The 131516-nt window shown below is 41.6% G+C and overlaps 1 long non-coding RNA gene across 3 annotated transcripts; it reads left to right on the top strand.

Moving 5' to 3' along the window:
- The first annotated feature begins 9984 nt into the window (after positions 1 to 9984).
- LOC146768056 (uncharacterized) lies at positions 9985 to 85263 on the top strand. Of its 3 annotated transcripts, none has more exons than XR_014954035.1 (4): positions 9985 to 10935; positions 18215 to 18335; positions 66480 to 66566; positions 85126 to 85263. It is a non-coding gene; the product is annotated as an uncharacterized LOC146768056 (long non-coding RNA). The 3 variants fall into 3 exon arrangements; XR_014954034.1 differs by having other exon boundaries at positions 9996 to 10914; XR_014954036.1 differs by lacking the exon at positions 9985 to 10935 and adding an exon at positions 15536 to 15662.
- Positions 85264 to 131516: the final 46253 nt, after the last annotated feature.

The raw sequence follows: 131516 nt of genomic DNA, 5'->3' as shown, positions 1-131516 counted from the left end.
TTTATTCTTGATGGAAGGAGTGAATTTCCTTAAAGGATGACTTTGCTTTTGTCAGAAATGAATTTTGTCACACAATTGCCAAAGTACAGAAATGTCAGAGCGGATGTCACAGAACAAAAGAGAGCAGACATCATCAGATGCTTTAAAGCAAAGACATTTTCCTCTGTCAAAGAAACCACCAAAAACAAAGCCAAAAACCCAACTCAACATGTTGGACAGCATGAATTTGTTGGACAGCATGAATTTTTAAAAAAACTGTTTACCTGACAGGAAGCATTACCTTTTTAGATGCCACAATTTCTGCTACTCTTTCTGAAGTATTTTGCACTGCAGAGAAACTACACTTAGAAAAGCAACACTTTTGGTCAGAGAGATGTTCTTTGTGAGGTTCTTTAGTTGCTGCTTCAAAGAGTTTGAACTCTGCTCCCTTTTATAATGAGATTACAGTGGAAATTTTGCAAATCTACAGCAGATGACTGACCATTTCTGCAACCTGTACTGTTCACAGAAGAGATGTTTGACAGTCTGAGCAATAGTTTAAACTGATTCATAGTTTGTTTGGAGACTTTGAGGGTACAAGTCTAAATCTCAGCCTTTTGCACTTTTAAATTATCACATCCTCCTTTGTACACTTCTAAAATGGTCTTCCATAAAATTGAACTATTCTAGTTTTAAAAAACCCTCCAACAGTTGTTTTTCTTACAGAATGATTTGAACTCAAAAACAAGAAAGAAAATGGAAGAAACAATCTAGTGACAGAGATTTGCATATGAAAAATAGGCTAAAAAATTTAAATATTTACCTATATTAAAAAGGAAGAAAAATATTCTGTGACATGCTTTCCTCTCATACTGTACCCTCAATCATAGAAGAGTGTCTCTGTGGAAGAGGTGCTCACTAGTGCAGACAGTCATCCATATCGGCTGGACATTCAAAACTTCTCTGTTCCTCAGGAGCTGTTTTCAGGGCCAGTGAGGGAAGGAGCTGCACAACAGAGAAGACTGTACATGGTAATTTATCAGATCAATAAGGTAAAATACAGCTCTTTGAAGGAGCACAGCACAGGGCAAATAGTTACCAGTAGGTTCATAGCCAATTCTGGTGCCATTATGTGTACTGTAGAAGTATCTGGCCTTTCAACCTCAGCTGGGACTCCTTTGAAAGATCTGTGTAAAGGAGAAGAGAAGATTTGGTTTCCAAGAACTATTTTTTGTTTCAAAACACATACATATTTTGTCTATTTCCTACAGTAGAAATGCTGGGAGGAGTTTATCATGTTAAGTTTGAGTGCTTGGTCTGTCTCAAGATGAAGATGGGATTTAGGATGTGTCTTTCTGGCTTGGGACCCAGCGTAGGAATGAACAGGGCATTGGTGGATGAGAGGAGAGCAGGACCATGCCCTTTCAGACCTGTGTGCCCACCTGCACATTTGCTTTTTGGATCTCCCTGAGAGCTGTGTGGATGTGCTGTACGTGTCTGCTGTGTTCCCGGGATTTCTGCCTGCTTGTGCTGCTCTGATGCAGCTCATTGACTGTTTGCTAGGAGCACACCATGAAACATTCCTGTCCCTGGTGAATGCAGCTCTGCCTGTAATGGGATTTCTCAGAAGCATAACTATGACCTTTAGACTGAGTTTGACTGGATTTACAAGTGCAGAGGTGGCCCTGTGTAGCACTGAGATGTGCTCCAGACAAGTGCTGTTCCCTCTCCTTTTTCAGCCTAGCATTATGTCAGAGCATTGGGGCTTTTGCTGCAATTATTGACCCAATTCATTAAAATTTTAATAAGAGCTGCTGACTGTGGAAGAGCCAGGCAGTGTCTGGAAAACGTTTCACCAGGAGCCATTACAGGTCCCAGCGCGTGCATAGGGTATGAGCAAGCACTTAACTGCTCTCAGCCAGGCACACGGCTGAGCCTCCAGAGCTGTTCTGCCCTCACTGGAGGAGGTGGGTGTTTTGTAACTCACTCCCTGTGCCTGGCCTTGCCCTGGATTTCACACATCTGCCCTAACTGTCCATCTGATGATGACCCTGAGCTTTTGCATAATTCTTACAGACCAGCTTGCTCTCTACTCCAAGACGCATTTCCTTGACTCATCCATATCCCGGCAGCAAACAAGACCACAAGCCCTACCAACACACTGCTGCCTCTTATATTGTGGTTCTTTCTGTAATAGGGATGGAAGGACACACTACAGGAGGGAGAAGTAACCAGAATTTTTCTAGAGCTTAGAAAAATGTACTCTCCTTTCATTACAGTATTCTCAGGAGGCAGAACAATGCATGTTGTCAGTGCAGCAGCAAACTGGAGACACTCTCTACCTTTTTTTAACAAAGTTTTCTCCCCCCTAGTTCCACCTAGCTGGAGTGGGAAATGACATCATTGGTAACAGCAGTGAAAGGTCAAAATGGCCAAAGTACAACATCATCATGGAACAGGACTGTGTGATTCATTAGAAATGCAAACGTAACATTTAGAAGAGGAATGAACAACTCCTTCTAGAAATGTTGTTGGAAACACTGTGATAAATCAAACTCTCCAACACTATTTTTTGGCATTAGAAAGCAAGCATTACTTCATTCACAGCACCATGATGATAGCTCCACCTGGATGTGCACCCACTTACAAAACTTTTTCACTATTTGTATATCTTTAGCAAACAAAGAAATCAATATTCATTGGTTACAAAGTACATAATTCCCTTAATTAGCATTCTATCTTCTCTTGGTTATTGGTTTGTCACTTCTTACTGTAATTAATACACATTTTCAGCCTTTTTACTATCTTTTTCCCTGATAGAGTTTTTAGTACAAGTGCTGAACTGTCTTCTTTGGTCTCTTCTTCTCCTCTGGTTTTTGCACCATGTCCTTGTGGTCTATAACTTCTGCTTTCCTGGTGTCCAGTTTTCAGCAATACATCTCTCCCTCAGGCTTTGTTCATGAAAGCATATCAAGGTTGATTTAGCAAAACTTAAAGTTTCAGTGCTTTTCCCAAACTGTTCTAACCATGCAGTCTGTGAAAAAAGCTTTGCTATGTTCTGGCTAAAGTTATTATTATGATAAATTAAAGCAATTAATTAGAAGATTTAATTAAAATAATTAATAAATTAATGAGGAAAGTTATATCATTTCCAGCAGAAGGATGTACTGAGAATGGCTTTTAGGAAACACAAATTTTGGCTGAGCAAGTAGAAAATTTACATAGCTGTGAGATTCATTACACCAACAGATACTCTCCCAGGATGGGAGGTAGAAGAATACATCTCTTGAGTAATTGGAAACTGATGGGAGGAAAAGCCCAGGGAAATGATCCTTCTTGTTAGTCTGGGAGATGTCTTGGACTTTCCCATCTCTCATTTCTGTACATTTCAGTGAAGTGAGTACCAGGATTCCCTTTCTTGGTGCCAAAAGGTCTTGGCTGCCTACTGTGGTTCTCACACCCACAGAATCAAGGCCCTTGCTTGTGGTGAAGGTACTTTGGTGGCTGCTGTAACTTTTCTCTAAGTATTTAAAAAACTTTTAGGATAGTTATAAATCATCTATGTGTGGGTGCCTACATGGAACATTTAAAGTAAGTTTAAAAGTTGCTCCAAGCACCCAAGATACTGAAGATGATAAGATTTTCCATGCATACTGAGAAGTCTTATCTCACATGGCTGCTTGGGGCATGATTTAGGCTTTTCAGCAGTTTTTCTTGTGTGAACGATGACATATCTTACAGGGCAGAGAGATGGAACATTTTTATTTGCAAATCTGTTGAATATGAGATGGGTAACAAGGGAGTCTGGTCTCAGTTGCTATCTCAGATGGTGCCTTATGGCTATAACCACACAGAACATGGTGGATTCTGATGATTTTCAGTGCAGGGTGTTGTGTGTGTGTATGTGCACAGAAAAAGATTTTTAGCATGAGTCAGTCTGGGCCTGGTGATTTCAGATCAGAAGGTCTGAGGTGTACCAAGCATCATAGAGTGTCTTTAGTGTAGATGTTCAGGAAACACAGGAAAAACCTTCAGGAGAAAAATTAAAATATTTTAGGGAGATGGTGACCAAAGTATCTAGTAATGTGTACTTGCCTCTGTTAAAAGTCCCCTGTATGTTTGTTATCTCTTAATTCTCCTTTTACATGCTGAAGATTAGAATGACAAATTTGGGGCCTGGATCAAATCTTGTTTTTCCTATGATTTCTGAGCCAGGATAACAGTTTGGACAATTTGAGAAGCAAGAAGGAACAGAGGGCTTTCCACCAAGTTTGACTTTTATATTTAGCTCCCAAACAGAAAACAAGTAGTTCTTAAAGTACTGTGTAATAGGTGCAGGAGGCATGGCCTGGGTTCCAGGAGTAAAGTGTTGTTCCAGTCCATGAATGCTGTTTGACATTCCCATCTGATGGGCAGGAATGACACTGAAGACAAATTGACAAAACAAACACAAATCCCACAAGTCCATCTTTGTTTTTTCAAAGAAAGTGTCCATGTACCCCCTTTGTCTGATGTACTTTGTGCACTTTTTCCTACCTAAATTTGTCATGCATGACTGTAACTTTTCCTGACAAGAAGCAATATTTCATGCTTGTATTTAGGTACCATTAGCTTGAGCTGTCTATGTCTGGGCAGCTGAGTACAAGTGGAGCTGTTTTAGTGGCGTAGCTGCAGAATGGGGAGAGCTGCTATAAACTTGAGCTGTCTGGCTTTGCTGCAGATCCAGCCTGGAGCCGGAACTGCTCAGACATGGCAGTTATATTCCAGTGGAGATATATTATTTATGAATTCCCGGCTGTCACCATATTTAAAAACATGTGAAATCTGTTGGTTTGCAGAAAATACGTCTGGGAGAGGTCAGCCAAGATAGCAAAGTGTGCGAAAATCATGGCAGACATCCACTTAGGGCTGTAAATCAAGCACTTTCCCTGGGTTTCAGACAGATACTTGATTTTGCTGGATTTGTCATATGATGGTCTCTTAATCAAATAGGAATTTGAGGCTCAGTCTTATCAGAACCACATGTGCTGTATTATTGTTGTTGTTGTTTTTGTGACTTGTCATTATTAGGGGAAACAAATACTTCTTATGGGGTGGTGAGGCACTTGAACAGGTTGCCAGAGAAGCTGTGGCTGCCCCATCCCTGGAAGTGTTCAAGGCTGGGTTGGATGGGGCTCTGAGCAACCTGGCCTAGTGGAAAATGTCCCTGCCCATGGCAGTGGATTGTAACTAGATAGTCCTTAAGGTCCCTTGCAAGCCAAACCATTTTATAACTCTGTGAATTGCTGAGGCAATTTGGATTGCTGTGTGCAGTGCAGGAATCTTGGGTCTCTGTAAATGAGCAGAGGTTGAGAGTTCACTCTGTTGAACAAACAGGCAAATTTGTCTGAGGCTATTAAATTTAAATCACAGTTTATTACATTTCTTCATGTAATAAACTGATCATGCCGTGAACTTTTTGCATGTGGTCATGTACTCACTGGAGGGTAACAATTACTTGGCCAAATACAGGCTCAGATAAAACCAGTCCCAGAGTTCAGAGGTGTTTAGATGAAGGGGATTGATTTGGCTCACTGTATTAGCAGAGAAACAGTTGTGTAGTTGTCTGTAGTTTTAGTGAAGGAATCTGGCTCCCAGCTAAATGTAATATTTTGCATGTGCTTATTTTTAACACACTCAGAGGAGCTCTGATGCAACTTTGAAAGTATTTCAGTAAATATTAGTTTTTAATATGGAACATCTGTGCATGATTATGACAAGGAATGTGACAGACTTTATCTCACTCAGTTGTCTTTCACCCCATGCAAAAATGTTGTCCAAGCTGAACAGTGTAGTTCCCTTTCAGCCTGTGTATGCACAGGAGAGAGGAAATGAGGGAGACCTGGATTCATCCTGTCTGATTTTAGGCAGTACATGGACATTGGGTCTGTCAGCACAAGAGAAGGGACAGCATGGGACTGAGGATGGTCAAGGGGGCACAGAGCTGTAAATATTCCAGCTTAAAGCTGGAGGATTACTTTTGAGCTCTCTCTGTAAGTCAACAGACTTATTCCTACTATCTTCTGTATTGCTTTTTAATTAGGATTGGTCCTCACAAGCAGAGAAACCAGTGGGGCTAACTATGTACTAGCTAAGCTGAATCACATTTCATGTGGATAAGACTATAGGGAAAAATTCAAGATAAATATGCTCAAAACTAGCACTATTGATCCAGCACCTTTCAACAGTACTGAACTTCACTGAAAATTAAATGCAAACACAAACCATCCTTAAACCATTAATGCCTTCAACTAGTATATTATCCTCCAAAGTGCTAGCAGCCTCAACTTCAAATTGCCAAGAAATTTAGAGTGGGCCTAATGTGAGCCCACCCCTAAAGTGGGTCTCAGTGTGAAGGCCATATATTACTTTAACAGATCAGGCATTCATTTATGCTTCTTTTTGTTACGTTAGTGTTTGTGAGATGGAATTGATTAATAAACTGTCACATTAATGTTTCCACTTAGCCCATTGCTGGCAACACCTGCCTTTCAACGGCATTATAAATGTTAACTCTGTAATGACATTGAACAGACAGACCAAAAATACTGTGTGTAAATCAGGTTTTTTATAACTTTTTGTTTATGTAGGATGGACTGGAGGTGAGTGTGTTATAACAAGGCAGATTTTTAAAACCTTTTTCTTTCTCTGGACCAAGTTACATAAAATTAAAGCTCTTTAAAAGATGGAATATTGAACATCCCAAGGGAAAATTTCTACCAGTATTACACATGCTAGGAATAAAGCCTGGAACAAATGGTCTCTTAGATGAAGAATATGCTAAAGTGAAGGAATAAATAAAAGAAACTGGAAATTTTGATATGTGATGAACAGCAAGACTCACCTGCCTATCTGAAACCCCTTTGGAGAGCTATATGTGAACTGGGGTAAAAGGGAACATCACTTGCTCAGAGAAATGAGATATAAATAAAGATGTGGGGTTTCTCCTTTTATCAACACGTTTACTTGCTTTGGAATCCAAAATATGAGTTAGACTCATGGGTATGGAAAGGGAGAAGAACATTGACAAATTTGTGAGGAGGATCTCCTGCAGCTTAGCACACAAGCAAGATGCGATAGCTGAAGATTTGTGGAGCTTTTTGAAAAATGAGGAAAATTGGTTGAAGCACAAAGCTGGTTGGTGGTAATGGAATCTGAGGGAATCTGGGCTTTCCAGACATCTGTTGAAGGGAGAGTATGAGCCATCCATGTAATGAGGAAATAATGACACTCTTAAAAGAAGAAGGAAATGTTACATGAGAAGGCAGTGGGGCTATTGGAATACAATAAAGACCTACTAGACTTTGTCAGAAAGAATAAAGGTACAGCTGATGCCTCCAGGGCACAGAATATGGATTATATAATTTTTTGGAAGATGTTTTCCACTGTATTTTTTTTGTCATTCTGTTACTAGTTTAAAAAATATGCTACAAAATAAGTGCATATTAGCCTGCATCAGCTGTTTTGCAAACAATGCTTTTTCCTTCCTACACTTTGAGGACTCTGCATGGTCCTTTCCCCTAGGAAAGGAAGGAAAAGAACCTCAGCATGTGATAATAACCATTATGCCTGACTAAAATTCAAGCAGTGAATCCACACCTGAACTTGCATACAGGTATTTTCAGCCCATCTGCCATGAAGAAATACAATGTTGATGCACAAATGCAGACAGCTTCAAGGGTCTCATGCCTGCATGAAATCCTGTCATGAGATATATCTTGAGGTCTCTTCACTATGGCCATACTCTGAAGAAAGTAGAAAGCTTATTTCCCCTGCAGGATATTAGATAAGAAGATAAAAACTCATCTGTAGAAAACCTACTATTCACTGTTTGAGTGGTGAGTAGTTAGATGAGAAAATTATTTTGAGTAACTTCCTGTCTGTCTACTTTGATCTTGTTCTTGTATATAACCCTGACAGCAGTCAATCTACCCATTTAGAAGAAATTTTTTTTTCATAGGCAGTTTGCCTGGGCAATGTAGGCTTTTAATATGTTTTTTAATCTTTGAAATGTTTGGGAGCATTCAGTGATTCAGGATTCCAAACCCAGTAAAAACCTCCAAATTCAGAAATACTGAGCAAGAAATGGAGTAAGCAATTAGTACTTACTGAGTTTAAAATCATGAAAACATTTAGTTAATCTTCACTATTAAAATGTTATGAGTGTATGTGGCCAAAGACCATGTCTGAGTGAAAACTTTATAGCTATCACTTAGTCCAGTGCAAGGCAAGGGAATGTAAAGCCTTGGAGGGACAGTTTTCTAAGAACTTGGTGTAGCCAAATATTGAAAATATGTATGTGATGAAACTCTTAGTTGACTTGAGCTGGTGATTACCATATGCCCTTTTGGATAACTGAGTGCTGCTCTTTCTCATAACTGTCTGAATTTTACTTTCTTAAACTCTTGGTTATTTTAATAATATCTTTGTAGGTGTGTTTTTAGTAGTGTCATGAGCTAATAGGCTTTAAAACTTCATTTATTGTAAGACAAAAGGAGTGGGGAAAAACCTCATAAATCTCACCAGAAGGTAATTTCTATCTCTGTGTTGCAGGGAATAGCCTGTTAGGGTGCAATAGCATACCCTGCAATCAGTCAGTCATGTGTACTAATAGAAGCTATATATAAAACCATGATCAAATAGAACAACACCAAAGACCAACAAAAAACTCCCCTTAAAAGCATTGCATTGGTTATAGGATCAATTCAAACTTAATTTTTAATTTCTTCTCTTCACTTAGTGTCTGGATGCTCAGGCATTTTGGAGTTGTTCAGGGTGAGCCTGGGGTGCAGAGACTGGTCTGGACTCTCAGCAGCCTTTGTGGAGGCAGCTGTGTGACCAGGGAAAAGGTGACTGGGTTCAGATTTTTAGTCTGCTGAGGTTTTCTTCTCAGGAATGATGCTGTGGTCAAAGCTGGTAAGTTTTAAGAGTACTTCCAGACTGTTACACAGAGTGTCAATACATGGTCTGGAGTGCACGGGTGAGTCATAAAAGAAAGAAAAATGTTTCAAACCTTTCTTGTTTCTGAGTTAGTCCTTTTTGATTGTGCAGAACTGCTGTTTCTTGGACACATCTCCATCTTCTCTACAGATTTCTGTTGAGCTGTAGTCACAGGATGATGTGAATGGGTTTTTCTGCCACTGCCTTTCTGGGCGAGTCCCATAGCATAGTTCTCTCCTCCTCTTTTTATTTTATACCCACATGTAGATAAAAAGTAACATATTTAATAAATAGTGCAATTTCTGTTCTCACAGACTTTCCTTTGCACTCATCTTGTGTCTAAACTGCAGTTTTGGTCACCCTGCCAAGGATACAAGGCATCAAGCTGAGCCTCATTTATGTGGAGTTTTTAATTTTCCCCTGCAAGCCCTTCAGTTTGTGTCCCACTTTGGGTTTGATTCCTCTGCAGGACGCTGCCCTTTTATCGATTAGTAGGATTTGTGAGCAGAGCACTTCACTTCTGCTCAGCCTGGGTGTGACCAAACACTTTGGGAAGTAGCAGTGTTAAGAGAATCGTTTTGGTTGTTAGCCTGCAAATTCTGTGACCTTTCAGGAGTAAATCCTTTATGCCTTTGTTCAATCTTTCAGTGATGAAAATCCAATAGAAAACAGCAAGACTGGTAAGGACTGTATAACAACTCCACTTTCTTCCTTTGTGTCTATTTGTTTTACTGTCATTTGTCTGTATTCTCTGGAGTGCTAAGCAACCTCAGTTCCTGTAGATTTAGCATTTTACAAGACTCTTCCCTCCTTCCATCTTGGTCTCATGATCATTTAGAAGAAGGGAAAATGGCACCAGAATGAAATAGGAAACACAGTCTTTGTATTATAATAGGATAACAAATAGTACTGTTTATTTTAGCAAGGCTAAGAATCAGTAGTTTTTCTTATAATCATTTAGGTAATTTCTCCTGTTAAATGTTTAGAGTGCTGAAATACTGTATTAGTGCTGGGCACTAATGATAACTCCGCTCTGATTTCTGGGACCTGGGAAATCATTTGGAGGCTAATTGGTAAGGGTGGGGTGATACTACAATCTGTGAATCTGAAAAGTCACTGCAGGGTCTGCATTTGCAGATGAAAGATGGGAACGTGTGTTATAATTTTATTTTTTCCAGAGAGAGTGACTAGCAATGCAGTTTTCTCTTTTAACACTCTTTACTAATCCAGAATGAGGGCTTCCTTCCACTTCCCCTGCTTCCCTTTCCTTCCTTTACACCAGCAAATGTTTGTCTTTCAAGCAACTGGACTACATGGAGTCATGAATTTAAGTGGCTGACAAATGCCATTAAGGTCTGTTGGCTTGACAGGAGCTAAATGTTGGACACCAACAATGAGATGTAAAATACTGAATGACAAGTACATGTTTTGATGCCACTCCCTAAATCCAATTTTCTATGCCTGAAGGAGGAGACTTACTGCCTTGGACAGTCTTTGGGTCTGGCCGTCTGCATTATGCTACCATTCTCAGGGTCTAATCCCACAAATCTAATCTCACAAATCTAATCCCACAAATCTAATCCCACAAATTGCATTCCTCATCTCTTTCACTGGCTGTTCCCAGGTGAATGAAGTTTGTAGAGATGCTCAGCACCTTGCAGCCTATGAGTCTTAATGTAGGCACACTGTTTGTGGTAACTGGGAGAGGGGCTGCAGCCAAACCTCATCCCTAATGGGCTACAGCTGTGAAAAGCAGGTGGACAGCATTGAAAGCAACGAGACAGGGAGTGTCCAGGGGCACTGACCAACCACCAATGGGATCAGAGGGCACACAGGTGCAGTGTATGAACATGAGGGGTATAAAAGGTTGGGCTAAAGAGCAAGGAGGATAGATCCTTGAAGCCTTCTGAAGTGGTGTTGCTCTGTATCGGTAGATACCTGAAGCCTTCTTGTGAGGTATGGTGTTACTCTATATGGGTGAGTGCTCAAAACCTTCTGAAATTGTATGGTGATACTCTGCGTATTGTGGCTATCTCAACTGCAACACGTGCTGTGATGAAAATACCTGTAAAATCCCAGGGAATTTGAGTTTAGGCAATTAGCATGGCTTAATTTCTTCCATAATTTCCATGCTAAATATAAATGCTTGTTTTGTTATGGTTGGCATCCAAATGCTTGTATATACCTTTTCATTGTTCAAATCAATTTAGTCAGAGCTGAAGAAAAAAATCTATGGTGTCTTTCAAGTAAGCAAGGAAAAAGGCATGTGGTGGTTAATTCTATTTCTGTTTTCCTCCATCAGCAAGTGGGTTATGAAAGCCTCATCTTTACCAGAGAGGGAATTGTTTGTATGGATAAGAGAGAGGCTGAAGAGGGAGAACAGGGTGAAATATTTGGCAGGAAAAAACACAGATGTGATGAGAGAGGAAAGCTTGCAAGATCCATTCAGTTTTTCTAGAACTGTGCCCACTTATGGCTGGAGAAGCTGTCAAGAGGCACTTGCATATTGTAGCACAGGATTTTGAAGGATCTGCCTTTGGGAAGGTGTGAAACTGGGACGTTTTCACAGCAGTAACCAGCAGATGTGTTGTGTGACATCAGCTCTGGAAGTAAAGGCTGATAAAGTGTCTGTAGAAGCTAGAAATGGACATGACAGCTGAAACTGCTAGGGACTTAGGTTTGATTATTAAAGAAATTGAATTCACATGCTGCTTGTATATCACTGGAGATCTGTGTGGATTTTGTTTCCTTGGGAGGTAGTTGGAGAGCCAGGCCTTGTAATGGAGACATTTGTAAGCAGTACATAAATCTGTAGGCTTTATCTGGAGAATTGCAGGCTGGTGATCCCTGTTGCCTATATCTTGAGCTCTGCTTTTCTTTTTTATTATTTGAATAATTTCAACCTGTGATTCATTTCATGAAAGAATTCCTCACCTCCTACTGATTTGGAGTATTTTGTCCCAACTCCAGACAAGATGTCAGCAAATGCGGACATTTTTGTTTTCAACCCAAAATGATGATGAAACTGAGGACAGAGCTGTCATCTGAGGACATTTGTATTCCCAACATCTGTGGTCAATGAGCCAAGCTTGTGTGAGTCCAGTGGTTAATCAGTTGGGGGGAATCTGCACATCTTATTTACCTGAGTCAGCTACCTAAAGGATTTGCAAAAAATTTGAATCATTGGGCTGCTGGCTGCAGTAAGCATCTGTTCACATCCTGCCTGCTGTAATTAAAGAGGCAGGGATGTGCTACTTAAAAAAAGAGGAAGTGGCAGTGCATGGCTGGACTGAGTCTAATTGTTTTTTCTAATGTTGTTACTGTTGTCTCTTGCTAGTCCTCATGTCAAGGCTATTAGTTGTGACTGTCCATGATGTATAGAACCATGTTTGGGGGATTTTTAGCTCTCAACACTCCTTCCTTACTTCTTAGTGAACAGAGGACTAATAAAGTGATGGATAATAGTTTTATCAGTAGTGCAGGAACAGGGCCATCCAAAATGAACCATGGAGGGCAACAATCAGCCCCTGGGAGGGGCTGCTCTGAACTGAGAACCATCAGCTTGGGGCACAGGTGAATGAAATTAAAATCACAGCAATTTGTAGGCCTCATGTGTCTTTAGGTTGATCAGTCATGTCATGCTGCCTAAATGCCTTACTTGTAAGCTAAGAATGATGGAATATCCCCAGTCTTGAGGAGAGGAGTTCTGTTGTGAGATTTCTGAGCTACTGGGGTACTGCAGTGGGGGAAGCACAACTCAAAAGATGGAAGCTGCAGGATAAAGTGGCCTCTTCTCTTGGTGTAGGTATAATATGCATCTATTTGGGTGTTAAAGGAAGTTTCTGCCACTGAAACTCAGCAGATAGACTATTTATTTGTTGGGGGAGAAATGGTTTAACCAGACACATTGCATGTTGTCTTATTTGAAATCTCTAAAAAGGCACTTAACTCATAAACTTAAAGCCAATGGATAGCTCTGAGTTCCCATGGAAAGCAAGTATCTTTTCTGAAGTATAAATAGTATGATGAGTCTTCTAGCATGTGGTTCCACCTGGTTTTTGCCTCCTTTCTAACAGGAAACATGTTCATGAAGTCAGATTCTCAGTGTTGGTAAAACACTAAGTTAATAAGATAGTGGTTTTTAGCTTTGATAGCCTAAGGATATGAGGCAGATAAAGTTTCATTATGTCTACTGATCCAGCTAGAACAAAATAGATCCTGTAGAAGGCCTAAAGCTTTTCTGGGTTTTCCTGACTGTCATTTGGCCTTATTTAAGCCTTTAAATCTCCCTACTCTGAGCTATTCAGAATAACCATTGTCAGTATTGAATAAAAGCTTTAACCAGCTTCAGAACTTTTTAAAATCCACTTGGGAGTATTCTTATGATACTTTTAATTGCTTCTTTCCTACTGAGATATAAAAAATCACAATGAATTGGGGCTTGTGGTTTTGTGCTGCCTTGCCAGTGCTTTGCTGTGGCTGCATGTGGAGCAGCCCTGACAAACACCCAGACACTGTGACAGCCCCAGACTGGGGCCTGATCCAGTTGTTCTCAGTAGAGAAATCCATCCACAGGCTGCAGTGCCTTTTGGATGATGGCAATTTGATTTCTTTTGAACTGACTCCAGAGCATGTGTTGGGAGTTAACTGAGACTGGGGATGACACATGACCTAATCAAGTTACCATGTGGGTCTCCTGAGAGAGGTGGCTCTTGCGTGGAAACCATCTGCAGATTCCACTTTGCCTCAGCATGGCCATAACCTATCTGTCTGTGTCTCAGGTGAAGGAATAGCCTGAACTGTGAGCACGTGCAGCTGGCAGATAGCTGTGTGTCTGAAACTGAACTTTTGCACTCTGAAGCAGCAGCCTGCTGCTTGCTGGCTGCAGTTGCTATTACTCAGTTGTAAATTCTGATATAGTGGCACATGCCAAATCCTCCAATTAAGAACCCAAACCCTACAATTAATAAGCCCTGAGAAAGAACCAGCAACAAGGAGGCTGATCAGATGTCATGCTTCTGCTTTAGACTGGGAGGAACACAGGCTTTTGGTGCTGGCTTCCCAAAAAGATTACATGAAAAGACATGGGTGGAGATTCTGGCTGGAGCACAGGTCCTGGATGTGTGTGTAGATCCTGGAAATCAGTGAGCTGTATGGAGACAAATGCTTGAGGATGTGCAGGGACACACTGGCCAGTCATGCCTGAGGCTGGTGGCTGCAAACAGCTGCATTGCAAGAACTGGAAGAACTTTCTGCCTACCTTGCTCAGGCTAGCAATGATCTTCCTCTGGGGAGGGGGCAGTCAGGTCTTGGTGAACCTATGAAGCTTGGATGAGAACAAGTGAAGACAATGTTAGATAATCAGGCTGGGTAAAAGCTCTTAAATAAACCCCTGTCCACTGCTTGTTATTTACTGTTGTGCCAAGGACAGTCTGCTGTACTCCATGTGTGGTGAGGAAGAAGTCCTCTCCTCACAGGAGGAGGACAGGCACCATTCAGGTTTTGTTTTTGTTCTTGTCACTGTAATGTTTTTTAAGAAATGCATGCAGTTAATTTTAATGTCTGGGTGATGTACTTGATAGTTCAAAGGGAAAAGCCTCCATTTTTCAAATAGCTATCATTGTAATTGGGAAAACCTAGCAAAAACTGTGCAATTAACTTTGTTAGGATTGTTAACAAGGTGTTAATTGGTAAAAATAGTGTTCTTTGCAATGAAAAACTTTTCTCAAAATAAGTGGGAGAGAATCCTCAAAGTTTTTGGAGAGACATTCAGTATGACTCATCTGGCAGGAATTTGAAGTGAAAAACTGGAGAAGAGAAGGAAAGAGAATGTGTTGAGGTAGCTTCTTCAAACCTTTTCAGTTTTTATGGTAGGATTCTAATTTGCAAAATGTTGAGGATCTTTAGAAATGCTAAGATGTACCCCCTGTATGAGGGGGAAAAACCCAACTCTTCCTGTACACAGGCAGTTTTCTTAGCAACCTGGAATTCTTTTACATCACTCCGCAATTCTTAAATACCATTTCTCTGTATCTAAGCATGCCAGTAATGCTGAAGCAAGAGCCCAGCTCAGCTGTATTGGATCTGATCAGAAAACCAGAATTCATTAAGCCACTTAGGTCAGTGGGAGCACTGGGAATTGGGGAATAACATTGGCAGTTTACTGCTCCCTTGGCTCAGCTTCAGCCCAGCTTGACCTGTCCTTGCCTCTGTGATACAGTGGAATATTTCTTGCAGGTGGCAGTTTTTGCTGGACTTACTTTTTCAAGCATTTAATTCATATTCTTCATCCATAGCTGTGTATTTTGGACAGCAATATGGGCAAGTATTAAGGGCTGATATTGACTGTTGGAATAAAGATATCAAACACAGCTTTGAGAGCTGCTAATTAGAGTTTAGATGCAGATGAAAATCCCTTTTGGATCCTCTGCAAGGTTGGATATTGAAGCGTAACTTGGTGCTGGCAACCATCCCTCAGGCTTTGGCCTTTGTTGAAGGTCACAGTGAAATAGGTTTGCTGTTGCAGAAGATGAATATTGCTTAAAAATGGCTTGCAGCACATTCATTGGAAGATTTCAAAATCTTTACAGAAGTAGGCTTGCCACATGTTTTCCACTCTGCACTCTCCACTGAAAAAGGGGGCAGAGATGAAGTTCACTGGATTGCCCACATTGCTGCATTCAGCCAGCAAGAAAACCAGCAAGGTAATCAGAGTCTTAGATTTTAATGGGGTGTTTGCTTCACATATAATTTAAGAAATGTGAGCCATTTTTATGGGCTGTTTTTCAATATCACTGTTTTGATGGGACCTTCTTCAAATGTCTCCCTTGGACCTTAGTGGTGAAGACTTCATTCCTTGTGCACAAGAAGACAGGGTAGACAGCCTTTTCTGTTTCTTTCCTGTTATCTTGATCTTTGATTTCTAGACAAAAGAATTAAAAAAGCATTAATCCATCTGGTTCTCAAAGGAGTATTTCATTTGCTGCCTCTCAACAAACTGATAGTGAACAGTGAAAATGAAAAGAAAAATAGAAAAATCTCTAAAGTGGGCAAGCAGTTGGATGAAGAACATACACAAAATGTGGCACTTGAAAGAGAAACATCTAGCTGGATTTTGTTGGGGGAGTACATCAATCATTAGTTTATTTCTGATCTTGTTTATCACTTTCATTAGCAACCTTGGCATAAAAAATAGATTGTGCTAATGAAATTTCCTGATGACACTCCACTGGGACACAAGTCAGAGCTCCAGCCCGTATTAGTGGTGTAATTTAAAACTCACCTGTCCTTTCTGAATATGTATTTGTACCTGTGATTTTTAAAATTCCGGTGGGGGAAAAAAAACACTCCTTGTGTACCTCTATTTTTTTCTCTCCCTGGACATATTAAAGGTTTAGTTTGGCCCAACTGCTTGAAGAATTTATAATTTTTGAAGGTGTCTGTCAAGTTGGAATTCATTAATTTCTCCTGCCAAAACCAAATGAATAATGTAACTTGACGCAAGAGCTCCGAGTGAGGGTTACAGATAATTATTCATTCTCAAGACTTTGGCTATGAATCACTTTTACTGTGCAGTCTATCTGCTTATGTAGCACCACCAGCTTCATATTTCTGTTTCTGATGTGAATAATTTTCAATGATTTAAAATGTAAGGGAGAACATGTTTGTGTTGAACACAGGTAACTATGACCAAAAGACATGAAAGCTTTTAAAATGAGAGTTATAAGGGCCATCTAAGTGGCAATTAGAATCCTTTAAAAATTCATTCAGATTTAGTGAAACATTGCTAACAATAATTCATAAAAGTAATTGCCCTGTGCACATGAAAAATTTAAATGTGATAATTTAGTAATTAATCTGAGCTGTCAGGAGGCATTTTATGGGTAATCAGACATTTCTTCAGTCACTGCTGTGCCTTTAGGAAATTGAAAAATTACTTTGTGGAGGCAAGATTATCTAAAATAAGTGTTTTTTCTGGAAGCAAACAAAGAAACCTATGATTTTTAGAAATGTGCACTGTAAGTTGATAAGGGCAACCACTGGAAGCAAAGAAAGAATCAATTGTGGAGTTACATTGGTTCAGATTAGTTATTTCAAGTAAGCAGTCTTTGAGAAGTGGATACTTCTAGATTCCCAGATACTCCCCGTGCAGATGCATTATCCAGCCCCCCAGGAAGGGGAAGCAGGAACTCTCCATTACAGCTTGCAAATCACTCTGTTAATTTTGAAAGAGAAAGCTCAGTTCTCCTTTCATTTTACTTGGATGGAACTGCTGACTGTACTGCATTTCAATTCCGTTTCCTCTAGAATAAGGGAGGCTGTAGCTGGCTGTGTGTTTTTGCAGGGCACATTGGGGGCATTTTGGAAGTTTAGTGGGAGCTGCTGATGCATAAGGAATGCAAAGCTATGCCTTTAGATTTGGTTACAGTTCACTCCCACTCGGTGCAGGTGTTTATGGCCTGAAAAGGGACAAGAAGACCTTTAAATCTTACACCCCGCGTCTCTAAATCACTCTGGGTCGAAGATCTCGTGGCGATTGCCTCGGTTGTGTTACTGCTGTTGTTTTTGATCTTATCTAGGTATTTCTGGGGGATTCTGAGGTTGAGAAGGAAACTTTTCCAAAGATCAGATCTGGTTGGGATTGCTGCACTGTTCAAATATCTGTTTGTTGGAATTGATTTGCCAACTTATCAAAAAGAAACACTCTCCTATTATAATACATAGAGTGATTGTTTAAAAATGCTGGTCTCAGATTCTATTTCAAGAATTGAAATAAATATCATTAGATGTCAATTTTACTTTGTTGTTTATGCATCTGGTGTTCCTTTTCCTAATTTCTGCTGTTTACTGAGTTTATTGAATGCTAAATGGGAATAGATCAACTTATATTTCTGGTCTGCTTTACTTTATGATTTAATGAAAGGAAGTTTTCAGACAAAACACGAATTTGTGTTTTTTTTCAGAACAGAAAATAGAATGTATTTCTGTTGAAGTATGGATTTTTAAAAATCACAACCTGGAAGTCCCTCTTTATTTGCCACAAAGGTTAAATATGGGTTTAGATCAACATGACAGTTTCTTTTTAGTGCTGTGAGAATGAATGTAAAATCTTTTGGAATATTTCTACCATAAAAAATCATTAGACATAATTAGCAAAATAATATTTCTCATGAGAAATGGTATGAAATATATAATTTGGCAAGAAGTAGCACAGCCCAGTGTTAAAGCTTTTCAATACTGTCTCCTTTTCCCATAGATCATTTAGAAGTCTGATTACCACTTGGAAGGAGCTGTTATATCGAGTCTGTGCTCTTATTCTGCACTCTGGAATGGGGCCCTGCTCTCTCATCCTGGCTCTCTAAGTCTACCCACCCCAGGTAAGAAAATGAAGATCCTGCTGAGAGAAAGCACCTTGAAGATAATTTTCTTTCATCTACAGCTGCAGTGTTTGGCCATGCTAAGGTTTGCAGAGCTATAAAACATTTGATAATCCCAAGGGTGGGGGAGAAACTGAAGGACATCTCTGGAGTTTGTGAATACTAAGGAGAAACAACAGTGAAACAAAGATTCACTGGCTTGTATATAAGCATTGTAGAGGATGCTTGCCAAATCAAAGCCCAGGTGTTAATTCCATCTGTACACACTGTAGCCATATTTAATAAAGACTTAAATGCAGTGTTATTTAGCTATTTGTCTTGTTAGCATTTTGCCTTTTTTGTGCAAAACCTGATGCATGTTGATGTGATCAGCTATGACTAAGAGGATGGTTTGAGGCTGAAAATCACTCAAGGACATGTTCTCATTTAACAGAGCCCTTTTAAATTGGTTATGGTTCTGTCTGCTTGTGAGGCATTCTCTGATGCCAGGCTGTTTTGTGCCCTCTGACTGTCATGGCCAGACAGGAATACCTGGTATTTAAAGGGAATAGAGAGTGGGCAGAAGGTCTTCATGTATGGGAATTGAAGGGGTGCTCTTGGTGTATTTCCTGTGCTTGGGGTTTGATTTCTGTCCATTTAGGCAAAAAGATCAATGCCAGCACTCTATCAATCCAGTTGAACCTCATAAGTAATCTTGTAATTTCAACGGAGACTCCAAGGAAGTCCTGCTGGGCTTGAATTCCTGTTTCTTTTAGATAACTTTTTATCTAGGTCAGGGTTGAAGTTCTTGCTCAGAGCACTGTACTCCCCTGTCATTGCTGTTGGATTGACAGAGACAGTTTTCAGTTTCTAGCTCTCAAATGCTACAAAACAGTGGTGCCCTTTAGGATTTCTCTAAGGTCTGGCAGGAGCCTCTGGTCCTGCTTTCAGTCCCTGTACAGGAAGTTGAATAGGCAAGTTCTTGCTAAAGACTTAGGCCTTTCATTTTTTTCTCTCCTTTCTGTCAATATTGCAGTGTTTCAATAGGTTTCTCTATGACCTCATGTTTCATCTCCACCCCTACTATTCATTTTGGTAATTTGAAATCCTGTGCCAGTTGGTGCATTGCTGTGCTGAGAATGACTTGTGGCTCCCTGGATGGCAGCCCTCACATCTGTGCTTATGGGACAAACAGCTGCTGTGGGTGTTCAGGTAAGGAGATGGGATGAGAGACATCCATTGATGTTCTCCCTTGGACACTGGTGGCTAAATAGGGACCAAAGGGAGTGAAAGAGCCCTGAAATCATAGAGCCTTCCCTACCAGTGAGTCCAGTCCATGTCTGAAGCTGAATGGTCTACAAATTCCCTTTCTTTTCTATGTTGGCTGATTGCAACATGTTTTAGAGCAGAAGGATGCACTTTCTGTCCCATGGCTGTTTGCTCTTCAGTCACTGTTATCTGGAAAACAGGCATTGACAAGGATGCTGCTTTCCTAAAGTTCACCAAGGTCTGTACTCTGTTTTTTCGGGAGCAAATAGTCAATGCAATTTTCAAACCCTACTAGGAATTACAGCTTTTATTCTACAATGAGTGCCAAATGAATGCTGTTCAAAATTGGAGCTGCATTGTATTGCCTTCCTCAGAGAAATCCATGTGCTCTGGGTTGGGTTTTTTTCTGCCATTGGCATATTCATTTGTGTTGCACAGGGAACTGGGTCTGTTTTGAAGCTAAATCTTCCCAACCAAGCAGCAGCTCTGGCTCAGCTTTGGTGGTTATTTAGAGTCTCAGGAGAGAATCGTCAGCTGCTCCAATTGTACATTCAAACACACAAGGTGATATGCTAATTGGGCTTTCATTAGTGCCTGGTTGACGTCACCAACAGAGTAGAAAGGGGCTAAGCAGATGAAGTACTTTTCCACTCTTGAGCTGGTACTGATGCAGCTATGTGCTATAGCTTCTTTATTTTATTTTTTTTTTTAATTTGGAGAGTTCTAATTTTCTGTGTGACTGCATCTGTGCACTGTAGCATTCAAATATTGCCCTGGTGTATTATACTCAGAGCTGAGCTTTTTATGAAAAAGGGAACAGAGGCTGTAAATTTCCTTTTTTCTTTAGTGTTATTGCTGTCTGGGGTAGATTCAATTAGGTTAGACAAGTAAAATTTCATAAATTGACTTATGACTGTTGTTCACATACGAGTTCATATCTGCATAGTTAGGCAGTTTGTGTCCTCTGAGAAACACAGGTAGTGTGGATAATAAACAGCTGGGTGTCATTTAATGAGCAAGTGAGAGGCACAACCCTGCTTTTCCAGGAGGGTTTCCACCATGCCAGCTCAAGCAGAAATTGTAGCTGGATTTAAACAGAATCTGTTCTTTTTTTCAGAGCTGCCAGTAGAAACCTTTGCAAACTGAGAAGCTTTTACATAGCAGGCAGCTTTACAATAGGGTACATGATGGTTCTAAATTCACCATGTGATCTGTGTGGGGTATGGTACAGCATCACAAGTCCATCAGAATGGCTGTGTTCCTCTATTCACCTCCAGAGGTGAAATACTTCATCTCTGTGTCTCTGCTATCCCATCACCTGTACAATAAGGACAGTATCTGTGTCTCCCTTTGGAAAATGATGTGCTATGGCAAGTCTAAGCTAAGTCTGCATCTTCAAGAATTAAAAAATTGCGTTTTGGCCATAACTATTACAGGTAGTTTAAGGAGGAGTAGATTTGCTTGATAGGAAACCATTTTTACTCAGCTCTAAATGAAATAAGCTTATTATTAAATGTAATCAAATACAGTTGTGATTGGAAGTAGATGCTTGTGAGTTGGAGAAATGTTTTTGTCCTGTAATAAATTAACTCAAATGTAATAAAACGGATAAGGACAGAAGGGAGCTCTGATGCTGGAAAGGCCATAGCGATACCATTAGGGTTGTTTCTTTTTTAAACCAGAAATTGAGAGTACAGCAGTATTTATTGCTCTAACTTCAGCAAAAAAAATAGTGACAGCAGGGTTCTTGTTAAACTGGGACATATATTTCAGTGACTAGAAACCTATTGTAATCACAATTAGAGAGATGTGATCTTAGGCTTTAGTCCATAATTAATGCTGTTGGTTTACATCCAGATTGCAGACAAAGATACTTGACTAAATATTTTCTTTTTGCTTCTGTCATTAGCTGGGGTGCATAGATGAAGTGGCTGAGGCTGTCTTGCTCCTTAGTTCAATTATTAGACCTCTGTTGTTTCTCAAGTATAAAAAATTCTGGCAACAGAGGATGAAGAATTATTCCAAAACCTATCACTGGGATGAACGAATTAAATCCATCATGAATTTAAATGCAACCATGTATTATAACCTCCTGCTTTTCACTGGGCCTTGTTCCTATGTAAATGCTATATTTTTTGAAAGGTGTGGGCAAGGGCAAATTCAAGGAGTTGCTGAATTCTTTGTCATGAGCTCCTATTGTAGTTCATTTACTTCTCATCCATCTTGCTGAGGAAAGAGCTAGGTAAGGTCTTCATTGAGGAAACATGCACAGTGAGAGGGCAATTTAAAACTCCTTCCACTCTTCCAAGCAGAACCACATCCCTGGGTAATGAGTGCAGGGAATGAACCCAGTGACTGCTGTGGTTGTGCTCAGCAATAACAGCTGAGGGTTCCCTTGTAGGTGCTTTGTTTGCTCCATTTCTGCCTAGGAGCTGTTCAGGAATTGCTGTCACTGGGCTACTCAGGGTCTTGGGAGAGGTGACTGTTCTTTGGGACTGTAGTTTCCAGTTGTCTGGGACATGTGAAGGTAAATGCAGGTATGTAGCTGAAATATGAACAGAGAGATCCACAGGAAAGAAATCCAGCCAGCAGTGATGTGTTTTAATCTTTATAAATAGAATTCTTCCCAGGAGAAGCAAAAATTGCCGTTAATGAAGATGCTCTTCCTTAATAATCTCTTCTCATAAATCCACTGACAATTAAAAGGGGAATGGCTGTTTGTGAGCCAGAAGCAGCTTATTTGCCCACCAGATGGAGCTAAGAAATTCTCTCTAGGCTGGCCAGGAGCTATGAGTGCTCCAAGATTTCCTAGCCTGGGGTCCTGCAGTGTGCGTAATGCCAGGGTTTATTCCCCCTGTGTGACAGCTCCTGCTCAGGGCTGAGGGCAGCCAGGCTCTCCCAGCAGCTGCTGCAGGGACACACAGGCTCTGCTGTGCTTTAGTCCATCAGTGTTTCCATGTCAGATTATGCTGTTTTTTTCTTAATAATGCTGGTATTAGCTGTACAACTTGCTGAGGGGATGGGCGTGGAAGGTTCACTTAATACAGCAGAGTAGAGGTGCTGTGTCAAGGGTGTTGGAGGTTTGTGAGACCTTGATGGTCCTTGGAGGTGTGCCTTGTCCCCTCTGAAGGGATAGCAAACCTCATGGTTGTCTTTTTGATGGGAGCTAAAGGCCTCCCCCTGCCCTAAGGTGAGCACCACCTTTTTCTTTCTGAGATGAATGTGCTACTAGTGGTTTATACCCAAGGATTAGTAACTGTGGCAGTCCTTGTGTCCTCTTCTGGCTGGGTGCTCCTAAAAGCTGACACCCAGCTATGAAGTCATGTAAAGAGGACTTAATTTAAAATAAGTTTAAATAATTGTGGGGAAGGAGGGCCAAGGTAATTACACCAAGCAGCCAGGTGTTTAATTTCTTTACCTCTTTTCTGCTTTAAAATCTACTGTCCATTTGCATAGATTGTCTCAGAATTTAATTTTTGGTCAGTGGTGTTATGATTGCTAGTTGCATGAGATGTTTACGACAATGCTTTTAAAGCTTTTGGTTCTCATATTTGAAGGGTTAAAATGGAGTGAAGTGAGGTTTAATTGAAAAAATTGTTTGTCTAATTAAAGTTACTTGTCAACATATTTTTGATGAATCTGCTTATAACTGAAACAATATAAATTACTTAAACTACAGATAAGGAAACATAACAAGGAAGAAAGCAGCTTATGTACTGGTTTATAGGAAATGTCATTAAGTATCCCTGGAGTGGTATAATAGGAGGACTTAATTTGCTTATTCTTGAGGTAAATTAAGCACTTGAATTAGTTTCTATCTCCTAAAAATCCTCCTTTGCACTCCTGGAGTAGATGGCTTATTCAGAGATTATGTTCTAGATGCAATTTTTTTTTCTTCTCTCAATAAAGATATTTCCCTCTAGCAGGATGACCTGAGCATTTTTATGTGCAATCAGGAAGATGGCTTAATTAGCCATAGCAGAGGTTGAGAGGGATAAATCACATGGCTGAATGATGCTGTGCAGGTGGAGGCTTCAGGAGCCTGTGGGGCTGTTCATACAGCCACAGTGTGGTGGGAGCTGGCCCAGCAGGAAGTTTCAGGACAAACAAAGGTCTCTCTGAACAACAAGCTGATATTGGGGACAACCAGTTAATGGTTTTGAAGGTGTTTTTTTTCTTTTTTTTTTCCTCTCTTTTTTGATTTCATTAAAAAATAGATCAGGCAGGTGCTACAGCCATCCTTGATGAGAATGTGTAACAGCTCAGGTTAAAATAGGGGAATAAGATGGGGAAGTTTGAACTGAAAGGAGAATGGCTGACTTGCTTAAAATCCATTAAAGGTTGCTTCTTGGTGCTGGTGAAGGATGGATGAGGCCCCAGAGAGAATGAGCATTTGAAACAACTTTGAAAATGGAAGCAGTGGGGTGGGGGGGACAAGCAGACACCTCCAGTTTTTAGAACAGTGGGATGAAAAGTTTAAAACAAATCACCTAGAATCCGATGAGGTGTAAATACAGCCAAATGTGTTAAACCATGACAACAATCTCAATTTCCTTCCACATTAGAATAGCAGACAGTGTCGATAAGGAAGTGGTAACTTGTATTTTCTCTGCAGGAGAGCTTCTTGGTACTGTTTAGAATAGTTTTTGCTTTTCTTAAGAAAAATAAAGTTACACAATGAGAGAAGTCTTGTGGGAAGAGGCTCTAAGAGTAGTTATCTGAATTTCTGTGAGGTGGGGAGGGAATGCAGTGTGTGGGATTCCTTGGGAGGGTGTGGTGGGTCTGATGCCTGTCAGCTCATAGAGCAATAATTTTTGTGAGGAACTAGAAAATGTGTACCGCATTTCTAGGCCGTGAACAGCTGGAAAGGCTGCAAGCACTTGGATGAAAGGATTAACAGTCAAAAGAATCCTGGCAATTATAAGAATTCATTTGAATTAAGTGGGATTCAGTTCAAGGACAGGCACAGAGTCCTGTGACGAGGTATAAATTATGTGCGAGATGAGCAGATGAATGAAGAGCTAGGGGAGTCTCTCAAGGAAGGACGTGGGGTTATGGTGAGTGACAAACTGAGCAGCAGCTGAGGACATCACAGTGGTGCAAGAATGAGCAAGAACAGAGGCTGCAAAACACCAGAAACCACCCTGCTGCTGTGATTGGCACTGGTGTAGCTGCAGCATTCCAGACCCCACATGGAGGTGTGGGGTGAGTGATGTTCAGAGATCTGGAGAACACAGGCAGTGAGGAAAGGCTGGAAGAATTAATCCATTTAATCTAGAGATAAGACCGCTACAGAGCTGTGAGAGTTCATAAAATAAAGTAAAATGGTTGCCTTAGAGAAGTGTGGCACACACAGCACAAGAAATGATAGGCTTAAACTCCCCCAGAGGAGTATTGTATTAGTGGGAAAACCTTTCTATCAGCAGGGCTGCATAAGCTACTGACATAGAGGGTTTTTTGTGGACAGGGTAAATAAATTTTTGGAAAAAAATAATTGTGTACCATTGGTATTGGAATGGGACAGAGAATGAGTAAAACTGCAATTGATGCTTTTCATAAACTTTTTTCTTTCCAAAAAAAGAGCCATAGGCACATGTCTGGGCACTATAGGTATGTGCAAATAGCCAGTTATTGTGTTTTGTTTTGGTCAAAAAAAGCAGTAACAACAAGAAAAGGAGAAGTTCCTGCTGTCCCTAAGCTGGTGGGAGACATTCAGCCATCCTGTGAAATTTATTTTGGTAAAGGGGTGATGAGAAAAACAAGAGAATGAGATTTTTCTCCTGCTGATAGTTGGTTTATGCAAGCACCAAGCGATTCTGCTAGTCTTTTGCTGCTCTAGTCATTGTGGTTGTTTGTTTTTTTAAGAGAGGACCTTAAATCCAGGTGCTACTTTTCAGGGTCAGCTCCAATGTTCTGCAGGGCACTGTGCATGGCATGTCACAATGCAAGCCAAAAACAAATGTCCAACTTGCAAGTTGTGATACTTCAAGTTAAAGCATGCCCCTGTGCTGGATTTCTAGATCTTGCAAAGGTAGCATCTTCTGCTTGAAATCGCAGAAAATCCCAAATAGACCTAAATTCATTATTGTTTTTGAAAATACAAGGTATTCAGTAGTTATGCAATAGAGATCACCTTGATTGTAATTACATGAATCAAAATTAGGCTAATCAAATAGTTCCTTATGATTCTTGTAAGTAAGATGCTAACAATCTCTAACAAAAGATGCTAACAAAACTCTAGCAAATGTAAATAGTAATTTAACTGATTATAATGACATATTCTTGTGTGACTATATCTTTTTAGAGATTATTCATTATACTTTGTTTCTGTGTTGAGAGAGTTTAATCAGCTTGGAGAGGGCCAACTCTGTGTGTTGCTGGACTCTACCTGTAGTTTGTTATCCTGGGTGCTTTGGAAAGCAACCTGTTTTTTTTTCTTTTGGAAAATGAGGTACAAACAGTAGAAGTGGAAGTTAAGCACATTTAATAATTAGAGCAGTCTGAGAATCTTGGATTAAAAATCCTGTGGGATCTATGGAAGCCAGTTTTCTTCCTCCTGTATAATTCTGCCTTGCTTTTTCTATATTCTGTCTGAAGGGGGAAAAATGATGTGGGTATCTCAGGTAGATGGTCTGGTAAAATGGAGAATGATTTCTACTTAAAAGAATTGACTAAAGATGTTTCTTAAAATGGGGCCATCATGTTGGATTAGTGTTTTGTACCTTATAGTGGCTGGCTAGTGAAAACAACCCTTGTGCAGTGTAAGGTAAAAAAATAATGGTGGACATTTTGTTTTAATTCATCCTATGAGTTTATGAAAGCTCATTACTCCAGTGCTAAAAATATTGCCAAGTAGCCTTTTTAAATGTAATCAAACCCCTCTTCTGATACTAATCCCTCTTCTTCTGATGCTAGTCTATCAGTCTAAAGAATTGTATTGTTTTTGATGATGGTGAGAAATAGAGTATGGAAGCAGAGGACTGTTTTGCTTTGAAGGATGACTCTAATTACAAAGTGAAGCTGTAAGTTACACTGTAAATTACAATCAAGGAGACAATGGGAGATCTCATGTTCGGTTCCCACTAGAACAGTCTGTAGATTGTTAGTATTTCTCTGGTTATGGAGGATGTAAGAGATTATTTTCTCACAAGATTCCAGGAAATTGATGAAGTCTGTGGTATGACTCCCATTGACTTACCATGCCAGAAGCCAGAGTGCTGCTTATGATCAGGATATGAAAAGTATACAAGTGATGGGGAAAAGGGCAGCATGGAAAACTCTATAATGTTTTATGAACCCCCAATCTGTAACTTTTTGTTTGCTCTCAGTTATGCCTGCATGCACCCACAGTTTCTGTGCTGTTTTGAGTGTCTGTATGACACAAGTGGAACAGTGTCAGAAAACACAGAGCTGTCTTTATAATATACTATTTGCAAGAATTGTCTCCCTCACAAGGGAGTGAGATGGAGAACCATCTTTCTATACATTTCTATGGGTCTTTTTATTTCAACTGTGCTATCAGAGCGAGATAAAAGAGTTGGTAATTGCATGTGTGTTCAAGTGTGGCTTGGAAATGTTGAGTAAACTGGACTATTTCAAATGAAATGCAGCAAAGGATTTGAAATTTAAATTGCAACATGGAAAGAATGTGATGAGGTCTATTCCAAAAGGAATGGCTTAAATGAGGAAGTGGTTAGAAGCTGGGACTGGAGCTCTGGAGAGCTGGGTTTGGGTCCTGGCTCTGCTGCATGTTGGCTGTGTGGCAAATCACTTACTCATGGGTTTTGCTGTTCATTCTGACTTTGTGCTCCTTGGTGTAGGCACCAAGTCCCAGTGCAAGGGTTTTGGTATGTGGCACATTGGGGCCTCTTCTCATCAGAGGCCTCTGGATGCAGATAGTTTGGTGGATAAATTATGACAATTATCAATGTGCCTGAAATTAATTCAATAACCCCTCAAACTGAGTTTTTTGGAGTATCTGGAAGGATGGCATGCAAAATAATTTTCCAGTAAATGAGAATTTTGGTTATCCTGTAGCATCCAACTAAGCAGCCAGAAGTTAGTGCTGTCTGAAGGAAAAGGGGTAAAAGTGAACTTGGACTCATTGGCAGTAATGGCTAAAGCAAATGCTACTCCCACTCCAGAACACTGAGAAACTTTGGAGGAGAATGAAAAATATGAGTCCAATTTCAATGCTTTGATACTTGTTTCTCATTCCTATCCAAGATCTAGAATGCAAATGTCCATCAAATGCAGTAATTTTAATGAAAATACTCTGGCTTGACTGCATGGATAATTTCAATCTGCCTTCACACTGTTGCTGCTCATACTGGATTAAATAATCAGACCAAAGCCAAGCTGTTTCAGTACCAGCAATTAAAGATGATTAGGAAGAGTTTGCTGTAGTTTTGACTGCAGGAGGGTAGGAACATGATTGTGCTCTCTGGCCAACAAGACACTTTCTCGATTACAAATACCAGGTAGCCTAAGAAAGGATTTCTCATTAAAAGGCTTGTAGTAGCTTAGACTTCATCCTTGAATCATCTGTACTCTTATTGAAATAATTGTTGTATTTTTCAAATATTAGTTAATAGTAGTTTTGAAGCAGTACTTTATGGACTGTTAAATTATTTATATGTTACTTTGTAACTCTTCTTTATTTAACTTGAAGTTGTCATGCCAGATTTATCAAGAGGCATTGGATGAATCCAGTGATACTGATTCATCTGAGATACATGCCTGAACCAATCCAACATGGCTGGGTAATAATAACTTTTTTCTTTTTTCAGTGTCTTGTGTTTGTTTGGATTCAGTTTTATGACTTGATATTAACTAGTCAAAATTATGGATAAAGTTAATGAATTTATTTTAATGAGAGTCTGGAGGATTAGCTACTGTAGGGGTTCTCTCTGCTCACTATCCTTATGTTTAAAGAAAAAAACCCTTCATAAAATGGGTATTTTTGGCAGGTTCAGCCTCTGATGCTTTGAAATGTTGATGACCCTGTTGATCCTACATTAGTGAAGAATTACAGTAGCCTACTCTTTGATGGATAATTGAAATTTAAAAAGTGATGCTTCTGCATCCTTGGGACATAATGGTTTCCTGTTTTACAGAGAGATTTGTGAAGGGACTAATCAAAGCTGCCCAAAACAGACTGAGGCTTTATAGCAAATCTGTGGCTTGTGAGGTTTCCTGTCTCCCCAGTTTCTGTTATTGTGGGACCAAATAATAAATGATGTTGTGATCACAATGTTTTTTTTGCTGCTACTTGGGCCAAAATATTTAGTCTTCTAAATGTGGATGAATTTACATCATGCCCACACTTTCATCTTTCACATTGATGGGTGAGATTTGTATGGATTTATAGATTTATCACAAGCTTAGTGGTATGTTAAGAACTCCCATGTGAAATCTATCCATGGTTTAAGTTTTAAAAAGTTGTGTTGGCAGCAGTTGTATCCTTCTAGCAATTGTGCTACGGAATGGCTTGCTCCTTAAAAATCTGTCCTTGTTTAGGCATCTAGGTAAGAGTTTGAGACTCTACAGTTGGGCACAATTACGAACATAAGTTAAAATTTAAGAAAATTAAGAAAAGTTAATTATAAAGGAAAAATAATGAAGCTTGAGGTTAAAGAAGGCTCAAGGCAATAGGTAAAAAAGGAACAGAAATTGCTAAGTAAACCAGGAGTGCCCAGTGCTTTTAAGATGATTAGATTTTAAATCAAGATCTCTGAAATAGAAGTGAGGATCAATGCTTGCAAGCATTTAACTGCATTTTCTGGTGTTTTTTTTTTTTTTTTGTGATAAAAGGTGTATACTATTGTTTAAATGGTTTTAATCACATTGGGGTTGAAGTGACAAGTCCACTGAAACCCTATTTTATCATCTGTGTGGTGAGTTGGTTCAGAGCATATTTCTCGTCCTTGTCCCTGGAGAGCTGTCTATTTTAATATACTTGTTTTTCCTCCCAAGTATGCTCTGAAATATGGGGGTTTTTCATCATGGGCACCTTTTTCATAGTGTTGCTTTGATTTCTTGATAAGATCAGTTTCATTGGTTAATCAGGTTGGGGAAAATCATGATGTAGAGAAATGAGGCAGTAGAAAACAGATCTGCCATAAGATTAGGGGCTTGGCAAGCACTGCTGTTTACTGTACTGATAACCAAAAAGCTTTTTATTCCCAGATTTAAACAAGATCCATGTTACAGCCACACCTGCCTCAGAAGATTATTTTTGCCACCATGTGAACTAGAAAAAAAGTTTTGTAGGAGTGAAAACTAAAGTATTATCAACAAATTGTTTTGTTATTGCATATTTATACTTTGACCCAGTTTGCTATCTTATCAGAACAGCTGAAGGGCTAGAGCATGGTTTAATCTTGAAACTATGGCTTAAGATATTTTTAACTGTAATAATGGATTGCCAGAAAATCAGTCTGGTCACTGATGTGCTCTGGAATGTCAGAAAGGCTCTGCTGGGACATGGCTGTGGCTGAGGGAGGTGCTGCTACCGACTGTTCTTTCAGATGTTCAGACAATTTGTACACCACATGTGTGCCCTTGACTACTGCTGAGTGGACAGGTAGCTTAGATGGGAATTGAAAATACCTGGCACATTTGAGCTTTTGTTCATAGTAAAATGTGGGAAAACATTTCTTCACTGTCTTTTTTTATCATCAACTTGAGGCACCTCAGATCCTCTGAAAATACAGACCAAGATTTAATGCATATCCTTCTCTTGTGGTTCTCCAAACAGTGTTCTTCTGTTTTAATTAAATGATTAATCTATAACATTGAAAAATAATTATATCAAAAGAAAATATCTTCCCTGGGGATTATTTATGCTGCTGCCCAATGCTTTATAAGCCATCACTAGGAGAGCAGTGCCAGGATGATGTATGGATCTAATATATCAGCATGATGAGGTGGAGCTGGAAGAGAGAGGGTTGGAACTTTAATATTATCTGTCTTCCCACATTCTGGTTTCTAGGTTTATTTTTCTGTGAAGACCTGGTCAGTGTGCTCAGATTTATACAGGGCAATTAGAAGAAAATTTCAGTTGCTTGAGTTCATTAGCATGGTAGGTTCCTGTGTAATTTTTTTCATAGCTTTTGAGATGCCTTAGGATCCTTTAGATCCATTCTCAGCAGAGGTGAAAGAATTTAGTTTTATGGACTTACATCAATGCAAATCATTTTAAGCTCATAATAGTTTGACTTCTGAAAATGGTACAAACACTCCGAAGTGCTTAAGAAAATATGACCATTCTCACTGAAAGTCAACAAGATTTAGACTTTCAAAAGGCAAAGTACCTTCTAAAAATGGCACAGTACTACTTCCTGTGTTTAGGAAACTGTGGCTTACTTGTTAACCTGGTTTTGCTCTAAGAAAAAGTCTCACCAGCCCTCATCTGTTACCAGATTCCACACATGAGGATGAAATGTGAACATCCAGTCAAAATTTGGTTTTCATTTTCAGTGAGGTCTTATTCTGGTCAAAGTGAGGCCAGTTTGACCACGCATTTTCTCAGACCACATTTTTTTGCACATCAGTGGGCCTTTGTCCACCACCAGAAATTCCCCAAGAACCCCAGCAACCCTTTTATCATGACTATAGTAATCAAATGTAAGTAATAATTACTGATTATTATGCTGATTGTTACCTGTATGAGGGGATCTAGGGTACCCTCAGCAGCGTGATGGACAGCACCAGTTTGGGTGGGAGTGTTGATATGCTTGGAGGGCAGGAAGGCCCTGCAGAGGGAGTTGGGTTAGTGGGCTGAGGGCAGGAGATGAGGTTCAACAAGGCCAAGTACCAGGTCCTGCACTTTGGCCGCAGCCCTGTGCAGAGCTACAGGCTGGGGACAGAGTGGCCTGGGGCCACTGGGCAGCAGTGGTTGAAAGTGAGCTAATGTATACCCAGGTGGCAAGTGGTACCCTGGCCTGTGTCAGCAATAGTGTGGCCAGCAGGACCAGGGCAGAGATTGTTCCCCTGTGCTTGGCATGGTGAAGCCACACCTTGAGTGCTGTGTCTGGTTCTGGGTCCCTCACTTCAGAAGGGACATTGAGGTACTGGAGAGAGTCCAGAAAAGGGCAACAGAGCTGGTGAAGGGTCTGAAGCACAGGTCTTATGAGGAGCAGGTGAGGGAGCTGGGGGTGTTTAGCCTGGAGAAGAGAAGGCTCAGGGGTGACTTTATTGCTCTCTACAACTGCCTGAAAGGAGCTTGTAGCCAGTTGGTGTTGGTATCTTTTCCCAGGCAGCCAGATACAGGACAAGAGGATACAGCCTCAAGCTGCACCATGGGGCATCAGGAAGAATTTTTTCACAGAAATTGTTGTTGAGCAGTGGAACAGGCTGCTCAGGGAGGTGGTGGAGTCACCATCTCTGGAAGAGGTCAAAAAATGACTGAATGTGGCACTTAATGCTGTGATCTGGTTGTCATGGGAGTGGTCAGTCACAGGCTGGACCCTGTGATCTCAGATTTCCCAATGCAAATGATTCTGTGATTATGGCTTTAGGGATGAGCTGCAGACCAGTTCTCATTACTTCCTGTCATCCAGTCTCAATTGCTTTGGTTGAGATGTTGTGGCTGTTTGCTAAAGACAAACTTGCTTTGTGTCTTCATACATCAGAGAGTGCCAAATGGAAGGCACAGGTTACAGGAGGAGAGTGTAGGTGCACACACATGGAGAAGATCTTCTGAGCAAAAATTCCTGAATCTGACACTACGGTATGATGTCATGGGCAAAGGACTTCCAATAAGCAAATAATGCAAAATACTTCTTGTCATTTGTAGTGGGATTAATGAGATAAGAGGCTTCTCAAATTGAGGATGCCCTTTATGTGAGCTTTGAACCCAAATCCTGGAGCCTTAACAAATCTCCCTGCAGGCAGGAACAGCTTTGGAGCACGAACACATCTCCAATCTTATCTTGTAGATAAGATTATCTGATTAATTTAAGCTTATAAAACAAAGGTCCTGTTACTGTAAAAACTTGTCATGGTTGATTTTTGAAGGTCACTTTCTGCTATGGCAACAGAGAAACTGCTTGTGGAAGGAAGAATCATATTTGAACGGGGAGGCTACAGAGGTATAAAAAGAGGCATAAAAAGCTGGTCTAGAATTTCTTGAAGGTACCAGCAGTCATTTTATAGACCATTCATGATGGACCCATCCCCTCCATTTGATCTGACTTGTTTCTCCCTTGTTTAGACTTTTTTTTTTTTCCAGATGAAGTTGTGCTGTTGCTCAAATTAAACAAAAAATAACTGGTTAACCTGAAGCTGAAGTATTTCAAAAGCATTTACTCTTCCTGGTGAAATACACAGGCAATCAGAAACCACAGTGCTTTATCATGTCACATTAGGATGGATTGCATGGAAGGGAGGGAGCTGTCCATTGATGCACCAGGGTTATTGATGGTAGTAGGTGTGGATGGGACTTACATACAGGGGTTTTCTTCAGATATTTTTCTCAGATTTTGTGTAAGAGGATCCTATCTTGAAAGAGAAGAAAAAAAGACACTGGATGATTTGGTAGTCTCATTGGATCAGATCCCAGACAGAACCCATGAAGAGCTGGATTAAAGATGCATACAAAACAATATTGGGGTTCTCTGTTGTTGAATAATTTCTCTTTATGGTGATCACATTCATGTCCAGGGCAGGTTAAAAATGGAAGGTTATAGCAAAATGATCCCTATATATAATTTTAAAACAGAGTAAATTACACATTTTCCTTTATATTTGCCATCTGATCTGACTGCTCAGTTAAGGCCAAGTCACACTCTCTTTTGTTAGTAAGAATTTCATATGAAAGCCCAGAGCTGATCCATAACCTAAACCCTGTGTTAAAGTTCCCTGCTAAAAGCATTATTCCTCTGGAGATGTACATCACCCAATGGCTTTGCAGTGTAGTGGCTCTATTTACAGTGTGTTACTCTGTATTAGGTGCTGCCAGCCATCTGTAATGTGCACTGCAGCTTGTTATCACTTGCTTATGGGCATTAAAAAGACTGATGGACCAGATTCTTTTTTACAGAAAAGCCCCATTTTGTCACTGTCTGGTTTAAAGAGACTCTGAGCTGCAATTACTATGATCTATTTCTGCTTTATGGTCATCTGTACTTCTGCATTCTGTAAGGCATCCCAGCATAAACGAAAATGAGGTCACTGAGAATCTGCTCGTGTTCAGCTGCAAGGTGGACAAAAGATCTCTATAGAATATTAATAGAAATGCACCAGCCCTTAAATTTGTAATCTATCTTGTCTGCCTTGCAGATGAGGATCTCGACAAACTCAGCCCCCAGAGAGAATAGGTGATGTGCCTGCAGTGGGAGCAGAATCCGAGTCCTGTCACTAGAACCAAGCAGAAATATTTATATCACTGAGGGTGAAGACACATGTACAAAATGAAGGATTTTTTGAGCAGAAAGCAGATTTTTTTCCCCTACTGAATTCCCTTCAGAGGGAAGTAAATCTGATCAGAGGACCATCAGAAGACAGAGTTGCAGAATGCTATAGAACAACCCTCTTTCTTATTTCCTGATGCCCTTGATGTCCTGGGAATGAAGGGCATTCTGTATGGTTGTTTGCTCTGGAAATGCTGGGGTCCTGAAGCCTGAACCCCAAGACAGCAGAGAGTGTAGGGGCTGCCAGAAATTTGTTAACAAAGTTTTTGTATGGAAATTGCCTATTATCTATGCTTGCATATATCCATTTCTGCAAAAGATTAATTAATTTGCTGAAATTTGATAAAATGAGAAGATTCTCAAATTATCCTATTGTTGCTTCACTCAGCACTCACTTCCTGGACTTAATCACCCAAAAATCCTCTTCTGTCTCTCTTCCTTTTGGCTCTTACATGCACTGAGAGGAAATGCTTCAGCAGATAACTGATGTTTTTTCTCATGTCAGATGCTTCTTTATCTCCTTTATTAGGTTGTTGGAGGAAAATTGCCAAATTTTAGCACTCACTGATCATTACTCCATCATATCCCTTGGCTGCAGGGAACCAAGTCCCTACTGTACCGAGGCAGGAAAGTTGTAACTGAAATGTTTTGACAGAGCATTGGTGTGTCTGGAAATTGTTGCACACCTTGATGACTTGTGACTCTTGGGGGATGGCAGCAGTGGTGTAGAAACATTTGCAGTCAACTGTGCACCCATATGGAGAATTCCCATTTGGATCACAGTGTGTCATGTCTGTGGTGCTTCACACAGCAGAGCACAGTTGGGGGGCTTGGGAACAGCAGTGTGAGTGTTTTTGTTCTTTGTTTTCAGGAAGTTGAATGCCAGATCTGAAGCATCTCAGGTTGGAGCCAGCTCACCCTGCTGGGGTGCGCCATGGTGCCCATGCTGCCTGTGTGCCACAGTGCTGCTCTGCCCTGCCTGGGGTGCAAGGGCCCTGTAAAGGGACAAGGGGAAAGGACAGGGCAAACAAGCAGAATGCAAGCAATAAAGCTCCATTGTGCCTCCTATTTTTGCTTTCACTTTTCTTAGTCCTGCAAGTTAAAACTGCCTCTTCACACCACCCCTCTGTCCTCACAATTTTTAACTTATGGTTGGAGAACACAGTGTGATCTGGTATTTTTCCTTGTTGCATTGGGAATGCTCAAATTATTATGTTTATGGTCACTTTGTACACAAACCCAAAGAGGTAGGAAATTCTCTGTCTGGAAATGCCTATTTTGTAATAATAACATTCTTCTTCTGCAGTTGCCTGTGGTGCACTCTATTAAGGGCAGCATAGAATAAAACTTTTCAGGACACTCATTTGGGGATACTTGTGTCTCAGCAGCACTTGAAGAGGCAAATCAAATGTTTGCAGTGATTGGGAAAGGCACAGAGAGCAAAATTGAAAATGTCACTGTCCCACTGTATATATCTGTGATTCACAAACACTTTGATTACAGTGTGCTGCTCCCCTCATTTCTAAAGGATATATGAAAGCTAGAAAAGGATCAGAGAAGGGCAGCAGGCATGAAAGTGTTACCATAGATATGGAAAAGCTTCTGTGCAAGGAGTGACTCAGAACACTGTCTTTTCAGCATGGCAGAGAGAAGAGATGGGTACATAATGCCTGGGTAACTGGCTGGGCTGCCTGGGTCCTGCTGGTGGTACATGAAGCCAGAATCTGCCAGCCCTGGCTGAAGTAGGGACATGATTGATTGATTTCTTCTCTGTGCTGAGGTGCCATGGGAAACCCTGAAGTTCTGCTTAGGTGCTGTAGCAGCAGTCCAGTTCCTGTGTTTGCAGAAGTCCTGTAAAAGTGCAAGGCCTCCTGCTGTTACAGCTTGTTTTCCGGCTGCTCGGACAGGGAGGTTATGGATATGAATTCTAGACATGTCTGGAGACAACATGACTATTTGCTTTCTTTCCCTGACAGTTTTTTCTTTTTTGGTTTTAAATTGTACTGGCAAATCCCTACAGGCAATTACACCTGTATGTGGCCAGTGTAAACAAAGTGGAAGGTCACTGAGGTGGAACATAAGGTCAACTGAGACAGAGGTATTTTTTCTGTATTTTATGGATATGATTGCTTTTGGTTCACAAGGGAGATTGGTTCATGCTGTAATCAGCAGTGAGCTCCTCCTTGCATTCTATTACCAGCCCTTCACAGCAATGATTTTCTTGCTTATTTATCTTTTTTTTTATTACTATTTGCATTTTTCAGCTTATGACTTGAAATTTTGGAATTTTCAAAGGCCCATGACTGCTTTTGCTGTATGGCCTGCCTCTCAGAAATGCTGAGATTTAGAAGCTGCTCTTGAGCCCAGTGGGAGGTTTTGTTGCCCATCATTTCTAAAATAATGTTACCTCCCAGAAGTTGTGATACCTTCTGCCACTACAGCATGCTCTGATTTTTGAACAGCACTTTTCCCACAGGAAATGTAGGTAGCAGTTACCCACAAACCTCCATCTCATGGTGTAGCAGACTGCATTTATTGCTTCAGTGGTCTGGTTGAAGGATGCTGCTCTCACATCTACTCTTATTTCTCACTCTACAAACCTGGGAAATGTCTTGATTTTCCCTCAGTTTGAAGGGTACATCTCTATTTTGGAGAAAGTATGGGAAAATGGCTCTGTAAAAATAAATGCCATGGGAAAGAGTGCATAATGTACAGGTAGGGTAAATCCATCTCTCTTATGCCACAGCACTTGGGACAGTTATAATTGTCACTGTCAGGATCCATTGCAGGGTCAGTGTGCTTAGATCCTGCTCCATCCTGCTGTGGCCAAACAGCAAGGAAGCATCTCGGAGAGCAGGGTGTCCAACAATATTGAAAGGTAGCTGGTCCCAGCACTGCCCATTTGATCCCTGAGTAGCAGCACAGCTTAGGGACACCACACGCCTGCCATTGGGCACAAACAGCAGTGTCCCAAGCGTCCCTTATTTTGCTTTTGACAGAGCAGCTGTCTCTTCTCCTGTCTGAAGAAAATAGCTCTTGCCCCGATTAATAAACATGCATTGAAGCCACTAGAATATTTAGGGGGAATATCTTTTTGCACTTCCCCACCTGCATCCCTGCTGCTTAACAGCATCACTGAGCTGCATCCTGTCCTTCCCCTTCCCTATGCATCTGAAACAGCTCTCCCTGGGTAGCTGCAAACTCCTCTCTTTTCAGCAGATGAATAAAACATCATGGCTTGATGTCACTGTAAAACCTGCTTGGTTGGGCTTTTTAAATCCTCTGCTTGTTTATTTACTTATCTGTTACGTGCGTCACTAACAGAACTTAAATGTTATGTTAAAGACTGATATTAGGAAGGTTTGGTTCCCCCCCTTATTGACTGACTCCTGAATACCACAGGGAAATATTACAGCATATATTTTATTATTCAGGATGATGCTGACGTAGAAGTTCCCTGATTCATCTTCCACTATTCCTCTGACACTCAAGAAATTTCCTGCCTGCAGCAACTGTGATAAACCTTAGAGTTACTGTTACAATGTATGAGATTATAGGAATACATTATTATAAACCAGTGATATTTTTTTGTTAATTACATAACTCATGGCCTCTCTGAGTGGGTCTGTGCTCCAAGGCTTTGAAATGCTGAACACTGTAATTCAGAAGGGAGAGAGTTTCTATCACCATTTTATTACCATTGTATCTCAGATGTGACAAATGAATCACAATGAGTTTCTCAGGATGTGCTTGTTCTTGTCAACAAAAGCAAAACATGGCTCATCATGGCAAAGGTAGACTGACCCAAAGGTCTTAATCCCTATTTGAGAGCAGGATGATCTATCTGGTAAATAATTTATGTATGTTTTAATGAGGGGGTATGGCTAATGTCAGATGGAATCTCCTCTGGTTCCTGAATGCAAGAAGTATATATGTTGTTAATGGTTTGGGTTAGAGTGTTTTCATTTTTGGCTGAAGGTATGTAAATTCTTGGTGGAAATTTTCTCTTGTGCTGTCCAAATTTTATCACCAGGTCCACTTGATTCTTCTCTTTGCTTGTGCTTAAGTCATGACAAAATTCAGAGAATGAGCTTCTAATCTTATGGAAATCAATGAAAACATCCTGTTGCCTGCAAGGATACAGATGTTTCACTTGTATGCATCTCTATAATTTACACCAAGTAATCACAGGTTTTGTTAGCTATTTCCTGTAATTTTCTTGTCCCTGGATTTTTGCTGGTTTTTTGTCATTCTGCCCATTTGGTCTGTCCTAAAAGTAGGTTTATATATTTTATGGCATATCTTGTGTCTTTTAGGGATGCTCTAGTCCAGCTTTTTCCCAGATAGCATAAAATTTAGGTAGGAGATCCAGTTTCATAAAAAACCTCAATTAGTAAAAGTACAGACTATACTTGTTCCAACATGCAGGGAAGAAAATTATCTTACTGAGATGTATAGAGCCAAATAAAAGTAATGACCGTGTCCAGGTTTGGGTCTGCGCCCTCAAGGCCTTCAAAACTATAGTTTGTGTTGCTTTTGACACTGTAAAAATGCCATATATACTTATGTATGTGTGTATGTATGTACATGTGTGTGAGAACCCCGGGTTTGGTCTGGGTTCTTGTGTGGTGGTAAAGCTTCTCTTCTAACCTGTGTTCCTAAAGAAAAACTCTGTAGCCTCTTCTTGTTTGGTCTCAAGATGATTTATTGCTAGTTATCTAACAGATTAAGTTTTTGGGCTGTGGCCTTTTGGTTAGCGGCCCAGGCAGAGAGGCACACACTCCTGATACCTTGACTGTTTGGTGTCTTCTTCTCCTCTCTCCTCGCCCAGGGCTGCTGCTATCTTTTATAAGATATATTACGTATAACATGTTTACAATTATTCCCTAATACCTATTACTTACGTTACTAAGTGTTTTTCTATTCTAAACTAATTTGTGAGTGCTAACATCACTAAGAACATGGAGGTAAGGAAGAAGAAAGAAGGATGGGTTCAGCCCATTTTCTTCTATCTTAGAACTTCTGACCCCCATGTATAAAGTAAAAACACCCCTGTACATGTACTAAAACCCCCCTGTACACTACTAAAAAGTATTTCCCTCTACTTTGTGTCTAAATTTATTATATTATCTAGTACTTTGTGACTGCTTGTTCTACCTTTAAAGTTGGTAATTTATTCCATGGTTCAAACTTGAAATTACAGCTAAATCCAGCTGCCTGCTGGGGTCCAGACTGCGTCTGACCACGGCTTGGAACCTCTAAAAATGTCTGAGAGACATTTTGAGTTCCCACACATGTGTACTTGTGTGTATATGTGTATGTATATATGGCAAAGGGCAGGTTTTGGCCCTAAATGTGTAAAGGTTGTTTACAAAAAGGATGGTGTTAACTTCATTTGGCAATGCAGGCATGAGCAAGCATCGGAGAGGAAAAGCAGAGCAGATACTGGCTGGGGGATCTTGCCTTGCTTTTGAAGTCATTTGGACACGGAGAAAGATTCCCAGATCCCTGTACCAACCTTAGGGCAGAGGCAATTGGAGCACAGCCCTTTTTGCTGGGTGCAGGGCCTGTTATTTGTGTATGTATCGAGTTGTGGGGTTTATTAATGTTAGATTCTGAAAGCACTTGGCCTGACAATGTATTTTTGTAAGCTCTGGAGGTGTTTAAACTGAAGCCAAGCAAACAAGTGAAGTGCAATGAGAGTTTTGTTGGACCAGGTCCAATTTGATAAGAAGAATGAGATGACTAAGCATGTGCTGAGCTTTAATACTACGCACTGCATCATTGTTTCAGTTGTGTCAATGTTTCCATTATAAATACCTCTTCTCAGGGGAACTCAGCTGCACATTTTGTTTGGGGCTAGAAAATTCCATTTAGAGAATGCTATTAATTATTTAAAAATACACATTTGCTTTTTAGGTCAAGATTTTCAAAGCAGTTATATGCAGTACTTGGCAGGAGACAATTCAGAGGCCTGGTTTTTAGGTGGTCACTAATGAGAAAAATAATCCTCCCTCTCTGTCCATCCCATTTTCAGATGCAGGTGCTCTAGTTAAATTTCTTGAGTACTCATAACTGTGTTCTATTTTTTCTTCCTCTCTTCTTGATGATAATCAGAGGCTTGAGATGGATTGATTTACTTCTCATAAAGAAATAAAAGGCCTAAGATCAGAATGTGAGTGCTCCTTGGAATAATATTTGAACTTTTTGTATAAAATAAATGGTGATCACGCTGATGTCCCTTCTGCTACCATTTGCCCCTTCTGCCTGACTGTCCTAAGGCAGTGCTGGCTGTTTTGTTAGCTGTGTCCACTTGGCATGAGTTGTGCCAAAGACCAGGTTCTCCCAAGCCTTGTGCAGGTTGGTCAAGGCTTGTGTTGTTCTTCCAGAACTGTGTCCATGTCCATGTGCTCCGTCACAAAGGGGTGACTGCCCATGGATAGCACTGCCATTGCTGGCATTTTATACCTTCTCACCTCTTTGTGCTCCAGACCAGAAGGAGAAGCCCAAGAACGGAGGGGAAGTGTGTAAGCACTTCTGGCAGCACAGCAGGTAGCTGGGCACATGGCAGGCATTGCTGAAGACCAGTGTCTGGTCAAACCATTACAGCTGGTTAGGTTACCATGCTGTATGTAACTGGAGAACCATTTCTCTGCCTGGGGGTGAGCAGGAAACCCCCTGGCAGACAGTGGCTCTGTGGGATAGGCTACAAAGAACTTGGTGAAACTGATTTTATGACATGCATCATGTATTTTTCCCCAGCAGCACTGAAAGGCTGTAATCCCAAACCCTCAGAAACAGCCTGGGCAGTGGTTCTTTGTGCACAGTAGAAGCAGATTAGCAGATGGCATTTTCTGTCCTTAATCTACAAAGCACATTGAAAATTCAGAAACAGATCTATGTGCCTTTAAAAAGACAATATTGTGCCTGGTAAAGCATTTGTCTCTTTGCTCAATGGTATTTACTTAAAAGAAGATGCTAGAAGAAGTCATTAGCCAATATTTTTTAGGAGCAGCCCCATCTAAAAGTTAAACACACCAGAAAAAGTTCAGGGATAGCTGTTAAAGAAATATTTGCTGCTTGACTGAAGTCTGCAGGATGCTATTTTGCAGTGAGCTTTGAGACCAGAGTAGCAGTGTGCTTGCTTGCATACCCCATACTGTGAACTCGATGTCCAAGCACTGGCACCCAGCTGTCTCCCTGTTTTTTTTATGGCTTTAACAGTCTACTATAAAACTAGCAGTGAGATTTTATCAATTCTAATAATAAAAATAACACATGGGGTTTTGCAGTGTGCTTTTCCTGTCCCTGGTGTGCACTCTGGAAATCTATCTGTAGCAGTATCCTTTGAGAGCTGTGGTCAGGGAGAATTTTGAGGCTACTGGAAGTAAAAGTTGGGTACTGTATGATTTGTTTCTCAGGTAGTAGCTGAATTAGATTGATGTGTTTTTCAAATCTAAAGATTACCTGTATTTCGGGGTAATACCTAACAGAAAATAAAATGTATTGGTCATTATGGGCACCGTGTTATCTTAAGCACTATGCCAGGGAAGTGCAGGATGTCACTCCTGGGAAAGGCAAGGAAGGGGCTGATAGGCAAGACCTGTCTCAGCTTAAGAGCCAAGAGGAAGCTTGAGTCAAGACAGCTGAGGGCGGCCCCATGCACAAGGGAGGAGGTGTAAAGCCAGCTCTGGGGAGATGGGAAATATTTCTATCCTTTGTCATTGGGAACAGGTCAATGTGATGAGAAGTCCTGAGATCAAAACCCCTTTCTTCCTTCTGGCCTTTGTACCTTTGAATCTCAGTCAGACAGAATGGTGGACAACACAATGTAAAATGCTGATGCAGTTTATTATGCTGTTAATGTGTAGACTAGAATTTTTTTTTGTCACATACAGCAAAATAATCATTTGAAGCAGAATAATGAAGCTAATGCTATCTAAACCCTTATGAGCTTGACTCTCCTAAATTTGAAGTAGCATTTCTCATTTTGACTTGCAGTCTATGCAGGGCACTTCTTCAGTTATTCCTGAGAATAATTATCTATTTTTAGGAGGCAAGTCTCTGATTTTCTTATGAAATAGGAACTGGTTTTGGGATTGGAATGACAACTCTCTGACATTTTTCTTCCAGAACATTCCAGTCTCAGTTTTGCCAGATGTTACCCAATGCACTCAGAGTTGGAGAAAATTTATTTTTATCTTTAGTACCAGAGGTTTAGCTAGTCAATGCAGGTTTCAAATTGCTTTATTCTTACAAATGTTCAGCAGGACTTGATGGCTTGAATTCTCCTAATTTTGATTTTGGTGTGCTGTTCTTTAACTCGGCAACATAATAAAAATGGTCAGCTGCTTGATGATTTTTCGTCAGATGACCAGCTTGGGATTAGTCCTGTAAAATGTTGTTAAAAGTGTGTATTCTTGTGCTATAAATCATATAAAGAAAAGATGTCTTTGTGGTGCTAGGTCCATGTTTGCACTGAAAATTATCAACATACATTATATGCTTTATTGCTTAGTTAAATGCATTATTTAAGATAGTAACATAGTTCTTGTGGTTTGAGAGTGCTTTTAAGTGATGCATGTAGAGCTGTAACCCCTGACAGAGACTTTTGCCTAAGCAAGGCATCAGGGGAAGTAATTGCTGGACTGAGCAGTGAGCTGACCATACAAATCAAAAGAAAGGACTAGACATGAAGTCTTTTATTCTCTTTATCAGAAAATGGGTGAGAGGTAATACTGAGTGAGATTGGTGTCTGAAGCAGTGGAGCAGGAGCTGAGATTCAATGCAGGCAAATTCAGGGTCCTGCACCATTGGAGGAGCAACCCCAGGCAGCAGCAGGGGTTGGGGACTGACCTGCTGGGGAGCAGCTCTGTGGAGAAGGACCTGGCAGTCCTGGTGGACAACAAGAGCCAGCAGTGCCTGTGTGGCCAAAAAAGCCAAAGGTGTCCTGGGCTGCATTAGGAACAGCACTGCCAGCAGGTCAGGGGAGGTGATCTTCTCTCTGCTCAGCCCAGGTGAGGCACATTTGGGGAGCTGTGTCCAGTTCTGGGCTCCCCAGTGTAAGAGAGATGTGGAGCTGCTGGAGCAGGTCCGGTGGAGGGTAACAAAAATGATCAAGGGACTGGAGCTTCTCCCTTCTGAGGAAAGGCTGAGGGAGCTGGGCCTGTCCTGCCTTGAGAAGTGATGATGGAGCGGAGACCTCATAAATGTCTGTCAGTATCTGAAGGGAGGGTGCTAAGAGGAAGAATCCAGGCTCTTCTCTTACCAATAACAGAACAGGAAGGAATAGGCAGAAATTGATGCACAGGAAGTTCCACTTGAACATGAAGAAGAGCTTCTTTAGTGTGCAGGTGACCATGCACTGGAACTGGTTGTCCAGAGAGGCCGGGGAGTCTCCCTGACTGAAGGTATAAAAAATCCTGTGCTGTGTGCTCTAGTATGACCCTTCTTGAGCAGGGAATTTTGGCCAGAATACCCACCGTGGTGCCTTCCAACCTGACCCATTGTGTGATTCTGTGGGATTTTTGTGACCCTGACCAAAACATGATCCTGTCTATAGTGTGATGTTCCTGTGGTTTTGACTTGGCTACTGAAGTGGATAACTAGCTTCCACAGTGAGCTGGGAGCTCTGGGATTGCCTCTCATGGGCTTGCAACACTGGAGAGGTTTTAGGAAGAGAAAAAGGGGACTAAGGAATTGTCTCTGGAGAACAAGGTGGTCACAGTACCCCAAGAAAGGCTGAAACAGCCACATATGCAATTATCAAATGGTCAAGTCTAAGCAAACTTAATCTAGGACACAAGTGGGAATGGTGGAGTCCTGATATTTTCATTTAAGAGTAAAGACAGCACAAAGGGTATGTGTTACAGTGAGCTCATGGGCACTCTATTTCCCCTCCCTGGGACCCTGTGACTCTGATCAGATAACCCTGGACCCCTCCCTCCTGCCCCAACGGGGTTGGCAGAGAGCCAGGGAAGCCCACCCTGTCCAAAGTCTATACAGACCCCTGACATTTCCTGTTCATCCTCTTTTGCACCACAGAATAAAGAGAGCTGAACCAATGTATTTTGGGGTAAGAGCCTCTTTTGGAAATCTTTGCCATCTCCTGATATTCCTCCCCTCACAGCCTAGGACCTCTGGGCTAGCCTGATATTCAGGGGGCTGTGCGAGGTGGGGAATGTCAGGTATGCAGAAAAATACCCAAACTGTGGGCAGCAGAGTGACAGTTGTGAGAAATTATTCTATCTTATTCCAGATATAAGGAGAATGCCCCAGGGAGGGTAACACAGAGCCACCAGGGTTTCTTCCAGTGCTGTGTGGCCCCAGCAGCCCTAATAAACAGTGCTCATGGGCTGGCAAGGTGTGACCAAGCCACCCTACAGGATGGAGAAGCAGCAGTGCTACACAGACCACCTCCTGCAGAGACCCCCACAGAGAACATCCACCGGATTCTGAGGAGGAAAGGCTTTTGGGAAGAGCTCAGACAATCTCCAATTTCCAAAGTTTTGCAAATTACTGCATCTATTCAGTGTCTTGCTTCCCTTCTGTTTAACAAAGGGAAAGATGCACATAATTTTGGCAGATTTTTATCATACATTTTTGATAGATATAATTTGAATCTTAAAAGATGACTGTGAAGGAAAGGGATATTAGTAAAATAAGCTGGGAATTAGTTCTGGGTTCTCTTTCTGCCACTGGCTTTCTACATGACCCTAAATGAATAATTTCATATTTAATTTCTATAAAAATAAGTAGAAGTCAGACCCTCATTGCTCCAAGTTAATGTGAGAGTTATGCTGTCCTTCCACACTATTCAGCTTAGTCATGCCTCAGGGCAGGAAGGGACCATCTCAAAGAACATGTTTGTCAAGACTACTCTTATGTGTTTTTAGTGCCCTGGATGTGGTCTGGAGGCTGGAGAACATGCTGCAATAAAAATAAACCTTTATTAATAATAGAAAGGAGTTCTGCTAAAACCAAAGAATTCACTAAAGATTAAGCTGGTATTAGTGGAGAGGGTGTGTCTGTGCTTTGTGTGCATTATTCATGGAGACTCTTGCCCCAGAAGCATATGTTAATTATTCCTAACTTTTCTCAGAGGTTTATCTTGCTGTCTTGTGATAAAATCTCAGGGTCAGGAAGGCAACACTTCTAGTGCTGCTCACACAATTGGCATTGTAAAATTTTATTTCTAAGTGAGGTGGTGCTAGTAGAAAGGGTGATAAATTTTAATTTCTATTAAATACTGGTGCACTAGCTAGAACTATCTAGTAGCACCTGCACAGCACTGTTGACAGGCTTGTTAATGGATTAAAGGGAGCTGATGTCATGCTAGCTACAGAGTGGAGATGTAAGCAGAACATGTAATTTTCTTGTCCAGTGCACTGGGGAGTGCAGACACATTGCCAAAAATTAGGAATAAATATGAGCAGTTCAGTCTGATCATGTTTCACTCACACGTTGTTCAGCTTCAGGACTATAGGGCCTGATCCAGCAGAGAGCGAAAGGATTGTGAGAGCTGATGGCTGCATCAGAGGTGCCCAGGCAGGTGTGCAAAGTTAAACCCAGAGGAAACAGTCATGGAAAACAAGAGCAAATAAAATTTCAAGGAAAGGAGTGCAGCTGGAGGTGGGCTGCTTGAGGGAGGTAAAAATGAGCTTCAAGCCATGAGCTTTGAGGCAGGGAGTGAGCAGCTTCCATGAACTGTTTCAGCACTGCACAAGTGCTGGGAACTGCCAGGGTCCACATCCGGGACAGAAACTCCAGGGGGCTGCAAGTATAGCTGCTGTGTTTTGTTAACAACAGAAAACTGTTTTGGTTTTTTTTGGTGGGTTGCTTTGGTTTATGTTGTGTGTCCCCCTCACCTTTTCATTTTTTCCTCCCAAATTCAGTAATGCATAGAAAGAAATTAAACTCCCTTGCAAAGAAGCACAGGACTTGGAGATGCAGGAGGTTGGTTTATGGCTATTATAAACTCTTTTCTGGGTGAACTGGGTCAAGTGAATTTTTGGGGTGTGTGCCCTATTTTGGATATGGAGATAGTAACACGACTTAGATTTCTGGAGCAGGTTAAACTCTGGTATTTGGGACATACTGTGCTAATGATGGGTAAGTTCTTCCCCAACAAACTTCAATTCTCTTACATTTCAACTATCCATTTTTTAATGGCCAAGTGGCTGAGAAGCCTTATGATGCTGATTTGGACCACTTGACAAATCACAGTGTTTGGGTTTTCTGTTAATAAGAGAGGAAAAAATGTAGGTCTGTCAGATGATTGTGGTGCTTAGACAATCTCTTCCTTTGCTGTTCGTCAGCGCAGTTATAATTAGTCTTTCGCATTTTTGTCATTTAATTCATCCCTCACTGTATGCATCTTATCATGCACTAGAAGCAAGTTGAAACATTAATTAATTTGAGCCATTTCAAAGAGATGAAGGACTCCTTTAACTGTCTTATCCCTTTGAATTCAGAGGCCAAGCAGATAGTACCTACTTGCTGACTTCATGTGAGAGCAGTCTCTGGCAAAATTCTTCACCTCAAGTGAACTTTGCAGCCATGTTGTTTCTTGACTGGGACCTGCCATTTAGTACCTAAATTCTCCATCTATAAATGCAGAAGTATTCACTATGTATCCTTAATTGTGTATGAATTAGCATCTGTATCTCTGGATTCTACTTACACTCCCTCAATATATTTCATACTTTACCTACGAGTACAGTAGTTTTTACAGTAAAATAGTTTTTAATAACTACCATCAGCCCCCTGTGTAGTGTATTTTATTGTAACTCCTTTATTTGGTGCTGAGTATCTTCTTGCAAGTATTTCCATGGACATGCAAAATGCTGTTCCTTGCAAGATCAGTTTTTAATCCTGTTCATATATAGGTAAAATCCTTGTTTCAGTCAGGAAAGCATCCTGCTGCAGATATTGGCCTCTGTGCCAAATACTGGGTTACAATCAATCAATGCAGCATGGGAAATGGAGGCGTAATAGAATTTTTCAAACCAAGGCAAAATTGACACTTTGTAATCTTACAGGTTAAGGTAGAAAGCAGGCTGAGTCATCAGGATTTAAGGAAAACATAAAAATGTGGAGAAAAGACTTTGAAAGATATTAAAATACATTGCAGAAAATCCAGGTACCAGTTCTTCTGCCTTCCTGCTCAGATCTGAAGGCACACTCCAGCTCATTTGGCCTTCACCATGGTCTAAAAGAAGTGTATTCACAGCTGGCTATCAAAGCCATGCCAGTCCCAGTGTAACCTTTCCTCCTGTTTTTACACCATCATAAAAAGCTGCAGGGTAAAAGGGACTGGACACTTCCCCTGTGTTAATATTAGTATGGTTGTCCACTTCTGTTTTCATCTGTGGCCAGTTTCTCATAACTCTTACATCCAGCTTGACAAGTGCTGTCATTGTTCTCCCATTCTTCAGACAATGCTGTGAATGGATTTACGTAACTGTCTCTCCTGCTCTGTGTCTTATTTTATAGCTTGATTGATGGGTCAGTTTTCAGAATTTTGGGATCTGCAGTGATGCTGGTTTTAGTTGCCATATTTTTTCATGTCTCCCTGAAAAAATGTAGGTGAGTGTTTTGTAGTCAAAAGGGTTTGGAAATTCTGCTGACTGATCACTTTTAAAACTCATCAATTTCAATTGCTTTAAACAATTTTTAAGCAATTTAATTATTGCTAAATTCTGTGAGACTCCAGTGACATTAAAAGCAATGGAGAATGTATTGTTATTGGAGTAGCTTTTGCTTAGCATGACTTGCATCACAATTGACTGTTTTTCAAATATGGTCATCTGAAAAATAGTCTGGGAAATTTCTATTCCTCCTCCTGTGCTGTGGGAAGTGAATAAAGGTGAATCTCATATGCCAGTGCTCAGTGCCACCTATGTGCTCATTGTTTGGAAGAGTTTTGGGCCCAAGTGTCAAAATCATCATCTCTGCAGAAATTTACAAGGTCACTGGGAATTTTTCCTTGTTCTGATAATTCTCATGGCTTATAGCAGAACTGTTCACTGAGCCCTGTATGGATAAGGTGTCCTGTGTGTTTGGGCTTACATAAAGTGTTCAGCCAGAGAGTTCCCAGTGTGGCAAGCAACATATAATCCACAATGAAATCACCCTCCCAGCATATTTTGTTCCTCTTCAGTTATTTCTTACTGTCAGAATGAAATGTGGTGTCCTAATGATGCTGGAACACCACTGAATGATCTCTCTTGTTTCATACATTACACTTTCATCAATGCAATCTGATGCAGCACTTTCATGTGCTGGACAGGTTTGCTAAAGATGAATATTAACAGACCCTACTTGCTTTACTCCTCCTTTGCTGCTGCAATAAAATAAAATGCAATTACTTTAGCAGTCCCTGTAGCCTGAAGAAGTCATTAAATGTTAACCAAAATAGTTTCTTTACTGTCTTTAATACAGATCTGGACTAATTTTGTCAAGGGAAGAATGCTGTTGTTTTTCTTCAGAGCTGTAGTTTTGCCTAAATAAAAGCACTAGATATGTGTTCCTTAAATTTGTGTACCAGAGTCAGTTTGATAGATGCCCCTTTTGAAGGGAAGAAACAGCAAGTGCCTGGTCCTGAAACTGGGTGCTGCTGAAGTCGAGGAAAGGCTTGTACGTGGATGTAGAGGTGAATTTGCAGCTCAACCCTTCTTTATTCTGTACTGAGCTTCCTAACTAATCTGATGATCTTCTCAAAAATGTTCATAATTTTCTTTTGTGCAGGCCTTCATTTGGAACTGTGAATGTGCAGTAAAGAGCTTGACTGAGTCTTTTGGGAAGCCAACTTTAAGTCCTTTAATCTTATATTCCAAAGTTTGCCTCACCCTTCTCCTTTGAGCTCTCCTACAGCTGTTCAAGTGAAGTTTAAAGTCAGGGAGATCTTTGTGGATGTGTCTGAAAGGTCTGGATTCTGAAACACCTATGCAAGCTGTAGGGTTAAATTTGTTCATCAAGGACTTGGAATTTGACTTGACTTATTTTTCTGGACTTTTTATTAAAAAAACTGGTGTAATTTTTCCCTTCACAGCACCCCATATGAGGAAGACTCATAAATAAGAAGGGCAAAACCCCAATGTGTCAGTGCAAAACAAAACCTGAAGAGCCATGTCTGTGCTTTGTGAAAGCAGCAGATGCTTTGCAAGTGTGGATTCCAGTTTTGCACTTCTTTGGCATTCAACACCTGCCACTGTACTCTGGGAATGATTATACTGCACTTTCAGATGCAGGAAACCTTTCAGGCTGCCTCTCTGACAGCACCAATTGAGCAATAAATATTCCATGCTAAAAATACTGTGGGTGCTTCTCATTCACCTTGCTTGCAGGAAGCAGATGGGATAGTTAGTGCAGATCTGGCATCTCTTTCCCCTTCTCATCAGCACCTTGTAGTTTTTAACAGCTGCCAAAATTGTGAAAAGGTAAAAAGCTTGGTCAGAACAAGTGAAATAGATAGGGTCGAGAGGCTGATAGCAGAGCCCTTTATACAACCATTAAATTAATCCATCAAAGTGGCCATAAAACAACAGTAGGAACAAGCCCTGCTTCAAACTTACTCGTGACCTGACCCATTGGTGTAAATTCTCTGCTTGCAGTTGCAGCACATGGTTGGACAGTTGTGTTGTTTCCTCAGGTGCAGTCAGGCTGTTCCATTACCACACAAAACTGCCTGGCAGGACCTCCAGCTTAATCATGGCAAGATAAGCTGCAGTACTTGGTGTCTGCTTTTCTGTTATCAGGCAGCTGGAGAAGGGTTTATAAGCTAAAAGCTTGCAGTCAGTGAAGGAAATAGCAATTCTGAGCGAAGATAATTTGCTTAATTCCTATTGATGTTGTCATCTGTGGGAATTCAGGGCTTCCCTCTGGCTGCCCTGGAAGGCCTGGGACCCTGGCAGGGGGTCAGAAACCCCCCTGGACAGAGCCCCCAGAGACACTGTCTGTGATCTCTGTCCATGGAAAAGAGTTTTCAATCTTACAGCATGAATTACAAGCTCTGAGTGTTTGATATGAATAATAATTAAGTGTGGCACGGGGGCAAAAGTAAAAGTTTAGGATTCTAGATTAGGGGTCCAAAGGGGACAAGATGGAGGAAATTGGGTGTGTCTTGTCCTTTTTCTCCTTCTCCATGCCCTCCATGTTTCACTGTGGTGTTGGCATTTTTCTGTTGGTTCAGGCTGGGGACACACTGTCCAACGTAGGTGACAGATATTGGCACGTTATTGTAAATGCAGCCCAGGGAGTTTCTGGTATTTAATGTTTGTAACATCCCACTGAGGGCAGAGCCCCACACGCTGCCCTGCAGGACAGAGCTGGGCAGGGCAGCAGAACATGTTAGAGATAAACAGAATAAACAACCTTGAAACCAGCACAGACCAATTATGGCTTCTTCTTCGGCAACAGGGCTGAAAGACAGAGACTTTCTACAATCTTGGGATCATCAATGGCACAGATTCTGACAGTCATCTTCAGTCCTGATGATTTTTTTAATTCTGCATCACTTGTTCTCCTATTGCTTTTTCTGGTATCTTCCTTTAATTAATGAGAAAGGACAAACAAACTTTCCAGCTGTTGCCTGCTTTATTTATTGCACTGTACTTGCCAGGAGTTGCAGGTGTGCTGCCCTTCCCCTGGACTAAGAGGGAAACTCCCTGTGCAGAAGGGGGCTGTGGACTCAGGTGAAGCCCACCTGTGCCACTACTGCAGAAGGACAGAGCTGGAAACATGTTCAGCATGTGTAGAACCAAATTTCCAGAAGTGTACTGAAGTAGTCTTTGATTATGGTCTGGTTTCATTTTCTTGTGTGTTGCTGAGGAGATATTACCTGAGACACTTCCCTCCCTGAGTCACAGTGTGGTGTCAGGACTGGGGTTAAGTGACCCCCTTTCCCCTTCCTCTTCCCCTTTCCCCTCCCCTTCCTCTTCTTCACTTCCCCTACCTGTACAAGTAATCATCAGTTTATTACTGATTGCGGTTTATTATTATGATGTATAATAACTATGCTCTGAAAAATGGAAAAAAGTATGTGGAAAATACCAAAATTACTGAGAAGTGCTAAAAATAAGTTAACAATTGAAACTACAAATCTGACATTAAATTTCTAAGTTTGTTTGTAAAATAAAAATTGTCCTTATAAACTATGTCCAAACTATGAGTTCTTCATCTATCACATTGAGCAGTGAAACCATTTGAGAGGCTCAGAATGTGCAAGGTGGAAAACAGCTCCTCTGGTGCAAAGTAATTCTTTAGTACTGCTGCAGTCACCCATCATGGATGGAGGAAAAGTCATCCCATCATCCACCTTTTCAAATCATCTAGAATAATGTGTAAGTTCAAATTCTTCACAACCCCCTGCAAAATTTGAGAAATGATTTGTGTTAAGGTGCTGACAAGTTTTGTCTTTCATCCACCTGACTGATAGCTGATCACAGAAAAAATACAGCAACTTTTCATAGTCCAAGATGTGGGTAGCCATGACTGCGAAAAGATCCATGAAGGAGTTTTGCAATATATCATTCACCTACTGGATTTGTTTTGCAGCCTCATGGGAGGTTTTACCTGAAGCACCGAGTTCAGTGGGTGATAAACTTCCAGCATTTTAATTGGAGCTGGATAAAAGACACTTGGTGCAAGACTCAGGATACTGCTTCTCCTGAGAAGCACAAAACTAAAGTTTGCATGTGTTCTCCCTAGTATATAGCTGGAAAGAATTCTATAGAGATTTTTCCTGTCCTCACACCTTTTTTGTATCTAAGCTTTGTTGTGCCAGCTAGTGTGGCAAGGACAAGAATGTGCTGAGAAAAGATCTCAGCATGGTAAGCTTTGCATGTTGAGGTTTATTTAACTGCTGGGATTGCCTTGTGCTGTGAGTCATGGACATGACAAGTGAAAGGAGGCTACCCTGCCAGAAGGAGTATATGGAGTATAAGACTTGGAATATAATACCCTTTCCCTTGTATCAAAGTGATTCACTGCTCAAAGGAGGGATTTGCTTGGGTACAGACCCCAGAGTACACAGGCCCGTTCAGAGAATGGATTTTCTCTCTGTTTCACTCCTGTGTTTGCATGGACAGCACTGCATGTCCAGCACAAGGCACCCTTGCTGTCTGCTCAGAACATTTCTAATCCAGATACTTCTTTTGAACTTCAGTATTTTGACTCTGGAAACCTCCTGGGGGTCAGGGTGCTGAAATCATTGACTGAACTAAAAAGTGTATACTTTTATGATATTACATGCCTGAAAAAACTCTGTGAAATCCACTTGGCAGATCACACATCCAAGACTGAAACCTGCAGCTTCTTGTTTCTTGTCAGCGTTTCCCCAAGTGTGGTGGTGCAGGAAGTACTTGGAGCATGAACCTAAAACCATGCAACCTAAACCAGTGTGGTTAGCACTTGATGATGGTCAGGAACAACAGAGCTCATCTGATGCATGGTGGGTAGAGGAGTAGGTAAAACACAGACAGCTCTCCTGAGAGTCCTGAATCTCCCTGGATTTGATTTGGAAGTCAGGCTATAGGCACATCTGTGAAAAGACTGATAAAAATGCAGGATATAAAGTAGATAATGAAACTTTCTGCAGTGCATCCTATAAATGAGCTTAAAAGAGACATCCAAGTTGTCTTGAGCAAGAATTCCCAGTGGCCTTGCTCAGTGTGGCTCCTGCATGGCCACGTTAACTTGGTGGAGTGTTCTGGATCCCTGTGGCATTCTCACACCTGCTCATGTATTATTGTCTTCGGTAAAAAGGGAGAAAAGAGGAGTGTTTCAAAGATGGCTTTTGAATGTCTCAGAGGATTTAGTGATAAAGACATGCTAAACTTCAGAAAGGTGTTATTTCAGCACTGGTCTAAGCTGATCTGATACCACAGTGTTCCTGAAAAGGGTGGTTTTGGGTAAAACATCTTTGGGGGTTCCTAGATCTTCCTTGGGTTGGAAGGGAAGTCATCTCTGCTGGACTCTGTTGGTAGATGTGGTGCTGTATTTTGACAGTTCTACCTTTCCTGGGACCCTTTATTTGGAGATATATTCAATTTGTTTCCTTGACAATCAGGTTCTTAGTGATGTCTAACTGTACAAATGAAAAGAGTGGTGTTGTGGAAACAGAAACAGAGACCTGAAAAGGAGACCATCCTAATCTTTGCTCAAAATCTAAGTACTCTAGTCCCTCTTTTCTGCATCAGACTTTGCTAGTGAAGATTATCCAACATCTAGAGGATCTCTGCTAGGGCAGAAGAGATCAAAAACCCCCAAAATAGCCGAGAACAAATCTATCAATACTCTTCTTAGAGGAGGAGAACAAAATTAGTGTTCTTTGGAATCCAACTAGACTTTTCACCTAAACATAAAAACTTTTCCCACATAAAGAACGTTCAGGGAGTTAGTTAAAATCTACTAAGATATAATATATATACTGCTTCTAACTCTCCTCAAAAAGCCTTATTATGTTCATTCCTATTCACTTTCTCCTCAGGGTATTTTGTATGTCTGCAGAACATATTATGGCCATTTGGTTCTGAATGGTTTTGCAGGACTATCACTGAATTTAAGTCAGAAAATGTCTAAAACTGTGAAAAACATTTAAAAAATTGTGACAAGACTGTTTCAGTAATACATAAGTCAGCAGATAGAAATATCTTACTAATTCCCTGTCAGGCCAGGCACAGTCAGAACTTGAAGGAGAAGGTAAGACATATTTTATTTTATGTATTCTGATAGAGCCATATCCAAGTGAAATTCTGCCAACATTTTCACTTTAATTTTGCATTGCAGAACCCTTCTGAAAGTTGCCTCACTGCTGTTCAGTCATTAATTTCTTTCCAATAGCAACCCTTTAACACTCAGAGAGTTGCAAAACTGGCACTAACTGTGCTTTATGCGTAATTTTCACATTATTTAGTCTTGAAAATCTGTGTGGCATCTCTGTGAATGTCCACATTTCTCTCAGGTAAAGGCTTTGTTCATATCCTGAGGAAGCAGAATGGGTGATTCTTCTGCTAAAGAAGTTGTAGAGGGTGAGGTAAAACTTCTTCATGGATACCTGCAATGGAAGAGTTAAAAGGCTTTGTGCTTATTGACTCAGATGGCTTTTATATCTAAGTAGAAATCCTTTCATTTTGAAGTCTGGTTCTCTTGCAAATCTGAACATTTTGTCCATGAATTTCCTACTGGAACAAGGAATGGTGAGCTCCTGTTTCTCAGGAAAATGAGCTGTTGGATTCATTATCATCAGCTCTGTACAAAATGGTTTGCCAGACATTTCAAGCATGAGGTAAAGTCCCTCCTGGGCCTATGCTGCAGCCCTCACAGTGGGGGAAGATGAGCTTTTGAAAACAATTCAATTTTTATTCATTAGCATGTATAAAAATAGGACATTTGATCCATCCCAAAAGCCAACAGCCTGCATGTGCTGTGTCACCCAGCGGGAGTACAGGACAAAGGGGCAGAGAGGCAAGACAGCAGAGCCACACAGCTTCAGAGCAAGGTTCACCTGCCCCAGGATCCTCTGCCAACAGCACCCACTAGCAGATGGTTGAAGAACAGGCAAATGTAAGATTTTCTGCTGTCTTTTTTATTTTTTCACATCTTTTTTTCTCTTCAGTACATCTCTCAAAGCAAGTGTCTGGTGTTTTCTTGGACCCCTCTAAACTATTTTCAACAATAGCTTTCCACATGCTGGCCACCTATTGCATTAGAAGAACCACCTCCTTTACCTCACCTTGAGCCTGGCCTCCTTCTCCTTTCATTTTATGGCCTTACATTTTGTATTAGAAGAGATGGTGGGTAATTGATGCCTGTCTGTTTGATCCTGGCCACTTTTGATTAGTGGATCCGTGTCCTACTTCCACTAAAATAACCTATTTCCAAATCAAAGGGAACACAAGAAAATTCTTCCAGGTATGGAAACTGTTCTGTAGCTGTGATCATTGTAGTTGACTTTTTCTGAATGTTTTTGGTTGCAATCCAGCCTTCCTCACATGAGGGAACAAGAACCAAACTGTGTTGAAGATGAGGAAGAGACATAGATTCATACAATCACATAATTCAGTTTTCTGTGTTGTCTGTTGTTGATATTATGTGTTTTATTTTCTTCTGGTTTATTTTTGCTATTTTGGCTCCTGTTGAGTTCATGTTTGAATGGAGCTAAAATTAGGATATGCTAATGATAATTGTCAGGTTTGAGTCCATCTTTTCCTATGAAGTTAAGACTGTTTTTTTTTTCCATGTACATTATTACCTAAATTTACATACTTTCTCATATTGCCCTATCACCAAATCTTGCATGGCCCCTTAAAAATTCTTCCTAAGTCTGCCCTCATTCTTATTGTCTTGAATAATTTTTTTATCAGTGGCAAACTTTTCTCACCTTTTGTCATTTATTTATGAGTGAATTGAATCTCAGCACAGTTTCCTGAGGAAATCAGCTGATGCTCTCACTCCACTGTGAATGCTTACCCTTTGTTTTCTGTCTTTTAACCAGTTATTTTTCTTTGAAAGGACTTTTCTTTTACTCCATAGCCACGTAATATTTGCACAGCTATGATTAAAAAGAGAAAAATCAGAATAAATCATCATCAGGAGCAAAATTCCTGCAGATCAAAAAACCTCTGAGCTGAGCCCAAACAATAAATGCACTTGCACAGCCGTTGTAATCGATGTCCTCCCAAGAGAATAATTGAAATTCACACAGCCTGATCTCAAGATGTGATTTGTCATCCAGTACTCCACACAGGGCATCCACTGGGCCATGGAATAAACTGCCAGGCATCTGTAAAGGAGCATAACTACCCACTGCAGAGAAGAGAAATATGTGGGGGTTGTTGGGTAGTTTTAGGAGGGGAAGTTTGTATAGTTTGTGGTTTTTGTTTTATTTGTTTATTCAGTGGGTTTTTAAAGGGTGGTTTTTTTTTTTTTTTCATGGGGGGGCAGGTTGTTGTGCATTTTAATTTCCCAAAACCATCTCTCTGCTTCAGATTTCTTAGTACCAACCTAAAGGAAAATGCCAAAGTCTGATCCTGATTCTGAAACACAGAAATTGTGCTGCCTCCTCTTTTTATAGCTCCAGGGGTATTTCTTAATTGCCTTCTGTCTCTTCCAGCAGCCTGTTCCCTTGCTGACTTTGGTACAACCTGTTTTCTCAACCTGTTTAGCAACCATTTTTTCCATACCAGTCAGGGAGACTTATTAATCCAGATGTCCCAGTGATCTACACAGTGTCACCCACAGAGTTTTAATTAATTTAATAAGAAGTTCAATAATTTATTTTGGCATTGGGTTTGGCTTAGAATCTAGTAGGCAGCTAAGATCTAGTGGGATTTTGATATTGAGGGAGATAAAAGATGGACAGACTTCCAGTTTTCTCAACCATAAAAGCTATGTTCTATTGTCCAGGAAATATGGTTTGTGTTGAATTCCTGCAGTGTTTGAATAGCTGCAAATCCTAGAGAAATCATCAAGCAGAAGGATGCTGAAGACAATGTAAAATAAGAAGCTGTGCTAAATATGCTGATGTTGTAATAAAAGCTCAAAGCAGAGTGGTGGGGTGAACTGGAGTAGTGGCCACAGTCTGCAGTGGAGGGCGGGGGTCTGGGGGAGCTTTTTACACTCATGATGTGGACGAAGAATGTGATTCCTGTGCCTAGACCATACATTGCTTGCAGTTTCTTGGTTGCCCAAGTGAATGTGGAGATGTGAGCCTGACAAGGTGTGTTTTCCAGGCTTTAGCAGGTGGTAGACCAAGGCTATTCCCTCCCTGTTTAACTGCTTTCCCAGTAAAACTCAATCTGACTTGTATTTAGCAGAGCTGTGCCATGATCTTGCGGGTCTCTTGCTCAGGAGTTGAGGTGGGTGGAGCATAAGGTGGACGTGTGTCCTGATTTTAGTTGGATTAGTAAAACATGGATGTGGCAAAGCTGGAAGTGGCAGCCAGGCTGTCTCACTCATGCCTCACCTATGGTCAGGCTGGCTGTAGGCACCAACCTCTCTCCATTCAGGTAAAGCCCTGTAAATCTGCAACCAGCTGGAATTTACTGGCAGGACATACTTCTACCCTGCTCAGTCCCTATCCTGATCTCCACCCTCAGGCTAAAAACGTGAGCACCAGGCAGCATTTCTTGTCCAGATGGAGCTATGAATAATAGCTGTGTCAGTCCACAGGCTCTTTCAGCTGTTTGTTTTGCTGGGGGATGCACTGGAGTCTCAAAACTGTTGACTCTTACAAGAGGAAGTACTGGGCATGCCCATATGAATAAGTGATCTGTAATTGCGTGCAAGTGCTTCTACTGGATTCAAGCATATTTTTGCAGCTGCCCCATCTGGGGAAAAAAATGGCCATGAATGAGACCCTAAATCATGCTAAATATTGCAGACAGCATATCTGTATGAAGTATTTAAAGATTAAAAAATATATTCCGGATTCTGAATTTACAAAACACCATTTCCTCCATCTGCACGCAGTGCTCATCATTTTGTTACACAACTGCTTCATTCCTTCTCTTCTAATAGCTCCCATTGAATGCTGAATTGCCTCATTAGGGTCTCTTATCCCATGAATGAAATTCTTCCTCTGAGTCAGATAAGCAGTCCTTTATTTTTCCCATTGATTTTTTGTTAAATATATCAGTCTGGTTCTAAGTAATCAATAAAGCAGTGTGGGAAGACTTCTGATCTTTGATTTGTGTAGAGTAGATAGTCCCTTTTGTTATAACGCCTTTATTTCATGAAACCTTGTGTTTAGTGGAAGCTCTTTGCCTGCGTTTAAGTGTATGGCTCTGCTCTTTGCTTTCATGCAAAGACTCCTTCCTTTCTCTGCAAGAGGGAATGGCAATTCCAAACCCCTGATTCTGACTGCAATATTATCTTGGCAGAGTCACCCCCAATGAAGGGGGTCACACTTGTGTCAAACAGCTGGATGAGTTGGCAGAGTTCGATTGGTTTGCTGAATGTCAGCCAGTGGAGAAGTTAGCAAGAAAGCTCTGCCCCATACTTTGATGTGGTAGAGCTTCTGAGCTGTTAATAGGAGCTAAATAACCCCTGTTATGATGATATTGTCAACTGTAAATTCATCTCCCTAATTGATCTGTTGAGCAGACTTCATGTTTCTAAATATGGGTGTAAGTAGCTTCCTTCTGCCTCACTGTTCAACAGCTTAAATTGAATACAGCTGTTTTATTGCTCCCTTAATGAGCCAGTGGAAACCATGGATGAATTTCTCAGTGTACCATGTCCCTGTTAAGTGCAGTGTCTTTTGGGACCTGAAAGTCTGGATTTGGTGATGAAATAGTTATACTGTATTGGATAAGCTCCTGAGAAAGATGGACCCAGAAGATTCTGATTTACTGCTCATGGCTTTAAGGAGAGGTGAAGGAACTCAGATTATGGCTGCATCAGAAAACTCTTGCAAGGAAAATTCAGGCCATCTTCAGTCCAACGTGTTATAGCAGAGAAGAGCAGTTTGCTCCAGTTTTAACTTCTGAATTTGTTTCTGATGTGTTTTATGGTGTTACAAAAGTTATTTGATCATCTATGCTAAAGCTGACAGAGAAGTTGCAAGATGCCCAGTAATTAACTAGAGTTTTGAGCAGATCTTGTCTGTATTCTCACGGAAGAAATATGCCAGGGTATTGTAGTCCAGTCTTTGCTGTGATGTTACTCAGGGTCTAATCTGCCTGACATAAGTAGCTGTTACCATGCAGTATCTGAGCTTGGAGGAACAACTAGCAGCCTTAGAGCTGATGGTGGGCAACCCAACGAGGCCATAAGGCTGTGGTCAGGGGACTCTGCTGCAGCTCCTTGGAGTGGCATTCTCTGTCCTTAATAAAAAGCCCTTCCATGAGAGCATTTTGCTTTTCCAGACCCGAATTGATACTTCATGTATGAGTCAACAGGTGTCGAGCTGAACTTGAAGCTCTCCAGCCTGTGCCAGCAAGCTGGCAGTAACAACATCTCACAGGCAATGGAAGCAAAACAGCAGCAAGTTGGAGGCCTCGCAGAAGGGAGAAGTTGCTGCTTCTCCAAAATCAGAGGCCCAAAGTTACCATGCAGGAGTGATTTTTTGCTGAGCATACTGTAAGCACTTATGAGTACATATGGCCTCAGTGTGCTGGACATGTGAAACACCCCACAGTTAAAGCCAAGTGGATTCTTACGGCTGTTATCCAGCAAAAGAAAACCTTGGAGCTGGCTTCCCAGCTCACATAGAACAAATCTGGATGGGTTTATTGAAAGAAATGTGCATTGGACTCAGGGAATGAAATGCTGTCACTCAAATCCTGTCTTTGTGGGTGGCTGTGTGGAAGCCAAGCTGCTCTCTGCTTGCAGGCTTTGAGTAATGACCTCGCCTTGCTGGGAATGAGGCAGCAACACTGGAGTCAGTTCAGCTACACCAGTTTACACCTGATGGGGATCAGGAGGGTGGTGATTGGTGTATTTACTGCCAGCCTGGCAGGCATTAGAAACGACATTTGTGCCATTTACAAAATGTAAATCATTATTACAGAATATGGTTTCCATGACTGTTTGACATGATAACTTTCTCCTGTGTGCCAGAGTGTGGTAGGCAGTGCCAAGGGAGTGCTGCTGAAGCAGAGCTGGGAGGTTGATGTAACATTGCTTGGAGAATGGAGGGCACAGAGGGAAGGAATAGGAGCTACTTTTCAAGGCAAGCAGTGAAGACTAACCTAAAGGAGAGTAAATACAGAGCAACAGGTGAAAAAATCAGGGTAAAGAAACAGATGAATCTGAGACTAGGTCAGGTTGGTTGGGGCTTTGAGCAACCTGTGCTGCTTGTAGTGGAAGGTCCTCCTGCCCATGGCAGGGGTTTGTAATGAGATGATTTTTAAGGTCCCTTCCAACCCAAGCCATTCTATGATTCTGTGAGACGAGACTGGTCTGATGCTCAGGACTTTGCCATAATCACTAACCCTGTTACTGCACCTTCCTACCATAAACATGCCTTGTCTCAACAGGTCTGGGATGGAGACAGAGGGGATGGAGTGCCTTCCTGAACTTGTACATGAATTCTTCTGTGGTATCTTGTTTTTGCAGTGAAGAAAAGGCCTTCAAAACCAGCTGGCCCCAACATGGTTGTTTGGATGTCCTCTGAGGGGACAGCAGAGCAGCACTGGCATCCACACATCTCATGCAGAGGGGTTATTTCTAAGCTTGTCAATCAGTCCTATACATGAGAGGTCTTTTTCTTGCAGCTATGTCTAGGGTGCTTCAGAGAGGCCAGAAATATAAGATGATCCAGTGAAGAAAGTACTTAAAGGTCTTAAGACTCACTAGTCTTAAAAATTAGTGAGCTGCTTGGCATGGATAGGCAATGAGCAAACATCTGTTTTGCCTTTTTATAACCTTTACAGTCCCTAAGCTGTGTTTGTATGATTGTCTTCTTGCATGTTTTGCATTAGCCTGATGGCTGTGTTACTTTGCAGTGCCTCTGGTATTCCCCAAAATTCAGGATCTTTGGGAAACCTTCCCTCTAACCCTGGCTCCAGCTTGATGTGGCCAAGCAAAAGCAGGGAAGCTTGTAAAAGGAACCTGACTTCAGCAGAGGATCCCTCTGGACAAAAAGAACTACCTGTGAGCAGGTTTAAGTGTATTTCAGTGTGGTTGCAAACATGCAGAATGGACTTGGTCCATTTTAGTTATACTGTAAAAAATGCTTGTGGCCTAAAATGCTCTGACACTGAGGTTTAATTTGTAGAATTGGGGTTTGCTAAAGCCATCCCCTCTCATGGTGACCTGCTGAGTTGTGAGGAATTGCAGTTACCTACACAATGTATAAATAAACTTGCTCCCCTGACTGCAAACCATGACTCTTGGAGACTGAGCATTTCTGCAAGCTGTGAAAATGGCTTGGTCAAATAGAGATCTTTTTGCAGTTTGTTTTCATGAACAATAGCTGATATAAGGAAATAGTATTAGCTTGCAGTTTAGAAAATCTAGATTTGGTAGGAAAGTTTGGAAAGATTGTTCTGTCTGCTGTGCTTAAGTCTGGGATCACTAAACAAAACAGACTTTCCTCCTTCCTGATATCATAATGCTGCCCCTTGTAAACACTGTTGTAGCAGGATGACCCAGCTCCTTCTGGAGGTCTGCAGAGCTGGATTTATTGTCCCCTCTCTGCAGCAGCAGCACTTAAAGTCTTTGGAGCTTATGTCAGCTCTGTGTTCATATTGTGCCCCTTGAAACTCGAATGAACCTTTAGACGGTTAATACTAAAGAAAAGTTGAAACTCAAGTGAACCTTCAGATGGTTAATACTAAAAAAAAGTTTGCCTCAATGAGAAAACAATGAAGTCACCATTGCAAAAATACACGGATCTCTTCTATTGTGTTCCACGTTGGCCTTGGGCTTGCACTCATCACTGTGGTGTCTGAGTGCCTGGCAGCAGGACATTAAATTGTGTGGGAATAACATAGCAGGTGATCAGTGGCTCAGTTTCCTTTTCTTCCTCATGCATATGTAAAGGAGCACTTAGAATTTGTTATGTAAACACAGAATTGTAGCATGGTATGTTTATCTTCGAGAAGCAGTTTTGGTTTTGCATTTGGCAGAGAAGGTGGTGACATTTGCAGTTGTGTGGGTCATTTCTTATGAACTCTGGTGTGACACTTGTCCCTGGTTAAATGAAGCTGACAAAAATCCCCTAAGCTACTGGCCTAGCTGGCTTTAGCTTTCTGTATAACCTCTTAGATGCCCTAATTTGGAGGATGTGAACAGGGAGGCAAAACCTCTCCCCTGCCACCCATCCCCCTTCTTATTGTCCCCTGTGGATATATTGAAGGGTAATGCTATTAAAAAGCATCTCTAGGAAACCCCACACCTTTACTTCTTCCTGCAAGCTTGGCCACAGAGAGGGATGGAGCCAACTCAGCTTTCACCATGCCCTTGCTCAGAGCTGTGCTTGCCAAGGAAGGACCCCACGGGATTTGACTATTGTGGGTAGGTGCATTACTAGGAAAAAAGAGATTTTATGGGAGTGACGCTGTATCTTAACTACTGCTCAGTCACTTGGGAAGTCTGTAAAAGCTTTCTGAAAGTAGCAGGCTCCTCCCAAAGCACCGCTTGATCTAGTGTATTTTCAGATTCAAAGCTGAGTCTATAAAACTTATCCCTGCACAAGGACCACCCAACACTAACAGGGTGTGCAGAGGAATTTCTGTTTATAGTTTAGTGCAAGGGTCAGATAGCTTTGCTATGGTTCAGATTATCCACCCAGAGCAAGCATGTTTTTTTCCTAAGCATGGGATACATGAGTCATTTCTATTACCCAGACCTCTAGACATAACATAAAATAGATGGCATGAAATAGCATTAAAGATATTAAAGATGGGAGGAAATTGTTTTCTCTCTTGCATTCTTGAGCTATAGAGTAATGGATTTCTAGTGCAAGCTCAGCTACTAATGCACACATAAGAAGCGAGGGCAAACAGTAGAAACCTCAGACTTTGTCCTGTAAGATACAGAAAACCTAGTCAAGTACAAGTCAACACAGAAGTGCTTTTGCAATATAAATTTGGTGATTAATTTCCTACCAGGGAATTAGCTTTTATCTACTTTTAAAAAATGTTAGTAAACTGGATTTATCTTAAGCTACTTAGAATTTGTGACCCTGCCAGTATCTGGCATATTGCAGGATTTTATCTCTTTGTTTGACAATGACCCATAAGACCCTAAATCTGTTCTTCCTTTTTCATATTTAAAAAAAAAATTCCTGTTCAACTTCTGCATTCTGAGTTCAGGTCTGTGCTATCATCTGTGTCTGTTCAGATTCTGTGGAATGGCTAGGGGATTAAGAATAACAGACCTCACACCTACCTAAACCAGAAAGAAGTTAAGTTTATCTCCCTTTTTTGAAGGCCATAAATTCTGAACATTGGATTCCCTCAGAGTTGGGATTAAATTATTTGAAGGAGTGCCTCTCCTCATTAGAGACTACTTGTAAATATACTGTCTCCCTTGAATTCTTGGGAACACTTGCACTTGGATTAATTTTTTAGGACTTTTTCCACTTAGTAATTAATACTCATCTTTATATAACATTTGTGACTGAAAGCACAATGCAAGGGGATAAAAATGGGCAGCCTGCCCTGTTTAAAGGAATAGGTCTGATGGACCTGCTCCATGAAATTCTTTAGTGCAGAGGAGGTTGAAAGTTATGTGTCAAATATAATACTCTTGGTCTGTTGCACTTAGTTACTATAGCCAGTCTTTTAACTCTTATAGAACTTAAGGCTAAGTATTATTAGCAGTTTTTATTGATGGCTTTCTTAAACTTCAATTCAAACATTTTGTGATCATAAAGGAAAATTGAATGAGCTTCTGTCTGACTAATGAATAAAAATTCTCATATGATCGTGCACATGCATGCATTTTAGGGCCAGCACATAATTTCCAGCAACTAAAGGTTGCCTGACTTTCATGATTATTCTGAAAGTCAGAACAACTTCCCATTTGTTGGCTGAGGGAAATGAATATATTTCTTTTGAGCTGGCTCAGTCTTGGCATGTAATTTATCGTCGCCCAAATATTTTTTACAGTTTTTAAATTTGTGAAGTTATATCAGTAACATAAATTAACAATGCTTCAAGTAATGTCTCAAATGCATGGTTATTGTTTTACATCTACAGGAGTTGTAAAAGAAATGCAAAATAATAGAGATGGAAAACCCAGTTACTTGACTTACCCTCAGCAAAAACGTTTCCTTTCTTTGACTAGATGGATGTAAACCCAGTCCATAATCCAGCTTCTTGAAATACTCAGTAATTTTGTTTCCTTTAATTTGCTCTCTGAAAGTACACACCATTTATGTAGCTCATTATGTGTGTAAAAGGAGCTAAGAAAGAGTTGAGGCTGAGTAATCCATGCCAGCTCTGATTTCCACATTAAGAAATTAGCTGGGGCAGAGCTGGCATTGAAACATGTGGGATGTCTGTATTATCTGAAGTGGAGCATTCTTGGTTGTTCCTATCTTGAAAAAAACCCCCAGGCTTCTGAAAGGGCAACCGTGTTTTTACAGTATTTTCTTCTGGGCATCCAAATATCTCTGTGTGTCTTGGCAGCAGAAGATTCTGAATGTCTCTTTTGGAGACCTCTGGCAGAATTCTCTACTTTCCTCGCAGGTGACTGAGCCCAGGACCAACACTAGGGCTTGGTCTCCTTGGCTGCCTGTGATAGAAGCATTGTGAGCCTCTAGAAGGTTAAGGAGGCAGCTCTGCTCTTCCCTACACACTCCTCTGGTCAAGGGTGCAGATGCCAGCACTGCTGCAGCTGGGAGTGATTCCTGAGGGAGGTGCAGCTAGCAGGGGAGCACAATATCAGGACAGCACAAAAGGGAGGACAGGTAGAAAGATGACTGTGACATACACCTTTTCCTGATGGAATAGGGGAAGTTGTTCTGAGTGAAGAAGAAATGAATGTAGCCTGCACTCTCTGATGGCAGGTGACCAGTCTGCAGCAGCTGCTTTCCAGCCTTGTAGTGCCACAAACCAGCTCTCAGGAGATCCATACCATGGTGTGGAGTCAAACCTTTCCCTGCTGTATCTAAAGTTGTCAAGGCAATGTGGGTTCAGGACTGAACATGGGACAGAGATCAGGGAGCTCCAGGTGAGTCCAATTTGTGCCCCTACTTGCCTGTGCTTAAGGCCCCTCCTGTTCTCATTTACCCTCAGGTGACCAGAAGGTTCTGGCCATCTGTGCTTTTTCTGAAAAACCCATTTACTGCTAGGAACAAAAAAAAACCACATTTATCGCACAGTAAAGAGAAACTTGAGCCTTTACATACAAAATTATTTTACTATGCCTCAATAGATAATCAGACTTGTGTTTTAAAGGAGGAGACTGCTGGAAGGGGTTTCACTCCACAGGCTGTCAGCAGTCTCTACCAGGCCAGCACTATCTGCAGTCTTTTCCACTTCCAGCTTCTTCCACTTCTTTACATGATGGATGGCATTGTCAGGAACAGTTTCCTGATGTTGTATAGTACTAAGGAAGAGACTGTCTTCTCCTATACTTAACCTTGGTGATTTTTTTAACCCAGCCATTAGTCCTCACAAATGATATTGTTTTCCTTTTTGGCATGAAGCAGGAAGGCCTGTTGAAAACCACAGCATGCATTGTAAGGATGGACGTATTCATCACTTGATCCTGGGGTTCAGCTGTGAACACAAGACTTCAGAAGCTGAAATGTATTTGGTCAAACTTTTTTTATGTAATGGTTTCCTCAGAACTCCAAGCTATAGTCAAACATTTCATTAAAATGCTCTGGGAATGCACAAGAAAGCTCTTGACTGTAATGTTTCCCTAGGGAGTTTCGTTAGAGTCTTCAGCCTAGATTGTCCTTAAAACCTATTGTACTGCATGAAAGGTAGCAGAGTACCTCAAGGGAGAGTCACAGGCAATTCAGATTCATGCCAGTGAGTTCCTGTACCTCCTGCCTGGAGCCTTCCAGCACACAAACTGAGCTGGATAATGCCCTCATTACTCCATCTCCTCTTCAGCATGCATGCTGCAGCCAGCAGGCACGACTTGCCCTTGTGTTGGTTATAGTGGCATTTCTGGTACATGTCCTCAGAAGGAGAGAATGTGTCTTGATGATTTTGTTAAGAAAAGGGATGCACTGATGTAATTCTTACTGTTATTTCAGTTAAGCCAAAGCCCTCTCTGACCAGCCTTTCCAGCTGCTGGTTATGCCAGTAAGACCAGCCTGTCTAACAGTCTGTCCATCAATCTTCCCTCCTCTGTGGCACCCACCTTCTCTGACTCTCCAGAAAGATACAGGGATTTGTTCTAGCCCATGTTTTCACCAGGGCAGGAACATTTTATCCTCAGCTTCCTCTGGACCTTGTTCAGTGCAGATACCTGGTGCAGCAGTGACAGAAAGGAACAGTCCCAAAGCCTGAGCTCAGATGCAAGAATAGGTCTTGCAGGCTCCAGCTTTTAGTCTGGCAGCACAAAGCAATTTTGTGGTTCAGCTTTCTGTGACTATATTAATTTGTTCATTAGTAGCCAGCTCTGGGTGAAGCATTTAGTGTAAATTGATTAAGTAATGGTATGCTGTTCCCTGGTTATCTTGGTCATATGATAGGCTGGCTATTTTCAAGTGACTTGTTCTTTCCCCTTAACAAGCAGAATAATTCAAATGAATTGCTTCCAGAAACAAGAGGAACTCTAGTGTCCCCAATTATTCATGCTGCTCTTCCATCTGAGCATTGCTGCAGTGGGCATGCAGTTGTTCTAAACATAGGATATGTTTTCTTTCGGGACCATTTTATCCTTGGCAACTCGTCAATCACCTGGAACTAAATCTCTGTTCCACTTTCCATTATTTCACTAATCATAATGTCTTTTCTAGATCCATAATTGTACTTCATGGGTTATAAAGCCAGCATAATTTGCTATATTGAAAAACACTGATACTGATTTATGTGCTCTCAGTTATGCAGTGAGCATTTCATTTTAGGTCCAGTCTGAGGCTAGAAACCTCTCCAACCTGAGCATGTGCTGTGCACAGGACCTCTGCTGCTTTTCTCTTACTCCTGCTGTGGAGGTAAGTATGTTTGCCTTCAGAAATGTTTCTGAAGTTTTGTTTTTTCTTGACACTCTGCCCTCCACAGTTACTTCATTGCCTTGTGGCGTGCTGGGGCTAATTTCATGGCTTATTTCTGTGGTTGTGGAATATTTGCTGTTTCCCAGGATCTCTGTAAAACAAGCTGACAAACCATCCTGGTGCTTAGCACACCCCTTAGTTTGCTTCCCTGCTTTGGCTGGTTTTAGTAGCCTTTGAAACCCATTAATGTGCATGTCCCTCTGATCAGCCCTATTTGTGCTATGTCTGTGTACCCCATAATCAACATGACGTACAATTTTAATTCCACGTTTTTGTGCGATTACTGCTCTGACTCAGAGATGGTGCTGCAAACTCTGCTTGTGTGGCAGCTCTTTGCTGTTTCATCTAACCCAGTTCCTGCCTGCCACCTGGTCATCCCAGTTTAGTGGTAGCTGTGGCACCATGGGGTTAAAGGAATTTTGTAATGCATGTCAAGATTTAAAATCCCTGTAAAACAACAGAGGAATATTGTTTCCTCTCCTTACCTATTATTTACTGCCTAATACAAATTTTTATGGTTGTGAGTATTTGTTAAGTTTTAGTCTCTGTAAAATATAGCATGTCTGTTCAGTGTGGCTTTGGAAAATATGCTCATGTCCTGCTTCTTTCCTGGCAACTTTCCTCCTTCTTCACAATGTAGTGCTTTTCTCCTAGGGGAAGTGAAAAGCAGAAAAACCTTTTTTTCTTTGTTTTATTGACATCACCATTCCCTTCTCCTTCCAGGCTCTTGAAAAATGGCATTGCATAGACCTGGTCCACTTAAGAGCATGTTACTGTTTTGGGGCCAAAATGTGCTGTGTTAAACACAGTAAAGCTCTCTAAGCAGCCTTTTCTCAGTGGCTGTGTTCCTGTAGGTCATAGAGGCTGGATCCAGCCCTTTGAGGAAGCTGGTGGTGACTCCTGCCATGGTGGTCCCTGCCTTGTAGATCTGGGTGCATCCTGAACAGCCTGGAAGTGAATTGGAAACTGTGGACATGAGACCCCTGGAAATCCTCTTTCTGCTTTTTTACCCTTTTAAAGTGTGTCTGGGCTAGAAGATAAAAATGTTTCTCAGCTGTTAGGGACTGCTGCCTCACACTTCTGTCTATGACGACTGTGCTGGTCTCTCACTGAATCTTTGCTAGTGAAAAGAGGTGCTGTTTGTGTGACCATCTGGGCCTTGGTTTAAGCTACGTGCTAAGCTCTGTGTCTTACCTGTGTACTCGGGCAGGGGGAAGATTCATATGCACATTTTTAAGTTGATGTCTCTCTGTTATTACCAGCTGTCTCCCATTTCTTGCATCAGAATAGGAAGAGACATGAATTATTTAATGGAAAATGTTTCTGGATCCCTTATTTGCCTGAGATTATTGATGTTATGACCCTTTGGGGAGAGAAAGCTGAATAGCAGTGGCTGATAAATGGAAATGTTTCTCTTTCATTCTCCCCTGTCACTTTCTCCCTTTTCCATTTTCCACTAATACATACAGACAGTTTTCTGAAGCATTCAATGTTACCTGTGTTGACATCTAGGGGATCTGCCTAAGTTCCTGTACTTCTTGTGCCCAGGTACACATGGGGAGCCTTAAGGACTGAACAGGACATAGACAGAGATGGGATGGTCCCAGAAAAAAGGGAGCACTATTATGGTTTTATAAACAAAACAGTGCAGTAGTGGGGGCATTTTATGATGGGTTATCCTAGTTAATTGCTGCTGTGGTCAATAATTTATCTACTCGCCTGATGGCAATTAGGAAAATGTGGTATGTACAGTAAGCTAAGAATTATCCTTCAGAAGCCATGAAAGTATCAGAGAAAAGAACAGAGGTTATATATGAGCTTTTAGCATACAATTTTCCAAAGGCTGTAATCCAATTCCCAGTTCTAGTTCCAAACTCCAGAAACATGATGCTCCTGGCAAAAGGTCAGTTTTCTGCTTACAATGAACTGTTCATCTCTAGTAATGGGGCTGATCTGATGTTGCAAACTGCAGGATCTCTCATCTGAAATTCCAAGGAGGGAAGGATCAAGCATTCTGCTTCTGATGCTCTCTTAACCAGACAAAAGAATCAAAATAATACCAGATTTTGAACTACTTTTGTTCCCATTTTCCTTGGTTTTAGTTATGTTTCCTTCTAGACTTGAAAGGTTTTTAATTTGGAATGCTGGCAGATATCCTTAGGAAATTTCAGTAGTATCTAAAATATGCTTGAATCTCTTTCTTATTCCTTTTATTTGTGAGGGCTAGGGGTGCTATCCAGGCTGGAAGTATTTTGAAATATTCCAGGTCTGAGATGAAACAGCCCTGGTGCTTTTATTGAGATTTTTCTGGGCCAAACCACTATAAGATGAAAAAAGGATCCTATAGGAAGAATTTTGTATTTTTCCTAACATTTCAGTGCTCCTCCTCCAGTACCATACAGCACCTAGAAATTCAAATTTTCCTTAAAAATGGAAAATGGAACAAAGATAATGACCTCATACAGGAATTTCATTACTGTGTGGATCAAATATAAAGCAAGGATGAGCAGCATAGTGTGGTACTGATTCCTAAAGGGGTCCTGATTTTTCAAAGGTTTTCTCCTGGGTGTTTATCCTGATTACAGAGCTCAGAATTTCAGCTGGAGGTGCAAATTCTGTGCTTCTAACCACTGCATGTGTGCAAGGGCTGGCGAGTGAGTTACAGCCAAGCAAAGGGATCTCTGTGTGGATCCCTCAATTCTATTGCCCATGCTTACAAGAAACCAGTGCTCCCCACACATCCTGTTGGCTGCAAATACCAGTGGGAGCCCAGACATCAGCAGCTCCTCATGACATTGCCTAAAAGCCTTCCAAAAATCCTGCAAGAGCAGTATTGATGGTTTCCTTCATCCCCAAAAGCCCAGGATTCACCTCCAGAGGGTGCTGCAAACTTGCTGTGGTCACCAGCCCGCGGTGTGCAGGAGGGAGCTGCTCAATGGGCATTTCACTGCGGTTAGGGGACATCAAAATATGTAAGTAATATTTTGGCTGTCACTCTGATTACACAGCAGATAGCTTTAGGTATAGCTTGTATGCACTTTGAAGTAAAAAAATCCAGGTGGCAGCTGTCTTTTGTTAACATGAGATTGTTGTGCTTATAGTGTGAATGTGAAGCACATCTATAAGCAGTGAAGCAACAGATCCAAGTCAGTAATGAAAAGAAAAAAACCCTTTAATACAACTCTTGGGGCATCTTGCTTCTCTGCTAATTTGCAGCTGAATAGATGCTGTACAAGCAAATATTCATGCAGTGAAAATATTCAGAACCAGAATTCTAAGGAGTGCTTACAACACTGTGATAAACCTTTTCCTGATGTTACTGAGAGACACTCCTTTCTTTCCCTAAGTAGTGTCCAGAGCAGGCAGAAGCATACAGATGGGGAATCGAGGCATGGAGAAGAAGAGAATTTTGAGTGCTGGAGAAGGTGGATAAGCTTATAGTGTTAGAAAAATGCTGCTTCTTAGTGTTGTTTATAAAGCCATGTTGGAACCGTGTGTACAGAAGGATGAGTTTAAGGATGACACTATTGTCATCAGTGTTGCTGGGTTCTTTTGGCCTGCCCAGATTAAAATGGCTGCATGACAACACTGCAGCTGTGAGACATGATGTTGACTGCTGCCCTGCTGCTGGCCATGCTCCTCAGCACTTTCATGGCAGAAATCCTTCTGCCCCCACGACCCCTTGGTGCTGCTTTTATCCTGTTCAGGTGAACTAGGAGGCTTTGCCAGTACAGTGCTAAATCCCTGGCTCTGCACTGGAATTGCCCCATTCTGCAGGATGTGGGATGGTCACTGGGTGGCAGGTCACTGGGATGGTCATGCACAGCTTTTTTCATTAGCTGGAATTCAAGTCCTGTGGAAAATGGATGCTTCAGTTGTTGCTTTTGGTCAAATGGCTCGACAAAATTGGATACTGAAATTTATCATTAATTTATCACATGTTCCAAATGGTTCATTCTGAAAGTCAAAGCATTTTGTTTCAGCTTGATTTGACCACATCCGCTGGATCAATTGTAGTGCCTCAGGCTTCCCTTCTGATTTGTGGCTGGATTCATCTCCATGTACACAGCAATGGTTCAGTGGGGATGACATCCTACAGCATCTTCTCAGATTAAATCCCAGCAGAGAATGTAGGGAAAGGAAGAGGTAAAGGAAAAAAGAATGGAAGAACATGAGACATCACTTTTCTGAGGCAGTGTAGTATCTGAGGCAGACAGAGATTAATGAAAAATTGACCTAAAAAAAGAAGTGTTCTCAAATAGGTCAGCTGAATTGTTTCAATTTGGTCAACAAGACCTGGAACAAAAGCTTTCATTTTGGTTTTCTGGTTAAAATAATAATAATTTTAAAAAACCCAACAGCACTTTTGTTCAGAAGTCATTGGAAGAAAATACCCAGCCAGCCCTTCTGGTAGCACAGAAAGTTTCTTTCTCTGAGCTGGTGGCAAATTTTCATACAAAATTATGGTCTTGTAGCTAAGATTCCTCTTTTGCCTTCCTAGTTAATTTGGGCTTCCTCAGTGAAATCACTGGGAAAACATGGGTTTTGAGGGAGACAAATATGGTGAGAGATCTTGAGATGTTTTTAGCAGTCCAGTGTACTCTCTCCTGCTGTCTGCACTCCAACCTTTATTTTTTTATTTTTATTTTTTTCCCCTGAAAATAGACATTTTCCCCACATCTGCAACAACCCTGCTTTTTACATTCTGGTCCAGTTTTGTTGTCTCTAGCTTCAAGAATTGTCCTTTGAATTAGGGGTCCCATCTGTTGTTATCCTGAGCAGCACAGAAATAGAAAATCCTGCAGGCAAATGGAGCATTGCTTTGCAGGACCAGACTGAGCTCTACAGCCAATTTAATGCTCAGTTTAAATTCTGTTGAATATGCACCTTAGTTCTTTGTTTTTCAAGGACAATGTGCCAAGTAAGTGGAAATTTATATTTGACAATTTCCTATTTTTCCTTAAAAATGAAACAACTTAGTAGTAAGGAAGTTGGGAAATGGGTGGGGGAGCAGGTTTATTGAGAGGCAGGGATGGCTCTGAGCACATTTGTCAGTGCATCCTTTTCTTCTGGTGTGTGACATTTTGTACTCTTAGATGCAGAACTGGAATCCTAAGGAGGCTTTGTGGGCAGAATTGTGTCCAGCCAGGCACTGAGTTACCCTGTCTTGTAAAACCCATCTGCAAACGTTTGGCCTCTAGCCAATTTCAAAGCTCCTTTGAATAAATGTTTGTGTATGAAGTACTGTGTAAACAGCTCCTGGGCACAGCAAATAGGAAGGGCATAGCTTGGTGCCTATTTGATAGCACATTTCATGAGGACAACTCACTTGTAAAGCAGTAATACACCCATTAGATGAGACATGTGACTTGGGAGTTAGGCAGAGTTCCTTAATATTCACAATTCAAATCTAGATCTGAATTTTATAGCCTCCCCATCCTTGGTAACAGCAGAATAGCGGTTTGCTGTGGCTACTGACACATCTTTGGATTTTCTACTACACTCTGATGGGATATTCCCACCATCACTGTACAGTGGAGTCCATTGCTAAGTGAATGTGAGCTGGGAAATACAGCTGGCCAGACTGGGATTCTGAAGAACAGTGCTTTAGAAGAAATGTTTTTACCTTCCCTTTTTTCTGCCCAAGCTGGTCTCCAGTTAAGAAGGCCTACTTCTTCCATGTATCCAGGTACTAAAACCTCCAGGAAGATCCCTTATCTTACAGCACAGCAGTACCACCACTGAATAGGACAATATGCTGATTTTAAAACGGAATAATACTTATAAAAGGTGGGTCTGGACAGTAAAATTTTAATTATAACTCCTTGCCCAAATTCTCCACAGCAAGAGGAGTTCAGACCCTGGACTTAGGAATAAACTGTTGTAAGAGACAAGAGCTGTGAAGTTCAGGTCAGGCGTTTCAATGAGTTACAGGGGTTGTCCATGAAATAGTGGTTACTCTATCTGCTGCTGAATTCAAATTGAGTCATTCTTGAGGAAAAGCAACAGTCAGCTTATCACTCACTGTGTTTCTTTTGAATTGGAATAAAACTTATCAAACTTCAAAAATAAAGCTGTGAAAGCCAGCTACATTTTATGTAGGCTTCACATCCTTTAAAAATTCACAAGAAAGCAAAGGGCAGAGATTTTATCACTGGAATCTGAATCAGATTGATTTTCTGGATTTGGCCTTGTCTCAGATCTGAATGTGATTTTACATGCAAAGTCCCCAAAGTCTGCAAATCTGAATCTCTGCCACCTTGGATGCTACCATTGTGGGGTAGACTGTATTATCCCAGTAGTAAAAAGGTGAAACAAACTTAGTTTGCTGTTTTCTTTACTCTTCTCTCTGAATTTGGGTTTCATAAAATGCTGGTCACTCTGTGAGGAACGTGATTTACAAATAGTAGCAGTGACCATTTGTTGTGTTTTCCTCCTGAGTTCCCACTCTCCCTTATTAGGCTGTAAACAGTGGAGAATGTGAGGAGAACCTGGTCACTTAGATCCAGTGAATGGAATGCTGACCTCAGTATTTCCAAGGTTGCATGCAAGTTACAGCAGGAGAGAAGAATGTGCATTTTTTGCATACTTGATGTACATGTGCATCCGTGCAAACCTGATCCCCTCTGGTTGCTAACTTTTGATTCTTTTTCACAGCAGCTCAGGCATAAACACTGTAGCTGAAACACTGTCATGATTTTATGACTGAGAAAAGAGATTTCTTGGCATGTGGACCAAGGAGGAAAGAACCAGTTTCATTTATTTGGGGTGTAAAAAGTCCCTCTGCAATGGAGAGTGAGAACTTTCTTTCCTTTTTGGGTACAGCGTGATCTAGTGAGGCTTTTGTCCTCCCCCACAGCACAAGGCGTGAGTGGAGCCTGCAGGAAAGATGACAGAGCTGTTGGGTGGCACTGTCATTTCTTTACAATTCTGTGTTCCCAAAGCATGGACATGGCCCACCTCTCCTGACATGGCAGTGCTGTGAAGGTCAGAGCATGTTTTGTTGGGAAGAGACATCCTCCCTCCTGCCCTGGCTGATAGAAATCCCAGGGAGGATGCTAAGAGTTTATTTGAAAATAGATGAAAGCAAGCAAATTAACCAGACAGCAAAAAGAAAATGATGTTCTATAAGACTTCAGTGGGTTGAGTCATGAGGCAGACCTGCAGCCAGAGGCTGTGGCAGGCTTGCTAGCATGAATACCCAAGAAGAATGTGGAGCAGGACACTCGTGTCACTGAACAAGTCACTTATAGCAGTGACCTCTGGTGAGTTCTCGTGTTTGCAGTCAGTACTGGGAGGGAGAGCACATGGATGTGCTGCACTTGATGTGCTGCAAATTCTTCCTCAGCAGTTCCCATCCATTTGAAAAAGAAGGAGAAACACTGAAAAGAAAGCTGTTTCCTTAATAACAGTATTCCTCCTCACTAAACCACTCAAATTATGGTGCTTTCAGAATGAAGCTGAAAATCTGCCATTTTGGTGCTGCTGAGTGCTCAGGTTTTAGTGCTGTGCTTTAGAGTGCCTGCTCACCCTAAAAGAGCTGCTCTGCTATGTGTTAGGGCTGCCAGCTATCCCTGGCACTGTCAGTGCTATCTAGCTGGGAAGACCTTTACCTCTGAATTGTAAGGTTCAGGCTGCCTTTGCCCTGTTCTTAATTTTTCTGCTGGTAATTTATGAGGGATGGTAGGTGCAGCCAAGAGTGGGTAAATCGATCTGTTCACATGGGAGGGAATACCATAATAATCTGCCTTTTCTGAGAGAAACAAACAAATCTCTCATCTTGCAGTGCTGCTGCTGAGAGGAGACTGTGCTGGAGCCTTCATGGCATGCATTGGGTAAATGTAGGAGGCTTGGAAGTGGGTAAATGGTTTGGAATTGGGTAAATGTAGGAGTTATGTGAAAGAAGGCTTAGAAATATGAGTAGGTATTAGTGTCCCTGTTTTGACTAACTCAAACTTGTTTGACAGCTCCTCCCTTCAACCTGGGAGAAACAAAAAAGTAAGAATGTGTATTTATATTTTGTAATGAATTTGCTTGGATTACATTTATTCCAAGTTTACTTTCTGTTAGCAGCCTCCTTGACAGAAAGTCTCCTGGAAAGATGCATTCGAACTTAATGTAGCAGTTGACCCAGGAGAAATGAATTTTAAACTTGCAGTCCTGTGATCTTGCTGTGGAAGCATAATGCCAAGAGTCACACACAACTCCTTAAACATCACAAAAACCCCATCCCATATGACCTGGCGTTATCATTCCTAACTGCAATAAAGAATTCTTTCCCAAGGGTCTGTTTTTTTTCTAACACAAACAGTTTTCAATAACAAATGCCTTTGATAGCATTTCTGTTTGTTTCCAGGAAACATGAAAGCAGAGAGGGGGAGATTTACTGATTGAATGAGATATTTCACATTTTTTACCCACTGCATCTTGCATCCAGCTGCAGGCCTCAGTCCAGAGGCTGAGATCGCTTGGCAGTGAGGGCTGCATGGGGAGCTTCTTGCTGATCCCTTACCTGGTGTCACTGATGGCTGTGGGATCTGTGGTGGGAGCCAGACTCAGCTAGTCCCTGAAGTACCTTGTTATTTTCCTTTGCAAAGACAAATTTGCTCCACAGGACCTTGTCTGCTCTCAGTTATCCCCAGCACTGTTTTTCCAGTGTGGGGTTGGCCATGTCCTTGAAAGATCAGCAAGTTGTGGTTCAAGGGTTCAGAAGCAGCCATTGGGCAGACAGCTGCTTCCCTAAAAAGGTTACCAGCTTGTATTGCCCCTGAGCACGCCATCCTTCCAAGCACACCCTGAGAGAACAACCTCACCCAAGCCTTTATAGGAGATCATTCTCCTCTACCCATCTATTAATAAGCAGGTGATGTCAGCCTGTCACTCCTTTCTTCCTCCAGGCAAAATCTAACCACAATGAGCAAATAATAGATGAGATTTAGAGAGGGGATGCTGATGGTGTTGGAATGCTGGGTGACCCCAGGAACAGGCACTGTCACTGAGTCAGAAGATGACATCAACACTCCTGCTCCGCTGACAGGTTTGCTATCTGCAAAAAAAGGGGCTTAGGCCTGTGCTCCTATTGTGTTCCAGTTAATGCTGGCATTCAGTGGTGAGCAGGGCTGCTGCTCGTTAATCTGACCAAACCGTGTTCAGCAGGAGGGATCACAGCCATGGAAATTCTAAAGGGCTGATGCCATGTGCTGGTCTACAAATGAAAGTGGGCTTTCATTTCATCACCCCCTCACTTCCCTGCTGCTCTGCCCCACTTGGGTAGGGCAGGACTGTGCGTGCTGTAGGTGTCCCCTCTGGAGTAGAAGCAGCTTCTTGGCTGCCTGGGAGTGAAAGGTCACACTGAGGTTTGCCTTCCCCATCCTCCTGCTGCTGTTTCTCTCCAGCTTTCCCTTTCTCTCAGATGTCAAGGGAACTGTTAAAAGCATCAGGAGCAGGTGGAGCAAAGTGGTCCAAGGAGAAGGGGATACTTGTGTGTCTTCGTGTAGTGGCTCATCTGAGAATTTGCAGGGTAGAGAGTACAGTCCTGTTGGGAATAGTTTTCAGTGTATATGTGAGATTGGAAGGATGGCTGCTAGATGAGGAGCCCTCTTCCATGGGGCTTTCACATCCCTCTGTGACACTCTGCAACCTGCAGCATAGCCCCCCCTAACTCAGGTTGTAATGCTGGGCTTGTCTCTGCTGGGAGTGTGGAATTCAATGGTGGCACTGTCCATGCTGCTGAGTACCTTGGGGCAGAGCTTAACCTCATGAGGGACAGGCTGGCAAGCTGCAAAGTACTCTGACTGCAAGAGTTTGCTACAAAAAGGTTTCTAGTGAATGTTCTGGTGAAAACAGGCTCTGGGTTAGATATTCCCTATCTGTCCAAGCCTCCTGTCCTCAGGTGAGTATGAAACAGAGATAAGTATGAGGCTAATTGCTTTTGCTCTGCAAGGTAGGAGAGGGGTAGAAAGTCAAGAGCTGGAGATCACTGAACTATTAAGATTTCCCTGGGTTATTCATTCTTCCACTACTAATCAATATGTTGCTTTATAATTGCATGAGCCGAAGATGAAGTTTTACTCTGCCTCATAAAACAATCTCCCATAAATCCCAGGTTGGGATAGCTGGAATCTGCTATATTAAGCTTAATAGCTAGCATAAGTCAGAGTGCCCCTGAGGAGGACGCCAGGTTTTTTTTTAGAAGGCTAAGCAGGTATTACAATGTCCTTCTCCTTTGCCCTCTCTCTCTCTCTGGCTGTTGCAGAAGTTGTTTCAGTGCTTCTCTTTGTACCACATCATGCATTGCAATAGTGCAACACCAATCTGTTTAGATTCACAGCAGGTCCATGGGGGACTATGTGAATCCCAAAGAAGTCTGAAGGTCATCCCTTGAAAACACATGCACCAATACTGAGTTTTATGTAACCCTCTTTTACACATAGACTAAAGCTAGTGCTACCACTCTTTAAAAAATGCTCTCTCCTTAGGAAAAAAAATTAATCCAGCCTCTTCTAGAAAATTATTTCCAGGCCACATAGCAGGAGTGAATGATGTAAAATAATATTTCAGCAGCAGCCCTGAGTAGAAGGGTTGCATAACCAGGCACTGTCCTGTGTGAAATCTCAGTGGATGTTACTAAGAAGACAGGGCAATTTTACTCACAGCTAATGTAGGTAGTGTGGATTTGGGGTTGGTTACTCATGCAGTCCACTGCTTATTGTAGGTGGCTGCACATGCATGTGTACACCAGTAATTACCCTATTTGTAACGATAAGGTGATGACTAGGGCAGCTTATGTCAAGTGAGGAAATATGAATTTAGCTGACTCTGCCACTGAGTGTGAACACAGAGGAACCACTAAGTGTGATACATCTTGTTCTCCTGCATTTAATTTAGAATTTGTGACCCCAATCTTCGTAAATCTCTTGGTCAGCTTTTCTAACTTTTGTTCTGGGAGGTCGATCCAAACATTGTTACAATCAGGAGGGTTTGTGTTACAGAGTCTTGGGAGTTCAAGGGAAAAGAATTAGTTTCAGTTACATGATTGAGTCTAATAATTATGATCAACCTGTGGCAGCTCTAGTTTAGGAGCATAATCTGCAGAAAGATTCTCCTTGCCAGATTTCCAACAGGCTTTGTTTGGTATCGTGACTGCAAACACCAAAATAAGCAAACCTGCAACTTTACGTTTTGATATTTCTTTTTCCAGGATATTTTAGAAGAATCTAGGGGAGGGTCAAAATTCACATTTGCACCTGCGTTTTAGTTTCTTCTCTCTTTGCTGCTCAGTGGTAGATGAAGTGATGCTGTTCAGCCAACTGAAGTGAGTTGATCCAGGTGCGTATCCGAAATCCGTATTTGGAGCACTAAAAGCCAATGGTGTGTGACTGGTACTTAGCTTTAGTGGACCTATCAGTAAGCAACCTAAGATGCTAAATGGCTAAGCCAATTGGGACAGAGACATTGAGCATAAACATCATTGCTTCATTCTTCATCTTTTATTGAAGTGCTCAGAATGTCTTGCCAGGTGCCTGGTTTATTATAAGCAAAATGGCCCTGCTCTGTGGAGCTTTGAGAGTGCCTGGGAAAGGACAGGAAGAAATATATCTCTGTTTTTAAATACAGCTCAGCTAGGTTCCCTGAGGAAGTCTGACAAAGGGAGGTTTCCAGGGCTGTTTGAAACTGGGAGGTGCCCCTGCACTGAGGTTGAGTTCAGATGTGAGATGAGGAACAAGGGCTCATGAAACTATTCAGAGGGTCTCTTAGTGAAGAGGCCACCAAATACAGCGATGAGAAAATCTGGGGTTTGAGAACAACAATTTACAAAAAATCCTGTATTATTTTGAGCTGTAGAATCAAAATCAGTGTCTGTGATTCTGAGGGATTATAACCATCCCTTTTTCTATGCAAATCCATTCCTGCTTCCTTGTGTGATGCTTTTTCTGTTGTACAGGTTAATGTGTGTCTTATAGATGAAAATACCTGAATAGTGGGCTGAAAAGTTTCCACTTTGTACAATTTTTGAAATGAACAGATATGTGGAAAGTGAGTTCTGCTTTTTATCTTGTGCACATGGAGTTGAATGAAAATGGTTTCTTCAGTCAGCAGTACATTAACTTTCACCCCCTCCTCTAGCTGACATCCTCCATCACTGAGCTGCTCTCCTCTTTGATCTTCTTTTTTTGTTTCCAAACAGCTTTCTCTTTCATCAAGAAAGGTTGGCTTCTCCTGTGGGCAGAACATCAGTAAACACACTAGAGAAAAATGGAAGAGATAATAATATGAACTTATCTTCTGAATAAGTTCCTGTTCCAGAAAACTGAGCAACATCTCTTTCTCCCATTTCTATAATAACCATTTCATAGAAACAAGGCTATGAACAAAGGAATTTGAATAGCTTTAGGGTGTTGCACTATTCAGTCACTCTTCAAGGTGGAAGGATTTAGCTGATAAGGAACTCAGCTAGTCCTGGCATTTCTAGCAGGAGCAGTAATAGTTAAATGACATATTAAAAATATTTTTGCTGTGGTATGATTGGTTTTTCTGTTAGGAACTGGTACAAAGCAGAATGAAGTCTGTGGCATTCTTTCAAATAACCATAGAATGCCTTCTTCGAGGCCTTTAAGTCAAGGTCAGTATTGGAGTTATTCCCTTCATCTATTCAAGAGAGAGGGAGAGAGTAATAAGAGGATACTACACTCCTTTCCCAGATAGGAGAGCTAAGAAAGCTGCAGCCCTGTCTGACAGTGGTCAGTGAGATCAGCTCTGCTGTGGGAGTAAACTCCTTCCATGGGTCTGCACTGACTCTCCTGACCAATAGGGCAATGGCTGAATCCTGAGAAATCTTCATAAAGCTGCAGACTCCTCCAAGTCATAAATAAGATCCCATTTTAATTAAAACATTGACATTGTAAAATATACATGGCACAATAACGCATAATATTTAGAAATTCTAGTAGGAATTACATAACAATTTGTTATGCAATATTTAAAAGCTGTGATATTTCAGCTGGTTTGCTGCCATTGTTGCTGAAGAGTTCCTTCTCCAGAGCCTTCCTGGACCACATCCTTCTTGTGGCTCTTTTCATAGCAAAGTTGTGCACAGTGGGTCTTATCTTTGCTGTCATCAATGAGTGTATTGTGAACACCTCCCTTATATTGTGAGCTCCCTTGCTTCATCACAGATGCTTATGAAGTTGGTTATCCTGTGGATGTGAGCCAAGATTTAATACCTGGCCTAAAATTCATGACTCCTGCTCACAGACAGTATCCTTCTTTCCTTTTTGCTTTTACTTGTTACTTTTTTTTGGTAAATGTATTATAGTGGAAGGGAATTATCATGACGTCTGGGGATAAAAGTGTCCTTGATGCACAATCCTTATAATTTCTCCTTATCATGTGGCAAAAATATGGCTGGTTAATATGTGTTTCATGCTTTGTAAGGGATGTGCCAATATTCCACAGAAATGTTCTGACTGGGGATGGCTGAGGTTGATTGCCTCTTATCCCCATGCTGTTTTCCTTCCTTCACCATCTTGTGATGGGAGCTGTGAAAACCTGGGAAGCAGCCCACCTTTCTTGTATCTTCTCTCATTTGGTACATGCAGAGACTGAGATAGGGAGTTTTATTTGATATATGCCCTGGCAGGGGGTAAGGCTTAATAGGCTTTCCTTAGTCTCCAAAAATTATGATTGTCTGATTATTCCCATGTTTCCTCTATCTATTAAAGGATGACACTTCAGTGTACAGTTCCAGCAAATCCAAGTCTCACTTTGCAGGGAACACTCTGTTACTGTCTTTGTGCCTGAGCCCCTAATACTGTGTTTTTGTTATTTAGGCTCCTACTGACTGTGGGGAAGATCAGTAGCTGGTGGCTGTTGGTGTTACCACTTGGTGCCATGTGATACAGTAGTAGGTGATATAGCAGGCACAGAGTTTATATATAAAAGTAACAGTTCCTCTACATTCAATTTTTCATCCTCATCCCTGAAATTAGAAGCTGATTTCTGAATACACCACAGTGTGCAATACAATCCTTGTTCACTGCAGCAAAAGCTGATGAGTAAGTGTGGAGTTGGAAGAGGAGAAAGCAGTGGCTTCCAGTAAGTACAAACCACTGGAGGCAAAAGCAGTGGTACAGGGGCAGGGAAGAGTGCCAGGTACAGGAATTATCTGTGTTATCACTGAGTTTTCCTTTTTGCCACTGCTGATTAAATCCCCCAGCTGGACATCAAGAGGGCGAGAAGCTGTGCTCCTTTTATTTATTCTAAGGTTTTCAAACTGTAATGCTCTTCCTAGGAAATCTCTGCTTTATTTCACTGGCTGCACATCTGTGGAGGTCTAATGTCAGAGGCAATCGTTGACCAGCCAGGTTTCAAAAATCCCACTGTCATTTCTTGCAATATGTTGAATAATGTCCTTTGGGAAACAAGACTTACTTAAGGTGTCTAGCACTTGTCCCTCAAAAATGCTGGTTCCTTTGGAAATTGCGGCTTTAGTGATGTGACCAGGGCCCTGTTCTGCTCTCCTTTCTCTGGGAAAATGGGACTCTGTGGTCTCTGAGCAGCTTGTCTGTGTCTGGCACTTCAGCCACCAACACCCAAATAAAGCAAGTACAGAAAGGAAAAAGCAGAAAAGCTGTTTTTCTGAAATTGTAATATTCTTTTATTATCAGTCTGTGATCAGTGCTGTGGTAATTGGTGACAGCAGCTGAGGAAATGCAGGTTATTACAGGAGGTGAATGTCCCTATCAGTCATCTTGAGTCCAACTTTCTTATCTTCAAATCAGAGCATCGGGTCATTTAAAGCAACAAAATATTATTGCATTGATGGAACAGGCAGTCTGCTAAGTTCTTGTGTACCAGATGGTAAATGCAGCTTGAGTTGGCAAATTGTTGCTCTTCTTCCTGCCGTGCAAAGGCTTTTTATCTAAAAGCTTAATAAAACCAGAAATAAAAACTGAGAAGAAATTCCTTTAATCAAGCGTGAGAGATTTCAAAGAAAATAATAACAGGAAAAAAGCAGACAATGGTACAAGAAGAGATTCTGCTTCACTGCTTTCTGATTTATTCCTCTTGCATGAGAGCTCCAAGGGACAAAGCCTGCTGATTTTACTCTACAGAGATCCCTAATGACCTCTAGAGGAATTTATTTAGAAAATAAAGTACCACTGAGCACAAGTCTGTTCAGCTTTACCATAGTGGCTTCTTCTACAAATATTTCTGAAGTTCAACAACTTTCCCATAATAATGGGGAAGGATGAGAGTTTTAAAAAAAGCAGGATTAATGAGCAAAAGCTGATGACAGGACTAGTCATGTTGATGATTGGTCTATAATGTGAGACCCTTAAAATCTTAGAGTTGCCTCCAGATACAAATGTTGTCATTCCAGACTAGGCAAGTCCTTGGCAGCACACTTTAGAAGCAAGTTCTGTTCTGATGGGGGTTCCATCAGAGGGAAAGATAAATCTTTCCATCTCTAATTTCAAAAATCTAGGAATCCTCCTGGGGCTTTAAAAAAAAAAAAAAATTAAAAAAAATTATAGTGCCTCTCCACAGCATATAATGTGCCTTGAAATGCAATTATGAAACCCTCTGCAAATCTAAATCCCAAAGGCAATCAACATACTTTAGTGGAAATCTTAGGAGACTCATGTTGCCTGGTCTTCACTATGCAAACAAATAAATGCCACTTGTCCTGTAATTTTCATCATGGGATATAGATGTGTGTGGGTTTATATGCTCTCAAAGATGAAGGCTCCAGTTTCTATGACTCTAGCATTTCTTTTCAATGGTGTCACTCATGGCTGACTTCTGTAATGCGTTTAGACATTGTGGGGAGTGCTTTATTCTGTGAACAATACCAGGGCTGCCTCTGACTTGGTCATGTCCAGATTTAAATGTGGAAACTGACGTTCTTTGATTTGCTTTTTATTTATTTTTTTTTTCAGTAACAAGTCTTCCCAATGTATTTCTTTTTGCATGAGTAGAAATGTAAGAGAATTAAGTAATTCACAGTAATTTGGACAGAAAGGATTTTATGAGGAAAGGTGAGGACATCCATTGAACTGCCCTCTGCCTCTTGCTTTCCATAGCACATCCATGCCCTGCTCCCAGCCCCATGGATTTGTGCCCAAGGCCACAGCAATCCTCATATACAGTGGGTCAGGTCAGAAGCCCTCCTACCTCCACATCTGTTCTCTGGCAATGATGCTAAAGCAGATGCCTCAAGAAGAGTAAAGAAAAGGGCAAGCATCTAATGATGCTTCTTCTACCCTCTAATGATTTGCAGGTCAGGAATTTTCTGAGCCAGAAAACATATCTGTGACTTTGGAAAGTGGGCTGTGTGCCTCAGACAAGTGGTTTGTGATGTGATTGTCCTATTCATTGAGCTGGCCCCAATTTGAGCATTTTGATCAATGTAGATTCTTGCCTCAAACTAGAGTGCTTATTTGAGTCCTGGTTATTTATTGTTGTTGTGAGTTTTCCTGTTTGTGGCTGTCTCATTTAGTGATGAGTGCTGCAGATGGCATATAAATTGAGACATATTTTAAACTAAGTATGAACTGGTTGTGTAACCTCAGCTGCCTTGGGATTTGTATTGGGGAAGAAAAAAAAGAGACTTTCTCTGCAAGTACTCAGCAATCACTGCTCAGTGAATGAAGGCATGGATGTCATTTTACATCAGCTATACTTGCTTACATTCCTTGTGGCTGGAGGCAGAATTTAAGAAGGCATTGAATATAGCTGATAGAAGGAGGTAATAAAACAGCACAGAAGGAACAAAGAAATGCAAACTTAAACAGATAATAGCCTCATGCTAAAATGAGCTCTTCCTAAGTCTGTGTTTTTTCAGAAAAGAAATTACCCTCCTGTATTGTATTTTCTGCTGCAAAGACATGAAAAAAAAAAGATAGCTGTGTAGTCATAGTTTAATACACAGAAATCAAAGGGAAGTTTATGCTGTGAGATTCTCAGGATGTGATTTACCGCTGTGTTTTCCCTGCTGTCTAGCTTCTTTGACAGCAGAGGGGACTTTGATGGGTAGAGAAAATATTTTTTAAGAGCAGCTATGCAGCTCCTGACCTCCTTTGTAAAGACTGTCAGTTTGCTGCTCTCAGTGCAGGTTTCTTGCTGGTGCTCAGCAGCAGCATTTGTGTTGAAGCCTTTTTACCATCTGCAAATGAATAGAGGATTTCCATCATTCTGAAAAATGACAACTTGATTTCATGTCATGCCCTCATCACATTGTGGCTTCGTTGCTTGTTGTGGGGACAAAACCAGCAAGGTCTGGTGGAGAGCAGTGCAGACCTCAGTGACCCAGCAGCTCCTGCAATTGCATTTCAATTGCCTGGCTTTCCATCAGCTCTTGAACAGGATCATGTTGTAGCCCTGGAGCTGCCTTGGGCCTGAGTTACACACCAGAGTAAGTAGGTGAGGAAGAGAGTCCTTGGAGCTGCTCCACTGGTGGCACAGTTGAGATCAACTCACCTGATCTCAGCTGGGAATGCTCTTCTAAATTTTGTCAAGAAGGTGGGCTGTGGTTCTGTGCAAACCCCCTGTGAACCATCACACATTTTCTCCTGTCTGGGCGTGATGAATTCTTTGGTCTTTGATTTCTTTCTATAACATAACCCCAGAGCAATGTGTGCTTTCAGAAAATCCTCACAGGCTTTCAATAAAAATATTTGTCACTTGCAGCAAGAAAGTGAGGGTTACTTAGCACTGTGTGTTTAGTGTCATCTGAGGATCTCTAGGGTAGCACCTGGCCTCTAGCTGTCTCTCCAGAGGGATGAACCCCTCTCACAGATCTTGTGCTGTGTTTGTTAGATCTGTGGGGAACTCTCAGATGCTCCAGGATGGACCAATGCTGCTGAGTTGAGCCAGGCAAGTGAAAATAGCTCTGGACATGTCCACTTTTGCTAAGATGGGACATGAGTGTGATGGAAGATGGGCAGATCCAGCAGCAGTGATTGTGGCATGGGCACCTACACCCTGCAGGGAGGCACAAAACACCCCCTGCCCAGTTCTGTGGCCCAGTCCCTTTAATCCTGCAGACCCCTGGCAGTGGCAGCAGGCCACACCTAAATATGACACCAGGGAAAGTTTTATTCCTTTAAATAAGAACCAAACTGAAGAAGAAGTGTAAAGTCATTATGGCTTAGATCACATTAATTCTTGAATATCCTCTGGCAGGCTTCTGCTGTTTTGGCAGCACAAAGCTGCTGCAGCTAAGCACAAGCAGCTGTAGTGGGTTACAAATGCTTCTATGTCTGGGAAAGAAGCAGAGTGCTGGTGAAGCAGCTTCAGTCAGTGCTGCCTATTGATTTTCACCAACGCAAAGTGGGTGTAAAACACCTCCTGATCGATCCTGTTCTTTCTTGCTGTGCAGAGGGGTAACACCCCAGGGAGGCTGGGGGTTTAATGGAGCTGCTTTAATGAAGCTCCTAACAAACAGAGTAAGTTGGCTCTCCAGGCCTTTAGGCTGACCCCAGTTTCTCTCTCACAGGAAACGTGCTGTGGAGGATGGTGGACCCCATACCTGAGGTGGCCTCTGACTGAGAGTGCACTTTATGAAAGCATTTCTGATTGCATGACAAACCCAACCCCCTAAAACCCAATTAAATGCTGCCTGAGCAGAAAGAGGCGTTATAGCATGGACTGGTTTCTTTCTATGTAGAGAGCACAATGTTGGTGGCAGCTGATTTTTCATCCCAAGAACTAATTTAGCATCCCCTTCCTCACATCAATGAAGACAATAAATTACACTTTAATCAAAAACTTGTACATTATTTCTTCTACAGTAGCCAGAATATTTCACCAATTCTGTTTTTCAGCATCTCCCTTGGATCCTCTTTATCAGCTATATTGTTTCATATTAAGTGACTTATTTGATTTACCAGGTAAAGCATTTATGCTCAGCATGAAAATGAGCAATACACAGTACCCTCCTGAATGTTATTTCCCTCTCAACAGAGCAGATAACCTAAGCTGCAGATTTAACTGAAAGAAAAACAAAGATGATGTGAGGAAGGTGTAATTTCCTGAATATTCTGGCCATTCTTCACTCATCAGCTTTCAGTCAGCCAAATATGTTTTTGAAGTCCCTGTGGAAAGACATGCCAGACAGAGGGACTGGGTAAACTGGCAGAGAATTTTTGTCACCCACCAGCTGAGCTGGGACCACAGCCTAACTGTGACACAAGTCTCTGCTGCAATAAGATTATTTATGGACAGGAGTGTATCTTCATCTGGAGATCTTATGATTCCTTGAATATCTTGTAGCAGGCTGATCAAAGGATGCTACAGATCACGGCACTGAGGGCTCACCTGGAAGTCACTAGAGGAAATTAGACAAAACAAGCACTTGAATGCCATATTTCTGCTGCTCAAGTGAATTGTCTTGACTTTGTGCTGTTCTTTGCTCAAGTGAATATGGAGAAAATTAAAAGTTTGGACCAGAGGCCATTGTCCTCAGAGCTGGTCAGTACACTCATGTAGAAAGTTTATATAACAATAAACATTGCAGTGAAAAACAGTGAAGGCAGAAGGTTCCCGGCAGTCTCTTGTGGAAGTGATGGCTTCTGCAAAGTCCTGGCAAGCTGAGGAGAAACAGATGTTTTGATTCTCCACTAGGAGGCTGTGAAATTTTGATCTGGCTGTCATTTGTCTGTGTTCACCTTAGCTGTTGTTGTACATCGTATGATGGTGATGCTCTTGGGGCTTCCAAATTGCCAGAGCCCATTTCATAGGAGGCTCTGAAATGATTCAATTACAGTTGATGAGAAACCTAAACTATTAGGAATGTTGAAATGTTTCGTTTGGATTGAAACTGTAGAAATCTTTGTCCAGCATGCTGAATTCGTGCATTCTACGTCCTGGTGTTATTTTCTGTATTTCCTATTATTGTCATTCATGTTTAATACAATCATAAAGTTTCAAAGCTTTATTAAATTGAGATGAAAACAAATAAACAGAAATAAGAGCTATTCACTGACTGTCTTGGATTGCTGACTGGTAGAAGGTGCCACAGGACACAATAAATCACCTTTGTTATGACTGTAGCAAGTGGTCACCAAGGTAAGGCATGGCCCCACTCTTCACAGCTGGACAACATAGTCTTGTCAATGTGAACAATTCAGGTTATTCCTGGATAGTGTATTGGCTTTGCAGCATTTATCTTAACCAAGTTAGGCAAAAATGCAGGTTTTTTTTTTTTACATTGCTTTTCTTACTGCTGGTCTGATTTTTTGCTTTCAACTTGAGACACCCATGTTGACTTACACTAGCAATCTATCACTGAGATTTTTTTTTCTTAGAGTCCAGGCAATTTTCTATTTTTGTTCCAAGAGAATAGGAAATCATAGAGCTTTGGGTTTTTTTCCTTTCCTTTGATATGAATTTCTAAATATTTGTTATTGTATAGATTTCTGCAGAGATAGTCTTAGTAAGCAGTGTCTCCCAGGAGGTGTGTGGACAGCCCTGAGCTGTTCTGTGAGCCCTGGGAGTGGGAGATGGATGGATGGAGGGAGGGAGGGAGGGAAGGAAGAGCCCATGGTAGCAGTGTCTTGCTCTCATAGCCTGTTAGTGCCCATTTGGGCAATGTGTGAGTCAGAGGGACTTTGGAGATACACTGGCTTATGTCCTTTGTTTTTAAAATCAGTTTGGATCCACTTAGAGATGTTGTGCCACAATTACTCTCTTCTTTCTGTCTGCTTATATGGCACACCTACTTTTTATGTTAAATTGCAGATTCTTGAGGGAGGCAAGTACTTTTTTTGGCTTGGTGCTTAGTACCACTGGGGTTGTTTCATGAGGATTTTTTCTGCTACTGCAATCTAATGATTAAATAACAACAAAAGGAATCTCTGGGAATAATGCTCTGCTGAAGAAATCTGAATTTTCGCTTGGAATTATACTCCTTCGTGCCTAAACCCGGGTTTGGCCCAGCTTGGGTAATTCCATTTCACAATGAGAAAACTGCACTGCAGCAAGCTAAGGGGTATTGATCACTCCAGGAAATTTGAATAAAATCATCAAAATTAGAAAAAATATGAAGAATTTTTCACCTCCAGTTATAAGTCCAAAATGCTGAGTGAATAGGATAGAAGAGCTCTGGAAACATAATTCCAAAATTGTGGTGTCCAGGTCTGTCCATATTATTATCTCATGCAAACAGCTCTGGGTCTGAAGACTACACTGAGGGAAGATATTTGGGTTTTTTTTTTTCTGCCTGACATGCTAAGCAGACAGTGGTTGGGTTGCCTGTCTTCTACAGCTGTGAGGCAGAAAGGTGGGTGTCACCCAGTTTCACAGCTACAGTGCTGAACACTGCTCCCTGATGGGAACACGTCTTGTCCTGCTCCTCCAGAGCTGGGAAGCTTAGACACATCTTGTGGAGTGCAGGGCTTTTGGCCTTCTTTGTCTGTGAGACAATGCTTTGCAGTCTTCATTGCTTCACTTGCATTTTTGTCTCCTTGGTCAGAAGCAAGTTATACTTTCAGTCAGTTCTGTGTGTAAATCCATTGTTTTGTTATTTTTAAATGGGAGATAGTACCCACAATTAGGCTAAAAGTTGTCTTTTTCCCTGCTGCTTTTCTTTCTTTCTCTCTAGTGGGTTAAGAAAAGTGGAAAGACCTGAAAACAACTCCAGTTTCCTGTTCTAAATAGGCAAGGTCCTAAGCATGTTTGTGTGCTGCTCTCCCAGTTCTCTCAGTAAGAACACACCACCTACCAGACCTCTGCAGGACTGCACTGCACTGGCAGTCTCCAGTGTTGACCATGGAGAAAGGTAGCAGCTTCCTACTGGTTTGATATCTGTTTTTAATGATAGTTGAACAGCAGCCCAGTAAGAGGAGAAGGATAGTGAGATGTTATTCAGGAAATGCTAGACCTGCACCACTCACATTTTACACAAGGATGCTATTTCCAAAGCAGGTACCACATAACCTGCAGAACAGAAGGGCCACTTTGTTATAAAGGCTGCATTTTTTACTGCATGCTGCTGGAAAACTGACCTGAAATGGAGACAAAAGTTCATTCATATTGTAACTACCCTCTTCCTCTAAAGGAAGAATAGCTTTCCTTTTCTCTGAGAAGATGATATGTCCCCAGTGAGCAAGAGTCAAGGCTCAGTTACATGTAAACTCCTCAAAGCCCATAGCAAGCTTTGGACTGTATCTAATTTATTGGTCACTCTCTCTTTAGCAGCCAAATGAGGAAGATGTTCAGACATTGCCCAGTTTCACAGCTAATTGTGTTGAACTTGTTTCCAAAGTAAATATTGGATAGCTTCTAGCTCCTGGTATTTTTCCATCTCTCTCCTTATCGCTCCCTCAATCTCTACAATAGTAAATCAGCTGTGGGGGAGCTGTGAACTCCTTCACTTCACCATGCTGTGCTCTGGACCGTTCACCTGGAGTGCTGGGGCTTGCATGGGATCGGGTGCTGTGTGTGGATGAAGTCACCTCCAGTCCTGGATGCTCACAGCACAGATCCACACTGCCCATGTTGTATAAAACACTCGTCGAGTCGCTCGGGATACATGTTGTTAGGAAGTGACTTCATGGAATCTGGGGATTGTTTTCCAAGCTCTGCTGCATTGTGAGTTTGAAGTGTCACTTTTTTCCTTCCATCTTTTTCTTCTCTGGGTTTTTCAGTGGCATCACTAACATGTCTGTGCTAACTGCAATAGTCATAATAATTCTAGTTCTGGTGTTTGCAAAGTGGTCCTATTCATCTCCTCACTTCCTTATCTTAACACTTTTGAGGGAGTATTGATGAAACATTCAGAATTTGGATGTAAAAGGTCCATCTGAAATGAGGTCTGCAAATAGCCATGACTTTGGTCCTGAAGTAGTGGTCCATGTTTTCTGTGTTTGGCTCTGAAGGCTTGGCTCTATTTTCAAACATTATCAGCTTCAGTGCAGGTAAAGCAAAACAATGCAACAGAGATTTTCACACTGGGTATTTTATGGCTTTCTTTCTTCATGACACAAATTGTACTAGAAGTGAGATGGACCAGACATCTCAGATAATATATAGCATTGGGGTTAAGAAAGAAATTTATGTGAGCAGCAGCATAAAGCCCTTGCCTTCACTTGTCCTGCTTGGACAAGGAAGGCAAGGCACTTCATTAAATGAAATAAGATGATGATATTTGCTAACTTCTTACTTCTCAAAGCAGTCAAGAAAAAGCACACCAGCAACACTTGCTCTAAATGAATAATGTGATCTGAATTCTGTGATTTTTTTAAATGGTTAAGTGACTTTGTGCTTTGTTCTGCTTCACTGAAATGAAACAATACATGTTCATTCCAGTCTTTTGTCTTCTGATGGTATATTTTTTAATACTCTGAGTTGAGATAAATTTCCTTTGATTCCACAGAGCAGATGATAAGAGAAAGAACAAAAAAAAAAAAAATCTAAGCCTTGTAGTAAAAATACTCAGGTGAATTAAACAAGAAATCAGGCTTAAATCAGCCAAAATGAAACCACCTCTTGGTTCTGAAACTACCTCTTAGTAATGAATCAGAGACCTGGCTCCTGTTTCTCATGAACACTTATTTGTGTTTTCCAGCCCTAATAAGTTACTTTTTACTTGCTGGTCCTGCAATTTTGTTGGAGTTTTGCAGGTGAGCTCATCTCCTTGTGATGCAGGTACATCCTGTCTTCAGCTCAGTGATGATTAAGCCAAGGCACAGCGTTGCTGAAGGACACACAAAGGCTGAGCCAGGGAAAAGCTACTAAGCAAACTCAGGACTCTGTGCCTTGCCTGACCTGTGACAGCCCAACAAGCAAGTGAGGTCATTTCCACAGGGTCCTGAGTATGACTTGTACAGCAGGTCAGTAGGTTTGTGTAATTTTAAAAAGATTTAGCAATAGATTTGGGTATAGTATGAGCGCATTGTTGGATTTTAACCCGTTTCTTGATTCCAGCTAGGTTTGAGCTTCAAAAGCAGCATCCAGAGGGACAGGATGTATTTTTATTTGCCTTAAAAAGAGCAGCCAGCATGACATCATCCCCTTCAATTAGGCAGGCAATGATCTCTGCAGTGGAGGGGGAGGGAGCACACTGCCCCCAAATCTGTTGCTCTAGAGCTGGCTGAGTGGATGTGAATAACAGAAGTGATCAAAAGGGAAAGATCTTCAGTCGGGAACAGATAGTGGGGTTGCAGAGGGGAAGAATCTTTCTTTGGCTTTTCAGGGAAGAAGGGAAAGCTGCAGGAGTCATGAGAAACCAAAGCGTGAAATACTCACAGGGAACAAATGGTGGGTAGCTTTAACAACCATTTTAGCAGGGTCAGAGAAGAATAAAAGGATGTATTGAGTCCACTTGCTGAGACAGAATTCACACAGTGCTCATTTGGCTGGCAGAATGGAAAATGGCAGCAATCCTGGGAGTTCAAGAACAACCCTTGGGCTGCAGACACATGATTACTTGCCAATGAAGAATACAGTGAATTAGGGACAGCAGAACAGAAGCAGCTCTACTTTGGTGTCATGTTTTGCCTTGTCCTTTATTCTGTCTGTTCTGGTTGCTTTTGGAAACATCTAAAACTTGCAGTAAAAATGTGGTAGTTCCCTCTTCATTTCCAAGGCACACTTTGGAGGGACTGCCATTCCTCTGCTGCATGAAATCCTCTTGAAGGATAGTAGCAAGATACAGGGAGAGGTTGAGACCCATGCATGCAAGACTAGTTATTTCTGAAGCTACTGAAATCCCTCCCAAGCAAGAAGCTGCTTCATTTCAAAGCAAATTATCCAACATTTGCACGTTCTTGCTGAGCATTCGTGAAGCAACTGCCATCATGGTTTTTATTTAGGGCAGGAAATACCCTGGTATCACAGAGCCTGTGCAAGAATAGAGGCCTATATTAATTTCTGCTGTGTGTTTTCACTCTTTGCTGTATATGTTCACAAGACATAGATTTGAGACCCTTTTTCTGAGGTGAGCACCAGGTTATCATGGCCTTCATTTGGGGGTTCACAGAACATCACCAGAAATCAGTAATTTTCCACTTAGCTTCTCATTGTAGATAATTGGAGCACAGCCATGAACTGACCCTGCTCCCAGCCTTGTGGAAAGTTCATCAACAGGGGCAGATGTTTGAATCTTGTTGAACTTCAGCTTCTATGTCTTTAAGGAGAGCAACTACCCCAGATTTAAATCAATTGAAACCTCTGTTCTAGGTCTATTTGAACTCCATTCAGAATGAACTTGTGGGATACTGGGGAAACTGCCCAAAGTCTTCCAAAGGCAGGAAAAGAAGAGGGCTGAAGAATGATGGAGTAATATGCATTTAAAGGGTCTTTAGTATCCAGTTACAGATGTTACAGTACAGGCTAAAGATCCTCAGTTACTTTAGCCAGGTACCTGAAATATCTCAGGTTATCAAGGGTGTGTTTTGCTGTCACACCTGAGACAGAGGATAGAGGCACTGAGAAAGTTGCTGCAGGCAAATAATCATCATTCAGATTTCAGAGAAGATGTGGCTTGACAATCATTAGTCTCACCTGCAGGCACATCTGTGTGACATTGAATTGCTGCGTGTGGGAAGCCTTAGCTGTGTTCAGGCCAATTCTCACCAACCTCTCAAATGCAGGTGCAACGAATAAGTGTATCCAGCATTTTTATCCAGGCCTAGGACTTTGTTGCCAGTCATCTCTCACTTTTCTTGCCCTCTGAAAGAGGACTTGTTTAACTGAGTCAGGTGGCTTGGCTTTTTTTTTTTTTTTTTTTTTTTTTTTGTAATAGGCAATCATAACAAAAGGGCTAAGTAATTCTCAACTCAGATTATAGACTCCTCGTAGTGTTGTGGGACAATAGAGCAAAGTCAGTGAGGGCTTTTGTTGCTAACAATGATAAGAACTAAAGTTTTTATCTGGCTTTAATTAAAGAGCATGCTAAGGTCAGTACTGGGGGCACAATCAAAGGCTTCATGGGATCTGGCATATCGTACTGAAAATTTTTAGCATCTGCTAACCTTAATTGATTTGCACGCAGGACAACAGATTGTCTGGGATGTTCTGAGGTGCCATATTGTCAAGCCCCACCAGTTTTCTGGACATTGCACTAGGAATGTTTCTTCTTGTTTGCATATCTTTCATTGTGAAAGACCAAGCTGTGAAGAAACAAACCAGCCAAGTTCAAGCTGTGATCTCTTCTGCCAGGCTAGTGCCCAGCGGTCCTATTAATTATGTCGATTCTGGCTAGGGATAAAAGGGCTAAACAAATGAACATTAAAAAAAGGCATGAGGAGGGTGTAATCGTACAGGAAGGACTAATTGTACAACCATGTCTTTAGTTCAGAGCCATTCAGCTCCCTGACATTAGTTCTGTGTTAGTAGGTGTGGTTTTGTTTCCATGTAAAACATCTGTTAAGTGAGCTGAGGCAAGATATTTTAAAAAGTGTTTTAACAGCTTTTCCCCACAAGAAGCAGGGTTCCATGGCAAACACAATTTACCCAGTCCTGGCAAATTTTGTTCTCCATCTCACCTTGGAACGATTGCTTCAATTGCCTTTCCTTTCTTTGCTGTGATCTTGCCCTCTAAGTGTCCTTATCTGCCTGTTACATGAGAGCACATCACATCCAAACGTGATGCTGAGGAACTCAGTGGTGTTTTAATGCCACCATATTTCCCATAAGCAATTCTGCTGGTGACAGGAGAGGCCTTAACAACACTTTTGCTGAATGGATTGTTTTCAAGGCGATGAAGGGGTCTTTCATAGATTACAAACTTCATTTACAATGTTGAGAACTGTCAAAGAAAGCCAAAGAACTCTTTTTGGTCTGGGAATATCATCAGAAGTCTTGCAGGTTTTTGGTTAGGTGCAGACATTCTGTAACATTTAAACACTATCCGCCCCTGCCAAGTTCAGATGAAAATTCCCAGCCAAACCCTTGGTGGATGTTGCATCAGGTAAGAATCAGACGTTTCAGGTTTGATTGTTTGTTAGGCCCTACAGCAAAGGGCTTCAAGGCTCAGGATGAGTTCCATCATCATGTTCTCCATGACTTTATCCATCCATCAAATTGAAAGGATTTTATAAAAGCTAATTACTGCCATCCCAATTAAAAATGAAGAAGTAGAGGCATTAAGAAACTTGCTGAGGGTAACAAAACTGGGAAGAGCTGGAAACAGGGTCTGCAACCCAGGAGCTGGGTGTTACTCAATATCCTGAGGCCACATCACCTCCCAGCAGCTCAAGGGTGAAATTTTAACATCTCGGAAGCTGTGAGAGTTTGACAGTTGACTTCAGTGAAGCAACAATACAACCCCGTAGGATTATTCTGCCTTTATTAAAATTATCCAAACAGTCTGAGACAGTCTCTGTGGGCTCTTTAAATGTGCCAGAGGCTTTGGTCTTTCCTCTGTCCTGGGGCATATTATCTTCAGAAGAAAGCCCAGGCTGGGTAGAGTGGTGCAGTCCACCTCTGCTGTGCTGTGGCCTGCAGCTCTACCTGCTCCAAAAACTAGACAGGAGCTCATTAACTCCACTACATGCATTGCATAAAAGCCCTTTACTAAATGAATCTTACATAAACGTGTACATTTTAAAATACATTAATTGTTTCATTTGTCTTCTTGTATTTTTTCTAAAGATGAAACAAAAAAAAAGTGGTAGTGATATTAAGGAAAGTTTTCATTGCTTTATTGTGTTGATCAATGAGTATTACAGCAGTTATGAATGCCAAGAAAACAAATATACAACCATAACTGGGAATGCATATAAGCTTCTATTAACTAGAGCTCTAAAGATCAGAGCAGCCTGTATTTCTTGGACCACATTCTGGTCACTTTATTCCTTTAGGATTATAAAGAATTGAAGATCTGGAAGCAGCTATCTACTCATTTGTTTATTCAGTGCAGGAATATGTTTGTATTAGGCACTCGTCCAAAAGCAACTTGTTCTATTAAAAGGGAATGGGTCACAGCAGGACATTTAGAAATGGAGTTCTTCAGTAGTAGACTGCAAACACCCATTATTTCCAGTTCTTTTCTAAATTAATGAGTTTTTTACTCTATGTAATACTTAAATAAAACACAAGTAAAAGAAGTCTTAAATATGTGAAAAGATCACACATATGAACAAATACATTTTCATTAAATGTAAGTGTTAAGTTCCTTAAGTATATAAGTAGGAAATACTGTTAGATCAAGTGATAATTCCAAGTGAGCACAGAAACAAAACAAGAGGTCTCCCATATTTAAAGAACATTGAGAAAGCAAGTTGGTCAAATAAGACAAAAGTAATGCTTTGGATTTCCATGGGACAGAGGGAGGAATGATCTTCCCAAGATTGTATCGAGCTGAAAGCCACCCCTCATTCATCCTGAATTGCAACTTGGTCTTAAATCAGTGCTTTTGAGCTCAGTAGAACTTCTTGTGGAGTTACATGTCCAGAACCTCATGGGGGAGTGGGAGAAGGTTCTCAGCAGGCCCATCCCTGAAGGACATTAGAAATCTGTTTTTTGTCACTGGTTCAGTTGAACACAGCCACGAGCCTGTGGAAAGGAAACAGGAACTGGGATTAAGCTTAAATTCTTCAATGTGCAAACTTGCCAGGGTTTTACTCATGTTGCTTTTTATTTCTTCCAAGTTAAAGCTAGCACATAGATGGTTTGCATGAGCTGACTGGTGGCCAGTACTGTGCAAAGTCATGATAAATTGATTGCAGGTCAGAGTTTGAATGTTTGGGGATTGGGAATGGCAATGGAGCAGGATCCGGATTTTGCTGTCTCTCCTTGAGACAGTTTTCACTTTAAAGGTCATTTTGGCAAATGTGTAGAATGCTGTTAGAGGTTTTTGATCCTGCAGAATTGAAAATGAGAGTGCTAATCTGGAAGGCAATTGACAGACTTTCAAGAAGATGTTTAAATCAATCAAGTTTTTTTAAACTGGGGTCTACTCTGTGGTATTGCCCACATTGGTCAAAAAATTCTCAGAGAGAGTGTCGGTCTCTGTGAAATTCTCTGCATAAAGGTAGTGATAGAAGCAAAAACACTAAGAGAAGCCCATTAGGAAAGTTTCACATTTAAATCCTGTTATAACTGCTTCTAGAATGTTGTGTCAGATCTGATTTCCATATTCAACACTGGCTTGCTTAAAGAGAGTTAAGTCTTCAATTCCTCAAGTATAATACATGTTCCTTTGCTCTCAAATTCTTATTTGCTCTTTGCTAAAGATGTGGAATTCTTACATGAATAACAGATAAGTGAGACCATATGTGGTATAATAGGTTGTATTCCTATTATGTTGCTCTTGGCACCTCTCATATCCTCTGAGTAAGTATAAAACTGTGTCTCTTTCTTCTCCCTCCTCATAAGAGCAGTTCTGCGTTTGCCATTGAGCCAGCAAAAAAATCCAGTCAACAAAAAAACCCTATCCTCAGGAGTGTGTATGTACCTCTTAAAAAGTGATTAATTTTAACATGGCTCACTAGGGTGTTCAGGGAGAGAGAGATGTCACAGCCCTTTTACTTGTTGGAAAGTTTAGGCATAAAGTGTATTGGGAAAGAAATGAATGCATAGAACCAAATCTGTTTGTATTTTTAACAACCTGCAATTTGAAGGAGGTTAAGCTAGTGTGGTGGTTTCGGAGATCTGCATCTGAAATGATGAAACCGGTTCCAGTGTAACTGGTGAAAAATCAGTACATTTAAGAAGAAATTAACAGTAATACAAATAAAAAAGACAAATTCACGTGGGACCAGAGGCATGAAACTGATGCACTGCATTGCAAGCAAAACTTTAAAGAACTTGTGTGTAACCAGAACTGGGAGTGGACTTGGATGGCAACCATTGAGAAATAACATGGGATGGTTTTTATCTTTCTCAATGCATCAGACACGGTATCTTCTAATGGAACTGGAAACAACTGAAACAACCAAGCTCTAGGATATAAAGGACTATTTTAAGGATTAATCCACAACCACTGAAAAATTTGGTGGTCCTCAAAAGACCTTATGAATTAATTATGTTTGTTCTCCACTGATATTTTTACTTGGAAAGGGGAGGTAATGCAGGATAGGAAGAAGCAGGTGAGGGGGAAGGGAAATCTGGTTTCCATTGGAAAGATTTTTAAATGGAAATTTCCAACCACTTCTATAGTTAACGAGGAAATAGAACATTTTGTAGAAAAGATTTCACTGGGAAACAATTTCCGTTTTTCAAATAAAAGTTTTCCAGCCCAACTTTTCCAAGGAGCTCTAGTTGTCTCACACAGAGGCTGCTTGGAAGCTGATGGCACCCATGGGAAAGAGCAAAACTCTGCTGGCCTCGAGAGTGGCCTGGGATGGGGGAGTTTGTCCCATTGTGGGGCAGGAGTGGATTAGGTGATCCTGGGAGCAGTTCGGATTGCACTCATCAGAGGGCAGTGGTGCTTGCACACAGTGACCCTCTCTGTTCTCTGTCAAAGGGTTTCACAATTTATTATACATGGCAGAGGGATCGTTTCACACACCAGTGAAATTCAGTCTGTTGTGGGTTGGAAAATAGCAATGGCTGGACCTCAAAAAAGGATTAGATTCACTTTGGGATACCATAGAAAAGTCAACATTTGCTAACAGTTACCAGCCTATTGGTATCTGAGACACCACATTTTCCATTTATACTCAGAGCAGGAAGTAACTGTGGTCTTTTCATATGCCACAGCATGGTACTTTTTCTGGCAAATGTTCACTTTTTAATTATGACCACTATCTTTTCCATTGTTTGTGCTAAAGCTCTGTTTATAGCTTAATGCATTTGTGATGTTCTGTGTTAATCATGTATCCATATGGAAAACTGTGTAAAGTACACTTCTTCAAATACTTAGGAAAATACTCAAATTGATCATATACAGAGGGACTAAAGAAAAATCACCCTTTGTAGTCTTCCTACATCCTTGACTACATATATTCCATCTTCTAGGCTTGCTGATGCATATTTCTTTCTAAATTATCCTCGTGGTTCTGATGAGATCAGACCAGGTCAAGATAAAACCAGCTGATTGCTGTTCCCTTCCTCACAGGTCAGCTCACTCCTTGTAGAGAGAAGAGCCTGTCTGTGCTGTGAAGTGTTTTTGAGGTCTGCTGTATCCACAGCGGAAGCCCTGACTGCAGCCAGCGGAGCTGAGATTTGGGCATCGCAGCAGAGCAGCGCTGCAGCCACTGCTGCCAGCTGCATCACTGCACCAGCGCTGCAGAAGGGCCCTCACAGGGCACACCTCTGCCCATTTGATCTCTTACATGGGGCTTGTGTCAAAGCCTTGTGTACAGCAACAAGCCAGGGCCACTTATTTGACCTTGAGCTTTTTTTTTTTTTTTTTTTTGGCATAATTTGTAAATACTTTTAGAAGCACAATGAATAGGATCATGGAGGATTTAGTTATTTTTGCTTGCTATAAATGCTGTGATCCATCAGCTCATCTGGGGCAAAGGACCTCACTGACAACTCACAGGTGTCTCTGTTGCTCTGTTGTTGCAGTATTTAAAGGGTGGCTACAAGAGGTATGGAGACTCACTTTTTATAGGGGGTCATATAGAAAAGATGAGGGATAATGGGTACAAGTTACTCCTGGAGATTCCACTTAGACACAAGAGGAAAAATTTTAACAGTGAGAACAATCAGCCTTTAGAAAAATCTCCCCAGGGAAGTTGTGGATTCCTCAAAGTCAGGTACTTGTAAGATTCAACTGGACCAAGTGCAGTCTAGACTGCTTTTGCCAGGAAAGGTTGCACCAGATGATCATTGAGGTCCCCTTCTAGCCTGGTACTTTGTGATGCTGTGATATGATTCAATAGGATATAACTGTGCTGCCTTTCCTGTAAATGACTTAAGGGAGGATTTTTACCAGTCCTCTGGCAAGGAAGGAGGGAGAGCTTTTTCCCCACCTAAGGATGGAGGGGTCTCAAAGCTGGGGCTATGTTCTGTCCATGGGACTTCTACACTGATACGGTTTTTAGGGGAGAATAGTTCATAGAGAAGCTTGAACTCTCCCTGCCTGGAGGGACAGCCTTTCTCCTGTGGGAGCAAACACAACCAGTGATTGCTCCTTAGCACAGACACAGGGGAGGCTTGCAAGCAGTGGAGAAGCAATCCCAGGAAAACCACCAGTAGGGCAGTCTATTTTAGGCTCCCCTGGGATGTATGGTTGGTCACTTTATGTGCAAGAAGATGAGTTGGTGTGGCAGGTTACCTTGGCTGAACAGGGAACCCCAACAGCACTAGGAAGAGTTGGAAAAGGGGACAGGACATTCAGCAGAAATATAGAAGCATACAGAAACGTCTCCTGGGCTTGCTGGGATGAAAACAGGCAGGCTAGCCTCATCTGGGGTTAGAACTGGTGAAGGGTATGAGGCGCAATAAGGACATTTCTACAGCTACACATCACAGCTGCAGCATGGTCCCCAGTGCTCCTGAGATGAAGAGAAGCTCCACTTGAGCTGCTCATGGGCTCAGTGTATCTCAGCACCCAATGGTGGCCAGTCTTGACAAGGGGACAAGCAGTGCACAGATTGTGGGTGACAGCCTCATCTGGTGAAAAGGAAACTCCTTTTATCCTCCCAAAAAGCAGGGCAAGTTTGTCCCATGCTTCAGAGAGTAACAGATTTATCTCCAGCTGATGGTTGGATGATCACAATCCAGCAGCTGTTGCTCACTAGGCAGGTTTACAAGAACTACTCTCCCTTCTAGGCAAATACAGAAGGCCCAGATTCCACCTGGCTTGGTATTTTGCAGTCACAGGGAAATCAGCAGGAAGCTTGTATGGATCACATGAGAGGCAGGCAAGACTGCCCTGGGGCTCTTGCAAATGCAGGGTTGGTCTTCTGAAATTACAGAAGTTGCATCTATTTTATGGTATTTGAAGGATCTGACCTGTTATATTTATTTTTCAGATGGCTTATTTGACCTGCTGCTGTTTCTGTTTTTTTTGGTTTTTTTTTTTTTTAAACGAGGTTTTCAAGCAACATTTATCTATTAAATCAGGTCATTAAAAAAATTACATTTCCTTCCTGAAGTCCATAGTGGTTTTTCTGTCTAAGAAAAGTGGGACATACAACTATCATTTCCCATGTGCATGATCACAGAACAGTAACAGTAGAGACCAGGGTCATTTTTATAAAATGAGCATTGCTCCCCACCATCCTCAAGTTGATAAATAAACAACGGGCTTCCATAACCAGAACACAAACCAAAGTCTTATTAAACCAAATATTTTAAACAAAGAAAAACCTGAGTTTTCAGATTTGTTTCTTTTTTCTTCTCCAGTTTTCAGGTTTTTTGTTCTTTTTTCAATTTTCCCAAATTATCCATTATTTATCTGGCTCTAATTGTATTTGGAGCCCAAATTTAGGTCACATGGAGTGCTTGTCTGTATGAGCTCAGAAGTAAGGCATCAGCTTTTCCAGTAGATGACTCTGGGAGATCTTGGGAGGACTCTAAGGCCTTGCAGCACATTTGTGAGCTGACTGCATCCAGGAGCAGCACTGGCTGCTGAGGGGACTGTGAAGCAAAGGCTCGTGCCCTTGTTGTGTTTTTAACACCTAGGATAGTGAGGCTGTGGATAGATTGCTTTTTGGGGGTGTTCTAAGAGATTGTGTTTGTGAGAAATAGTTACAGAAGCCAGAAGTGTAACAGCAGATATTTTAACAGCCTAAGCAGTTATGTTCCACTTCTCCAGATTGATTTTAGGCTCTGAGCCATTTGCTCATGTAGGATTTATAATTTTTCTTGCCTACAACACTGATTCACTGGGAGTCGATCCTACCAAGCACTGAATACACTCAAATTCCATCACACTGCCTTTGCTATGGGCAGTGAGTCTTCAGTACCATCCTGACTCTAGCTCTAACATGTTCTGAAATGAGAATGCTGTATCTAAATGGGTTTTAAATGCACTCAGGGCATCATTGTGGCTTGAAGACCCACCCCGTGGGACTGCTGAGGATAAGGGTGGCATGGAGTTGGGCTGTGGTGATGGAAGTCCTATTACTCTCCTATTTTGAAAGCTATACTTTGAAAATAATCTGGGGATTAAATTCTGAATCTTTCCTTTGATAAACCCAAGAGTCAGTGGATTTATCCCAAGTGTTGTGAGCGTGTGTCTTGAAGGCAGTTTCCAGAACAATCTGATAAATCTAAGCTCAACATTTCCTGTAGCTCTCAGTTTAAAAGTGAGCAAACCAATTCTTGCTGAGGCTTTTTCACACCTTGTGGAGTGGCTTACCTGGAGTGTAGGGCACGCTTGATATGCCACCACAGTCCCCTCGTTCCCACCAGGAGGTCATTGTGATGTGGATGCTGACGATGCTCAGCAGGCTGAATTGCCAATACCCTGTGGCGAATCTTCTGTTTGTACTGCTGCAAGCACAGAAACAGGTGTCCTGGACCTTCCTGGCTCTGGTGCTCTAGTGCTTGCAGCAAACTTCACAGCTGACAGTATCTTAGCATCACCCACCAAGTGGATGAGAGCCCTGCTGATGACTGTTTGCTCTGTTGGGCCAAGATCAACAAGTGCAGATGCTGAACCAGGACAACGCGACCTGAAAAAGGAGGCACATCCCACAGTCCTACTTACCTTAAGGTCACTCTTCCATGTGCCTCTGTCTTGTGAGGAGAGAGGCAGTGCCTCTGTGATTTAGCACTTTCACATTTCCCCTTGGTGTGTTTGCAAGAGGCAAATCAATTGAGATTTGCCGAAGTGTGAGGAGGCTGCAAAATTCTACAGCCACGAGCATAAAAAATAGGAGTGGGAGAAGCATGGGTGAATTGTGCAGGTTATGCCAGACAAGTAGTGATAAAACTTTTATAGTCCCATCCCATATTTTGTGCATGTCCCATCTTTGACTGGTTTTATTGAGTTTGGGGTTTTAAGTTTTTATTGAAAATAATTTGTTGCTATGGAAACAACGGTATCCATTAAACTGGGTGGAGCTTAATGACACCCTCTGAGGCTAAGATCAGTTCATCATTTAATTTTAATGATGTGCTGTAACATTTGCTGCAGCTTTGTAATTTTATTGTGGTTTCATCCATCCCTCCCATGTCCCTTCTATTTTTCCCACCCACCCATTGTCTCTGGAGGCATGGATGTAGAGAGCTCTTTTGGGCTGGGGCTCTCTGCACTTACAGTGTCTCTTAAACAGTCTCAGATATGCTGCTGAATTAACCCCAAACAATATCAATTTGTGTTAAGCAAGCCTCATTTGTTCAGAGGGAGGCACAAAAAGTACCTGATGTCTGTGTAGTCATACATTTTGAGCAGTAGTAGAGAGGGATTTATACTAAGACAGATACAAATAGCTGGATTCTATAGCTAGATCTCTATAGCTACATATTCAGCCTCCCTCACAGCCCCTTAGCTCTTAGAATGCTGCAGTTTCCAGGTTTTCTACTTGTGGAGAAGAATAATTTACCTTATGATTTCTTCTGTTTCTTTTTGGTGTAAAAAACACTTCTGGTACTAATTCTAGAGGATCCTCTAAAAGATAAATTGAGAGTGAACTCAAGGTTAAATTGCAGTTTTTATGATAGCTGCCATGTGATTTGGACCTGAATTTCTTAGTACAACGGCAGCCAGGGTGAATGTGGATTTTGGAAGGACAGATCTATTCCTTTTGGGTATTACACTGGAGTCAATTCCTTGTTTGCCAAAGATAAGTCTGAAATGATTGCAAACATTGAGTCTCACTCTTTAAACACTCTATACTTAGAAACAAAGGGCTGGGGAATAGGGATTACTTTAAAAGGGGGTGAGCTGTCATTGACATAGAAAGGCAATATGTATTTATCAAATGCCTATACTCTAAGGGGATAAAATTATACAGAAATATTTTTTTCTCATTTTTAGATGTAGTCATTTGGGAGGTGGAACATAATGGTGGTTAAATAACATCCAGCAGAACAAATCTGTGGCCTCCTGAATGATTTTATGTCAGGTAAATAGTTGCATTGAAGTCAAGAGTAATTTTAGTTGTATGTAAAGAAAAGCAGGTAGGTATTTTTAATGAGTTAGTCAACTTTGATTTCAAGTGGAAATTCATCAGGTTTAAGACATGGCATCTTCCTTGGGATTTCCTAAGTGTTGCAATTTAAAGGAATGATTTAGAAGCATGTAATGTGAGTGATTTGGGACCAGTTTATAATCTTGCTGTTGCTCTCACATGTCTCACCATGCATCCATGGATCTCTCTCCATCCTCACACAGAGCACAAGCTCAGTGAGCATCCAGCCAATGCTTGACATTTGTGAAACACCTTGTATGCCAGCACATGCTTTTTCCCAGGCAGCATTCACTGCTGGTGGTGTGGCTGGGATGGCAGGGCCAGCACAGCCTGCCCTCATGAGTAGAGGTGGCAAGTAGAAAAAATGTCAGTTAATGCACTGACATCAACCCCAAGATGAAGAGCTGTGGAATATTTTCCTGCCCACACAGTGCTGTGTGTCATCCAGACCCTGCTCTCCTGCCAAGTTAATCACTTTATGTACAGCTTGTAAATGGTTTGAAATTGTGAATGATATGTTTCTGAATAACTGTGAATGTTTTCATGGGTATATCTTTAAAATTTTCCACAGATGGTCTGGTGGTTAGTCTGTGTTTTATCAAATATTTGAATCATTTCCTATGGAGCAAATCAGAATATTGTTGTGAAAAAAATGTCCTAACTTTCTAGTGTTTCTACATTGTTCCTTTCAATGGATGGGGTCAATTTTGTTATCACATGGAACAAAGAAATTCCAAGGCCGATAACACAAATGTTTATGCTTGTAATTTGTTGCCTTTGGGTAACTGGGATTTATTTCCTTGGACGTTTGCTGGGTCTAATGTTAAGCATTCATCAAAATACCTGGAGAGGAATGAGCAATGCTGAGAGCGGCTGCTTGAGGCAGAGAAGCTCATGGACAGACCTGGGGGGTGCTCCACACTCTCTGGGCAGCAAGCATGGACACCCTCACTTGTCCCTTGCCAGGAAGCATTTGGGAGCTCTGGATAAGTGCCCCAGTGCCAAAGGCAGCTCCTCTCCCCAGCCCCATTGCAGACATTTCATCAGTGCTGTAGCCTCGACATGCTGACGTACCAGACAAGCCAAATGCCTGCATTTCAGCACTCTGATCTGTCACCTCTCCCAGGGAGAGCTTTTCCTGTCCATTCCAGCTCTGCCCTCCTGGTGGGACACAGCTGCCAAGCAGAGGTGTGGCAGGGAAGAGCTGGGATGTTCATTTTGCCCTGGTTTTCTGGGGTGGGGGCCAAGGTTGTCCTTCTCTGCCTAAAGGTCCAAGCAGAGCTACAGCAATGCTGCTCCTCTTCAATCTGTCCTGCTCCTGCTCCCCCAGACACTTGGAGTGTGGCAGAACTGTGCATTAATGGGGGAAATGGTGGCACTGGGAATCCCTCTGTCCCCCTCCACACTTTGTTTATCAGTCAGGCTGGGAAGGTGGGGACCAAGCTCTGGAAAAGAGATGTCCCCTACCATGCAGGGGCTTGTGAGGTGAGGAGCAGGCACGGGGCTGTGGCTCACCTCCAGGTGTCCAGTGGGACCTGTGGCCTCCCTGGGATATGTTTGCCATCTAGAAAAGAGTACCACTTGTTTTATTGTTTTAAAGGCTCTTTTCACTGACCTGCTATTTTAAACAGCCCTACTTGCAGTCCCTTGTTTAAAGGTGTGGGTTGGGCACTGTCACTGCTGCTGGTGTGATCAGACAGCAATCCCCAGCCATCAGCTGGCTTTGCTGGGGTGTCGCAGTCGATGGATAACCTGTGAGCTGCAGGCTGAGGGATGAGAGGAACCAAAGGAATTTCTTCTTTATTTATTTAAAAATAAAAAAAGGAGAGGCAAAACTGAATAAACCATGCTTCTCAAGTCTCATTCAAACATGAGCTGCTTACCCAAAGCATTGTTGCCTGTAAACAGATCTTGGGTCTCCTCTTTTAATAATACCTTATTTGTCAGAGTGACAACTAAGCTGTCTGCTGCAAGAAAAAGAAAGGGAGAAAACACCTCAACTTCTCAAAACCACTTAAGTTTTTCCTTTATGAAATACATCGATAAATATAGCTAGTTCAGCCAGCACCCTGCTGGTGTTATGTCTGAGAGCTATGGCAAGCTTTCAAACAAAGCCAGCAAAATCTATACTTAGAAGCTACCCTCAGATTTTCATGCAAAGCACAGAAATGAACTGGGAGTGATAACAAAAGGGGGAGGCTGGTGGCTTGCCTACGTGTGTCTGCCAACCCAGCTGCTGTGTCAGACTTTGCTGTGAAAACCCTTAGAATCGTGATTTCCAGGAATGCAGCTGTGTCTGTGCCTCCCTGTGCAGCACCACGGGTGCATGCCCTCATATGTCTGACCTTTTCAAACGTGTGTTGACATGTTCAGAAATAAACTTTGCGATGTAAAGATAACATATTGGGTTGGGAATAAACAAATAGACCCTAAGAGAACAGGACCTTTAAAAGACATGGGGAGCTCTTGCCGGGGTCTGGATGTGTGCTCAGGTTCTGGCAACTAAAATATGAAAATATGTGTTCATCAGCTTATCCTTACCTCACCTCTAGTGGGTGTGTGGGAGGAAAGTGAGAGAGGGGGAAATGAGGTCCCCTTCCACTCCTCTTACCTCAGAGGGATTGAGTGACTACCCAGCTGTGAGGCTGCTGCACCCTCTCCTGAGCCCTGGCATGGGGCTTCACCCTAGGACCACCTTCCTCGCCAAGTCTGTGTGGTTTTTAAAGCTTCAGATGCTCCTGATTTCTTCTTCACTCTCCCTGTCCAAAGTAAATGTAGCACAATGCCTTTTCTGAAAGGGTGGAACCTTTTTGCAGGCACTCTATTTCTTTGCATCAGGTGGGTGCTGTGAGAAGAGATGTTTCTCTATCAGTTCACCATAGCGCCAGGGCAAATAAAAATCTTTCACTGTGAAATGGAGTTTGTTATTTCCTTGGACTGCCTGGGTGAAGGTCTTGTTGGGTACCTTATGCTCTGTGTTGGGGGAGGACTCCAGGTGTGAGCATGCTGTCCTCCCCATCACCATGGGCCACATGTCAGCATCTGGGCTAACCTGGACAACACAATTCCTTCAGGTATCTTCTGGACCTTGCCCTGGTTCCATTCAGGCAGGGAAGAGAGGTTGCCAGGGGATTGCAGTGCTGGACAGGTGCTTGGAGGTTAAATTCTTGCTTTGCCACTGACTTCTGGTGCTGCTTTGGCCAAATGTACAAAACATGGCCTTGCAGCCCTTTTAACTGCACAAGTTGTTTTTAGTCCTTGTAACATCTTAAGACGTAAATGGGAGTGGCTCTATTCAGCGTTTCCAAAAATCAGCAGCTTTTGTTTTGCTCAAGAGAGAGGTACCTAAATCCCTCAGGAGGGTTGTTTAAAGTTGTGCTGGTTTGGTTGGTGAGGGGTGGATGCTTATGTTGAGATTTTTATAATTAAAATCCTTGCTGACTTCCTTGTCTGTGGTGAAACAATTTGACTAAGACTACTTCTGTAAAATAAAAAAACTGTATTGATCATGGCTTGATTGTTTTGTGCAACTCAGAAATGGGTAATCCCTATCATGGACATACATAGCTGTTTAGTCATTCACTGAAAAACTTTCATTTTTTCTATCAGGCAAATGGGAAGCCACTGCTCTGAGCCAATAGTTGTGTGGATTTCTCCATAGGACAGCAGCTTCTTTTTATTTCACTTTTAACTCATTGAAGAAAGAGTTTGTCAAGCAAAGCCCTGAATGAAACACTTAAGCAATATTTAACTGAGTTTTTCTCTAATTTTCCTACTATTTTTCCTGATTTTGGAGTAGATGTAATCTGATCCTGACAGCTATTTTGAGAGACATTCTCAGTGCTCTTTAATCAAGAGCAAGAAAATAGAAAAGTGTCAGAGAAACACGTGAAGATTAGAATAAACTGGACAGAGCTATAAATGCTATCCCACTTCAAGAATTGCCATGGACTGCAAAGCAGCTGATGAACATTTTCTAATGTAAACTCCACTATCATAGCTTTGTAGGGCATTTATTCCAAACAGTGACTTTTTCAGTAATTTTCTGACCTAGCTCATTAAAGGCTAAGCTGGGAATGCCACACTTGGCTCACTGCTTTAACATTTTCTGCTGTCTTAGCTAACTGTTGTTCTTTCTGTTGCTCGTTGATCACTGAGTCAGAGAATGATTCAAGTGTTGTTTGAACAACAATGTTTGAGGATTGTTTATCAGTGGCTCCATGTCTGCAAGAGGCACATGTTGCAATACGTACTTCACATTTTTTCCTTCTGATGATCTGGAGACCTGATGGTGTTACAGGTCTGCTGGCTCACCTCACCTCTCTGACTCATTCCCCATGGATCCCACTCTTACCTGAGCTCTCCCAGTGAACTGCATTAGCAGAGGGTTAATGTTGCTGGGACTGGGAGCAATGTGCTTGCCTTTGGTTAAAGGTAGAGCAGACATGATTCCTGCCTTCAGAAGCCATAGTTGAGATGGGTCCCACCACTTTGCAGAGAGGAGGAGAGCAGGATGGAGTGGAACAACGGTGGAGAAGGCAGGCGACGACAAAGGATGAGGCAGAGTCATTTTGGTTGTCTTTATTCTGTCATGACATGTCCCTGTGAGACATCAGCCTCGGAGGAGCAGCTCACAGTTGCTTTTCTCCTCTGCTGGGGCTTTTGCCAGCTCCTGGTTTAGCTGATCCAGGTCCCCAAGGTGTTGATTTCTCTCTCAGGAGGGTGAAGGGCTGTGTTCACCTTTTCAGAAAAGGGCATGGCCAGAGGAATTCTCTGTGCACTGTCACTAGAAAGCCACACCATCAATCAGGCTTTGCTTTGCGGGGTCTACAAAAGAAGATTGTGGTGTGTACAGCTCTTCTCACTCTCCTGTGCAGGGGCTGGGTCATGCCAGTCTATGTAACCCAATAGTTACCCCGTGGGGAAGCAGTATCAGTGTCATATGCCATAGGAGAATGATCTGACCTTTCTTTTTTATATGGTAAGTATGGCCAGGAGGCTTCTTTGTCAGCCTGATAGTCCCAGCTGCCAGCTCTTAGTGTGTCTTGTGAGCTCCAAAACTCTTGCCAGGGCTTTGAAGTTAACAAAGAGTTATTTGGAGCTGCAGGGTTTTATTTCATAGAGAACCCCTGTGCACGGCTCAAATGAAAATGTTCTCCTGAGTCAGAACTCACACATTCAGCAGTGCTGGAATGGTGGTGGACTGGAACAGCACAGTAAATGCAAGTCAGTTTGTCTCTTTCCAAGATAATGACGATAAGGTTGTCTTGATAGTTAAGGACAGACTTTAAGATTTTGCTGTTGGAAAAATCTGCAGCTCAGAGGCTCAGAAGTTTGCATTTTAGTCAAACATGCTGGTAAAGACAGCCTTTGTGAGGGACCAAACTTTTGATTTGGCTGAGACTGTAGGGCCTCCTTGAGTCTAACACTGGCAAAACATTTGAGTGATATCTACTGTTCTCTGAAGAGAGGCTCAGTTGCCACAGGTTTTCCCACAGTGCCCCGACATCTGATCCTCATGGCTCACTACAGGAGGGGAGTGACTAAAAGAGAGGCTTTTAAGAAGGTTGTGCTCAGTCTTGCTCTACTTGGTGCACAAATGTGGGTGCTTACCTAGTAGATCTTTCTAGTTCCCAGTATGCTAACATGATACTTTTTGTATAAAATATATAAGAAAAAAATTAATCTTGATTAATATTATGCAAGCAAATACATTTATGAGACAGAAAAATATAATTTATCTATCAAAGCAGATTTTCTTATGATTACAGAGACAACTCAAAGCTCTTAGCTGGTTTAAGGTACCTGTCTGCTGGCTGTTAGATGCCTGCAAACTGTCAGAGACTCTTCCCTAAATTGATAGGAGTAACAAAGAGGAGAGAGAATCCCCATTGTACAGGATAAAAATGAAGTGATTCACTCCAAGTCACAGATGAGGTCTGTGATAAAACTTGGAACAAAACTCATTCTTTCAAAGCCTCAGGCTCTTCCTTGCAAATATTCCCTTGCTTTATTATTCTTTATCTCATCCATACAATAAAATCATGCTGACTGTGTGCTAAGGGAGCCTTTTCATGCTCTTGGTGCTTCTGGTCAAATGAGATGTGAATGTATCTGAACAATAATTGCAGCTGATTCATTACAGCAGCAGCATACCTGATATCATATCTGTTACTCTGGTGTTGTGCTCAGCCTCAGTCAGGAGCAGACCATGCTGGTTTAAAAGTGCTCACTGGGATTTCCTGAATGTCTATCTGTGCTTCTTACACAGCAGAGCAAAAGGCAAGTGTCTCTGCAAGAACCAAACCCACAATCTCATGAGCTTTTCTAGGTCAGGCTGGCTCTAAACCTGAGCAAACCCTTTTCTTTTGTGAGTGTCCTGCCAAGGGAGCTTAGATAGGACTGGGCTGCTGAAAATGTGGGGGTAAGAGGCATTTTTTGTGTGAGCAAAGGCCATTGAAGTTACCTGGCCAGGGAGCATCAAATAAGCAACCTTTCAGTGGCACAGTCATTGTCTCCTTTCTGTCTCCTCAACACTTGCCTGTTCAAAATAGTCCTGTGTCTTACCCAGGCCTTGCAGGAAATGGCTCTCCATCTCATACCAATATTTTGGATTATAATTCTAATTTCACTCTGGGGTTAATCTCAGACTTTTTGTGTTCTATTCCCAGTACAGCAAGCATGAGGCTATCCATAACAAACCCATCAAACAGTGGTGCTGGCAGCTGCTGCAGGTGCAGAAGACAAAGGCTGCAGTCTATGCCCTCAGGAGCCCAAACCAAACAGCTGACCTGAGTTTCTCAGGACCAGGTAAATTAACATTTGCTAGGCTGTGGGTTGATATGGGAAGAAACCATGTTTGCTTTTGGCTATTCTTTATGTGTCAGAATGTAACTCAGTCCAGTCTTGGATGGTATTCTCTATTCCCAGTAAGTTTTCTTACAAAGGCCCTCATAACAAAAAGCCTTACAAAAGCCTTACATAACAATGGAAGGGAGGAGTATTAACACTGAATTACTGCTGAAACAAAGTTTAATTAACAAGTGTGAGAAGTGAGTCAGGCACTCTTTATTTATTCTTTATGAAACCCTTCTTGATACAATTAGATAAAGAGAAGGTAAGCAGCACTCAATGTTCAAGATTTCTTTATCTTTGGTAGCTCTCAGGGTCTTCCTCCCAGGCTTGGACTGCTGGCACAAAACTCAGCAATTTTAATTGATGGATGCAGATAGTACTGCAAGAAACAGAAAGGTGTGGGTTGATGTATAGCTACTATCAACTCTCATGGGGAGTGACTGAGACACTTCTGCCTTTGCAAGCCTTCCCTAAGGAGTGCCAGCAGACTGTGTATTCTCTCTGGCCAGCACCAGGTGTTGCTGAAAATCTAAGTTACACCCAGCAGCAGAAGTCAGCAAAGAGGGCAGGTGAGTGAGATGGAGAGTGTTAAACCCACTGCAAAGGCTAAGGACAAGTTTTGAGAAGATGCTCACATTGAAGATTAAGCTTTCAAAGTTTGGCCATCAGCTAAAGGACTTTGTGGAAATAGTCCCTTTTTAAAAAGAGCTGCATGTCCATTGAAAGCAGCAACTGATGATTTTGAAGAGCATCTGGAGCCCTAATCTTTCATTCAGACCACACTTTCTGTCTAGCTAAGGAAAATAAATTACATGCTCTTATTTATCTTTCCTCCTCAAACACTCAGAGATTTGAAAGCTGCAAATGTAGAAGCAGCAGAAGGAAATATTTTCTTCCACAAAAGACATGATTCCCTTGTGAAACACAGGAATTCACCAGGGTTCAGGAAAGGGAGGGAATTTTGTGGCTGGGCCTTAGAGGATTTATGCAGCCCAGCTGTAAAGGAAAGCTGTGAGTTTGATGTCTGTGTTTCTGAGTGTATTTGAACATCACATGCTGCTGGGGAACAATATGGTTCATCTGTATTTTAGATGCTTTATTTATTCTTTTGGTTGTAACAACTGGGTATGGATATAACATCACAAATGAAGAACAGAGCCCAAAGAGAAACTTGTGCAGCAGGCATGTGCTTCTGTTTTTTCCCCTTTGGACAGGGGGAAGCAGAGCCATGAGATTTCAAAAGAGGGGTAATTCTTCTACATGCTCTCATCTGTGTGAGTATGGCTAAATTTCTGTTCATGTACCCCACAGAAAGTGTTTAAGTGCCCTTAAGTCCCAATGTCATATTAAATGCAATACCAGATGAAGGCTGCTGAAAATGGTCTCCACTGTGTCAGAGATTATGAATGTTTCATAATCTCTGGGTGAAATGTCACTTTTTTACAGTCCAAAATTATAATCTAGGAGGGGATGATGTCGATGTCTACTGTATGCCTCTAATTGTACCACTTCTATTTTCCCTAGAGACAGTGAATGTCTTTTGTAAGGGCTAGTGGTTTTCTCTCTGTGGTATGATATACCTTTCATCTTTAGCAACCTCTGCTAGCTCACTGTCATGGCTCATTATTCCAATTAATCACTGATGACAGTTATACTCACCAAAAAAGTTAATACATATTTATTCCAACAAGACTGAGCCAACACTCTCATCCTGTTTCTAAGTGACTCCAGGAGAGTTGGCGTGTCAGATTATTGCTTCACTACCCACGTTACTGAGGTGTAAGTGTAGTAGTACAGCTGTTAAAAGGAAGTTGCTCAGTGATTCCATGTAAAAAGGCTTGAGTCAATTCTCAGAAATGTTTAATCTGTCAGTCAGATGTGGGGATGACGTAAACTTCCTCACCTGATCACCCACAGCATCTCAACCTCAGCCAGGTGGGGCTGATTTAAGGAGAATCTGGACACTTTATTTCATCTTCATTTTAATGTCTCTCTTGGGCCTCATAGAGGACTGGCTTGGATCTTTGTATTAATTTCAACAGGTCCTTGTGTCATGCCTTAAGTAATTCACAAATATATATGTGTGTGTATATATATATATATATATATATATATATATATATATATATATATATATAAATTTATTTATTTATAAAATCTGTATTTCTTACTGTCAGGTTCCTGAGCACACAAATGAGCCTGATACTTGCAGACAAACCCACATTTCTTATGTGAAAAGGCTGAAAATTATTTTATCTAATTCACCCATTTGTCTTTACATGAACTCAGCATCTCTGGAGTGCATGCACTATCTCTGGAGTACAATGTGTCTGCCTGGTAGAAAATCAGCCTACAAAATCCAGCACAAAAGAATATGCAAAGGATTTTCCACCCCAAAACCTGAGGAAATTTCCCTTCTCAAAGGTTGTATTCAATACAGATCTTGTCTCAGGATCTCATCTGGTGTAGTACACTGTCTAATATTCAATTTATTTACTTATTTTTCAGTGCCCAGTTGGAGTACAGCACTTAATGAGCTCATTAGCTGCTCACCGTGTAAGAGGTGAATGTAGAAGAAATGTCAAATGGGTTATACAGATGTAACTGAGTGCAGGACAAGGCTCTGTATTTTTTAGAAAAGTCCCTGAGTTAACTTTGGAGGCATTATTCCCACAAGTCTGAGGAGTTTCCTATCTCTCACTGCATTTGCTATGGTGGCAGGAGGCCAGGAAAGCAGAAAACATTTAGTTTAACAAAATGACCCATTTTACACTGCCTGTAACAGATTTTCCTGGACAGGAGGTGTTTCTGCATCTATGCAAGTCACAGGGAAGCTCAGGCAGGAGAAGAAATTGTCCCATTCCACTCTGAGTTTCCAGGGACCCTGACAGTAAAGCAAATTCTTGACGGATCACCGAAAATTCCGCTTACGTCTCCTCGTGGTAAGTGCTTGCTGTCTTCACTTTGATGCTTACCTCTGCCACAGTTGTCCTTCTGTTGTCACTCCTCTTAGGTGGACAAGCTTGGTGAGCATGGAGTGTGGGACAAGTGGTTTGACTCTTGGTGTTGATAGGAGCTGTATTTGGTGCTGATAACAGCTGTGTTTGGTGCAGTAGGGTATGAGCTGCTAAATTTCTAAGCTCTGCATCAGGGATGCTTAGAGATCTCTTTGTAGCTGGATTGGAAATTAGGATGTAAGTATCTTAAATCTAGAGGGACTCCCTAACAAAATTCAGGGGGTCCCATTCCCGGGGAAGATGTCAGCCTACCCCCTTTTTATAATTCCCTGCTTTTCTAGGTTAATGGCCACTGATAGCTCACTTTGAATAGTTACTGCTGAGTTCAGATGTGGCAATGCTGCTTTTCTGACATAGTTTATTGTTTGTCCTTTCCTATTGCCCTCATAACCATTTGTAAGGACTTTCTGCCTTACTTCTTTGCAACCTCAAGGTGAACTTAGTGTATATCTGGCAGCTGTAAATGTGGCAACAGAAATGAACATTTAAAACTGTTGCATTGTGCATTTGTAGGCCCTCTGTGGCTCATTCCTTGTACTGTCAAATTAATTGATGCTATATCATTGCTACTTCAGCTTAATACAAGCACAGGTTTTGACTTGTGTGACCTTAATGTCCTTGCAAACATTAACAAAGCACAATTGCCTGCTCTCAGATGAAATAAAAAAATCTTTATGGATGCAAGGTACATGTTTGTTCAGCTTTTCAATAGGGAGGTTCAAAAAGTACCACCACCAGAGATGTTTCTGTTCCCTCTGATTTAAACTGGAATGTTCTCAGATACTCTAGTAGTGAGTAACAGCATAAATTGTGAAGTCAGACAGATAATTACTTTCACACAAAGAAGCTTTGGGCTTTTGTTTATGTCTATAAACTTATCTCTTCCATGCTGAGACTTTCAGGGTGTCTAAAAGGCATCCAGTCCACTGATATCTCCATAGGCTGGTACAAAATAACCTTCAGTCAGTGCCTGTGTCATAGGTAGGTGTCTACAGAGATGGTTCAGCTTTGGTTTATGTAGGGTTGGGGATCAGTCTTGATGTGGTTTGTTCCACCAGGACCCTGTGTGCCCTACAAGTTGCTTCACCCATCTGAGGAACGCATTGCTGGTTGTTCAGATTATCCTGTCTCCTGATACGGCACCAAACACCTGAAATATATAAATATTGAAGGATACTGTAGTGATGGAAATTTGGACTCATACCAAGAGACAGCGTGTTTTAAAGTTGAGTGCACTCAACAATGCTCAAGTCCCTTCAGTGCTCCGTGTGCTTTGTCCTTGGGACCATCAGCAGCCCTTGCCCCAGTGTGGTGTCACTGTTGGAGAGCCTCCTTATGCTTGAGTTCAGCTTCCTAGAAAGTTGCTGTTCAGGAAGGAAAGCTTTGTGGAGTTCCTGCAGGGACAGGCTCACTAGGGCTGAAAGTGATAAGATGAGAACTTTGAATTGATACACAGCAGAAAAGTGTCACCATTGACACCTAATGCACAGTTCTGGTTTCAAAATTGGAACCCAGTTCAACATTGTACACTTTCACCCACCCTTCCTGTCTAGTCCTTATGTCTAAGCTTGTTTGGGTTTGTTTTGATTTTTGGTTCTTTACATTTTTTATTTGAGCGGTAGGGAAGACCACAGAAGCGTGGTTATTTCCCTCCTGAAAATCCCTCTTTAAATTAAAATCTTGTGAAGTTTCTGTGGGTAAAATTGTAGTGATATAAACTGCAAGTTGAAAAATAAGAAAATGGAAAAATAAGAAAATCTTTGTTAGGTATTATCCCTGAAAATGTACTGCACTGTGAAGCTTCCTTATGACTGTCCCAGACAGCCAAAGGCTGGGGTTGCAGATGCAGGTTCAATTAGTCATCTGTGTTATAATTTGGAATTTCTTTAGAAGGAAACTCTGAACACTCTGGGAAAACCTCAAAGCAACTTGTATTAAAGAAGTTTTCAATAATTTGATCATGTGATGTCTGTGACATAGGGGATGAAAATGCATTAGAACTTTCAATGAGTAAGTAGTCTTTTTTATGTCTCAAGAATGGCATTTCTTTCCCATCAACATGAATACAGGGAAGAAAATATTTTTCTGGCTGAGCATCACACATGTGTTTTAGCCAATGAATTTCTTTCTGAGAGATTTTGAGAGACTTACAAATGGCTTTTTTCCTCACTGCCTTTACTCATGTGGGTGTAAACATGTTGTTACTGCATAAAAGGGAGTGTGAATGTTACCATATATCTGCTAGTCCCATTACTATCTGTATATGCTCTTGTATTTGGTTTGTTGATACCACTGTGAGAATGAGGTTTTCCATTTTTTCTGAAGAGTAAACATACTTATTTAATTTTCATGTGAAAACTGAATATTCATCAAAATATTTTATTTTTTGATGCTTCTATATTCCTCCAAGAAATTACACTAAAAGCCATCACAAAAGGGAAAAAGAAAATTTTACACTTGGCCTGTCCTGGAAATCTGTAGACTGATACTTTTTTCAAAATGAAATGGTAATTGAAGCTGACACATTTCACTTCCAATGAAATAGCATTTCCTGATGCTGCACTGGGAGGCTCTAACCAGTACTAATTGGGAAGCTCATTTTGCATGCATGGGCAGGACACAGGCTTCACTGGATGAAATCACTGACCTGTGTTTTACTAGGAGTCAGACATGATCAGTGATCCTTCCTGGTTTTAAAGTCTATGAAAGATGATGAAAAGATGTCTTTCTTTTGAATCAGTGATAATTTTTTAAAAATAATTCAGGCTTTGCAAATTGTTTTCAGTCTTTACACAGAATTAATGTTTTATAGTCACTTTCTGCTCTCTGTCCATTTTGGGAATCATTAGTCTCTGGGAGGCAGGTTGAGGAGGTTTCTTGAAATGAGATACAAGCCACTCTGGCTCCTTTGCAAAGAGGTGAAGATGTTAAAAAGCATGATAGGTGTGGTAGTCATGTGTGCCTCTAGGAGGGGAAGGGGCAGAGAATAAGAGCAAGCTGCCCTGCTGGGCACTGGGTTGCTGTAATCTCTGCAGAATCTGGACAAGTGTTACAGCTGCTAGGCAGGAGATTTGTTCTTGCATCCTACACTAACCATCTGAAGGCTTCTGGTGATAATTGCAGTGGAAACAATTAGGATTTTCCTTTAAGATTCTGCACAAAACTAGCTTATGTTTGTGAGCTGGTGATGGGAAGGATTTCAAGTGCAGTTTGTCTGCAGTGAGTTGCCATTTAGAGAGCACAGTGTGGGCTCTGGTTGGGATTTTATCACGGGTGCTAAAATTGCTGCAGGCTGTGCAAGGAAGACAGTTCACTGCTGTGGCCTTAAGAGGGGAGGAGCTCTGTGCTCCTCAGCTATTCTCACAGTCATTCCTATATGGAGGAGGAAAGCATTTTTCACAATTTCACTAAAAGGTGGCTAAACTGACCAAACTCCAGATTCATGAAGATTCAGAGCACCAAGCTCCCACCAAAACTGGATGGGCTGGTCAGGCATCTATAATGCTATGAGGAGGTCAGCAATAAGCAACATGCCTAGAGGTAATCTGTGATGGAGCAGGACACTGATCTAACATATGCTCATCCTTACTTTAGCCTTCTCACTGGCCACTATGGAAATTGCCTCTCCCAAACAATCCCTGGACTGTAAAACTGCTTGAGCATCTGAACTGGGTTGAACATATGTATTAATGACTCATCTTCTGATCTGTTCCTGAAGAAGCAGGAACTTTCCAGCACTCTCCATTGGTCGATTGGTTGCCTGACAGGGTCACCACTCTACACTGGGAATAGCAGAAAAGCAGGGTAGATAATTCCAGCAACCCATGTTTCCATTTTATCGGGAAATTTGACCTTCACACTTCTTTTGGCATCTAGTACCAGTGTTTCTTTTCATGCTTTAACTTGAGGCTAGATTCTCAGCACAGTCCAGCTGAAGGGAAACAGCTGTTGGCTGAAGTCCTCTGGAAAGCACTCCCTTGAGCTCAAATCTGACAATTCTTGGCACGAGCTCCTGCAGACAACAGGTGACTCATTTTGGTCTGGAAAGCGCAGCCGTATCCTCCGCTGTCTCATCAATACTATAGGAAATTCATAGAGCAATTCCAGCTTTGCCTCCTCTCCTGCTAATTGAAGAGAAGCTCCATGCTTACCCTCTGCAAGAGGGCCAAACCAATCTGGAATACACATTGGATCCAGATTATCCTTTTACTCTTTGGTTTAAAGTAACACACAAACAGCAAATGAGCAAGGCCTCCCTGCCAAGAGATTCAGTGTGTGTGATGGCCACTTTAAAGGGATAATGAAATTAATTAATAGATTAAAATGTCTCCACTGAGCAAGACTCCTTTTGGGTGATTGTTGTAATGCTCAACAGATTTGCAGTTCAGAAGTACTGAGGAAATTCAGAACCCACCTAAAACACTAAGGAATTAGTGAAGAAGGCTTGAGGCGGGGATTTTTGTATCCCCAATTGACCTAACTCCCACACTAGCTATGTCTGACACTGGAGGCAAGAAGGGCAAGCTTTTATGTATCCTGATTTATAACAGTGTTTTCCAAAGTGGCTTACTGAAATTGTAAACAATGTGTTCACACAGTAAGAGGGAGGAAATGCCAATATATTAAAATCAATGGGCCAAACTGTATGCTATCCTGAGAGTACTTTTGGCCGGAGGATGGAGTTGACCTGCATTTGGCTGAACAGGAATTGATTCTCCTCCCTTGCTATTTATGCCAGCACAAATGTGCAGCACATTTGACGTCAGTGCACAGAGAATGGGCATGAGTACAAGGGCAATTGGGCCCTTAAGGTTCTTGTTTGATCACCCATTGAGGCAAGGGGAAGCTGCACCTACAAGGTGTTTCACCTCCTAAAACTTCTGCAGAAACTCCACGTGGGGTCTCAGGCTCCCATGACAGCACAGTCTTGAAAGGAGGGAGGAGAGAGTGAGGAAACTTGTCTCAAACCTATTTTGAATAAAATTCACCATTGAAGATGAGCTGAGTTTGGCCCCAAAAAGTTCCTCTTTTCATGACATTTTTCAGTTGGAAGAGTCAGATTGAGTATTTGCATTGGCTTTCTGCCTTGGCCGTGTAAATTCTCAGGGGTGGAGAAAATGGTACTAAGCTAGTAAATATCCAAGAACTGGAAGAAAGTCGGTTGAATTGTCAAAGTCTTTTTAATCTCTTCTGAAAAATATTTCCTCTAGGAACACTTTCCCATTTGGAACAGGTGCCTAAATTTTTTTTTAAACCCTGCAGATGTGACATCTGCAAAACTTTCTTAAATCTGGACGATTACCTGCATCTCCAAATCCCCACAGGTAGCACATCTTGTTGTGACTCTGCTACAGTCACTGAGCCCAAGCTTCATGCCAGCCATGCTCTGGCTGCTTCTGCTCCTTGATGGTGTCTGGTGTCCTATCACCCTTCAGAGCACCTGAAGGTGCAGGCTTGAAATCAAAGTTCAAACCCATCTGCCAGACAGAAGGGAAATGTGTATGAAAGCCAGCCCAGGAGTTGTATTCCTCTGCTGTTTCCCGTAGCTGTGTGGACATCACTGCTCTTGTTGCTGAGGAAAGCTGGAGGACAGCCCTTTCTGTGTCCCTGGCACTGAGCTGCTGTGCAAGGTCCCAGCTTGTGGAACATGCTCTGGTTGCTCTCATGGCAGGCTTTGCAGGTGCTTTGCACTGAGGGTGGGAGCTGAAGGGGAGTCCTGCTGCTCTGAGGAGCAAGAGAGGAGTTCTGGCCCATAGCACTGGCTTCTGGTGGTATTCTCTGCTGCTTCTTTGAGCACAGAATTGGATTTAGACTCAGGGTGGTAGAGGAATTGCTGCACAGCTCTGGCTTGGGCAGATGCTAGGATGATGATGATGATGCTGATGATGATGGTGACGATGATGATGCTGATGGTGATGATGGTGGTGATGATGGTGATGATGATGACAATGATGATGGCTGTCTGTGCAGTTGTGCCTCTTCAGCAACGTGCTGGGTTCCTGTTGTGGGGGGGCTCTGTTCCTTTTGGGTCCTGCTTGTGCCTCGCAGTGGGGCTCTTTAAACCAGGAGAGCAGCAAATCTGTGCTGTGCCACCTCAGTCAGTGCTGGTTTGGAGAGTAAATGAGTTGCTTGCCTACTGCTGTGAAATTGAGCCTTGCTGCTGAGGATGGGACTCCTCTTCCAGCTGTGTCTCTAATTTTGCTTGCCCTCTGAGGCAGGCTGGTGTGTGCACACAAGCCATGAGCTTATTTCTGCATGGGTTTCTGGGCAGCAGCCCACACTTTCCAGAGTGGCTCAGTATTTCTCAGCATATGTGTCTGATGGTGGCCTTGTGATCTGTGTGGCTCTTACCTGGTGTGAGCTGCTGAAATAATGGAATTTCTCCTGCTTCACCAAAGGCTAATTTAAACTGAACCCTGAGGGTTTGACAGACCCAAACAGCCCTCCAAAGGACAAGAAGCCCTTTGGAGTGCAAACAGCAGCTGGTTTGCAGTGTGAATGTCTCTCCTCAGCAGCAAGAGGAGGTGAGGTCTACCCCTGCCCACCAAGCCCTCTCTGCATATATGACCTTCCACTCAAGGCAGGTCTCAGCATACATGAAACACCATGTTGTTTCATGGTGTGTGTTTCTGAAGACTAAAATCAGGAGATCTTTTCCCATCTTGGGAAAGAGATGGTCCCAATCTGGATGTTGTGAAATGCTGATTGAAAAATTCACCAGTTTGAGAGCTCAATTGCACAGATCCTCAGCTGTCTGTCTCAGTGGCACTTTCACAGGCAGCAGAGTTACACCACTGATCCTGCTGATTCACTAGACAAATCTTCAGGTATGGTTCCTTTCCCTGAGTACTTCCTTTTCTCCTCCCTCTTTTTAGCTTGAGGAAATTAAAAATAACAAATCCTAGATTCTGCTTTGTCACAGTCCTCCAGGAAACTTGTAGTGTGGACATACAAGTTTCATCAGTACCTTTAGAGAAGGGCCCTTGCAAGTGGCTGGCCTCTGGTGCATGGTGACAATGCAAATAAATAACAACACTCAGATGGAAAATTCCACAGATGAACTGAAATGTTTTCTGAAATTCCTTTCAAAGTGAGACAACAACTGTACCTCAGTGGAGAGCCTACAGCGAGGGGATCCATCATGCTTAAAGGAGAGCAAAGGGAACATCTGTGAGTGCTTAATTCAAATGCTGAGGGTCCAGAAAACTTGGTGAGTGATATTGTATTTCATATGATCTGGAAGTGTACCAAAGAGTAATGAAACTACAGAGGAAGCAAAAGATATGCTCTATGTGGATACTTACCCTTTATGGCACCTGAATTTCCTGTGTAGCTCAACTCATCATGAAATGTGAGCATCAGAAATGAGAAACACTCACATATTAATTCTAGATTACATTGTTATTGCCAAATGTTATGTGAATGCTGCAGATGAGAAAAACCTTCTTCCCATACATGAAAATATTCGTTATGATTGAAATGCATTTGTTTTTTTCAAAATATGATTAGCAATCCACCAGAATTTTTTTTTATTTTTGTGTCCATCTGGGAATTGCCACCTACATCCTTGCATTTTCATTATGTGAGGAAATAATAGTTTTCATATGTTGAGAGAATGAAAATTACCTCATAGGCTTTTTCTGACACATGTAGCAGATCATACCTTCTCCCTTGGTGACAGAGTGAGTCATTCTGGAGTAAACTTCATGTTTTGTAATGGAATGAGCAGGGAATAATTTTTTTAATCAGCCTGAAAATGAGCTCAAAAAAAAAAAATAATAAACAAACCCAAAAAAACCACCCACAAAAAACAAACAAACAAACACCAAAAAAATAAAAACAAACACCAAAAAATGTTTGCATCATGGCTTGTTTCTATTCCATGGCTGCTCCAGCAAATTCAGCTGGCAGCTCCCAGCCCTGCTCCCTGACCAGTGTTTTACATCAGTACTGCTCCGGCTGGAGCCTTGTAATCAAGCCCTGCCCTTAAGTCTGTGCTCACCCCATGAAACTTCTAAAAGTTGTAACCAAACAATGGGGGAACTGAACCAATCCTGAATGAACTCTGCCACAAACCTTCAGAAGTGCTTAAACACTCAAGAATTATGGTTTCAGTTCACTTATTTTGCTCCCTTGTTTTTTTAGTAACTACATTGAAAAAAAAAATCACAAAAATATTGGTGAGAGGAATCCATTGATTAAAGTCATTGGCACTGAATTCAGCCTTTGTGTCCATAGTCCCAGATTTTACACAAATGGGACAGGTATTTGCAGGAAGATCCTTGGGGCCATGTTTTCAAGCTCCTGCATGAAGCACATGGGCATGGTTAAGTGTTCCAAAACACCTCCAATCCCTCACATCTTCATATCTGTGATGTTTGTAAAGGATTTGGAGCCTGCTCTGCATGCTTTTCAGAAAGCTCTAGAAAATAAGTTTTGTTACCTGGGTTTCAACTGCTCTTTATTTCCTGGACTAGCTTGGGTTGCAGAAACCACTGGAAATCCTTAGCCACAAAGATGTCCACTATACAGACTGCCAGCCTGTCTGCCTGATCTCTACTGGCACACATGGCATCAAGTTCATCAAATAAAGAAAGAAAATACAGAGACTTTCACAAAGCTTTGCATATTGCAGGCAAGTTGTTTTCATCAGTGGAATCTAATCTTCCTAACGCGGGCAGACTAGGTGTTCCTATCTGTTTTTCTTTTGCTGGTTGATCTTGAGCAAGTTTCTTCTGTGTAACTGGGCCTCCTCTTTCACTTCCTCCTCCTGTAAGAGAGGGATGCTGGGTGTTCTTTGTAGAGAGGCACTCAAACATCATAGGATTCAAAGCCTTAAGGAAGCCTTAAGGAAGTTTCTGGAGGAGAAAGGGTGAAGAACAGATTCAGTAATGCTCAGATCTGTGCATTTTCTAAGTGGTTTGGGTATTTTGTTTGAAAAAAAAAAGACTTTTGTAAGTATTCAAGGAAAGAAAATCCTTCTGGAGTTTCAAAATAAAACACTTGGATTTTTTTTTTTTTTTTTTTTGTTGGAAATGTCTTGGTTTGCAATATTCTTCAATGTAACTCAGATATTTAAAATTCTTTTCAATGGCTGGAATGAAAACCTGCTTGATCTCAGATATGGATGTCTTAAACTTCTTTAACATCTTTTAAAACACAGCCAGACTTCTACTTGGAGGTGAAATCCCATTTTGTCAAATCTTTCATGAACTAAGAAATCTGTTATCACATGGCTGTGTCCATAAACTCACTAGAAATACACCCTTGGTGTACAGAAACAGTAGTTCACTGCAGAAATTGGCCATTTTGGCTTATCTGGTCAACCCTGTAAAAAACTGAAATCAGATGCTCTGTCCTCTGGATTCCTCATAAGATTGATCTGTGCAATTTACATTTTAAGAGGTGAGGTGAACCAGAGATAGTGGCTGCAATTTCTTCTCATTTCAAAGATGATGCTTTGTTGTCAAAGATTAATGGCTGGGAGTCTCTCATCACCTCTGCTTAGAGAGATGGGTTGGGCTTTTGTGTCTCTCTCCAGGACTGAGCCCTGGACACAGTTGTTTCTGTGAGCTCTGAAATTCCCAAGTTGCTTTTCTTTTCTGCAGAGTGATGCTGTCATGATTTATTAAAAAAAAAAAAAATCAGCTCTTGGAGTTTGTTTTGCTTGGCTTGCAGACAAAGGACTCCAACCCCATTTTTTAATAGAGAAAGGATAGGTGGGAGGCTTTAAGCTGTGCTTTTTGAGTGGAAAACTTTGCAGCTAAATTGAGAATAATATTTTTCTGTCTAAACTGACCTTTATACTGATACATCCTCTGTCACTTTGGGCCCTTTTTAAACTGTGTTTAACTTCTGCAGGTTTACATTTCTTCTTTATGATTTATGAGGGAGACAAAAGTCCTAAAGCCCTGTTCAGAGAGAGATACTTTTGCTCCTCTTTAAAATAAAATGGGACTGTGCTTTGGCCTGGCTTCCAGCACCACCTGTTCTGCTGCCATGTCTCCATGCTGCCCTTTCAGCATGGTCTCATCTGGGCATGTTGCATCCACCTGTTCTGGGTTTCCTGAGGGCACTCAGCAAATTTCTTCTCCTTGGCACCTCTGCCATATTTTGCTTGGCCCATTCCTTGCTTTTGGCAGAACTGGGACATTCAGCTGCTTGTCTGAGGGGAGGGAGTTGTGAGAATAAGTGAATTTGTCATGCCTGAAAGGGAAGATGCTTTCTGTAGTTTTGAGGAATGGATATTTTGAAAATAATGTAGTTCATAAACAATAATGGAATTAGCAGTAACATATTGGAGGAAATTCAAAAGAAGACTAGTATTATGTCCTGAAGCAGATATTTTAAAAAATTATCTTTCTCCCTAGTCTGAGCACTTGGTAATGGCACAAGTAACAAGTGTTTCTCACCATACAGTGGCAGGGTGGCTCTAACTGTTCTGAATTATTAACTCCACACAGACCATGGGGACCATCCCTCACTGTGTAACAAGGTAACCTTATCAGTGGGCTGTTTTTTTTCCTTGTTTGTTTTTCAGTGATGATGCTATTCACAGACAAGCTGATCGTTTGAGGCTTGCAGTTTTTTTCAGCACTGGAATTGATCCAGAAGCTTGGCACCACTTTTGCTTTTCTTCCACATTGGGAAGAGCAATTAATTAAAATAAAAACTTGCTACAAAGCAGTCCATCACAGAAAATGGTTCTGGAAAAACTAAAGTGGGTGTCTGCCATCTCCCATTAGGGCTGCAGGCTCCCAGCCCACCAGCTTCCCAGGCAAAGTCACCCAGCTCCAGAGCCCTTGGCTGTGGAGCAGCAGGTCACAGATGATTCTGATCTATGATTTATCCTTTGGTGGAAATTTCAAAATGCTGGGCTTTTCTGTTTAGTGGGTATTTAAAACCAAAGCAAAAGCATATTTCAAGAACACACGAAACACATGGAATTACCACAAAACTCTGGAAAATGCAGGCTAGAGATCAGGCCATCTCCAAGGTTAGTTTTTGCCTGTGTAACTCTGGGTCATAATTATCATTCTGTGTGTGTGTGTGTGTGTGTGTGTGTGTGTGTGTGTTCAGGTCAAATAGTCTGAAATAGTGCATGTCCTGTCCCCCCAACCCAAGTGGTGTGCTTCCAGCAGCAAATGGAAGGTAGATGAGATGGATGTGGCATGAGGAATACGTCTTGCTTTCTGGGGGTACACTATAAGGAAAATGATGATTGCTGATGTCGCATCATCCATCTTGCTATTGGGGAAGCAGCCTTTGGAGTGAACCATCTTCTGGAAAATGTCTTTGAGCAGTTCCTCCAAAGCCAGCTGTCAGTTGAATGATGTGGAAGAGGAGCATTTGCGTCTCCAGCTCTGATTCAGCAGCATTGCAATACCCTCCTTACTGACAGTGCTCAGACCCAGGCAGTGTTTCACCACAGCCTGAGCCAGAGCTGTTCCCCAGCTGAGCTGGCAGCATTGAGTCCCTCTGGAGCACTGGTGCAGTGAGGAAGCAAATCCCTCACTCTCTGGTGTGTTGGTTTGGTTCACAGAGCAGTTGTCCACGTGCAAACAAGAGTTTTACAGGAAGAAACCCCAGTGGAAGCTTTGCTCTGCAACTTCTGGCATGAATTTCCCCAGCCCCAGAAATCCAAGCCTTTGAAAGCAATTTGTGTTACCTGAAGTTGTCTGTGTTTCATGGTAAATCACATCCTATTATTCTGAGTTTAGAATCCACTGTGCTTTGTTACTCACACCAAAGGCTCTTCCAGTGGTGCTTTAAGAATGAACAGAGGGAAGGGATGATGGCAATCATGAGGGCTCAGCTGTAGAAAGTGTTTCCTGTTTTATCTCGTAGAAGTGGCTGGGGAATCCCAAGAAGCAAAAGGCATTCCTGCCCCAGCCCAGATTAATGTCACAGGATTCAAATGACCCCCTTCCTTTAGATTTGTTTGCAGATTCCTCGAGCCATAATAGTAACTGTGCTTGTAGTTGTATAACAGCTTTATAAACTCCATAAAGCACCACTGAAATAATTAGTGTGGATCACTACCGGGCAAAAACACTTTATCAATTTATCTATATTTGGAAGCTTCCAAGCAAGCAGCCTTTGCCTTCTTATTTTCCCAGGACAACTCACTTTTGTGAAACCTGCTTTAGAGCCTCTGATTTTTAGGCCAGAATCAGAAAGGAATATATACAGAACAACTTCCATTTGGATTGCATTTCAGCAGGTAGTTTGCCTCTGTAAGGTTAATCTGACCTGGGCAGCTCCAGCAGGCTAAAATGTTTCATAAAAGGATATTAATCAACCTATCTCCATTTTTGAGATTAGAAACCAACTTATCCCATCCTTCTTCACTGTACAGCTTAATTCTTTATCTGTTAGATCTGAACAGCTCTTATTTACATCAGCATAAATCGACAATGATTCACATTAAGCTAATGTAGTTTCAATTACATGACAGTGGTTCAAAGCAGGGAGACTGAGATGTATTGAGGATTGACATAATGTTTTGAAATCACCTTAAGTTTGATTTCTTGAGTTTAGCAATTTGAATCTCCTTTTGTAAAAGCATTTTGGAGTTAATTTGTGTCTCCCTTTTCAACGTGATTCCCTTAGCTATTAAGCAAAACCTTTGAACTCTTCATGTAAACACTTCAACAAGGCCAAATCTTTCCCCAGTAAGTTTTTTCCTAACCAGTTCCCATGGAACGGTGCATGTATTCTGTGGATCATCTGTCTGATCACTAATGTGTCCATACATTTCCATACTTCTGTTAATATGTATGGGAAATTGTTTTTCTTGCTCTGGCCATATGAAAAGAATAGACAGAACTCTTGGTATGCAATTCTGTTCCCAAGGCCTGTCCCACTGCAGACTTTGGCTTGCATGCCTATGCTTTGTCCATTTTTCTCCTCATAGCTTCTGAGGGGTGCAGTATTTGGGGTGTCCATTCTTGGGTGCACACTTGGGTGTGTACCTTTCTCAATCTTTCCTTTTTCGTTCCCTTGACTTCTGGTGGACCTGTGATCAGCTGAAGTAAAAACAACCAACTGGATGGCTGCAAAATTCTCTGATTGCCAGTGATGACTCTCTTGTACCAGCTCCATTCCTGCTGAGGAGTATCTTTTCCCTCCACAGAGGGATGAGGAGGCCAGGAAGGATGTGCAGCCTTGCACCCCATTAGCCAAGATCACATGGAAAGCCTCTGGAGATGTTTTCATGGCATGAGTGGACAAAGCTGTGGGTGGCCGGCTCTAGTGCTGGTGGTAGTGTTGCTTCAGTTGTTGGGCTGGGCTAGAGACCACCAAAATTCCCCTCCAACTGACATGTCTGTGAATTAATGACATTTGTTTTGTTGGAAAACCAAACAGACGTTAACTAAAGTTGCAAATAAATAAATAAAAAGTACAGATGATCTACAGTGTAAAGTAAAACAGAATCACGCAGGGGAAAAAATTAGATGAGGGAATGTCCAGATGTTTTGCAATAAATTCTAATGACAAATTTAAGAAAAAAAGAAAAATGACCAAAGACAGGCCTTTGAGCATCTTAAGGGAAATAAGTTATTTATTGAAGTTATTGTTGAAGTTAATGGGACTCTACAGCAAGAAGATTGCAGCGGCATCTGTCAAAAGCTGCAGTGACAGACATGGTAACAAAACAATAGCAGAGGGGTGAATGAGAAACAGAAATGTGTTACAGCTGGGGCAGATGGAGGATGAAATGGGTAGAACATAATGAAAGGTCGCAAAGCTTATTTTTTTCTAGCTGTTCTCCAAAGGTGATGTCTCACCCTCAAAGACCCATATCTTTGAAAACAAATCCTTTTAGCCAAGGAGTCCTTGACATATTCCCATACACATGATATAGAGGGAGATGCCCAATGCTGGGCCCTGCACATACTCCAGAGATCAGCTCCAGGGAAATGCCATCCTGCCCTGCACCACAGAGTGGTGACCTGAAGGGCGGGCTGGCTGTGCTGCCAGTGTCTAACACCCTGTGAGGCAATGCCTGTGGTCACTGGTTGTCTTCCAAGGACAGAAAGCACTTTTCCTGAGAGCTATAGCCAGGAAGTGTGGAGCAAATGTTTCGGGTAGGGGAGGGAGCAACAGTTTCGAGCAAGGGAGGGAGAGAGCATGGCTCTTCCTCTTCCACTTGAGGGTAGAGGGTGCAGTAATTCAGATGCATTCTTGATGTTATTTTGGACTCTGAGAAAGCCTGGTTTCCCTTCTCTTCCTCTTCTATTTATTTACTAATTTTTCGTTGCCACATAGGAACTCTGGGGAGGGCAGGCTTCTTTCAGCCCAGCCCTGGTAGCTGTTGAGTGAAAATTATGTAAATCCTGAGAGCGTTTTCTGTGTGACAGAAGCTGTTCAACAATGATCTTCCTCTGGTATGACAAGGATTCATTAAATGTAACTGCCTGTGGTCCAAGAAGGGCAAAACAACAGGTGGAGGCGCTTCAAAAAGCAGCTGGAATGTGGCAGCCGATGTCACCCAAGCCTCATTTGCTCCAATAATGAGAGGCACAGTGATACAAAACCAACATGGCATTTACAGTTATGGCATGATAAATGTTCTCCTGTGCTTAACAGCGGATCACATAGTTTTTATTCCTGTACATGTAGATTAAAATAATTTGATATGAGCCCTCGCTTTGGCTCACCCCAGTAATGGCCAGGAAGTCTTTGTAATTTGGTCAAGTGCACAAGTGAAGCGGCTGTCAGACAAAGCCCCTGGGGTGGCTGTCATTTGCTCAGCTGCCCTCTGTGATGAAGTGATTTGGTGTAGCTATGGACACGGTGTGGCAGGACAGGAGCCGTGTGCGCCGCGGGGAGCGCGGAACTTTGCGGTTTCTTTCAGCAGCGAGACGATCTCCTCCTGGCCAGCTGGCAAGTGTAGGAAACCAGATGATATTCACGTCCTGCAATGGCCACGGGCAGGTGCATCGCTTCCAGGATATGGCCTTGATTATTTCATTGGAAGAACAGCAAAATGAACATAATCCAAAGGCTGGTGTCCAGAAGAGGGGAGCAATACATGAGTAGCTGTCCTGTAATGTGACCTCCAAAGTGAACGCTTGGAGTTGGCAGTGTGTGCCATCTGTGACTTACAACTTTCCTGAGATTATTTTGATGAGGAGCTTGTGTCTAGCAAATTGTTCTGTGAAAAAACACTTGGAAAAATAGGTGGTTTCAAAGTTGACACAGACTTTGGAAGGAAGAGGCATTTGGCCTTCATGGAGGAGTAAGAAGTAACCTAGGGATGCTGATTATAACATTGTGACTTAAAATAAGTCAGTTTAGTTCAGTGTCTGTCTGAGTCTGAAGCCAGGCATGCATTACATATTGACTTTGGTGAAAATTACCTCTTCTGGTGAAGGTACAAGGGAACACTGTTTCAGAGCCCCAAAATATTGGTATTTGCATATGTTCAGATTGAGCTTAAAGTGGCAAGTGCCTTTTCAGGGGAGAAGAGCAGTACAACAGGAATAAATCCCCCACAGCAGGTATTGTGTGCAGCACTGCCTGGGGAGTGCTGTAACAGCTGGCTGATGAAGTAAGGATTTCAGTCTCCTGCAGTTAAAAAAGCACTGTTTAAAAATAATTAACTCCCATGTCTGGAGCTAAAGTAGCTGATTTGTCAGACTAATACACAAACTCTTCCAGTGCCAGTGGGCCCATTTACCCCAATATTTATTGCATCTAAGCTTTCAGGACACTCTGATTATAACCACAAATGGAATAGAAGGGCAATAAGTCTGTGCTCAGAGCTGGGGGAAAAGCAAGCAAGCACAAAATATCTGTGGTTTGACAGAGCAAAGGACAATCTTTGCTTTGGGATATTCAAGTTGAGCACATTGATTTCTGAAACAATTAACACATGGTTCTTCATGATCCATTTACTCTTCCTACCAATATATGTTCAGGCAATGACAGTCCAAAATCAGAACTGCTCTGTCTTTTACTGTAGTGAAGATTTTAGAGAGAATAAAAATTATCATACCAATTTCAGACAGCATAGCTGAATTAATAAGCACCATATAAAAAGCGAATTTATCACTTTTAGAATGAGAGCTGAAATGAAAAGAAAATGTGTTGAGCTAAAGTGTAAAGGTGAGATATGGCCAATGATCACAACCAGTATTTGAAGCTAATTGTTCCACTGCTTTTAACAGACCTGAGTGATAATATCAATTAGAAGAATTTTATCCTTGAAACATGAAATTATCTTCAGCATGGCCCAGGCTTGGAATCCCAAGAAAACAGGCCAATGAAAGATATAAATATAAGTTTGGGGTGACATATAGTTGTGATTATGGAATCAGTCTTCTATAATAATATTGAAAAATGTATTTTATGTAAGTTAACAGTAATATTGTGTTCCATTTACCAGGCCTTATTGAAAATTCACTAAAGTAAGCTGCATTCTTTGTCTTAATGGGCCATCTTAAATGTTTTGTGTAGAATAATTTGGAGTTTATATGGTGAGAAGAAAAAAGAAATGTTAAGGTTCTGTTAAAGAATGTCTCTGTTTTCAGGTTTCTTTAGCACACTATGGTGCAAATAAAATTGCAGATGTCATTTAGACAGAAAAGGAGATCTGACATCTCTCAATGGATCTATACCCAGAAAACAAATTGTACAACCAATAGGTTTCACTCTTTGAAACTATATTTATAGGCACTTTTTCCTGTGGCATGGGAGAAAGCAGACTGTGAAGGTGCAAGGTCATCCTCCTCCTGTTTCTTGTGTACATTGGCAGTCATCTTCCAGCACAGAGATTTGAAGATTCAGCTGGGTCATGCCCTCCAAACAAACTGGGATTCAGGCTCCTTTCAGTCCTCAGCTTTGTTTTCCACATAGGCAGTCATTACTCCAATGGAGGAAGATACATAGGAGCAAATCCCCTTGTTTTTCATGGCTTTTTTCCTTTCACCAGCTATAGGCTGTGAGTAACCAAGTATACGAATAAAGAAAAGGAAGGGAGAGGGGTTAGGGAAGGAGGAGAAATAGCACAGTGAGTCACCCTGTCCACTATCTGACTGAAGATTTATATGCTCCCTTCTTAAATATAGAAATGATTTCATTCAATTATTAACTCTTGCAATCTAAACACTGGGTATGAAGGGGGCTCCTGGATGCTGATTCATAGTGATGGCTCTCTAAGGGAAAACTGGAGCAATCATGTATAATCTCTGCCATAAATCTTGACTAAAGCAGAAGATGTGTATTTAGAAATGCTTTTATTCAGTGCTTGTCACTTCTGTGTCTGTTAAGCTGTCAGAAACACTAATGACATCTGATGGGTGTTCTTCACAGAGATTGTATTGTGGACTCCAGATCCTACTCAAATGATGGGTTTTAAAGGATAACAAGATTTTCCTTTAACCTGTGGAAGCTTTGTACCACCCACATAAACCAATGGGAGTTTAATATTCCATGTTTGGAAGCTCACCCATGCCAACTGCTCTTGGTAGGTCACCTTACTCGGACTGCTGATGATTTCAAATGGTGTCTCACCTGGGCAGAGGGGCAACAACCCCATCTTGTAATCAGATAGAGACACAACCCAAAGGTATTGACCACCAGGTTTTTGTGTAGACCTGTGGGATTAGCTCATCTCAGTGAGCTGGTAAGCAGAAGCACATCCTTGTTGGATCCTTGCAAGCATGCACACTGGGAAAGGTTTCATTAGAGGTGTTGAGAATGCAACTGTGTCAGCAAGGTGATGTAAGGAAGTAAGTGAGCCTTTGCTTTTAGTGGTTTCTGCTGCTCAGAGAAGCCGGATAAAAGAGAGTGAAATTTGGGCAAAAACAGTTTGGTAGCTGCATTGGAAGACTGAGGATGGGAAAAGGTGCTGGGAAAGGCACTGCCATCTTCTGAGCAAATTAATGCAGAGACATGAATTTGGACCAATAGGTTCATTAAAGAAGAAATACAAATATCTGAGCTGCCCTAAATTTCCATGGGAAGAGTTTTGAAACTCCAGGAAATTTCCCTATTAATTTTGGGCTCTGAGAGCCAGGTGGGAGTCAATAGTGGAAAATATTTTATTTCAGAAAACAGATGACTTGGCATCTGTCTTGTAACTGTAATGGTGAAGGCAGATATTCAGTATTCTCCTTCCAGACTGGTCAAGTTCTTGGTTGCAGGGGTCCTTAGATACTAAAATCAGAAATCAAACAATGCATCCTTCACTCAGAAGCATTGAGGAAAAATATAGTTGCACTTTGAACAAAGTGTTACTCTGTTCCTTTTTACTTTGTGCAGGCCAGTGATCCATGTTTCATCTTGGTTTTCAGGAATTATAAGCATTTGTTTCTTCTTGCTTGCAACGCTTCACTGACAAGTGCAACTTCTTAATTTCATAGTGAACCTGTTTCATATTACCAGGATCAACTTTTCCATTGATTTTCAGGAGATAAAATGCCATGAAGACAGAGAAGGGAGTAATAGCTCTGGCTGCCCTTAAACAAGAGCTTTGTGAGTTTCTATCATGCCAAGTTAATCCAGGCTCCTTTATCCATAATCTCCTTTGATTGTTTCACTCCTTTTCCTGGCTGCTTACCTGCCTCATGTTCACTGAGGTTTCCTTGCCATCAGGGACTGTGATTGAAAATTGGAAAGCAGCTTGGCCATCAGGATCTATCTATACAATTTGTTCCTGGGAGGAGATGAGAGCCCAAAACCTTCTGGAAGATGAAGTGGTGCAGCAGTTGTGGTCAACCTGTCACTGACTCTAGGGTGATGGGGCTGTGAAGCAGACGCTTTGCTTTCTCCCTCTAATGCTGTTCTCCTTAAAGGGGGGAAATCCTCACTGGGAGACAAGGGAGAAGAAAGACAGTGAATGGGAAGAGGTACAGGTAGAAATGCAGAGATTGTAGATGAATGCCCAGAACAAGCTGCAACACACAAGAGTGCACTCAGCCAAAGAGTGGAGGGAGTGGAGGCAAGGACACCATGCTCCAGAAGGGAGCCTTTAAATCTTTTGTTCCCCAAACACAGCCAAAATAAGTGAGAGGATGTTGGAGTGTATT

This window comes from Lonchura striata, chromosome 3, assembly GCF_050655825.1.
Source record: "Lonchura striata isolate lonStrDom1 chromosome 3, ASM5065582v1, whole genome shotgun sequence".
Lineage (NCBI taxonomy): Eukaryota > Metazoa > Chordata > Aves > Passeriformes > Estrildidae > Lonchura > Lonchura striata.
The sequence above is the reverse complement of the archived record's forward strand: the minus strand, read 5'-3'. Positions and strand labels throughout refer to the sequence as shown.